Source organism: Anolis carolinensis, chromosome 2, assembly GCF_035594765.1.
Source record: "Anolis carolinensis isolate JA03-04 chromosome 2, rAnoCar3.1.pri, whole genome shotgun sequence".
In the NCBI taxonomy this organism is placed as follows: domain Eukaryota; kingdom Metazoa; phylum Chordata; class Lepidosauria; order Squamata; family Dactyloidae; genus Anolis; species Anolis carolinensis.
The window spans coordinates 65,556,921-65,678,816 of NC_085842.1; the positions used below are offsets into that span (position 1 = coordinate 65,556,921).

The 121,896-nt window shown below is 41.6% G+C and overlaps 5 protein-coding genes across 7 annotated transcripts; 2 read left to right on the plus strand and 3 right to left on the minus strand.

The window, feature by feature from the left end:
• Window positions 1-8,386: 8,386 nt before the first annotated feature.
• On the plus strand, window positions 8,387-38,297 carry rab7a (RAB7A, member RAS oncogene family). The gene is made up of 6 exons (XM_008105291.3): window positions 8,387-8,560; window positions 31,178-31,267; window positions 32,696-32,822; window positions 35,069-35,287; window positions 35,639-35,767; window positions 37,019-38,297. Exons 2-6 carry the CDS (start codon window positions 31,215-31,217, stop codon window positions 37,112-37,114), a joined length of 624 nt encoding a protein of 207 aa, XP_008103498.1. The 5' UTR covers window positions 8,387-8,560; window positions 31,178-31,214; the 3' UTR covers window positions 37,115-38,297.
• Window positions 38,298-51,088: 12,791 nt separating this feature from the next.
• LOC134296040 (histone H1.10) lies at window positions 51,089-53,129 on the plus strand. Its single transcript, XM_062969827.1, has one exon. It carries the CDS (start codon window positions 51,575-51,577, stop codon window positions 52,286-52,288), a length of 714 nt encoding a protein of 237 aa, XP_062825897.1. The 5' UTR covers window positions 51,089-51,574; the 3' UTR covers window positions 52,289-53,129.
• A 6,835-nt stretch (window positions 53,130-59,964) lies between these two features.
• On the minus strand, window positions 59,965-64,365 carry LOC100566861 (histone H2A type 2-B). The gene is made up of 2 exons (XM_008105290.2): window positions 64,227-64,365; window positions 59,965-64,136 (listed from the first exon to the last, which is right to left on the minus strand). Exon 2 carries the CDS (start codon window positions 64,103-64,105, stop codon window positions 63,725-63,727), a length of 381 nt encoding a protein of 126 aa, XP_008103497.1. The 5' UTR covers window positions 64,106-64,136; window positions 64,227-64,365; the 3' UTR covers window positions 59,965-63,724.
• A 2,056-nt stretch (window positions 64,366-66,421) lies between these two features.
• On the minus strand, window positions 66,422-82,679 carry hmces (5-hydroxymethylcytosine binding, ES cell specific). 2 transcript variants are annotated; one of them, XM_062969825.1, is made up of 7 exons: window positions 82,525-82,679; window positions 79,407-79,650; window positions 75,824-75,967; window positions 74,596-74,715; window positions 72,434-72,600; window positions 71,766-71,958; window positions 66,422-70,989 (listed from the first exon to the last, which is right to left on the minus strand). In XM_062969825.1, exons 2-7 carry the CDS (start codon window positions 79,587-79,589, stop codon window positions 70,777-70,779), a joined length of 1,020 nt encoding a protein of 339 aa, XP_062825895.1. In that variant the 5' UTR covers window positions 79,590-79,650; window positions 82,525-82,679; the 3' UTR covers window positions 66,422-70,776. The 2 variants fall into 2 exon arrangements, with proteins under 2 accessions (XP_062825895.1, XP_062825896.1); XM_062969826.1 differs by lacking the exon at window positions 82,525-82,679 and adding an exon at window positions 82,179-82,328.
• Window positions 82,680-87,690: 5,011 nt separating this feature from the next.
• Window positions 87,691-118,554, minus strand: copg1 (COPI coat complex subunit gamma 1). Of its 2 annotated transcripts, none has more exons than XM_062969829.1 (24): window positions 118,311-118,554; window positions 115,555-115,607; window positions 115,383-115,463; window positions 114,579-114,650; window positions 113,762-113,841; window positions 113,164-113,239; window positions 110,806-110,898; window positions 110,032-110,118; window positions 109,748-109,905; window positions 109,278-109,411; window positions 107,338-107,405; window positions 102,695-102,883; window positions 102,499-102,594; window positions 100,340-100,583; window positions 99,749-99,824; window positions 98,184-98,287; window positions 96,232-96,357; window positions 95,746-95,814; window positions 92,598-92,740; window positions 91,593-91,764; window positions 91,012-91,109; window positions 90,021-90,159; window positions 89,341-89,439; window positions 87,691-88,250 (listed from the first exon to the last, which is right to left on the minus strand). In XM_062969829.1, the coding sequence occupies exons 1-24, from the start codon at window positions 118,345-118,347 to the stop codon at window positions 88,120-88,122; spliced, it is 2,625 nt and encodes an 874-aa protein (XP_062825899.1). In that variant the 5' UTR covers window positions 118,348-118,554; the 3' UTR covers window positions 87,691-88,119. The 2 variants fall into 2 exon arrangements, with proteins under 2 accessions (XP_062825899.1, XP_062825898.1); XM_062969828.1 differs by having other exon boundaries at window positions 95,746-95,817; window positions 118,311-118,553.
• Window positions 118,555-121,896: the final 3,342 nt, after the last annotated feature.

Sequence of the window (121,896 nt, forward strand, 5' to 3'; positions counted from 1 at the left end):
AATACATATATTAAGCAATGACCAATCATTTCAAACACAGTTTCCATGCATGAATGCCTCAGCTGTAAATAATTGAGATCAACTGTGTAACCGAAATACTAGTACTAGTACTCATGACTGGAAGAAGTTAACCATATAGTCACAATGGAGGACTTAAGGATTCCTAGAGAAAACATTTTAAATCAAATTTATGAACAATCAAACCCACAAAATCCCAAATTGCAAATGTGAAGGGACTACATTATAGTATTTTTATTTGTAACCCAGGATTTTCAATCTATTTTTTATTCCCCCCTTTCCTCAACTTGTCTCTTATTTTGCCGACTGTTAATTTAAATGTATACTTTTCTTAGAGGTAGGAACCTATTTGCTGCTCTGCCTATGCAGCTATAGCACTATTATGCAACAAATACTATTGTAAAATTATGTGTGTATGAATAAAACAAACAAATCAATAACTCTGTGGTGTCTGACATACCAAATTATGGTCTCCTTGTTAATGTATTGAATCACGTCTGAGACAGAATTTTGCCTCATCTTTCTAATAATAAGTTTTCCAATTACTCATTTACAGTAGTGATTTTAAATTTTGTTTGCACTCCAGGAGCTAAACTAATTTTGATTGCAAAGCTGTATTCATTTGTGTGCAAATGAATTGCATTTACTTGTGAGTAGATAGGATTGCACTATTAATTATTCATGCACTTGGTTTATGTACTAGATTAGAGAGTGGTTTATGTAATAGATTAGAGAAGGGTTAATAGAAGCAAAGTCAGCAAAATAATTATATTGCCTATGATCTCCATTCTATGGTGTTTGGTTAAGCCAACAGATATGGAACAGAGTTTGAAAACCTCTAGCTCTAACTATTTGTTTGTTAGTAATTCACCTTTATTGTAACTTAATAAAGTATAAGTTCACTCCTTTAGCAGGACAACTCTACATTTTTAGTAATGTTTATATGTACTCATTATTTTAATGGCTGAGAAGGGATTCAAAGTCTAGATTAAACCAATTGAATCAAAAGAATTTTCCTATGTGTTCTCTCTTTCTGCATTTGATCGAATGGATTCACTCTAGTTGGAACCAAATGGTTGTCAGCTTTTAAGTGTTTATAATACAATTAAATTTTAAATTATGTATGTATACACAGAGAAAGCAATTCCAATGTGTTCATTAGGGGTTGCCCTTGGGTCAGTGTGCATAACCATAATACTGTAGCCCAGAGTTTCTCAAACTGTGCTCCTCTAGATGTTTGGACTTCAGCTCCCACAATTCCTAACAGCTGGTAAGTTAGCTGGGATTTCTGGAAGCTGAAGTCCAAAACACCTGGAGAATCAGAGTTTGAGAAACACTGCTAAATGGAGATTGTGAAAGGAAGAACAAACTGTTTAAAGCAAGAGTTTGGAACTTTTGGCCCTCCTTCTTTCATCTATCCTTTCCAGCTTGGCTCGTGGTATTGAGTCAGCTATCGCTTACAATGAAGGTTCAGAAGCCCAGATAAGTCTTGCTTTCCAGAAGGCCAAATTAGAAGCAGAGGTTTATTCTCACTGGCCAAAGAGGATGTCAGCAGAGAAGGCACTCTACAGTACTGACATAACATGATTGAAAATACAGAGTATTTTTTATTTCATTTGACATCTATTCAAGAAACCCATGACTGCCCCTGACTGTCCAAGAAACTGTCTGGCTAGGATCCACATCTTGGTTGGCTCTGGACCTTTTCAGTCATCTTTGCTGACTGGCTCTTTATATGGCAGGAAATTCAATAAACTGTCATTGGGTCATCTGAAGTGTCAGTCTGTTTAATGGTCCACCCTCGAAAGGGATGCAATCCCAAAGGAATGCAGTGTGGCAATATGTAGTGAGTCCATGATGGGTTTAATGGGTTAACTCTGGATAACACAATAGGGTTAGTCCAATGTACACAATGGATACTCGGAGATGATTCCCATCTCAATAGGTGAAACTGGCTCGAGGCATGGGTGCAGGATCTTATCAATGGGAAAATGAAACGGACCCGGGAGTTCTGACGTACATTCATTGAGTAATTTCTCCATTTCTCAATCCATTGTGAGGGGATTATGGAAATTAGAGGAAGAGGTCTGAGATGCAACCGGGCAACATTCCAAAGGCAACTCAAAAAAGGTTTTAGGTGAGGCACATGCATGCGTTCACTGGCTTCTGTTTCATATTTTTATACATGTTATAATCTGGGGGTCTGATTTCTCAGTGGTTAGTGGTAAGGACATGTAGGATTTGTAATTTTTAAAAGACCAAAGGTCCCACCCAGCTGTTCTAGGAGTATTGACATAGGCAGTTTGCTAAGACTTGCAACTTAACCTGAATAGAACTACAATTCCCAGGGTTCTGCAGGGTGGAGTTTGACATTTAAAGCATATAAAAGTGCTATAATTGTGTAGCTGCAGAGTTGCCAAGTTTTAAAAATAGCAAAAAGGTCAGTAGAACTTAATCAGAAGTAGTTTGGGCAATCAGAAAGTAGCTCTCAACCAGTTTGTTTTCTGCTTAAATACCAAATTAAAGCATTGGTTTAAGTCAACCTGCATGTGTAATTTAATTATAAAACAAACATTGACCACATTCATAAATGACAGGATGCCTACATTCCTGTTTTTATGACGGGCTGGACCTCAAAATGCAGGATTGCTTGGCATCTTGGTCAGTCTCATTAAAAAAGGAAAAGCTTTTCAACCCTCAAATAGATGACATCTTGCCTACTTTAAAGGAGTAAACTTTCTGGCCTTCAAGGAATATATCTTAAAATAAGAAACACCTGGAAACATGACTAGTGTGAAATAGATTGTTGTGGAAAATTTGAACTAGAAAAGCTTCCAAAGTTTGGCATCTGGGTGAAAATCAATTATAACTACCGCTGTCCATATTGATTGGAGATTATTAAAGTTGCAATCCAAATTCCCTACTTCAGCCAAGTTCTGAGAGCTATCCACTTGACTGTGGATCTCAAGAAATTAATATTACATATTTTCAAAAGTTATACTTAATAGAACCACCATATCATAGACAAGCTGCTTTGAGTCTCCTTTGGGGAGATAAAGCGGGGTATAAATAAATATAATAATCATCCAACTAAAGCATACAAACACATTTTTATTAAAATCTTAGCACCACATTCTTGGTGGTATAACCCTTGTTTAAATGGTATAGTGATACTGTGTGTATCTGTTCTTACAGTGCAATACTATGTGTATTTACTCAATAGTTAAGTACCACTGACTTAATTGCTTACGTTAGTAGAATAGTTCCACATGTGTCCTATTTGATTCATGTTCTCACATGAGAAAAGTTTAACCTAATTAAAGTTTTCATCATCAGCATAATGTCCAATTGGATTTTTCCTCCAGGAGCATGGGCAACTCCAAATTAATGACAACCTGTGCTTGGTTTGCAGGATTGAGACTTACATTACTTGCAGAAGAGAATTAAGGGCACATCTACACTGTAGAATAAATCTAGGTGGACCCCACTTTAACTGCAGTGGTTCAATGCTATGGAGTAATGGGAGTTGTAGTTTTACGATGTCTCTAAGCATTCTTTGCAAACAAACTACCATTCCCAGGATATAGTATTGAGCCATGGCAGGAAATTTGCTGCCAAACTGCATTAATTCTATAGTCATAGAATCATAGAATAGTAGAGTTGGAAGAGACCTCATGGGCCATCTAGTCCAACCCCCTGCCAAGAAGCAGGAAATCACATTCGAAGCACCTCCGACAGATGGCCATCCAGTTCCACTGCCGAACAGCCCTCGCTGTGAGGAAGTTCTTCCTGATGTTCAGGTGGAATCTCCTTTCCTGTAGTTTGAAGCCATTGTTCTGCGTCTTAGTCTCCAGGGCAGCAGAAAACAAGCTTGCTCCCTCCTCCTTATGACTTCCCCTCACATATTTGTACATGGCTATCATGTCTCCTCTCAGCCTTCTCTTCTGCAGGCTAAACATGCCCAGTTCTTTAAGCCGCTCCTCATAGGGCTTGTTCTCCAGACCTTTGATCATTTTAGTTGCCCTCTTCTGGACACATTCCAGCTTGTCAACATCTCCCTTCAACTGTGGTGCCCAGAATTGGACACAGTATTCCAGGTGTGGTCTGACCAGGGCAGAATAGAGGGGGAGCATGACTTCCCTGGATCTAGACGCTATTCCCCTATTGATGCAGGCCAAAATCCCATTGGCTTTCTTAGCAGCCGCATCACATTGCTGGCTCATGTTTAACTTGTTGTCCACAAGGACTCCAAGATCTTTTTCACACGTACTGCTGTCTAGCCAGGCGTCCCCCATTCTGTATCTTTGCATTCCATTTTTTCTGCCGAAGTGAAGTATCTTGCATTTGTCCCTGTTGAACTTCATTTTGTTAGTTTCAGCCCATCTCTCTAGACTGTTAAGATGGTTTTGAATTCTGCTCCTTTCTTCTGAAGTGTTGGCTATCCCTCCCAGTTTGGTGTCATCTGCAAACTTGATGATCGTGCCTTCTAACCCTTCGTCTAAGTCATTAAAGTGTAAAGCAGTGGTTCCCAACCTTTGGGCCTCCAGGTGTTTTGGACTTCAGCTCCCAGTTTCTAACAGCTCGTAAGCAGGTTGGGATTTCTGGGAGTTGAAGTCCAAAACACCTGGAAGCACAAAGGTTGGGAACCACTGGTGTAGAGGCACTCTAGGAGACAATGGCTAACTTTGTAGGCATGTTGACTCAACCAACAGTGACCCCGGACTTTTAAGTAAGATTGTGCCACATACCTTCAATGTCTCAATTGTAATGTAACAGATCAAGGAGCATTAGGGTTTTGCAAGCTGAGCAAGGTAGCAGTCTGACTGCCAAAGAAACTCCAGGGAAAGAAAGGAGTTTATTTCACAGAGCAACAGTCACTAGGTACAGTATTAGGTTCTGCACCTCTTAAAGGGGATTATGGTCTACTAAATGAAATGCATCTTGGTTTTGCTACAAGCAAGTAACTACCAGTGGGAAACTTGTGACAGTGAGGATCCAATAAAGCCCCCTGCAGGATTCATGAGAAAATCAATCTCACCTGGTTTATGATTCCCTTAACATAAATAGAGTGATAAAGAGAAGGCAGAAAAAATGATGGGGGAATCTAGCAGCACCTTTTAAGACTGACTGGTTTATATTTTAGCATGACATTTTATGGATATTAATCCATTTGTTCAGCTGCAGTGACATAGGATGCAGTTTGATATCACCTTTAACTTCCATGACTCAATGCTAGGGAATAATAGCAATTGTAGTTTTAGACTTCTCTTTCAAACAATGCTGGTTCTTCACCAACCTACAAATCCTAAGATTCCAGCACTGGGCCATGGCAGTAAAAGTGTTGACAATCTGCATTAATTCAACCGTGCAAGTGCATTCCTGGTGATATTAAAGCCTCAGGTTATTAAGCATATTTATAGATTTGTGGAAGTGAGATATAATGTAAGAGATTTCTACTTTCCTGTCAAATGGTATATGTTGAGTACCCTTTCTTTGGAATGCTTAGGTCTAGAAGCATTTTGGTTTTGGGATTATTTATTCAGATTTTGGAATATCTGTTGAATATAATATACACAATATCTTGAAAATAGGACTCAAGTCTAAACAAGAAATCAATTTACATTTATATATACATAGCCTCATTTTATACATAGTCTTATAATTTCGTGTATGAAACAAAGTTTGTATACACTGAACCATCACAATGCTTAACTGTCACTATCTCAACCATGATTTTGGAGGTTCCTGAAATTCTGGCTAAGGGATGCTCAACCTGTATAGGATTTCCAAGGAGCAGTTATTGAAGGAAAAAAATCACAAAGGGCGACTGGTGAGAGAAATTGAATGTCATTCACATACTGCAATCTATTCGCAGAGGTAAGAACAAAGATAACAGTTTCATAGCACAATACATGAATCCCCACAACTGGAGATATAACAAAAAGAATCTCCCAATTTCACAGGTCAATGCTAATTGACAGCTGTAAAGATCTGAAAGACCCAAAATCTCCCCATGCAGCCCTTTGAAGATTTAGGATAGAGGGCCACGATTTGCATCTTTCCGAAGGATGCAGGCGTGGACAGGTTGTGTGTGTGTGTGAGAGAGAGATGTATATAATTTTGGACTGATGAAAAGCCGGCTGCTAGGAATGGTGTGACTGAGATTTTGGGTGAGTACAGAATGTTAAAGTATTTTAATATTTAATAGTTTGATAGACAAAGAATTATTTTAATTATTTTAATGTTGATGGCACCGTTTTTTTAAAAATACATTGATATTTTAATGCATCTACATTGTTAGTCGCCTTCAGTAGCTAAATTGAGAGAAAGGCAGGGCAAATATAAAGTACAAAGTATAATGTATTAAACTGTTTGATATTTATACTGATGGGTCTAAAGGCAATGAATTGTTTTCACTATGTTTAACTATGTTTTTGGTTTTATCCTCCATGTACTGTATTTCGTATTTGATTTACAGTCTTTTGTTTGATATTATGTATGTGGTTTTTGTGTTGTGAATCACCCTGAGTCCCTTTGGGGAGAGGGGGTGGGATATAAATAAAGTTTATTATTACTATACTATTATAATAAATATATAAAAAAGTGTAAAAGTAGGTAACGTAAAGGTTTTCCCCTGACATTAAGTCCAGTCATGTCTGACTCTGGGGGTTGGTGCTCATCTCCATTTCTAAGCCGAAGAGCCGGCGTTGTCCGTAGACACCTCCAAGGTCATGTGGCCGGCATGACTGCATGGAGCGCCGTTACCTTCCTGCTGGAGTGGTACCTATTGATCTACTCACATTGGCATGTTTTCGAACTGCTAGGTTGGCAGAAGCTGGAGCTAACAGCGGGCGCTCACTCCGATCCCGACATTTGGAACTGGGACCTTTCGGTCTGCAAGTTCAGCAGCTCAGTGCTTTAACACACTTCGCCACCGGTATATGTATAATAAACGACAAATAAAACTGCTATCCTGAACTGGGCTGCCATAGGGTGCATCTACACTGTAGAGCAGGCATGGGTAAACTTCAGCTCTCCAGGTGTTTTGAACTCCAACTCCTACAATTCTGAACAGCCTCAGGCCCCTTCCTTTTTCCCCTCAGCCGCTTAAGGGCCTGAGGCTGTTAGGAATTGTGGGAGTTAAAGTCCAAAACCCCTGGAGGGCCAGTCTTTAGTCTTCTTTGCCAAAGAGTACTAGTGCCTGACCAAACTACAACTTCCAGGATTCCACAGCACGGAGTCATGGCAGTTCAAGTCATAGGTTGCTGTGAGTTTTCCAGGCTGTATGGCCATGTTCCAGAAGCATTCTGTCCTGATGTTTCACCCACATCACAACCTCAGAAGTTGTGAGGTCTGTTGGAAACTAGACAATTAGGGTTTATATGTCTGTGGAATGCACAGGGAGAAAGAACTCTTGTCTGTTTGAGGCAAATGGAAGTATTGCAATCGATCACTTTGATTAGCATTGAATAGTCTTGCAGCTTCAAGGTCTGGCTGCTTACTGCCTGGGGGAATCCTTTGCTGGGAGGTGTTAGTTGGCCCTGACTGATTCATATCCGGAATTCCTCTGTTTTCTGAGTGGTGTTCTTTATTTACTCTCCTGATTTTAGAGGTTTTTTTTAATACGGATAGCCAGATTTTGTTCATTTTCATGGTTTCCTTCTTTCTGTTGAAATTGTCCATATGCTTGTGGATTTCAGTGGCACCTCTGTGTAGTCTGACATGGTGGTTATTAGAGTGGTCCAGCATTTCTGTGTTCTCAAACCTGTGTCCAGATTGGTTTATTAAGTGCTCTGCTATGGCTGACTTCTCTGGTTGGGTTAGTCTGCAGTGCCTTTCATGTTCCTTGATTCGTGTTTGGGCAATGTTGTGTTTGTGTCCCTATGTAGACTTCTTGTCCACAGCTGCATGGTATACCATAGACTCCTGCAGAGGTGAGAAGATCTCTTTTGTCCTTTGCTGAACGGAGCAGTTGTTGGATTTTCTTAGTGGGTCTGTAGTTGTGTTTTTTCATCATCTTCCCTATGCCGTCAGTGACTCCCTTGATGCATGGTAAGAACACTTTTCCTCTGGGTGGATTTTTATTCTTTGCCAAAAAGTACTGGTGCCTCAACAAACTACAGCTCCCAGGATTCCACAGCATACACTCATGGCAGTTCAATTCATCCTTCAGGACGGACTAGCACAAGGCAAGGCGGCTTCTTTTGTCTTCCCTGCCAGAGGAGTCACGTGAGCCAGGGGGCACCATAGACAAAAGCGGGGGTAGGGCAGAGCGGCCACCCTCTTGCGACGGCGTAGCCAAAAGCCATCCCGCCCCTAGGCCCCGCCTACCAGAAACGTCAACACGCCGGGCGGGTCTCGTGACCGGAAGGGGGCGAGCGAGAGGCGGAAGTGAAAGCGGGGAGGGTGTTTGGCCCCATTAAAGCGGACCTGAACGGAGCAGGGAGGAGGTGGAGGTTGTCGCCGCTGCTGTTGTTGTTGAGTTACCACAGAAGTCGCCGCCGAGGGGAAGGAGAAGGAAGAGCCCCGGTCCTCTGAGACGGTGAGGGAGGGAACGAGGCCTGGCGGGTGGGGCCTGAGGGGTTTGACGGCTAAGCGAGGCTTGGCGTCCTGGTGGGCCCGGCCTTGGGTGCGCGGCCCAGGCAGCGGCAGTGGAGCTTGTTTGGGAGACAGCAGGCGAGGGGGAGGAGGAGGAGGGGCGGCTCCTTCGGCGCGGACGCCGCTCTCTTCAGGCCGCCCTTCTGCCTCCGCCGCCAAGGAGGGAGGAGAGAGAGCGGCCCCGGGCCCCGCCCTGGCTCCCTCTTCGAGGCAGGAGTCGCTCTGGAAGTCCCTTGCCTCCCCAGGGCAGCTCAGGAGGGAAAGTGAAAGGGAGGCGGCCTTCCCGGAAGGGATTTTGATGTGCGGAGCGAGTTTCTTCCTCTTTCTCCCCCGACACAAAGAGATGTGGGGTGGAGCCCTTCCACACAGCCATGGAACCCAGAATATCAAGGCAGAAAATCCCACACTATCTGCTTTGAACTGTGTTATCCTAATCCACATTGCCATACAATCCACTTCAGTGTGGATTTTATACTGCTGTGTGCTGTGCTGTGTCGGATTTAGGCCCCTTCCACACAGCTGAATAAAATCCCACATTTTCTGCTTTGAACTGGAATATATGGCAGTGTGGACTCTGATAACCCAGTTCAAAGCAGATATTGTGGGATTTTCTGCCTTGATATTCAGGGTTCTATGGCTGTGTGGAAGGGCCCTTAGTCCTTGGCCCTCAGAAACTGAAAGGCGAGAAAGCCCGGCCCAAGTAGGCTTCCCTCCCCCTCTTATCCCCGCCCGCCCCTACAGGCAAAACAATAACGCTTCTTGTCTCTCGGTTGAAGAGTTCAAAGGTAAGGTAACACGCCTTTGTTTCTCAGGCCCCATCTCTATTAATCACCTAAATCCATTTCAAACCAGTGTCGAATAAAGTGGTTTCGCTGCACAGGCGATTACAGAGAAAATCCAGGACCCACTTTGAGGCCTGGATAGTGATTATACAGATCGCTGAGTGTTAAGAGGTTTATAATAATAAAAATAATAAAACTTTATTTCTATACCGTCCTCAGGGCAGTGTACAGCAAAAAGATCAGCAAACATTCAATGCCTATAAAACATAACATGATAAAGCGTTTCTTTCTAATGCTTTTGGCAGAATTTGTTGTTTGCTCACCGCAGTTTGAAGCTAGTTTTCAACTTCATTAAATAGAGTAGAAGTTGTCTTAGTCCTCTGTGTTGCTCATGCCAAAGTGGTGTCATGTTACTTCCGGAAGTTTGAAATTGAAACCATCTCCTGTGGATTACTTTCTTGTCCGCTCCCTGTGTCAATAATCACTTTAGGTGAATGTACTCTTTACTGGATAGTATTTTTCTTGGTGGCTCAGTCTTATAAGGAAACTTGTCCTATTATATAGTAGGAATACTTATGAGTAAGCCTACATTGATTATGATTCATATCAGTGGTTAGGTGGTATGTTTCTGGACAATTCTGGAATGACTTCGGTATGCACAAGGACAGCTAAGGGTAGTAATCAGTCGCAAGAATCTACTCTGAATGCACAAATGGTAAACCATTGGGTCCTTCAACTTGATGCTATCATACTCGTTAAACATGAGGTCATTGATTAAATTAGGAAATGCAAACAAAGTGTGATCTCTTCCAAGAATGTAACTTGTAAGTGTGCTGTCTTCCTCAGGATTCACTAGAATTGGTCAAGACTGTGAAAGAGTCCAAGAGTACTTACTCCCAAGTCTTGACTCATCAATGTCCTTGGACAGAGCAGACTTTATCTCAGTAATAGTGTGTGTGTGCGCCCATGTGTAACTGAGTAGGAGAAAGTTCTTATCAGACTAGCATTTATCTGTTCCTGTTTGCGAGGATTGAAATATTTAAGCATGGCAAAATAATCCTGGAAGCGTGCTGAATTCTAAGAATGTTGTGGAAATTACTGAAACTAAAAATGAGTAGCCCTTCCAACGGATTTTGCAACAAATGGCTATCAAATTCTAGATAATCGTTAAATGTAAGCCGGCTCTATAAATTTGGTTTGCTTAAATTCACTTCAGTAATCCAAGTAGTCTTGTGTACAAGTTATATTTTAAATATTCCATGTGTGATTTTGTTGATTTTTGTAAACTTCATAGATTTTCAGAGTGCTTTTAATTTTGTTGCTCCGCTGATTTATGGTAGGAGGAGTTTAGATACTTTTCCTGTTCTTAGCCATGCCCTCTTAGTTGGGAAGAACAAGCAATACTGTCTTCCCTTGTGATTGAAGCAGCTGATAAAGCACATGATTTTGTTCATGGATGGCTAACTACAATTTGTCTAGGTAAAGGGATCACATAAATGCCAACAAGTATTTTTGGATAAAGCCAGCAATGCATCCTGTCACTTTCACTTCAAAAATCATGGCATACGACATGTGGGAGCTTTATAGCAGTCTCATTCCCCATCTGTAACAGTTCCACCAAAGGGTCTTAAAACACAAACAAGAAAGGTCTCTAATATATGTGTTGTCAAAGGCTTTTTATGGCTGGAATCACTGGGTTGCTGTGAGCTTTTCAGACTGTATGGCCCTAATATATGTTGGAGTATATGGTCTCTAATATATGTCTCTGATATATGTTTGATGGTACTCTACTTCCGCTAGGAATTCTAAGCATCAGAACAAAGAAGTTATTTAAATAGCTTATGCATTTTTATATTGAGATCTAATTTTATAACTTGGTAGTTCTTAAAGCAAGATGGAGCATAATCTAGAAAAATATTGAACTCCACCTGGAACTGTTGCCATGGAATAGCACAGCTACAGAGCATGTGCTTTTGTGAGTGGAAAGTCCCAAGCTGAATTCTTGTAATCTTCAGTTAAAAAGTATGCTAGTAGCCAGTGATGGGAAAGACTTTTAACATATGGTGGAAAGTTGCTTGTCATCAAAAGTGGGAATACTGGGCTCATGGACCAGGAGTCTGACATAATTTAGGACACCTTTCTTTAAAAGGAATAGACAAAAATATCAGGTTATATTAATCTGAACTTTGTTTGATTTTGCTTAAGGTATGTTTTTACAAGTGAAATCTGCATGCATTTCCTTTCCTGTCAGGTTTCCTTCTATGGTATCTTTGGCAAGACAAGAAATTTCTTATTGCACTGGTTCTTTGCCCACTCAAGAAAGCCTGATTTAATCAAGTATCTGATTATTCTGAACATAACTGCCTTGCTGGTTGTGCCTAACATTCTCCCTTCCCCAGAACAGACTGTACCTATAGATAATTTATAGATTTCAAAATGCACTTCAGATTATTTTGGAGTGTGCCTGAATTTGCCCTCCAGGTCGTAATCTAAAACATGAAGTTCAGAATTCTAAACAGATTTGTATTGGTTTTGTGTGTCAGAGAGCAGAATGAGAGCTTTAGAAGATTGCATTAGAGATACAACTTTGAAAACTCTTGAAGCGGGTGAACATAATTCCAGGTTAGGACTATTTGTAACTACTGTATGGATACCGTGAATTGTTATAGTCATTTGAAATTCCTAACTTTGAATTTAGGAAAGTTTCTGTACACTTAATTATCCACTTCTGCCTTGTCTCCTGTAACTGAGTGGGTGACCCTTTATTCTGTTTGTTTATTAAAAATCAACTTCTCAGTCCTCTGCAAATCAATAAGTTCTGTGCTCTGCCTTTCCATGCCTTTCTTCTCTTTGCTCATATTTCCCAACACATGGCTGGGAGAAGTAGTTCATGTTCTTTGACTTAGCAGTCTTAAATGATGACTGAATATCTGTTTCTAGTGTTAGTAAAGGTTACTTGATAATAAATTTTCTGTTTCTCTCTAAGGTTCATAGTCAAGTCCTGTACTGTTTGTTTATCTTTGAGCAGTTGCCATGATCTCTTAATATCTCTCTTTTTGTCCACCTCAAAGCCACAACTATGAGCTGTCCTTGCATTTTGCTGTGGCTTGAGAACCACTAACTTCAAGTTGCAAGTGGTGTGGAAGATAACAAGCCTGCAAGATCTATAGGTTAATGGGTTAGGTGTGTATGGAAGTGTGTAGGAACTCATTTGTTATTAGGCTTCTGCAGTCATCAGTTACATTCTACAGGCAAACTACAGAGAAGCTACAAAGCTAATTTTGGACTTCAAGTGCATTTGAATACTCTTGGCTTTTTGGATTTCTGAGAGTTCACATGGAGGTCTTGCAGCATTTTGTCAGGAGGAGTGTTAGCTCAGCAATACAGAATTTGTTTTTAAAATCTAGTCCTGCTTTTTCTAGCATGGGTCCCTTCAGATGTGTTGTACTCAGCTCTCATCATCAGGCAGTATGATGAAACTCATACTTTAACATATTTGGAAGGCATCAGGTTGCTTGACTCTTACATTAGAGGCACAAACATTCTCATCTAATCTCCAGCATATCAAATAAAAGGATTAGTGTAGAAAAGCATTTATCTTGAACACATCCCATGTGCATTACTGTTTCACAATCTACGTTTGGAAACTGTTTGGCCACAGCAGCAGATCCAAAATGCATTAGAGTTCTGACTAGAACCAATTACAAGGAGCACATAACTCCTAAATTGCAAGAGCTTCACCAGCTATTGGTTTATTTCCAAAACTCAATTCAAAGTGCTAGTTACAACATTTAAGGAGCCTATATGGTATGTGTCTAGCCCATATGAAAGACAATATCTCCTTCTATGAGCCCGCCTGGCTCCTTCTGGGGAGGGGTTTCTCTCCTTCCACCACTATCACAGGACAAGGGAGAAAGTCTTCTCAATAGCTGTCCAAAGTTGCAGAATCCCCAGCCATAGTAAGTTTACTTTCCACTAGAAGTAAAGACATTTAGGGAGATTTAGTGTGACAGGGATCTGATATGCCTTTTTTCCTTTTCTATTAAGTGGTTTTGGTGTTTTTAATAAGATTGAATGGTTAAATGCTGATAGCAAGATGTAAGTAAGTCCAACTGATTCGATAGATTTACTCCAGTGAGGATTAACAATGGACTCTAAACCAAAGTATGCTATCCACTGGTTCTTTTATTCAGTGCCGTACTACAGAAAAAAATTGTGAGGCTTATTCTGTCAAATGTTTTTAATGTACATCAAGTTTAACATGATGTCTTCATACTGCAATATGTGTTCATACTGCAGATACTGCCAGAATGGGCACTTACCTCTGAATCCAACAAGCTCTTGATCAATGGTCATATTCATCCCTAAATGCAACCCACATTTTAAAGATTTATTTATTTATTTATTAATTATTTCTCACATTTATATCCCGCCCTTCTCACCCGAAGGGACTCAGTGTTCAATATAGACCATATTTCTTGAAATGTAGCCAGGTCGGTGAGTCAACATATTTTTATTTCCAGTCTATGTCTAATGCACCTTAAACACACCCAAAAAAATGAGACTGGATGCCACAGTTCTTTCTTGTTGTTCCTGATACAACCACAACTGGAATAGTAGACCTATCAAATTAGGGATGTCAAGAGGCTTCCTGATTTTTGGCTTTCCTAGGGTTAGTCTTGTTCTATGTCCTTAATGCATACTGTAATTCTCTATATGTTGCATGGATTATGTGGTAATTAATGTTTTCTGCAGGGGATAGTTTAAAGGTTTCCAGCACTGTTTCTTTGGCTTTGGATATTTCCAAAAGATGTTACTGTCTATGGATGACTGCACCAACTATTTCCATCTGTGCTTCTCCTTTCTGGATAGGATCAACTGTGTGTGCTTACAGCCTTCCCATCTTTCAGTAAAAAGAGTGTTTTTGTAGAAAAGCAAGAGCAAATGTCTGGATGCACTACTTGCAGAACCATCTTTCTAACTTGTCTATGTTTTAAGGTTGTAGCAGGTCCTTCATGTTATCTGGCAAGATGCAAGTTAAAATGACTAGGCAAACAGATTTAGACCAGTCTTGCTGGCAACACCTGCACTTTGGGAGCAGAATGATTATATGAATTTTTGAGGGGGGAGGGGTTGCATTTACTAGAAAAAAATAAAGTAACATATATTTATGGCTACCACGAGGGCTGTGGAATTAGAACTGCAGCACTCTGATTTCATCTTCAAATGGGAAACTTACATTGGTATTTAATGCTTAGTTCATTGCAGTCTTCTTTTCATGGGACTTCAGGAAACACATCTTATTCCTAAATGTTAGTCAGATATCTTTATATCAATCCTAAGTAGTCTGATGAAATTCTTATTATAATGAATTTGTTATTACTAATTAATACATCAAGGATATAGGAGGACGATGATAATGATAATTGTTTCTAGTCCGCCTCTCCTCACGGCTTGAGGCAGGTTACAACATTGCTAAAACACACATTATCTAAAAACATTCTTTAAAATACACATATTAAAACATATTTCAACAAAATGCATATTGAAATACACAAAACGAAGTTTATACATAAGATGCAAGTTTAAAATTGGTCATTAAAACTGTCTGGGTAGGCCTGCTGGAAAGGATAGGTCTTCACTTGTGTCTTGAATTGTGACAGCTGATCTAGCTGTTGGAGCCCTTCCGGCAGGTCATTCCACAGTCTTGGAGCGGCTGATAAAAAGATCCTCTGATTGACGGTGGCCAGTCGGGTTCTGGTTGGCTGGAGCAGATGACTTCAGAGGACCTCCGTGTTCAGGGCAGAGTCTACAGGAGAAGGCAATCCTGTAGGTAACCTGTAACCCAAACTATGTAGGGCTTTAAAAGTTAAAACCAACACGTTGTACTTTGCCTGAAATCTAATTGGTAACCATTGAAGTTACTTTAGGATAGATATAATATGTTCACTCCTGAATGTTGCCGTAACCAATCTGGTTGCCATATTTTGAACCAACTGGAGTTTCTGAATTTGGTACAAAGGTAGCCCAATGTCTAGTGCATTGCAGAAGTCTAACCTTGAGGTTACCAGTACATGCACTACAATCTTAAGGTCCTCCTAACCTAAGAAGAGGTGCAACTGGCGGATCGATCAAGCAGATAGTAAACACTCCTGACCATCTCATCTACCTGTGTTGACATTTGGAGAGATGGATCCAGGAGCACTCCAAAGCTGCAAATACAGTCTTTCAGAGGGAATGTAACCCCATCCAAAACTGGTTCAATCAGCATCCAAAACCTTTCAATCAGCAAGTTCGGCAGGCCAGTGGTTTCACAACCTGCGCCACCGGGGGCTCCAGAATTTGTATAACATGGTTTAATTCAACTGTATAGGTTATAATCCTGGGTTGCTGCATTCTGCATGAGTTGATGCTTCTACATAGTCTTCAAGGATAGCACCAGATAAAATTAACTGCAATAATCTAATTGAAATGTTAATGAAATACCTAAAACGGCACTACCATCATTATCCCTATCTAGTACCAGTAACTCAAATGAAGATGGTAGAAGATAGTTGTAGACACCAAGGCCATTTAGCCCTTTATCAACATGTCTAATCACAGAACCTGCAGGGTGGGGTGGGATAATTTATGATTTTGCAGTGTAAAATTCTAGGCTTGCAATTAGCTGACATGATTCTTCTTACTAAGTTGGCCTATTTATATTTTTGATGAGAATTATATGAGTCCCCCAGATGATGTTGGATTGCAACTCTCAGCAGCCCTGGGCAACATAGCCAAGGCTGATCATGATCTAAAAGTATGAGAGGTGTGTGGTTCCTACCCTATATTCTGCTATTATGGGATAACTGCTTTTATAAAACTTGATTTAAAGGATCCTTCTTATGGCATTCTGTTTACTTAGAAGCAGTTTTTAATATGGTATTTGATTGGCACGTAGAGAGGCGTAGTTTTCAATGATCCTGTGTTAAGTTAATCATCTCTGCCTTCCAATTTGACTTTAGGTGTGTTAAGACATTTCTGATACTAAACCAGAAGCATGCTAAACTGTGTAGCTGCACAGCCCAGGACAGTTTGTACTACTTCCATCAAAAAAATTTCTAAAAATATTCTGAAGTAGTCTGTCTCCTGGGAGTACATGATAGTCCTTTTTCCCCCCTGTAGCTGCCATAGCAACATCATATGAAATCCTGGGATTTGTAGTTTAGAGAGGGTTTTACAGGCTATATTTCAGAGTAGTGAGCTGGTAAAACCACCTGTGAGTATTCCTTGTGTAAGAAAACCCAATGAAATTCATGAGTTCTCCATAAGTCAATATACAGCTTGAAGGGACACACACATATAGGACCTAAATACTCTGAAGATGCTAGATCCCATTTGATGTTGGAAGATAAGAAGAGTTAGGCCTGGTTAGTAGTTGAATGCGGGATGGCAAAGAGATACCAGATGATGGAGGCTATAGCTCACAAGATAGCAATGACAATTCCTTACCTTTAAAAAAATCCTGTGAAATCCATGAGGTTGAAGGCACATATACTTGGAATTCGTAGCCAGGGAGCTCTGTTGATCCCCTATACCAAACTTCAGGGTTCCATATATTGCAGCAACAGCAGTTAAAGAAGAATCAGAGTGCTATAAGTATAGCTTGAAAAGATCCAGGTTCAGATTTTGGTCTATTGAGGGCTGGGTCAAGGATGGTACCTTTAGTCAGATTTAACTTGCATGTTCTGCAATCTCAAGGATGTTCATAAGGAGAGGACATAAGTTAGCTAGAATAATGGAATGATGTTCAGTAGAAAAGATTGCATATATTTTTCATGTATTTCACAGAATGAAAAATTAGCTATATTGTCATTCTCGTGCAGGCATTTCATGGATCTTGCTATTGGAGCTGTCTCAAGTGGTTACATATTTCTGCAGTGTATCTGCTGCTGTTGTTCTTCTTAGCAAGGATAATGCAGAGTTCATGCAGCAGCTGTGCTTGATTCTCTCTGCCCAGCACTGGTCTGCCCAGAATGATGTCATTGTCACTGGTTAAGGACTGTGTTCTGTAAAACTAGCTTACTAATATCAAACATAAATTCCTAAGGATGTGGCAAATCCCTGATTGTTAATACATACTGTCAGAAGTAACAGGTAGGTCCTGTCAGGCCCACCAATTTGATTTGCTAATAATTGCCAAAATACAGTTTGCCCCTGGAAAAATGAATCACTGCAAGATTATCCTGTTAACAAAATCCTCTAGAGAATTCTGCAAGATAAAATATATGAAGAACCTGTAAAATTTCTGTCTCTTGTGCAATCCGTGGGAGGGAAGCATACAGTGTGTGAGTTACTATGACACTGCAACAAAATGTCCTATTTGGAGTTACTTCAAACTCGAACATGGAAAATAGTGTATATCTAAATACATAGCTAGACAAGTTTGCAAATGTACATGGTCTTCCATTGTACATGAAGTTTTGTATGCTTGTATTCCTATACAAGACTTAGCATCACCGAATTTTCAAACTGCAGATTTTCATAGGATGTCTTGTTTTGGGGACAAGGTGAGAAGAAGGCAGCGGTGCCTTCTGTCTCTCAGTCATGCTTCACTGATTTTACTTTCAAATAGTTTAAGCTTTTAATGCAATTACCAGTGATCTTTGGGCAGTTTGATTCAGAGTGTTGGATTGAGGTGTCCTCTGAAGGTTGAAATGGAAGGCTGCATGTGTGGCAGAAATCTGTTATTAAGTGAGCCACTGTCAGTATTGTCATGGGAACTTGTGTTAAGCAAGTACTGTACCATAAATTGATCACTCAGGAAAAGATTTGTCTAATGATGTAAAATCTGGTCTGAAACTTGATCCATATTCAACACTATCACCTGAACCTCCTATTTGGTAAGATTCTTTTTCTTGCCCAAGGTCACCCAGTGGATTTTTATTGGGGATTTGGATTCTGGTCTCTAGAGTTGTAGTCCAGTGCTCAAATCACTCCATGCTGCCTGTTTCAGTTCTTATGCATTTTCCTGCTTTAGTTGTCATATTTCTAAATTGAAATATATAGAAGTCTTAATTATGTGCAAGGAAGGCTGTCAGTGTACCAAATACTAAACAGAGCTGCATGGAAAAACTAAGAATTTGTAGTGGGATCAGAAAGCTGTTATCTACGAATGTCTGTTTTGTTCACTCTGAGAACTGAATGCTCAAGTGTCAAAGTTCTAAAGGTTCAATGGAATACAAATATGTTGCTTTTAGCACCATTATTACACACATTTTTGGTCACAATGTTTATGGAAGAAATACAAATTTATCAGGTTCCGTATACTTAGCATAAGTGTATTCCTGATATTAGGTGTAGGAACTCAATTCTGTAAATAGTAGTATGGAAAACAGGATCATTGTATTTCTGCCCTGAGTATTTAGCAGTTGAGTTCTAGTAGTGGTCCTAACACACAGTGGTCCCAATCACAGTGATCCCAACCACAGCTGCTGAAGGAGCAGAATTAGATCAGTTCTATGAGGATCTGCAGCACCTACTGGATAACACACCAAAAAGAGACATTATTCTCATTACAGGAGATTGGAATGCTAAGGTAGGCAGTCAAATGACAACCAGGATCACAGGCAAGCATGGTCTGGGACAACCAAACGAAGCAGGACGTAGGCTAATAGAATTTTGCCAGGAAAACTCACTGTGTATAACAAACACTCTCTTCCAACAACCTAAAAGACGGCTTTACACATGGACTTCACCAGATAGTCAACACCGAAATCAAATTGACTACATCCTCTGCAGCCAAAGGTGGCGGACATCCATCCAGTCAGTGAAAACAAGACCTGGAGCTGACTGTAGGTCAGACCACGAACTTCTTATTGCAAAATTTAGAATCAGACTAAAGAGAATGGGGAAAATACACAGACCAGTTAGATATGATCTCACAAATATTCCTAGTGAATATGCAGTGTAAGTGAAGAATAGATTTCAGGGACTCGACTTGATAAATAGAGTCCCAGAAGAACTATGGAAAGAAGTCCACAACATTGTTCAGGAGGCAGCAACAAAGTACGTCCCAAAGAAAAAGGAAAACAAGAAGGCAAGATGGTTGTCTGCTGAGACACTGGAAGTAGCCTAAGAAAGAAGGAAGGCGAAAGGAAACAGCGATAGGGGGAGATATTCCCAATTAAATGCACAATTCCAGAGGTTAGCCAGGAGAGACAAGGAACTATTTTTAAACAAGCAATGCATGGAAATGGAAGAAGACAACAGACAAGAGATCTCTTCCAGAAAATCAGAAACATCGGAGGTAAATTTCAGGCAAAAATGGGCATGATCAAAAACAAAGATGGCAAGGACCTAATAGAAGCTGAAGAGATCAAGAAAAGGTGGCGAGAATATACAGAAGATCTGTATAGGAAGGATAATAAGATAGAGGATAGCTTTGACGGTGTGGTGAGTGAGTTAGAACCAGACATCCTGAGGAGTGAGGTTGAATGGGCCTTAAGAAGCATTGCTAATAACAAGGCAGCAGGAGACGATGGGATCCCAGCTGAGCTGTTTAAAATCTTAAAAGATGATGCTGACAAGGTGATGCATGCTATATGCCAGCAAATATGGAAAACACAAGAATGACCATCAGAGTGGAAAAAATCAGTTTATATCCCCATACCAAAAAAGGGAAACGCTAAAGAATGCTCAAACTTCCATACTTCCATAATTCACTATTATAATTGTATATTTATATTACATGCAATATTACTAATAATATTGTGATATAGTTGTATAATATAATATATTGTATGTATATATACTTGTAAACTGCCCTGAGTCCCCTTCGGGGTGAGAAGGGCGGTATATAAATGTCGCAAATAAATAAATACAGTGGCACTTATTTCCCATGCCAGTAAGATAATGCTCAAGATCCTGCAAGGCAGACTCCAGCAATACATGGAGCGAGAGCTGCCAGATGTCCAAGCTGGGTTTAGAAAAGGCAGAGGAACAAGAGACCAAATTGCCAATATCTGCTGGATCATGGAAGAAGCCAGGGAGTTTCAGAAAAACATCTACTTCTGCTTTATTGACTATTCTAAAGCCTTCGACTGTGTGGATCATAATAAACTATGGCATGTTCTTGGTGGTATGGGGATACCAAGTCACCTTGTCTGTCTCCTGAGAAATCTGTATAAAGACAAAGTAGCCACAGTAGGAACAGACCACGGAACAACAGATTGGTTCAAGATTGGGAAAGGAGTACGGCAGGGTTGTATACTATCACCCTATCTATTCAACTTGTACGCAGAACACATTATGCGACATGCGGGGCTTGATGAGTGCAAGGCTGGAGTTAAAATTTCTGGAAGAAACATTAACAACCTTGGGTATGCAGATGATATCACTCTGATGGCTGAAAGTGAGGAGGAGCTGAGGAGCCTTATCACCAAGGTGAAAAAAGAAAATGCAAAAGCCAGGCTGCAGTTAAACATCAAGAAAACTAAGATCATGGCAACCAGACCAATTGACAACTGGCAAATAGAGGGAGAAAACATGGAGGCAGTGACAGACTTTATATTTCTAGGCGTGAAGATCACTGCAGATGCAGACTGCAACCAGGAAATCAGAAGACGTCTACTTCTTGGGAGGAGAGCAATGGCCAACCTCGATAAAATACTGAAAAGCAGAGACATCTCACTGGTAACGAAGGTCTGCATAGTGAAAGCAATGGTATTCCCCATAGTAACCTATGGATGCGAGAGTTGGACCATGAGGAAGGCTGAGCGAAGGAAGATAGACGCTTTTGAACTTTGGTGCTGGAGGAAAATCCTGAGAGTGCCTTGGACCGCAAGAAGATCCAACCAGTCCATCCTCCAGGAAATAATGCCCGGCTGCTCACTGGAGGGAAGGATATTAGAGGCAAAGTTGAAGTATTTCGGCCACATCATGAGAAGTCAGGAAAGCTTGGAAAAGATCACAATGCTGGGAAAAATGGAAGGAAAAAGGAAGAGAGGCCGACCAAGGGCGAGATGGATGGACGGTATCCTTGAAGTGATTGGCTCGACTTTGAAGGAGCTGGGGGCGGCGACAGCCAACAGGGAGCTCTGGCATGGGCTGATCCATGAGGTCACGAAGAGTCGAAAACGACTGAATGAGTAAAGAAGAAAGTGGTCCCAACACTGAGAGCCATGAAAACACAGTGGCAATCACCCTGAAGCTTGTCTGGAACATCCTGCCATTGAAGAAGGAGACCCCTCTGAGCAGTTCATATCTCTTTTTTCCACAGGCCCACCAATTTGAAAGTGGGACTGAGGCACCAGAATATGACGACTCCTCTAAGTGTTCTTGGCTTAGACACACACTGTAAAGTGAGAGGAGTAGGACAGGAGGATAGGTAATGCCTGAAGTCTTATGAGAACGAAAGGATTCAGGTGTCTTTGACCACATAGAATCCTGGCTTCTCACGTGCAGACTTTGAGATGTGAGGCTTGAGCATGCTTTGAAATACCGCATATATTGAGAGGTATCTCAACTCTATGAATGAAAAGACCTCCAAGAGTCCTGGTCATCAACTGTTCTCTCATATGTTGCAAACTACCCTTTCTGCAGCACCCCACAACAGTATGTAAGGACTGAATCAATCCACCTGTAGTGTTGTCTTCAACTTTTCATATTCTCTTCCATTTTGCCAAACATCATCATATTTTCCAATGAATCATGTTGTCTCATGATATCTGTAGAGTACAATACCCTCCGTTTAGTCATCTTGGCTTCTGGTGAGAGTTCAGGCCTGATCTGCTCCCAAACCCATCCATTTATCTATTTAGCAGTCCATGTTAGAACTCTTCTACTGCATCATATTTCTAATAAGTTGTTTTTCCTCCTAGCAGCTTTATTCACAGAGATATATCGCCAGCTTTCACACCTATATATACACTGTAAAATCTTCATGTCAAGACCATAGTTGAAAATAGGAGACATACAATGGTATGGTCCCAGGGAGATAATGTGATTATTTCGGTTTTGGACAAAATTCTGTTTGCTCAGTCTTGCACTGGTTTCCAAAAGAACCAGCAAATTGTGAGTTTGCAGAGCTCTGAAACTAAGACTCTTAATTCTGGTAGGGGAAAGCAGACACTGGGCATTTTCTCAGTGAGGCAGGGCAAGTGATTAAGCACCCTGAGCCCACACATGATGCTGTAATCTGACTGTGCAACCTTGAGCCAAGTACTGTTCTTGTGGACAACAGAAGAAACAATCACAAGGAGGGGGAGAGACATGAAGATTTAGCAATAGGAGCTTGCCTCATAGATGCTGAAATTCAATGCAGCCACTCAGATCCTTTTTGCTTCTTTCAGTGCTACTTACAGATAACCACTACCTCACCTCCTTTCAGAGTCCCAGTTTACAGTAAAGTACAAACTGACTGGAATGTGTTCTAGATTTTGTAAGCCTCAGTAGAAAGGTGAACTTTAGACTCAGTGCTGAAAGAGTATATTACTTTATTCTTGTGGATACGCTATGGCTTTCATGACGGATTTCTCTCGCCCCAAATCCTTCCAGGCTTCCAAATCAAGTACCAGAACTGAGCTGTAAAATTTGAACAAGCCATGTAATAATTTAGTTCATTCTCAGCAAGCTTGAAAAGTGCACCTGAACATGAGAACTTGTAAATATTTCTTCAGCCTCCATAGTCATATGCAAAAAGATACTGTGCATGATCTGTCCTTCGAAAAAAGAAACAACTTTTGATGGGCTTGAAAATGCTTTAGTAACTTTTTATGGCTAGATGCTATAATATTTGACATTTGAACAGTAATGGTTGAAAATTAATTTTTACCTGGTTGCCGTAACATGTTATGTAGTATCTTGCACCTTATCAAAGAAACAGGGAAAGATATAATTTAAATTTCTAGAAAACTGGCATAAAAACTGCTTGTATCATGAGATTCAAAATTACTAATACAATGATTATCTAATGATTATAGCCTGTAGTCTCTGTGTATATGTGTATAGAAGGCCCGTAGTATCCCTTAGGTTTGGTTCCAGAACTCTCCCGTGGATACCAAAAATAAATAAATGGTTGTTCATGTTCCATTACGTTTGATGGCATAGTTACATGGTGTCCCTTATATAAAATGAAAACATTAAGATTTGCCTTTTTGATTTCTTAAATCATTTCCAAGCCAACAATGTGGATACAGAGGGCCAACTGTATATTTCAACCACTTTAGCACTTGTACTGAAATAATGTAGCTGACTTACTCGGGTTCAAGGCTGCAGTGTACTTACAGTGTTTGGTAAACATGTTTTTACAAGCCATCTTGGGACCTACTCTGAGAGAAAGGCAACATACAAATAGAACATATAATTATACTAGCTGTGCCTGGCCATGTGTTGCTGTGGCGTTGTCCTAAGTGGGTTTTTGTTTGTAGAGGCAAGTATGAATGTTGTAATTAGTCACCTTGATTAACATTGAATGAGCTTGCAGCTTCAAAGCGTGGTTGTTTCCTCCCTAGGGGAATCCTTTGTTGGGATTTGTTAGCTGGCTCTGGTTGTTTCCTGTCTGAAATATGTCTAGCTGTGCTCGGCCACGCATTGGTCTGTTGTTATGGAAAATAATGTAATGGGAAGCAGCCTGTGTTTGAAGCTGCAAGGCTGTTCAGTGCTATTCAAGCTGGACAACAGAGTTCCCCCTAGGTAGGAAGAAGCCATACAAGTGTGGTTTATGTATCAGTGGAATAATGTCCAGGATGGGAAAAAGAACTCTCGCCTGCCTGAGGCAAGTGTGACTGTTGCAATTGGCCAGCTTGATTAGCATGTAATAACCTTGTAGTTTCAAAGCCTTGCTATTTCCTCCCTGGGGGGTATCCTTTGTTGGGAGGTGTTAGCTGGCTCTGGTTTACTGTCTGGTATTCCCCTGTTTTCAGAGTATTGTTCTTTATTTACTGTCCTGGTTGTAGAGTTTTGTAATGCTGGGAGCCTGGTTTGTTCATTTTCATGGTTCACAGCAGCCCAGTAATAAGGGTTAGGGATAGGGGGGGTAATAATAATAATAGTACTAATAATGATGATTCTGAGGTGGGAGGTGTCCAGAGAAAGAGGACAACTAAAAGGATGAATAATCCCTCTGAGAAGCATCTTAAAGTGTTGGGTCTGTTTACCTGCCCAAGAAAAGATTGAAAAGAGACATGAGAGCCATGTATAAATACTGTCCACTGTTCTCCACGGTGAGGGGAGGTCTTTGAGCCCTCCCTCCGGGTAGAGTGGTTCTGGTTTAAGTGTGGCTTGTTTGTGGAATCTTTCAGCTCCATTCCCCCCCCCCCCCCACTCACCCGCCCGCTCCCTTCTCAAGTTTGGCAGGAAGCTGGTTGGGCTCCATTCTCCCCTTTGCCTCCCGTCTGGTGCCTCCCCAAGTGGGGAGAGGTTCTTTGAAGCATCAGGTTGTGTGTGGTGTGTCACAGAGCCATTTGGGGCTCCATTCCCCTCTTTCACCAGCCATCCGTTGCCTTCCCATGCTGGGGAGGCCTTCTAAGGCCTCTGGCTCTCTTCCTCTTGCTGCAGGCACTCTCTCCTGGGGGGTAAAGGGGCGGGAAAAGGGAAGGAAGCCTCACCATCGGTGCGCAGTGGCCTTTGAAGCCCCACCCACCTGGCTAACATCACCAAGTTTCTGTGCATGCGTGGTTAGTAATTTTTGGTTTTGGGATGTTTTCTGTAATTTGGACCTAATTTTATAGTTTTTTTTAATGTAAAGACATATATTGGATGACTGTCTTTTGTAGCCATATTTGGTGTGATTTGGGTCCAGTGGTTTTGTTGTTTACTCCATGGGAATTATGCACATTACATTTTTTAATATATAGATGTCATCATTTGAGATAAAATTCGTATACCAGTTAATGATAATCATTCATTGCAACTTATTTTGTGAAAGCTGCCTAATGAAAATGTTGGTAATAAAGTAAATTAGGTTTAATAAAGTAAACGTTAAGAACTTTCTGAGGATGTCAGTGGTACTCCAGCAGAAAGTGCTGTCTTAGCTGATAGGTAGCAAAGATTGGTTTTTTTTTATTAGATATAGATAGAGTCAGTGGTGGCTTGTCAAATGCATTGTGCAAGCAGATTTCAGAAATTTTTAAGGGATTGACCTAAATTATCTCTGAGGCCTTCTTTGCTCGCTAATTCCTCAAAATTTGTTTTTTAAAAAGGAAAAAAGTACTTATGAAAATTATAGAAAATGCTTTATAACTACATAATTTGGAACATTGTGACAGCTGAGCAGAATGGTACCCAATGCCTGCTTTCAGTTTGAACATGTACAGATCTAGGTAGCATCAGGCAGAGATCCAGTATAGCCTGTGAATTCCTTTCCCAGCTTTTAAGAGTAACTTCTATTATGTCTTTATAAAGCAGTGGTGGTATTTGGCAAATATATGTACAAAAACTGAAAGGAGGGAAATGCTGATCTTGCAGACAAAGTAGCTAGAATAGCTAAAGATGCTCTACTCTTTTTTTCTCAGAAGGAAGATATTTTGGGCAGAAAACCTGTAACTTCCCAAAGGTTGCTGGAGTCAAGCAGACCAATGGTTAGGGATTATGGAAGCTGTAGTCCAGTATCTCAGACAAAGCTTCTTAAACTGTGGGTCAGAGGCCGGGACCCCAAATAGGATTGTGAGCATGAATGGTGGGGATCATGAAATGGTAGAAGGGCTGCTGCTGCTGAAGGAAGAGCCGAGCCCAAGCTGCTGAGGGACGGGAAATGAGTCCAGCTGAGACAGCCGGTCACATGGATGGATGAGCCCAACAATGGAGGAGAAGGAGAGTAGGTATGGGTGAAGCAAAAGGGAAGGAACCACCTGCCAATCCTCCAAGCATTTGCTGACCTTCTTTCTCCTCAACTATACCTCTTTATTTGAAGGAAATTTGATTATGGGTGAGGGGGGGGCGTTAAGGGTGGCACCTTAATCTTTCTGCAAGACTCAGTTTGGAATATGGTAAAGCCCTCTGTATCCATAGCTTCAGTAATTCACGGCTTGAAAATATATATCTACTAACTAACTGTGTTAGGTGTCCCCCAAACATAGAATTCTGAAATTGCTATCTTACTATGTTCAGTTTTGTATAGAAGGCATCTTAAGTGTCTCAAAGGCACCAAGCACTTACTTTTTCCATAAAATCCTCATAACTTGTGCCAGTTCCAAACATTTCTGATGGCTGGGAAACTAAAATCCATACTGTCCTAAAATTGAACCATGAATGATATTTAAAGCCTTACTTCACTCAAAATGTTCTTATAGTAAAATGTTGCAGTTGTAGCAATAAAAATCTTCGTCCAACCTACCCTAATGAGCTTGGCTGCTATTATGAAGTAGCCCTTTCAATATGGATGTTTGTCTCTAAATCATGGGATTCCTGTGAGCCTCCAGATACGCTTAGTCATTATGCTTAGTCAAGTAATAGGAGCACTTGAATGACAACAATGATCAGGACTATATATAGCATAGCCCTGCCAGTTCTTGTGAACCAACTATTCTGATTGTTTTCCCCAAGTCTATTAATCATTGGCATATCTGACTCTTAATATTAAAACTATTTCTCAGTGGTATCATTAATCCTTGCTGTGATGGGTCACACTATCTGTTAACATTTGGTAATGAGCAGGTAGTTAATATGCATTAACCTTCTGTCTGTAGGTCATATTAACACAGGCATTGCTTGTAGAAAAGTGGGCAATACCTGAAGCTACCATTAAATTAGTCATAGGTGTGTAATCAGACAGCTGTTAAATAAACCCGAATTTATAGAATCCTTGTTTACAATTGGAGAATTTTGATGTGAGACGTGTTGATTCTTTCAATTATGGATGCAGATGAACAGACAAGGTACTAATGTGGAATGCTGTAGAAAGGGTGGTTGAAAATGGGTTAAACGTTTTTCATTCCTGAAATACAAACCCAGCTTTCTTCCAACAGAGTTCATGTGCCTCTATTTCTCTTAGGATTGAAGTAATAAAGTGGGAAGATACAAGATTTAACAAGCTGCTGTAGCCAAATTGACCCTTAATCACTGATTAACACTCCTGGAGATCACATAATACAGGAACTAACTGGATATTTGTTTGTTTTTTTAGGTTTTTGTGTTCTTTTCACGAGAAATTTGTATTTCAGGAATGAAAAATGTTTAACACATTTTCAACCACCCTTTCTACAGCATCCCACATTAGTACCTTGTCTGTTCATCTGCATCCATAATTGCAAAGTGCTTGCCCCAGGGAGTACAACATGGCTTTCTATATGACTCTACCTCCTTAAGCATTGTTAGGTGACTGTGACCATCTGACATGTTGTATTACTTCTACTCTTATGTTTGTCTGTTTTCTGGCAGTAGTGTTTGATCATGTGAGAGCGTTTTTTTCTGGGAATGTGCATTGCTGGTATGGCTTGGTTACATGGCCTATAAATTCAGCAGTAAACAAGTCAAAGAAGCCTGAACAGTAACTGTGACATAAGCATTCCAGAGCTGTTTTTTAGACAACTGCCCATTGGTGGCAATCGTTCTTAGTCTTTTTGAAAATAAGCTAAGCACAAACCATGTGAATCTTACAAACTGTAGGTGCTTTTATAAAATATGATCCTGTTAACTGAACCCCATTTTAGATCTTGAGATAAGTATAATATTTATTTATTTATTTATTTATTTACAGCATTTATATTCCGCACTTCTCACCCCGAAGGGGACTCAGGGCGGATCACATTACACATATAGGCAAACATGCAATGCCTTTTAACATAGAACAAAGACAAGACAAACATAGGCTCCGAGCGGGCCTCGAACTCATGACCTCCTGGTCAGAGTGATTCATTGCAACTGGTTGCAGCTGGCTTGCTCTCCAGCCTGCACCACAACCCGAGCCCAATAATAGGTCTCAGAGCAAAGACTTTAGTGCTGTATTTGCAAGTGAAACATGCTTTTTGAAGCACTGCAGAATGGACTTAACTGCATCTAGATACTTCCCCTTTCACCTGCTGCATTACTTGACTTTAGGTGTTTCCCTGGTGCTAAGCAAAATATCTTTCCCTTGCATAAAGTGATTACAGTGAGTTTAGTGGGAATTCTCCTGTGCTATCCCTGCCTTAAGAGGCTTAATCTTGGGAGTTACTGCACAATGCTTAGTTTTCTTGACCCCTGGAAACAGCAAGTTGTGGCTGGGTTCTCAAATGGCTGAATAAGCCCAGTGATTAACAATCTCTTCATGCAGCATTGTAATCAAGACAGCAGTGCTGCTTATGAGAGGTGAGACAGTCATGGTTTCAGTTTGGAAAGTGGATGGATTATTAATTGCATCTTGAGACTTACAGAACAAATGGCATTGTGTCATATTTTCCTCATCTGCATAAGAAGGAAATGACATATAAGCACTAATTCTTCTCAGTTGCCATTCTGAGTCAGCGGTTGAATTTTCTAGCTGATTTGATGGAAAGGATCTATAAAACTGCGGAACATTTCCTTTATTCTTTGCCTTCTTGAGTCAGGGTTATGGTGTTTTATTTTTCTTTTGATTTTTGACTTCCAGCCACCATTTCTCTGAACATGTTTACTGTATCAAAACCTCTCCTTGTCCTGTACACATGACTTTAATTCTTGTTTTCAAAAATGTCTGTGCTACTTGTTTTATTGTCCAAGTCTAGAAGTGTTGAATACTTAAGGCATTTCATTAATTCTCATGGTAGGATCAACAAAATACAATACCATATAATTTCTTGAGAAGAGATCCTTGTTCACCTTATTATACCTATAACCAACGGTCCTACTCAAATTTTGCCGATTTTTAGCTATGGTTTTGTTGACTGAGCCTATATATCTGGAATGTAGTGTCCTTTTCCTACTGCTTTCTACCATGCTTTAAGCATTATCCAATTATGCAATCGTACATTATCCAATTAACCAATTACGTTATTGTTGTTAACTTTTATCAAGTCAGCTCTAACTCAATGCTACCCTGTGAATGAGACCTCTAAGTCACCGTATCCTCAACAGCCTTCCTCAGATCTTAAAATTTAAGGGTTATGGCATCCTTGAGACTACTAACATATAATGCAGTCTTCCTCTCTCCTACTACCTTCCAAACATTGATGTTTTTTTCTAATGGGTCATGTCTATTCATGACATGCCCAGAGCACTACAACCTTGTTTAGTCTTGGCTTCTTGGCAAAGTTCAAGCTTGATTTGCTCCAAAACCCATTGATTTCTTCACAGTCCTTTTACGACCATACATAAAAATTTAAAATACAAAAGCATGGATAAGCCTTGCTTGGGTATTCAGTGATACATAGAGAATTTTGCACACTGTATGAAAAGTAGATGTGGAGAAGCCTATTCCTTCTAAATTCTGGGGTTGTCTGCTGAGGTTCAAAACAAATAAAAGAAAGTAGGATTTGCTACAGCCAGAAAATTGTGGTTAGTCTTAAATCTGCATAACTTGGAAAGTGATTTAATAAAGTGATGCAGATTAGGGCAATCAGTGGCTTCTAGTCAGGATGGTTACATATTATTTGCAATATCAGAGGCATTATCTTGGTGTATTGGTTGCCAGAGAATGCCAGATGGAGCAAATTGCTTTATGCATTTCTTGCTGGCGAGCTTTCCATAGGCATGGAGTCCCTGATATGAACAGAATAGGTTAGACAAGACTCTGGTCAAATCCAACATATTGCTCCTTATGTGCAATCTGCTAGGCTGTGTTCTCCTTTCCTTCCTGCATTGGCACAGTGAAATTGCTTAAAAACGTCCACAATCTCAATATAAAATTAATCTAAAAATGTATATAGAGGAACCTATAAGACTGTAGACAAGGAAGAAACGGATATTAGTTTGGAGCCCTATGATACCTTTATATCTACTATTGAAATAGAAGATTGTGACCTCTTAAAGAAAATACATTATCTGAGAAATGATTATGGAACATGAATAGCTGGGAAATATTGCACTGTATGCAACCAACACTTACAAATGTATGTCTATTTGAATAAATAAAAATAAATAAATAGAAAAAACCCACAACTGCTTTTTAAAACACTTTTCTTGAACCTTTGAACTTATAAGCACTTGCTTCCAAGTCTAAATACTAGTCATCAATGCATACTTCATGCATAGGAAAAACAATTTGTTTTATTTACAGTCTAACCAGAATTGAAACTTTGATAAATGCCACAGCCTGGAGTACTGATTGCAGCTGTCCTTGCACGAAGTACTCATTGAGAACCTGGAGTAAAATAGCTTTTAGGTGCATGACTTTGTTGCAACCTAGTGTGCCTTTACAGGTAGATACAGGTATGACCATTTTGTGCCTCATACTTACTATTCTTGCCCTACATTACATATGTTCATTGGAGTTTGTCTGTCTTTGCCATAATGCCCTCCTCCCTTTCTATGGTATTTATAGTGAAGAATTAAAGGCTCCCTGAACTTGGAGCCATATCAGCTAAGTAGGGACTTGAGAAGGAAGTGTTTGCTAACTAGCTTGTGATCAACTGACCTGTATTTTGAAATGTATGTGTAGTAAAAAAAAATAGGATATTTTTTTTTTAAATGTAGGATATTTTAGCAGAATCCTTGTGATGGTTGTAATTTGGTTACATGTTTTAATTTGTTTTAATTGTAGTTCACATGTTACTGAGTTTTGTGTTTATTGTATAGCACTGGCATTGAATTTTTGTCAAAACTTGTAAGCTGCTCTGAGTCCCCCGCGGGGTAGAAATAAAGTAAATAAATAATAAATGTTTACATTGTAATTTCTCTTTGTACAGTAAGTGCAATTGAAGCCTTAATTTGAACTCCAGAACAATGACTTCTAGAAAGAAAGTATTACTCAAAGTCATCATCCTTGGAGATTCAGGGTAAGTGATAACATTAACATAGTTACACCCGTGCTGTTGCCCATTGAAACCATGAATGTGCTTGTTTGCAATGTATATACAGCATTCAGCATTGTTGTAACCTCCTTTGGCACAGCAAGCTGTTTCTATTGTGCCTGTGGTACACCTAAAAGGTGCCACTGACTGGGCTGACTTTACAGCAGGCCAGACACAAGATCTAGGGATAAGAATTATGGAAACATATAAAGTATTGCTGCAACCTTACCAGTTCTGTGCTGGCTAAAGTACTTTTGTTTCACGTACTATATGGCATGACTCAATAAATTGCAGCTTCGAAGAGCTTAACATAAGATGCAGAGGAAAGGCAAGGAGAGAAAAAAGTCTACTTGATGTCCTAGCTCTTAAGAGCAGCATGTCAGTATGATACAAACAAGACAGCCATGGAATGTGAACATTGCTGTGTCATGCAATCTGATCAGTTCTTAGAAAGACTTCACTCAGAACTCTGTTCTGGAAGAAACACAGAACTTTGCTGCCTGGAATGTAATCTGAACCCAGATATTGCTGATAAATTAATCTGATATCATGTAGTCCAAGCTTTTAAAGGATATTCTGGCTATCTTGAAGTTCTTCTCTGCGATATTGCATTAGTACAGCTTCAGCAATATTTGCTAATTCACATCATGCTCATTCCTCATCAATGGAGGCAGCAAGTTTTCTTGAAACCACTGGATATATGTGCATTTCCCCTGTAAAGCAGCATCCACAATAAAACAGAATATGATGTTCGATTAAAAAAACAATTTCACACACAAGTTACGAGATCTAATAAATGGAGAAAGGTCATTGAACAAAGACCAGAGTTATTCTACCTTGGATTCCTTTCCTACATTGCAGGATATTAAAGTTGAAGAAAAGGTCTAACATAGTCTGCCAAATGGTTCTGTTGTACCTGGAATTTGAGTTACAAAAAGCTCATGTCAGTATTTAAGGAGACTAGAGTATAACCTTTAGTCTAGTAGAAACACCTGTGGAAGTTGTTACATAAGCTTTGCCTAATTGTCAAGTCCATATTTTTGAAAGTGATTAATTTGGTGTGTTATTGCCTATCTTTATAAGCTATACATATCGATTCTTCTCCTAATTGAATGAAGCACCGCGTATTAAGCTAATCCATATCCTTGAAAATGCTGATTGTGTTGTCTCTTCTGTATTGTTGTGGGATACCTTGTTCCTGACCTGAGGTCACTTAGAAGTTCAAGGCAGTGGCGGGAATTGTATGGTCATCTAGATGTTGTTTAAGCTTTCTCTTTAACAAAAGGCTTAAAGAATCAAAAGCAGATATTTGACATATGTAAATCTGTTATGTGCCCATAGCTTTTTTTTAAACTAGAACTGTGTTCTGTCCCGTTGTCTCCATTGTCTCAGTTTTCTTTCCTTTTCCCTCAGGGTGGGAAAGACATCTCTTATGAACCAGTATGTGAACAAGAAATTCAGTAACCAGTACAAAGCTACAATAGGAGCAGACTTCCTGACGAAAGAGGTGATGGTGGATGATAGGCTAGTCACAATGCAGGTAAGAAAATCATTTCTGCAATGTAGAAAGATCCACAAATTGTAGCTTATATAATTAATGACTGCCTTTCTGCTTTCTCTAAAGCACTTTAGAATATTGGTAAGTGCCACCATGTTCCTTCTCGGGAAGAATTCCCCCTGAATATCTTCTGAAGTATTTTGTAGGTGCTCTCGGTTTTGATATAATAGGGATAGAAAACCAGACCCTTGTTTGGTGTAAAAAGACTTCTCCGGGCTTTTCCTAGTTGAAATAAGAAGCTGATATATGAGTGGGATCTTCCATTTCTCATGACAGCAGTTAAAACGAATTAAAGCTGATTTTCTTTGTTGAATTTAGCTTGATAATTCCACTCTCTTACTTAAATAGTCCAAAGGTTTTACATGCTAGTCAGTTGACCAACATCATACATTTCTGTCTTTAGGCTTGAAGCAAAAATGTCTTAGCAGGCAATGTACAGTTAAACAGATCTTTATTGAACAGAACTGGAGATTCTTATTGATGTGTGTGTCAGTTTTCTGACTGGCACTGTGTACCTTTAAGAAATAAACACTACAAAATATTAAATGTTTTAGTCCACCTTTATTTTTCTTGTGGTGCATTGTTGGTAACAACACAAATGAACGCACTATTCTTATAGCTGTAATTGCAAGGGATAGTTCAAGTAGCAGCACAGGCAATCATCAGTTGTGAATGTTGTTGTCTAGGGATTCAAATCCATATTTGGCCATGAAGCATATTGGTTTTCGCCCCTTCTTAGCCTGGCTTACTTCCCAGGGTGAGATGCAATGAGAGGAGCCATGTATGTCTCCCTGAGACATACGTCTCCTTATTTTACAGTTAGCTACTGCTAAATCAATGTGAGTATCAATCCGTCTCTGCCCTCATAAAAATCATATATGATATACTGAACTGGTTGACTCCCTACTCCAAATGTGTTAGTGCCAGCATATGAATGTACACTGCATCTGATATATCTAGCCAGCTTTCATTTTGTCTCTAACTTTGATTTATCAGTGTCAAGAAAATAGATGACATAGAGAGGAGTCTATTGATTAATACTTCTGAAAAATGAGTCATGGGATCAACAAGTTTGTTTTCGTTTGGCAGCTGTAATAACCACTAAGTTATGTGTGGGTGTTAGAGGGTCTAAAGTAGAGATTAGGAGCCATTATATCCTACAGGACTTTGGAGAGACTAATTTTTCTTGCTACATTTTGATTTTGCTTTACATTAAAAAGTCACTGAAAAAGTGCCCCTAAAATCTCTAGAAACCACAAGGTAACTTTTGTCATATTTATGAATTTCCCTAGGCTTTGTAGGCCCAGGAGAAGCCCTTTTTTTTTCAAACAGGGAATAAATTGAAAGGCAGACTCTTAGAGTCAGAAGGGGCCACAAGGACCATGGAATTCATCCCCTTGGCATGCAGAAATGCACAACTAAAAGACTCTTGAAAGATGCCCACCTAACCAAATATGGAAACTCCACTGCACTCCAAGGCATTTTATTCCACCATCAAATAGCTCTTACAATAAAAAAGTTTTTCCCAATGTTTCGGTGGAATGTCTTGTAATTTGAACTCATTGGTTCATTTTTTAGCCTGAAGTAATTCCATTTTCTACATGCCATCAAAGTTCTTTCTAATGGTTTCTGTGAATCACACTAAGGGATTATCCTGCGCAGAGCTCCCCTCAGATCCTTCTAGAACTGTATTGAAACTTTTGGGCACCTCTTAGACCCCTCTTCTTCAAGATTTCCTTCCTGGTTGAAAAAGGTCTACTCTGCAATTAAAATATTGAAAAACATGGCAAAAGTGCCCCTCATTTTTGGTGCCAGGGGATGAAGAAAATTCCCTGTGAGCTGCTTTCCCTCCTCCCAGATTTAAGTGTTACTGAAGGCTGCCTGGCTGTACTATTCAGCTTGACATGAGGCTTCCCTGGATGATAGGCTGTTCGCTGACCGTGGGAAGGGAAGAGGTTCATAATGCTGTGTGTCCTCTTTCAGTTGAAGACCAATCATTGGCCTCCGGCTCTTCGCAGCCATTCAAAAAGTCACTCACCATACTATCAGTGATTGTCTTAAGGACTGAACCTAGAACAGAGTATTGGCATTTCCCCTCAAAAGGCATTAAAACGGACTTGAGTTCTTACTACATCCAATATCTACAGCATTGCTGCAGAGCTACCTTCATGACTTGAGTTTGATCTGAACTGTTCCTGAGCTCTCCTCTTCCTCTGTGATCTTTGCAGATATGGGATACAGCAGGGCAGGAACGATTTCAGTCCCTTGGAGTTGCTTTCTACCGAGGCGCAGACTGCTGTGTGCTGGTGTTCGACGTCACAGCTCCCAACACATTTAAAACTCTTGATAGCTGGCGAGATGAGTTCCTCATTCAAGCAAGTCCACGGGATCCTGAGAACTTTCCTTTCGTTGTGCTGGGAAACAAGATTGACCTAGAAAACAGACAAGTAAGTGACTGTGATGGTTTTGAACCTGAATCCTTATCAAGCTTAATGTGAATCTTTCCACAGATGGGATTGTTACAGTTACTGCAGCAGTATTTTTAGCCTTTGCCTCTCAAGGAAGCAACTATGAAGTGCTTACATAAGTATATGCTGTTTGAAAGAATGTAGACCAGAGAATGTAGCCTTGGAAACAAGTGCTTTGTCTACAAGGATCCCTGGAAATAAACAAGAATTCTTAGACTGTGTAATGTGAGAAGTAATGGATAGTCTCTGACAGTGAGCTAAAGGTGGGTGATAGTTACACGTTGGCTATTAATAATGGTAGAATTTTAAAAGGTTATTCCTTTATTTCAGGTCACTACAAAACGAGCACAGGCCTGGTGCTACAGCAAAAACAATATCCCTTACTTTGAAACCAGTGCCAAGGAGGCCATTAACGTGGAGCAGGCTTTCCAGACAATTGCACGAAATGCACTTAAACAGGTATCAGTTCAGCCAAGTGCCCTCTTGTGGCCGTCCAGTTAGTTTTGTAGGTCAAATCAGGCCAGTTAATGACCGACGGGGAAACAGATTGTAGGGGTACTAGAGCCTCTTTTGGAAGGGGGCGCACTAACATTTTCCTCAAGTAATAGAATTGTCAAATGTTTTGTGTTTTAAAACAAATGTTAGTTAAGGCAGAAGAAGGACATGTGTGGATCTCACAGGTAGTTGTACTCCTTTATCATCATTACTTTGAAGACGCTGAATATTTCCCAGTCCATATTTATGCTTGAGTGGGTGGTGCCTGACAAGTACAGCAACCTTCCACATTTGCTCATGTTACAGTTGCAGGAAACTTGCAAAAGTGGGAAAAATGCAAATAGAAATATGCTATTTTTCAAATGAGCAAATACTTCTCTAGGTCATCCAGTGTGCTTCTATGATTAACTGGAGTACCTCCAAATGCCTGAAGAAATGTTCTCTCTAGAAATCTCTAGGTCTTCTAGTGCAACTCTGTGGCAGAAGTTGACAATAGATTCACACTGGAGGGCCTAGATCAGAGATGTCAAACTCATTTTCATTGAGGGCCACATCAGTCTTTTGGTTGCCTTCAAAGGCATGTTGAATCCATGGATTCCGAGCGCCAACTTAATTTTTTTTACATAGTGGTTAGTGCTCTTTTGTGTATACCCAGTTTGGGTCCCCAGATGGTATTGAACAACAACTCTCATAACTTTTGATTATCTACCATGCAGACTGGGGCTAATGGGAATCACAACCCAACAGCACTTATGGCTCTGAGGCTGGGGAAAAGCTAAAAGACATTTCAAAGTCAGACGTCATATCCACAAGTCTTTTATCTAAATTCAAACCCCACTATCCTGACTAAACAGGACAAACTGCAGCCTTTCAGGTGTTACTGTATCATAACACCCATCTCTATCATGAGGTCTAATAATGAGCAAGTCAGGAGTTGTAGTCCACCATCTGGATGGCCACATAAAACTGTCATGATGGGCTGGATTCGGGTTGGAGATTGCTAGAGAGAATATGTGAGTCAACCGTAGTGTTAACTTGGTCCCACCAAAGCTGGGAAGGTTTTTCCTGGTGTTGCGACACACACTTTCTCGTTCCTATTACCTGGAAGGAAGGAAGCTCTTCTTAGTTCTAGATTCACATTAGACTGTTCCCATCTTTCTAAAGAGAAGCTTGTGTAAATGACTCAACTGGAATTTGTGGTTTCTTTCTTCATAGGAAACTGAAGTGGAGCTTTACAATGAATTTCCTGAACCCATCAAACTAGACAAGAACGACCGAGCAAAGGCCTCTGCGGAGAGCTGCAGCTGCTGAGGTGGGGCTGGAGGGGTTAGCACAGTCCTTCACAAACAGATATCACACCTAGGCCTTCAAACACACATGGCCCCTCTCTCCTATGTAAAAAGAAACAAGATCTCATCCTCAGTGGCCAAAACCACCCTTTTACCATGAACAACGTGTAAGCCCACTCATTCCTCTCCACGACTCCATCAAAGTCCCTTCATCCCATTGCATTATTTCATGGTAGCAGCCCTTTCTCCTATAGTTTAAAAAAGGAAACTCTTATATGTTTGGAACTTAAGCTACTTCCAGGTGTTAAATGGAAAGAAACTGTGTACAGATGATCTGTAACAATTTCCCTTTACTTGTCTTGTGTTTCCCCTGTGAAGGCGGCGACTGGAAAGGCTGATAACTCATAGTTCATTGCAAGCTCAGCACTCAGTCCAACTAGGTTGAGTTTTGTATGTATCTGTTAATGCTTGTTACTTTTAAACTAATCAGATCTTTTTACAGTATCCACGTATTATGTAATGGCTTCTTTAGGAAAAATCTTATAGTACATGTTAATATATGCAACCAATTAAAATGTATAAATTAGTGTAAAATTCTTGAATTACATGTTTAAGTACTGAAACACAGGTTGTTTAGGAAGTGAACAGGACACTTGTGGGATGCAGTGTGCTAGCAACACAGGTCCAGATAGAGGCAGTATTCTGTACAGTAGAAGCAAGAATTATGTAAACGTTTTTATTGATTTAAGAGCCAAAAAGCTTCATCTCCTGGAAAAAAATATTATCTGGCTTCTTTGTAGCTAAAAATTTTCAACAGATGATTTGCATAACCTTGCACACTGGATTATTGGACTTCTAAAATGAAATACAGCTTTCAGAATGATCACTTTGTTTGCCTTTTATCCCCCTTCATGATTAACTCTGCAAAGCGGAATCTAACATGATGTCTGACTCTTGTAGAACGAGCTCCACCTGCGTTGTAATGGTCATCCTTGATGGCTAAATGTCCCTTTATCCTTTTCTCTCTGTCACTTGTCTGGATTTCCTGGAATGGAAACTTGGCAACTTCCCTATTCTCTTTGTTCTTGCATTTGTAGCTTTCTTAAATGGAGCACTTCTACTGTTTTTCCCAGAAGTCTACAATCTAGTACATAGGCAGAACTCTTCTGTAAAGAAACATGCCAATAAACTTAACAAGAACAAGACCTTGTTCTCCTTGTTTCACTTTTTAAACTTCTTACTGAACCTAATGATGGGGTTCCTAAGCTAACTTGAATTTTCCCCAAATGTCAGATGTTGTTAAAGCAGTGGCAAGCATTGTGTACCTGCCATAATGTTATTGGACTGAAATTCTCAGCATTCCTCACCTTTGTCTATACTACTTAGGACTTCTGGGATTTGCAGTCCTGCATAGCTCCTACCCCATCCCTGAAGAGAGTATGTGAAGGCTATATGTTTTATGTCATACTACTGCATCTCAATGCATTCTATCTGTGGTTTGAAAGAAAATTAAATTGAGGTGCTGAGCAAAGGCCTATGTTCAGCAAAGATTCTCTTATGTGTTAAGGCAGACCTGTGTTTTCCTCCATCTGGCCAGTGTCTCTCTGCCTGGAAGTGTGATGGTGTTGCCTTTGAATAGGACTCTTTATTCACACCCATTCAGACTAAGGCCTAAATCAGCTGGGTAAACTGGGGTCCTATATACGCCACACTGCCCTAAACCAGGTGAGTAGAGGTTGAAGCCATACAGTAATACTATTCACCACTGGTTATACTGGGTAGCATTGATAAAGACTTTCAATCCAACATTATCTGAATGTGTGCACATGTTATTTAGTTGTATTTATATCCCACCTTTCTCCCAGCAAGGAAACCAACATGTAGTACAACTTTTTAAAAGGCACAATTCAGTTTCAAAATTCTTAATATAAATGTCAGACCACGATTAAAGTAAATTTCTGTTTACAATACACCAGTTGAAATCTTGCTAAAAACAGGATCAAAAGTTGCTTCAAATGTAATAAAATAAAAACAGTATACCCCTAATTAAAAGCCTTATCTGTCACAAAAGGTCAAAAGCTTCTTTAAATATAAATGTCTTTACCTGTTAGTACAAAGACAGTAGGGATGGGGCTAGACCTCCTGGGTAAAAGACACTCATAACTTGGGAGCAGCCGCTGAGAAAGCCCTCCCTCTTATGTGCTCACCAGATCTGCCTGAGATGAGGCTGGGACTGAGAGAAAGCCTGTAGGGCAGTAGTTCCCAACCTTTAGGCCTCCAGTTGTTTTGGACTTCAGCTCCCACAGTTCCTAACAGATGGTAAGCTGGCTGGGATTTCTGTGAATTGAAGTCCTAAACACATGGAGGCCCAAAGGTTGGGAACCACTTCTATAGGGAGACATCAGTTTCAAATAGTCTGGATCCAAGCGAAGTAGGGTTTTAAATGTCACAGCCAGCACTTTGAATTTGGCCCAGGCATTGAGTTGTTTCAGCTGGGGTAGAGATGCTGTATGATCCCTATAACCTGCCTGTCATACTGATGACACTCAACTTCAAAACTGGAGATAATATCTCCCGGTAATTTCATGTTGACATTAAAGGCCCACTGTGACCTTTGTAATACCCCTTGCCTTTTTCAGTGGAGATTTAAACGAAGTATCAAAGACCAGCGCATGAACTCTGTAGCCGTCCAGATGCGTTGAACTGCAACCTTGCAGCAGCCTAGCCAATTACGAGGAATGATCTGTTACAGAGGAATGCCTTGCCAGCTGAGAACAGTTACAAGTGACATAGCCAAGAACGCAAATTGTACCTGGACCTTCATAAAGTTTCATTTTCTCAAACTGGGTTTTTGCCAAGGATTGTGATGCATTATTGAGAGGCAGCAGACTTCCTTCTTCAGAGAGCAACCTTCATGCAAAAATTCATTGGAATGTGTAGCTGTTTCATGTAATAAATGTGGCTAGGGCATGTACATTTTTACAGAGTGGTATTCAGAGATAAAGGAAAGAGCATAGAGAAGATCCTTCGTATATGGAAATGGCTGCGGGGTATAATACATAGGAGGCAGTAAATATAAAAACGTTTGATCCTGTGAGAAAAGTTGCATTTCTCATTGCAAGTGGGATGATAGGTTGCACCTCTTTGATGCTATTTGATTCAGATAAAAATTAGTTTCCCAGTGGTTTGCTCATTATGTACCACACAAGATTGTTTTTAAAGAATTCGCTATTTAGATTTTTATCCCCATCATCCCAATTTATAGGATTTGAAGATTAGTTCAAAAAACCTTTGGCCATTTTCTCTCAACCTACCATTGCATCTTGACTCTAGTAGTCCATGCCTTAATACATTCCTTGCTGATCAATATAGGTAAATGTAAGCTCCCCCCATTCCTCTTTGCAAAACAAATGCAATTATGCAGATTTACATAATTTCTGTAGGCTGCATAGTTGTGGTATTCATGGTTCGCCATTCATAGTGTGTAGAACCTGAAACATTGTTTTGTGTTACCTGAATATGCAGAACCTTAACGTGGATTCTGTCCGCATGTACAGAAGCAGACAGTATTCCCCATGCTTTTATTAAATGATATTCCTCCACTCCTGAAGATGGAGGGAGTGAAGTATTGGTGGTGGTGCAGAATGTTTCATGTTTACCATGAAATCAAATCCAAAAAAGGCTTCATTAAAATATGCAAGAAAGTATTGTGCTATTTTAAAATACATAGCAGCTGTTCAGGAATTGTTTCATTTGTATTGTTTATCATTTGTGTATAATTTTTTTTTGTTGTGCACCATCTTGCATGGTGTGGAAATTGTGGAGCTTATAGCCCTGATTCTAAAGAATATATTTTGATGTAGGAGAGGGACGTGTACAAAAGGCTATGGATAGTTTTGGCTGCATCTACACTACTAGAATGAATGCACTTTTAATTGGAGCCGTGGTGGCACAATGGGTTCAAACCTTTGTGTTAGCTGGACAGCTAACCTAAAGACCTGAAAGTTGGTTCAAATCCCGAGATGGGGAGAGCTCCCTTCTGTCAGCCCCAGCTTCCCATACTGGGACATGAGAGAAGCCGCCTACAGGCATCCCCTGGGCAACATCCTTGCAGATGGCCAGTTCACTCACTTGCAGTACATTCTCAATTTGCTTCTCAATTCCCTTGGTGGCACAATGGGTTAAACCCTTGTGTCAGCAGGATTGAATCCAGGGAAAATGGGCGAGCTCCCTATTTCAGCTCCAGCTCCCCATGCGGAGACAAGAAAGAAGCTTCCAACAAGGATGGTAAAACCAGACATCTGGGCATCCCCTGGGCAACGTACTTGCAGACGGCCAATTCTCTCACACTAGAAGTGACTTGCAGTTTCTCAATTTTATTTATTTATTTATTTATTTATTATTTACTACATTTATATCCCGCTCTTCTCACCCTGAAGGGGACTCTTGAGCGGCTTAAAAATCAAATGTACATACAATATATTATTAGCATAGCATGATATAAGCATTAAATTACTATATTGTACTATATCATTATATGGTAGTATTATTAGTAATATTACATTTAATATATCTATATATATAATTGAGTGATGGCATCACAGCGACCGGCATAACAAAACTACAGGCCCCCCAACCTCGAAATTTGACAACACAACCCATCGCCCACGCCTCTAGGCTTAATTTGTAAAATCATAACCTAATTTAATGTTTAATAAGCTTTTCTTTAATCTCCTTATTTGCTTATCCAATGTTTATCCAACATATTTGCTTATCCAATGTTCTGCTGGCCCGTTTACATTGGATAAGCGAGACTACTCTGTGTGTGTGTGTGTGTGTGTGTGTGTGTGTGTGTGTGTGTGTGTGTATATATATATATATATATATATATATATATATATATATATATATATATATATATATAAAATAAAAAAATTAGCATAGCATGCTGCTATGGCACAGGAGACAAGATGGAACTATCTTCCTGGCTCTCAGGTGGGTATGCTGTCTTCCTCCCCCCCCCCCCCCCCCGCCTTCACTCTGGCCCCAGAGTGGCAGTTATTCCTTGGTGGGAGGGGTTCCCAACACAATTAAAAAACACACACACTTAACTGCCATGGTTCATGGCTATAGAATCAGGGGAGTTATCGTTTTACAAGATCTCTAGCCGCCTTTGCCAGAGTAATGGCACCTCACCAAACTACAACTCCCAGTATTCCACAGCACTGAGCCATGGCAGTTTGTGTGGTGTCAAACAGCATTCATTCTACAGTGTTGATGCACCCTTTGAGGTCTCCTATGCATAACTTGGCCAAAAGTCGAGGTCACCTTCAGGGCAAGTTAACCACAAGGTTAGTGGCCTCCTTAGGAACACATCAGGCTTGGCTTGCACGATTTGTTGGTCTGGAGTTTGTAATGCCCCTCAAAACAATACTGGACTCCCCGGAGGCCCTCCTCACCAGCCAGGATGAAGTGGTCCAGTCAGAGCAAGCCCTCCTTGTTCCCCTGAGAAGGTAAGAAGCAGCGTGTGAGTCAGAGGACGGTCCAGGGATTCCCCCGCTCTACCCTTCTGGCCTTTTCCCTCCTGGAAACTTTCCGTGTCTTCCTTTTACAGGAGGTGGTTCTTTCCCCGAGCACCAACGGTACCCCCCCTCCCAAAAGCCATGGCTTCCTTTGCCCCTTTTTCTTACTGGAAGCACTCCTCTCCCCCTCCCCCCCCCCAATCTGCTCCTATAATCCCTCCCACCCATCATTTAAAGGGGCAGAAGCACTGCATTGTCACTGAGCCCCACAGAAAGATGCCTCCTAAGGGATGTGGATGAGATGCCAGTCCGGAGAAATGTGGGCGTCCCTGCAATGGAAACACAGCCACCCTTACCCACTCGCCCATCGCTTTTCGGGGACCCATAGAAGACCAGGTTCGTGGGTGAGGGAGGGTCGGGACACACTCCCCACAAGGCCATTAATGCTAATCAAGGTGATTAATTACAACATTTACACTGGCCTCCAACAGACAAGAGTTCTTTCTCCCACCCTAGACATTCCAGATATATAAACCTCCCTTGCTTAGTTTTCCAATATACCCTCACAACCTCTGAGGATGCCTGCCATAGATGTGAGCAAAACGTCAGGAGCGAACATGGCTATTCAGCCCGGAAAATGCACAACCCAGTGATTCTGTCCATGAAAGTCTTCCACAACACACTCCCCACAAAGCCTGCCTTATTGAAATCACATCCTAAAGGCACCAGGTCTGGTCCAGTCTTGGAAGTTAAGCGAGGCCAGCCCTGGTTGGTATGTAGAATCATAGAGTTGGAAGAGACCTCATGGGTCATCCAGTCCAACCCCCTGTCAAGAAGCAGGAAATCGCATTGAAAGCACCCCCAACAGATGGCCATCCAGCTTCTGTTTAAAAGCCTCCAAAGAAGGAGCCTCCACCACAGTCCGGGGAGAGAGTTCCACTGCCGAACAGCCCTAACTGTGAGGAAGTTCTTCCTGATGTTCAGGTGGAATCTCCTTTCCTGTAGTTTAAAGGCATTGTTCCGCATCCTAGTCTCCAGGGTAGCAGAAAACAAGCTTGCTCCCTCCTCCCTATGACTTCCCCTGACATATTTATACATTGCTATCATGTCTCATTCTCTTCTGCAGGCTAAACATGCCCAGCTCTTTAAGCTGCTCCTCATAGGGCCTGTTCTCCAGACCCTCCCATGTGGATGGGAGGAGACATCTAATGAATACCAGGTGCTGCAAGTTATGCATCAGAGAAAGGAGCCGGCAAAAACACCTCTTGAGTAGAAGAAGAGTTGAGAAGAAACCTCTGTGAAATTGACAAAGTTGCCATAAACCCTCCAACAGACAAGAAAGAACTTTTGTCTGTCGGAGGCCATTTGAAAGACCACACACAGAAAGACAGAAAAACCACCATTGTGGAAGTTGAAGTCCAAAACACCTGGAGGGTCCCCAGTCCTTCTTGCAATACTATTTAAACTGGAACTTTAGGTTGAAAGGGGCCACAAGGTCCATTTATTCCAACATCAGTGCTTCTCAGCCTGGGGTCCCCAAACTTTTTTTGGCCTTCAATTCCCAGAAATCATAACAGCTGGTAAACTAGCTGGGCTTTCTGGGAGTTGTAGGCCCAAAACATCTGGGGACCACAGGTTGAGAACCACTGTGCTAGGCACAACTAAAATAGGTCTGAAAGATGACTGCCCAACCTCTCTCTTTAGAGTAGGCATGGGCAAACTTCAGTCCTCTGGGTGTTTTGGACTTCAACTCTTTCAATGCCCTTATGTCTAGGGTGGGAGAAAGAACTCTTGTCTGTTTGAGGAAAGTGTGGATGTTGCAATTAATCACCTTGATAAGTACTGAAAATCCTTGAAGCTTCAAATCCTGGCTGATTCCTGCCTGGGGAATCCTTTGTTGGGAAGTGTTAGGTGGCTCTGATTGTTTTCTGTCTGGAATTCCTCTGATTTCTACGTGTTGTTATTTATTTACTGCTCTGGTTTTAGTTTTTAAATTACCAATTTTAAAATACTGGCCAGATGTTGTTCATTTTCATGGTTTTCTCTTTTCTGTTGAAATTGTCCACATGCGTGTGGATTTCAGTGGCTTCTCTGTGTGGTCTGACATGGTGGTTGTTAGAGTGGCATTTCTGTGTTCTCAAATAATATGTTGTGTCCAGACAAGAGTTATTTCTCCCACCCTGGACATTCTCAGATATATAAACCGCCAAAAGTGATAAAAACAACAAAAACACACAGGCCAATGTTATTTTTTCCTTTGGAGGCTTTTCTTTGTAGTAAAATAATACGTTTGCACTATTTACAAAAACAAGGTTTCCATAAAACAAATAAAGTTCTTTATACTTCCTTCTTTGCTTCCATGCTGGGCTTCTTTCTCATGTAGATAAACAGCTTTGCTCTAACAGAGTGTTCTCTCACACCGAACTGACACAGGAGCTTCACAGTAGCTTTACACATAGCAGTCTTTACACTGGAGCTTCTCGCACAAGGCTTCTCACACCAGGCCTTCACACATGAGGCCTACTAACACAGTGGCCTATCTCAAACACAGAGAGGCCTTTCTCCCACTGAGACCTTCTCACTCAGAGGCGTTCTCACAGACCTCAGGACAACACTAGCTTTGGCCCATTTTAACTCAAACAGGGTTCGGTCTACTCACTCTCCTCAGGGCAATGCTAGCTTATTTAACTCTTCCAGTACTTAAGTCACATTTTTGTAATTAAAATGCCTAGTTAGTTTTTAATATTTTCGACAGAATCAACTATAAGAAACACACACAGAACAAAGAAAACATGCAACAAATGGCAGTTGAAAGGAGAAAGGCAGGCAATAACAGGCCATCACCTTCTTTTGAGATGAAAAGTCTGTGTGACCCAGGGAACTCATACAACCAGGCAATAAAACTATGGAGACAGCAGTTTTAGATGTAGGAATTATAAATTGCATTTTTGTCTAGTTTGATTTTGATCGACTGGGCCATATATATTTAGTCTATAAAGCCCTAAACGGTTCTGGCCCAGTTTACCTGTCCGAACGGATCTCCTCCTATCAACCATCTCAGAGTTTAAAATCGTCTGGAGAGGCCCTGCTCTCAGTCCTGCCTGCTTCGCAGGTGCAATTGGCAGGGATGAGAGACAGGGCCTTCTCGGTGGTGGCCCCATGGCTATAGAATTCCCTCCCCCGGGAGATCAGATCAGCTCCCTCCCTTTTGATCTTCTGCAAGAAAGTGAAGACATCTTTAACCAAGCTTTTGAAAACCTGGTGCAGCAATAGACATGAAAGACTCGGAATTTGACCAATGGAACGGCCCAGATCTTGCTCTTGGATTACGTAATGCTGATGGTTTTAATTGTATTTTATTGTAAATTAATGTGTATTTTAAATGACTTTTCTGTAACTCTTTGTAATTGCTTTAAACAGCATTGAATTATTGCCATGCTTTAAGCCGCCCTGAGTCCCCTCTGGGGTGAGAAGGGTGGGGTAAAAGTATCGTAAATAAATAAATAAATAAATAAATAAATATTGAGGCTTCAAAAAGGCCCAGATGGTATATTGATATATTGAATGGCTGTAACCGGGAAATTATGCTTTCCTGAACTGTTTTGATAAGTATCGAATCCAGTGGTTCTCAACCTTTGGGTCCCCAGATGTTTTGGCCTTCAACCTTAGAACCTTGGCCTAACCATCTTCTTCTCCATATGATTGGGAGCACAAAAAAGTTTTTAACTGCTTTTTGAAGGAGGGTAGCAACTGGGCCATTTTGATTTCTTTCGGAAGGGAGTTCCAGAGGTGGGGGGCAACTGCAGAGAAGGCCCTCTCTCTCATCCCCACCAACCGGGTTTGAGATGGAAGCAGGGGCCTCTCCTAATGATCACAGGTTGGCCAAATAGTCTGGACATGAACCATTTAAGACTACAGTATACTGATGCTTTTATATTAAGCCACTTTGAGTCCCCTTCGGAGGAGATAAAGCGGGGTATTAATAATAATAATAATAATAATAAAAAATAACAACTCCCAGAAATCTTAACAGCTGGTAAACTGGCTGGGATTTCTGGGAGTTGTATGCCAAAACACCTGGGGACCCACAGGTTGAGAACCACTGATCTAATTAAAGGTGCACTGGAAGGATGAAAGGGGAATGGAAAGAGAGCTGGGGAAAAGGATTTTGGGGAAGTGTTGTCGAAGGCTTTCATGGCTGGAATCACTGAGTTGCTTTGAGTCTTTTGGCCTGTATGGTCATGTTCCAGAAGCATTCTCTGCTGAAGTTTTGCCCACATCTATGGCAGGCATCCTCAGAGGTTGTAAGGTATATTGGAAAACTAAGCAAGGGAGGGTTATATATCTGTGGAAGATTCTTTCTCCCACCCTGGGAATTCCACAGATATATAAAAATTCCCTTGTTTAGTTTCGAACAAACCTCACAACTAATAGGAATATATTTTCATAACCTGTTAAGATTATGATTCCAATATGGTTAAACATTCATGCAGAGCAGTAAAAACGCAGAAGACTAGGGGTTTATGTGAGCAGAGGTAAAAAGAAATTAAACAGTAAGACAAAATATCCAGCCTCCCTTTCCCTTTAAAAAGTCATGCGCATAAAATAAGCATCAGAGACATCAAATAAAATAGCAAAAATATGTTTACTCACAATCTTGTATGATGATGGTCATACAGGCAAAAAACATCTTAGTTCCAAAGAAAAACAGTTCAGGAAACTACATATCTCTTAACATACAGGAACATCAGCATGGCATGGTCAGGAGCGAAGAGGAAGAGACAGGAAGAGGCATCTGTACATCACTTCCTGTGTGTCCCCAGAAAGGATACACCCATTTCCCATTTCATATGCAAAACCCTTAAATGGTGTCATCAACTCTGGAATGCAGCTTGGCTCAGGTTACTAAGCAACAGACATAACTAACTACATAAACCATCCCACATTGAAAATGCATGCATGATTGCTTAGATAACCCAACAACAACTTCTGAGGATGCCTGCCATAGATGTGGGCGAAACGTCAGGAGAGAATGCTTCTGGAACATGGCCATACAGCCCGGAAAACGCACAATTCGATTTTGGGAAGGTGTGAAATGTCCTTGGAAATCCTATAAATCTTTTCATGCTGCCCACAGGTCTCTATTATGCAAAATAAAGTCTGTGAGGGGAAGTCATAGGGAGGAGGGAGCAAGCTTGTTTTCTGCTGCCCTGCAGACTAGGACGCGGAACAATGGCTTCAAACTACAGGAAAGGAGATTCCACCTGAACATCAGGAAGAACTTCCTCACTGTGAGGGCTGTTCGGCAGTGGAACTCTCTCCCCCGGACTGTGGTGGAGGCTCCTTCTTTGGAGGCTTTTAAACAGAGGCTGGATGGCCATCTGTCGGGGGTGCTTTGAATGCGATTTCCTGCTTCTTGACAGGGGGTTGGACTGGATGGCCCATGAGGTCAAAAACAGTTACGTTGCAGAAGAAATGCAAGACTGTAATCCGGGAAACCAGCTTGAAAGCATCTGGATAAGAATCAAGGGAACCGGGACTCAAAAAGATCTTGTCGTGGGTGTCTACTACAGACCTCCGAGTCAGGATGAAGGACTTGATGAAGCCTTCTGTCAACAGCTGACCAAACAGGCACAAAGAAGAGATATAGTAGTCATGGGCGATTTCAATTATCCCGATATCTGCTGGAAAACAAACTCAGCCAAGAGTACAAAGTCCAACAAATTCCTCACTTGCCTTGCAGATAATTTTATGGTCCAGAAGGTAGAAGAGGCAACAAGGGGATCAGCAACTCTTGATCTAATCTTAACAAATGTGGAAGACCTGATCAATACAGTTGAAGTGGTTGGATCCTTAGGGGCAAGTGACCATGTGCTCCTGCAGTTTGCAATACAAAGGAATGCTGAAACTAAGACAAGTCAAACACGCATTCTGGACTTTAAGAGAGCTGACTTCCAAAAAATGAAGGAATTACTGAGCGGCATTCCATGGACGCCGATATTAAAAAACAAGGGAGTTAAGGATGGATGGGAGTTTTTCAAAAGTGAAATACTCAAGGCGCAAATGCAAACAGTGCCAACAAAGAAGAAAAATAAGACAAGTGCAAAGAAGCCAGAATGGATGTCCAAAGAACTTCTAACTGAGCTAAAGCTCAAAAGTGACATGCACAAGAAGTGGAAAAGGGGAGAAATCACCAAAGAAGAATTCAAACGTATAGCCAACTCCTGTAGGGAAAAGGTTCGCAAGGCTAAAGCGCAAAATGAGCTCAGGCTTGCCAGGGACATAAAAAACAACAAAAAAGGCTTTTTTGCTTATGTTGGTAGAAAAAGGAAGAAAAAGGAGGCGATAGGGCCACTGCAAGGAGTAGATGGGGTGATGGTGACAGGGGATAGGGAAAAGGCAGAACTGCTTAATGCCTTCTTTGCCTCGGTCTTCTCACAAAAAGAAAGCCATCTTCAACCTCAGCAACATGGAATGGACGAAGGATTGGGGGAAATCCAACCCCAAATAGGGAAACAAGTTGTCCAGGAACACCTGGCCACTCTAAACGAATTCAAGTCCCCAGGGCCAGATCAGCTACATCCAAGAGTATTGAAGGAACTAGCGGAAGTTATTTCAGAACCACTGGCAATCATCTTCGAGAGTTCTTGGAGAACAGGAGAAGTCCCAGCAGATTGGAGGAGGGCGAATGTGGTCCCTATCTTCAAGAAGGGAAAAAAGAACGACCCAAACAATTACCGTCCGGTCAGCCTCACATCAATACCAGGCAAGATTCTGGAAAAGATCATTAAGGAAGTGGTCTGCAAACACTTAGAAACAAATGCGGTCATTGCTAATAGTCAACACGGATTTACCAAAAACAAGTCATGCCAGACTAATCTGATCTCTTTTTTCGATAGAGTTACGAGTTGGGTCGATACAGGGAATGCCGTGGATGTAGCATATCTAGATTTCAGTAAGGCCTTCGACAAAGTCCCCCACGACCTTCTGGCAAACAAACTAGTAAAATGTGGGCTAGACAAAACTACGGTTAGGTGGATCTGTAATTGGCTAAGCGAACGAACCCAAAGGGTGCTCACCAATGCGTCGTCTTCATCATGGAAAGAAGTGACAAGTGGAGTGCCGCAGGGCTCCGTCCTGGGCCCGGTTCTGTTCAACATCTTTATTAATGACTTAGACGAAGGGTTAGAAGGCACGATCATCAAGTTTGCAGATGACACCAAACTCGGAGGGATAGCTAACACTCCAGAAGACAGGAGCAGAATTCAAAACGATCTTGACAGACTAGAGAGATGGGCCGAAACTAACAAAATGAAGTTCAACAGGGACAAATGCAAGATACTTCACTTCGGCAGAAAAAATGGAAATCAAAGATACAGAATGGGGGACGCCTGGCTTGACAGCAGTGTGTGCGAAAAAGATCTTGGAGTCCTCGTGGACAACAAGTTAAACATGAGCCTACAATGTGATGCGGCAGCTAAAAAAGCCAATGGGATTTTGGCCTGCATCAATAGGGGAATAACGTCTAGATCCAGGGAAGTCATGCTCCCCCTCTATTCTGCCTTGGTCAGACCACACCTAGAATACTGTGTCCAGTTCTGGGCACCGCAGATGAAGGGAGATGCTGACAAGCTGGAAAGCGTCCAGAGGAGGGCAACTAAAATGATTAAGGGTCTGGAGAACAAGCCCTATGAGGAGAGGCTTAAAGAGCTGGGCATGTTTAGCCTGCAGAAGAGAAGGCTGAGAGGAGACATGATAGCCATGTACAAATATGTGAGGGGAAGTCATAGGGAGGAGGGAGCAAGCTTATTTTCTGCTGCCCTGCAGACTAGGACACGGAACAATGGCTTCAAACTACAGGAAAGGAGATTCCACCTGAACATCAGGAAGAACTTCCTCACTGTGAGGGCTGTTCGGCAGTGGAACTCTCTCCCCCGGGCCGTGGTGGAGGCTCCTTCTTTGGAGGCTTTTAAGCAGAGGCTGGATGGCCATCTGTCGGGGGTGCTTTGAATGCGATTTCCTGCTTCTTAGCGGGGGGTTGGGCTAGATGGCCCTTGAGGTCTCTTCCAACTCTACTATTCTATGATTCTATGATTCTATGAGGTCTCTTCCAACTCTACTATTCTATGATTCTATGTTGTATCTTCCATCTCCTTCCCTCTGAGCCTCATTTCGGAAAACGGCTTCGGAGGTTTAATAGGGGCCAAGCCTCTCCGGTGGCTCCGCGTCCCTTGGCAAAAAAAAAAAAAAAAAAAAAAAACTGCCTTCAAGGAGGGTCGAGATTGGAGACCGGATGGAGGGCGCTTCCTTCTCGGCTTCGGGGCGGGGGCGCCTGGAAACAGGCTCGCCCTCCGCTCCCTGACGCTGTTTGCCATGCCGCTGCCGCCGACCGGCCGCGCGAGGGCGTCCCGTGTGTTAGTTCCCACAAATTAACCGGCCTCTCCTTCGCCCCCGAGGCTCCCCCGGCGCCCCCGAGCAGTGCGGTTCCTCAGAGGGCGCTCTTCTCCGCCCTCCCCGGCCATTCTCGGGCCCGAGGGGGCTTTGGGAGGCGCCCTGGAGGCCCGCAAACAGGGCGCCCCCCTCCTCCGCCTCCCCCTTGCATAGGGCGCGCCATTGAAATCTCCCGCGAGGGGCCCTTCCCGGTTCCACAGCGCCGCCACAGCCCCGCAGCCGCCTGGAGCTCCGTCAGGGGAAGCGGGACCCGCTGCTGTGGCGCCTCTGTGTCCCTTGTGGCGAGCAAGGGAGCTCCGCGAAGGGCCTTCGAAAAGCACAACTCGGAGCGGGCCCCTTTGGCTCTTGTTGTTGTTCCCAACACGGTCCGCTGGAGGAGTATATAAAGAGCTGCGGCAGCGCGCGCTCCCTCAGAACGCTGTTTGCGAGCGAAGAGGAAGGTTGTGGAAGGCTGAGACAGAGAGAGGCTGCATCTGAGACTTTGTCGCATTCCTCTCCTATTTTCGGCCATGTCTGTGGAACTGGAAGAAGCCGACTTGCCCTTAACGGAGGCCGAGGAGGCGCCCTTGGCTCCCGAGAAGAAAGGCGCCGCCAAGAAGGCGAAAGCGGGCCTTGGGGGCGCCTCGGCCTTGTCTCCCTCGAAGAAGAAGAAGAACAGCAAGAAGAAGAACCAGCCCGGGAAGTACAGCCAGCTGGTGGTGGAGTCCATCCGGGCGCTGGGCGAGCGCAACGGCTCCTCGCTGGCCAAGATCTACAACGAGGCCAAGAAGGTGCCTTGGTTCGACCAGCAGAACGGCCGCACTTACCTCAAGTACTCCATCAAGGCCCTGGTGCAGAACGACACCCTCCTCCAGGTCAAAGGCACCGGCGCCAACGGCTCCTTCAAGCTCAACCGAAAGAAGCTCGAAGGAGGAGCGGGGGAAGGAGGAGGAGGAGGCGCCGCCATAGCCTCCCACGCTAAGCCCCACAAAAAGGCGGTGGCAGTAGCGGCGACCCCAAAGAAAGTGGAGAAGAAGCCCAAGGCGCTGGAGAAGAAGTCGTCGCACAAGAAGGGCGCCTCGCCGTCCCCAGCCGCCAAGAAGGAGAAAAGCAAGGCCAAGGAGAAAAGCAAGGCCAAGAAGAGCGGCGCCCCTTCGCCTTCCTCAGCGGCCGCTTCTTCCTCGCCTGGCGCCAAGAAGGCCAAAAAGGCCGCCAAGCCCAAGCCCCTCAAGAGTAGGAAGTGAGCCGCGGAGGGAGGAGCAGGACTCAAGGGAAGGAGAGACGGAGAAAGAGAGGCCTTGCTCATCCTCCTCCTTTCCTAGGACTCAGATCCCAGACTGCGCTCGAAGCACAGAGCCACCTTTTCCTCGCTTCGGTTGCGGCGGGCGCAAGGAACACTTTCCCTCCATCTTTTTTTTTGTATATTTCTTTTTTTGTCGTCAGAGTTGTTTTTTCACCCCCTCTTGCTCGTGTTATACGGTTCTGGAAGACTCGTTTTTTTGTGTGTGGGGGCGGGGGTGCTATTTCGCTTGCGGTTTTTTTGTGGATTTATTCAGTCGCGTATCTGAGCCTCGGTCCATGTATTGCAGGCATGGGCAAACTCGGGCCCAGCCTCCGGGCGTTTTGGCCTTCAACTCGCACCATTCCTAACAGCCTCAGGCCCCTTCCTTTTTCCCCTCAGCCGCTTAGCTGAGGGGGAAAAGGAAGGGTCCTGAGGCTGTTAGGAATGGTGCGAGTTGAAGCCCAAAGGGCCCAAATTTCCTCATACCTGATGTATTGGCTTCTATTTGCTCTGAGGGGAGTGGGGGGGGGGGCTGTCTTTGAGTGAGCTTCCTGCAGCTGAGGGGGCGCCTCGTAGTCGCCATGGCAACGGCCCCAAAGCAGCTTGGCCTCCCCCGCCCCTTTTTTTGTTTCTAAAGGGACCTAGTCGGAGAGGGAGACGCCCCCCTTTGCCTCCATCTTGTACTGTACTGCCTTTTTCCAGTTCTTGTCTTCAGTTGCCTTTTTTTTGTATTGTGTTTTCTTTTGTGAGAGGGTTGTTTTTTTTTTTGGTCAATAAATCGTATTAAATTCTTTTTTCATTCACTGCTGGCGCGGTGTTCATGTTGAGAGCCTTGGGGAAGGGAGAGGCCCAGGGGTGGATCCAGCTGCAGGATTGGGGAGGAATATAGATGGGTTGCTGTGATTTTTCTGAGCTGTTCTAGGAGCATTCTCTCCTGACGTTTTGCCTGCATCTGTGGCAGGCATCCTCAGAGGTTGTGAGGTCTGTTGAAAAGGCAAGGAAGGTTTATATATCTGGAAAGTCCAGGGTGGGAGAAAGAACTTATCTGAGGCAGGTGTGAATGTTTTAATTAATCACCTTGATTAATATTAATATTAATGCTTACTGCCTGGGGGAATGCTTTGTTAGGAGGTACTGTAGAGTCTCACTTATCCAAGCTAAACGGGCCAGCAGAAGCTTGGATAAGTGAATATCTTGGATAATAAGGAGGGATTAAGGAAAAGCCTATTAAGCATCAAATTAGGTTATGATTTTACAAATTAAGCACCAAAACATCATGTTCTACAACAAATTTGACAGAAAAAGTAGTTCAGTATGCAGTAATGCTATGCAGTACTGTATTTATGAATTTAGCACCAAAATATCACGATGTATTGAAAACATTGACTACAAAAATGTGTTGGATAACCCAGAACGTTGGATAAGCGAATGTTGGATAAGTGAGACTCTACTGTATATCTGAGGCAGGTGTGAATGTTGCAATTAATCACTGTGATTAGCAGTAATGGCCTTGTCAGATTCATGGCCTGGCTGCTTACTGCATTTGGGAAATCCTTTGTTAGGAGGTATTGGCTGGGCCTGATAGTTTCTTGTCTGGAATTCCCCTGCCTTCTGAATGTTGTTCTTTATTTACTGACCTAATTTTAGAGTTTTTTAAAATACTAGTAGCCAGATTTCATTCATTTTCATGGTTTCCTCCTTTCTGTTGAAATTGTCCACATGCTTGTGGATTTCAATGGCTTTTTTGTGTAGTCTGACATGGTGGTTGTTTGAGTGGTCCAGCATCTCTGTGTTCTCAAATAATATGCTGTGTCCAGGTTGGTTCACAAGCATGTGGACAATTTCAACAGAAAGGAGGAAACCACGAAAATGAACAAAATCTAGCTATCAGTATTTAAAAACTCTAAAATCAAGACAATAAAGAACAACACTCAGAAAACAGGAATTCCAGACATAATCGGGTCCAGCTAACACCTCCTAACAGAGGATTCCCCCAGGCAGTAAGCAGCCAGACGATGAAGCTGGCAAGGCCATTAATGCTAATCAAGGTGATTAATTACAACATTCACACCTGCCTCAAACAGACAAAGAGTTCTTTCTCTCACCCTGAACTTTCCACAGATATAGAAACTTGACTAGTTTTCAACAGACCTCACAACCTCTGAGGATGCCTGCTATAGATGCAGGTGAAACGTCAGGAAAGAATGCTTCTGGAAAATGGCCATATAGCCCGTAAAACTCACAGCAACTCAGTGTTCCGGCCATGAAAGCCTTCAACAACACAGTAATTATGTAGAGGTGGGGGCCTCCTTTTCTTAAAGTGGTTTCTCCCTCGACTCTAGCGCCAGTAAAGGGCGATGGGAAAAGCCATTTTAACAAGAGGGCACCGTTCCTCCAATGGGTTACTCAACACCCCCCATGACATTTTATATACTCTGTCGTTCATGGAAAGTGTGATGGCTTACCCACCCACCCACAAACCCGAATTCCATTGCTCCTCTTACACAAAATGCTTAATAGTGCAGAAAGGGATGGAGAAGCTGCTGCGCTAGAGTTCTTCGTTCCCTATGCCCGTTATTTTAGTAGCTCCTGAGTAATAGGATGGGTCCAAATTCAGAAAGGGGGCGGGGCTCCGGCTCCACGGCAATGCTTGGGTGGCGCAGGCGCCTTGATGCCAAAGATGAGGCTCCGCCCCTCCCTGACGACGCTTTTCTTTGCCGGGATTACGTCATGGGTGCGAATTGGCGTTCGCAGTCTCGCTCTGATTGGCTGGGCTGGGCTGGGAGGCGAGGTCACGCAACTCCTTTCGCTTGGTCCTCGGGCCGATTTAGCCGCCTCCTCCCAGGTTTAAAGGGGAAGAAGGCAAGGCTCAAGGACTGCATTCTTTCGCCTTCCTTCCTGTGTGCAAACTCGTTGCCGGAAACCATCTTTCGAATTACAGTAGAGTTTCACTTATCCAACATAGACGGGCCGGCAGAACGTTGGATAATAAGGAGAGATAAGGAAAAGCCTATTAAACATTAAATTAGGTTATGATTTTACAAATTAAGCACCAAAACATGTTATACAACAAATTCAATACACAGTAATGCTATGTAGTAATTACTGTTTTTACGAATTTAGCACCAAAATATCACAATGTATTAAAACATTGAGTACAAAAATGCGTTGGATAATCCAGAACGTTGGATAACCGAGTGTTGGATAAGTGAGACTCTACTGTACATATTTACCCAAATCCTAGGAGCCTCCGGTGGCCATGGGCATAAAAGCCTTGTGACTTGAAGATTGGGTTGCTGACCTGAAGGCTGCCAGGTTCGAATCCCACCCAGGGAGAGCACGGATGAGCTCCCTCTATCAGCTCCAGCTCCATGCGGGGACATGAGAGAAGCCTCCCACAAGGATGGTAAAACATCAAAAAAACATCCGGGCGTCCCCTGGGCAACTTCCTTGCAGACGGCCAATTCTCTCACTCCAGAAGCAACTCAGGTTGCTCCTGACAAGAAAAAAAAACAAAACAAACCCCTCAAATCCTAATGATTACTCCTCACCAAGTACAGCCCACTGACTGAATAGTTCTGTTCTAATTGTAACCAGAAGTAAAAATTAAAGAGTCTTAACATTAGGACTGAAGATCTATAGCAGGCATGAGCAAACTCCGGCCCTCCAGGTGTTCTGGGATTTCAACTCCCACAATTTCTGGCCTCAGACCCTTTCCTTTTCCCCCTCAGCCGCTTAAACTAGAGGGCCGGAGTTTGCCCATGTCTGCACTATAGCCTATAGATTTAAAATCTCTTGCAGCGTGCATATTCAACATCAGTATCAGTAACATCATTATTGTGGCAGACTTTGGCTGCAGCTACATTGTAGAATGAATGCTGTTTGACACCCCATTACTGACATGGCTTAATGTTATAGATTAATCATAGGAATTGTTTGGTGAAACAAAGAAGGCCAAGGAGCTTGTAAAACCACAACTTCCAGGATTCCATAGCATTGATGCATGGCAATAGTGTAGGTGTAGTTTAAGTCTATGACAGCTTAACTTTGTTCTCGGTCTCTAAGGTGCTCAAGACCTCTTTGCATACTTTTATTGTTTTTTTGTGACTGAACACTTTCCCAAAAAGTGCCTTTCTGTGGCTGAAGAGGGCTGGACTCTTCTGACACCCCCCCCCCCCCCTAATGCAGTGTGTCCTCTGATCCGTTTTCATTTTACGGCGTTTTTTAGGCAAGATTTGTTCAGAGGAAGTAAGAAACAACTTGAAGGCACACAACAACGATTAAGATTATAAAATGATATGAGTGAGCAAAACAGTTCTCACAGTCCAAATGATAACATACCCACCCACACTGCGTTTCCACAGCCAAGTGGGGATTTGATCCATGGCCTCCAGATTTGCAATCCAATGCTTCAAACCACTACACGCTGACTCAAGGTAGCTATTATTTTACTCTATTTAGCAGTAATGATCATTGTGGATCTAGCTATTTCCACACTCGGGGGAGAAAGTGTGGTGAGGCTGAAAGATGCATTATGATTAATGCCCACTAACAAGTCTCTAGGGCCCTTCTCATGCAAGCACAAATCAACTACCACTAACACAAGAATGCAGCCTTAAGAGACATCCAAACTCCACAAGAGAGTAGCAAATTTTCATGTAGTACACTAAAGCTGGTTGTAATTAAAGATCTTCAGAAACACTGGTAACTTTGGTCTGAAATGTTCCAATAGCCATCAACCCTGTTGGTGAAGACTGGAACACAGTGTTTGACTTAATAGTGGGAACTTATAGAAGCAATTCTGCATTTACAGAATTTGTTGAAGGCAAGTAAGAGAATCTATTACCCTCATACCCTATGGAGATTCAATTACAGTATCATGATCTATACCGACAAGCTCTTGGGACAGAGCCTTTCCTAGGCAAGTATGGAAGTCACAATATTACAGCAGAGGCATCAATCCTTCTCATTAGTGTTGACGTCATGAGCTTTAACCATGTCTGTTCGAGGATGCTCTACACACATCAGACCGAGTTATACAGAAGCAAGTAGACTACTGCACTTTGTGCAAACAAACTGCACTTTGGTTCATCTGGTATAACTGGCAACAGTTACTAAGGTAGCACTGTCCCTTTCTCTACCAGAATATGCAAGTTCACATTTTTAAGAGCAGGCTTCATCCCAGCCGCAAAGGTACAATTTTTGCTGCCAACTTTGGCAAATATGTGAAGAAACTTGAGCTGCTTTGGGTCCTATACTGGCAGAGGGGCGGGTAAATAAAGTAAGGTGCTAAGATGGGTGATTAAACTGCATTGTTAAAAAAACAAAGAAATGCAGGAGAAATCTTGCCACCAATCCTCCAAACTCAATGGTAGTTCAAACGCTAACAGGTTTATTACAGCATAGGCAAAAGATTTAATAGATGATAAGCAGGTTACTTGAGGCCACATGGCCAAACAAGAGAAAAGCCATGTGCAGCAGTGGCTATTTGGAGTATAGTGGCATTAATCTCAAGCTGATGAACACAGGAGAACCTCCACTGCTTTCTCTTTCTCTTCTAAAAGCACAGTCTACTTACCAAACTATCATCATCCAAAAATTAAATCCTTATTTGCAGCAAAAGCAGCACAGTACGTAATTGTGTTAGATTCCCTATATAGCAACCATAAAAATTCAGACCTATTTACCGGGGTTCATATCGGACATCAGTTTTCTGCAAAACAAGCAAGTCTTTATCTTCCCAATTCTTATAAAGATATTTTAGCCGCTTGTACATTTCTACATTTATTCAGATGCTTTAGACAGGAATATTAACATTCTTTTTTAAGATTCTATATACCATTTCACCCTAGGAAAACAGAATGAGTTCATGTTTGCTCTTAATCCAGATATGTTATAAAATGGATTATGAACATTTATGAAGAGTATTACCTTCGGGAGAGCCAATGTAGTAGAATAGCTAGAGCATTGCCTTATAGCTCTGGAGACCAGGGTTCAATTTTCTGCATAGCCAGGGAAGCCCACAGGATGACCTTGAGTAAGTGACATCCTCTTAAGCCCCTGAAAACCCCATGATTGGTTGTCATAGGGTTCCCATAAGCTTGAATGTGACTTGAAGGCACACAACAACTATTACCTTCCGGTCAGTTCCATCCCTCCCTCCTCTAATGCCCTACACCACCACAAATATATCCCACTGGCTATTCACTTCTATTAGAATTAAAAAGAACTCAGCTCACACTGACAATACTTAGCAGCTTAACAGAGCAGGAAAGCTCGGCTTAATATTGTGAAGTAATTAGGAGAGCAGCTGGCATGATCTTCTTGCTGGCAAATGTACTTTCTGGAAAATAGAGAGCTGCAATGTATAATTTCAGAGCATGAGACAAATTCTAGTTCTGTTTAGATCTGAACTGGACAGCATTAACTGTACTGATTCTAGTAGCGTAAATAAAAATTCAATCTCTCAGCTAAGGAGCATTTTAAGCAGGCCCACACAAAATAACCACCGAACATCAAAAAGGTCACTTCTTAAAATCCTAGATAAGGTCTAATGCAAAATACTATTAAATACAATAGTATTCTATACATGTCCACTGCATGCCCATTTTGTGTTGAAATGGGACTTCCTATAATCTAAACAGCCATAAAATAAAGCCCGAACCCCATCTTTCTTTTAAAAGAATACTAGTTTGCTTGAATGATATATAGTGTTGCGTTTGAAATAAAAAAATGCAGATTCTAAAAGGACACCCATTACACTATACACCAATTCTTTTTTTCCCATTTGCTTTCCCTTATTTTGGCTGATTTAGAATACACAATATATAAAACTAGCACCACAATCTTTCTTCCAATAGAGTTAGAAGCTACTTGCTTTAAAAAAAGTCATAAAATATGTTTTATAGTGAGATTGTTACCTTATAGACCTTGGTTTCTGCCTTCTGTTTTTTGGGAGATAGTATCTAAAGAAACTCCAATCATTGCAAAATCAGCAAAATATTTCAATGCCTAGATGTAGGACCCATGAGCTCTTTGCATAGAAGATTAGAGCTCCTTATTAGAATTAGTGCCATTTCTAAAATTTTAACTGTTTCTGTAATCAAAATATCCTTCCACTTCAGACATTAGAAGATATGGTAGTTAACGCAAATTGGACCAACTGGCTATATTACAAGAATACATGGCACCCTATTTTCGACCATTTTAGTGATCACAAAATCTTCCCTTGTGCAGAACTTAAAATAATGTAATAGAAACCTCAGATCAGAGTATTCTCATTGAGAGGAGCAAAGGTGGTGGGAATGAGAAGAGATAAGCAGGCAGAGGTAAAGCAGGAGTCCTTTGGATACACAGGTCAGATAACCCTTTTTAAGCTGACTGAAGGAGTCTTCCAATTTTTGAATATAGTTGAACCCCAATGTATTTGCCTACACGATTTTTCTCTCTTGGATAGAAGGAAAAGTCAGGGGAGCTGAAGAGAAATGCCTTGTGTGGCTGGCAGTCAAGAAGAAGCTGCTGACCTTCCACAGTGGCCCAACGTCCCTCCCAGCAATATCTCTGGGCATGAATCCTTTTCCCCATAGGAACATCTAGATAGGTAAACGAGTGATGTGCGGACAAGCAACAGCTCTCATGTGCATCAAAACCGAATCAGTTTAATAAGAATATGAGTTTTGCACTTCTCCAGTATTACAAGTTCCGCATTGTCTAATAAATACAAAGCAATCTTTGACAGAACACAAAATAGTGATTTTGAAAATAATTTGAAAGACAGAAAAACACAAATACAGAACTTTAGCTACTACTCTTTAGCAGTTGTTTGTAAAGAAATGCCTCTCCACCACAATGCAATCAAGTCTTCCTTCTGAGAGAAAGGAAGACCTACACTGGTCCAGTGCCAGAGGAATGAGATTGCTATTTAGAAACATGAGGGGTTTTTTTCCTTCCTGAGCCTGCACTGGAGTTGGGAGGTCAGGGGGAAGCAGGCAAGACAATCAAACAGGGGCAGATAAGAGATCTACTTTTTGAGCATTAACAGTGAAACAGTATGCCTACCAGCAATGGAATGAACAAACTGCCTTCATTATCCAGTTATTAAAGCATCCAATTTCTACTAGTCTAGGTTTTATTAGTCGAACCAGAGCAAGACATATTTCATCTACAGATTTACAACTCACTTGATGGGTTGAACACATGCTACTTAACAGCACATACAGCTGACCATAATAATAATTATTATGAGTTCTACGTATTCAACAGCCTAGGCACTGCTGCATGCACATGGTTCTATCAACTCTTCACCTAAGCAAGACAGATTCGGCTCCAATACCATTTCAGAAGACCACAGCTACATATTGCACCACAGAATTGGCTAGGCCAACTTTCATGCTTGCACATTTAACCAAACACTTATTTCATAAGTCACCACATAACTAGGTGTTTTATTTTTGTATAAATTACCTTTTGCTCCTAAAAAAAACCCTTCAGTCTCTCAAACATCAATCCACCAAGGATTACAAATAACCCAATGCCACACTTGCATTCTATTTTAATTATCTGAAGTGAAATTTGGAACAATAAACACCACATAATTTAAAGTGCAAACTAGGGTTCAAATGCTAAAGTTCAGCCACCATCAATGGCTCTACAAAAGAATGAAAACTCAAGGAGCGGAGGGGAGGGAAAGGGGGGGAAGGAACCAGTACAATGCTTTAGTGTTCCAAAAAGCTAGCGTACCTCTGATCTAATATTATTTAGGCTGAAAAGGACAAAAGCTTATACTAAAATACTGTGATTTAACTTATTTTAGCTCCACTGACATCAAAAGGACCAAAATACACCCAAATTCATGAGCTCTTGCTTCCACTTGGCTATCAGCTAAGCTGTTAAATACACTTAGAAGATCCAAATTTATCACATCAAGGCAAGGTTTCTTCTCTGCCACCTCCCATCTCCCAGTGGTTGAAACATTACTGCTTCATGACATGCATCCCAATCTCACTTGTCTCTCTAGCAGATCTTACAAGTTTTGTGTTTTTAAAAACAACCCTGAAAGACCCATTCAACCAGAGGTGACCGTGAGACAACAACACAGGCATGTGTACAGCCTTGCAACTTATAAACCACTGTTTACTACTATTATTTGTTGTTTTTATAACCATTTTTTAAAAAGCAGCTTTGCAACAACAACAAAAATTAAGAATATATAAGCAATGGGGGTCCAAAACAGACAAAACACAAACTACAGTCAGGAGGAATAGCATATGAAGCTGAATCTTTCTGAGCAAGACAAATTCCTCTTTTTACACTGAAAATTTCCTAGCAGCTTCCCACTCCGCCCCACTTCCTTTATACTTCATTTTGTGATCACATTGAACGGGGATGTGCAGCAATATCAGGTAGATAAATCCATCAGCATCTCGATCTCTGGGACAGTCACTTTACGAAACCAGACCAGATCTTTGTGCAAAACAACAAAACAATCAAAAGGTAACACTTTTTCCTTCAAGAGTACCCGCAGACAGGGTACAGGCGAGCTCCACTGTCCCAAACGGTGGCACAAACACTCAAACCAGAACCCCTTGACCTTCCCAGTGTAGACTTTGAAGCTTCTGCTGTGCTTCATGATCCTTGAAGAGTCTCATTGATTTCAGTTTATTGGAAAAAAATAAAAATGCAGGAATCATTCTTCCAGTAAAAAAAAAACCTTCACTCACAAACCAACAACAATAAAGACAACATTAAAAAAAACACCCCAGGCTGTTCCTCCTTTGCCACTCCTCTCTTCTGGAGAAAATAAAATGGATTTAGGGAAGGAGGGAAAAAAACTTCCTCATTGCACAGATGCTGCAGATTAAGCCGCTTCCAAAGTAAGGGATTTCAGGCTTGGAGGGCAGTTGGAGGGGGGATCAATTTGCAAGACACTAGGTGGCAGCCAGGCCCAAAAGCAGGTAACCTTTCAGTGACATGGAAAAGAAGCAAGATGACTCTTCCCACAATAATCTCTGCCACAATTGAGGTTTCCTAGAGTGCTGAAGTGATCAGGCAAAAGGGAGGGAGACCTTTTTTTTTTTGGAGGAGGAGGTTTCTGAGTTGTATGGCCATGTTCCAGAAGCATTCTCTCCTGACATTTTGCCCACATCTATGGCTGGCATCCTCGGAGGTTGTGAAGTATATTGGAAAACTAAGCAAGGGAGGTTTATATAACTGGAAGGTTCAGGATGGGAGAAAGAACTCTTGTCTGTTGGAGTCAAGTGTGAATGTTGTAATTAATCACCTTGATTAACATTAAAAAGTCTTGCAGCTTCAACGCCAGGCTGATTCCTGCCTAGGGGGATTCTTTGTTGTCAGAATATTGTTCATTATAAGGAGGAAACAATGAAAATGAATAAAATCTGGCTACCAGTGTATAAAAAAATCCTCTAAAATCATGACAGTAAATAAATTACAACACTCTGAAAACAGGGGAATTCCAGACAGGAAACAATCAGGGCCAGCTAACACCTCCCAACGTATGATTATCCCAGGCAGGAAGCAGCCAGGCTTTGAAGCAACCAGGCTTTTCAATGCTACTCAAGGTAGTTAATTGTAACATTCACACTTGCCTCCAAAATACAAGAGTTCTTTCCCCCACTCTGGACCTTCCACAGATACATAAACCTCCCTAGCCTAGTTTCCAACAGACCTCACAACCTGTAGGCAAAACGTCAGGAGAGAATGCTTCTGGAACTTGGCCATGCCGCCCAGAAAACTCACAGAAACCCAGTGACATGGAAAAGGAGGAAGGTGAGGCTTTCCCATAATTTCTGGTACAATGCAAGGAGACGGGAACACAGGAGTGTTAAGAGTCTTAGCCAGGCATGGGCGAACTTGGGCCCTCTCTCCAGGGGGTTTGGACTTCAATTCCCACTACTCCTAACAGCCTCAGGCCCTTTCCTCTCCCCCCCCCCCAGCCGCTTAAGCGAAAGCTAAGGGAAAGGAAGGGGCCTGAGGCTGTTAGGAATGGTGGGAGTTGAAGTCCAAAACAACTGGAGGGAGCGCCCAAGTTTGCTCATGCCTGGTCTAAGCTAAAGGTGGGAGGGGGGAGAGACCAGATGGAAGGAAACAGTCATGGAGAGTGACTAAGAGGGCCGTGAACCCTTTGGTGACATGGGAAAAAGAGGAAGATGACCCTTTTCCCACAAAGAGAGGGAATACAAGAGTGCTGAATGGAGCAGATTGACCCAAGAGTGCTGAAGGGACCAGGCTGAAGGGGTGAGAGGCGGGCAGAGCACCAGGGAGAAGAGAAGGGGAGAGGAGGAGGGGGCCAAGGGGATGCGGCTCAGTGTCCGGGTTGGGTGGGCTTCTCCGGGGCCACCCGCTTTCCGCACTCCCGAACCCGTCCTGGGCGCCGCCCTCACTTCTTGGAGCTCTGGGTCTTCTTGGGCAGGAGCACGGCCTGGATGTTGGGCAGGACGCCTCCCTGGGCGATGGTGACGCCGCCCAGCAGCTTGTTGAGCTCCTCGTCGTTGCGGATGGCGAGCTGGAGGTGGCGCGGGATGATGCGGGTCTTCTTGTTGTCCCGCGCCGCGTTGCCGGCCAGCTCCAGGATCTCGGCCGAGAGGTACTCCAGCACGGCCGCCAGGTACACGGGGGCCCCGGCGCCCACCCGCTCCGCGTAGTTGCCCTTCCGCAGCAGGCGGTGCACGCGCCCCACCGGGAACTGCAGCCCGGCCCGCGAGGAGCGCGACTTGGCCTTGGCGCGGGCCTTGCCGCCGGATTTGCCCCGGCCGGACATGGCGGAGGGAAGGGCGCAGAGAAGGAAGAGCCTGGGAAAAGGCGGGAGGGAATGCGTTAGTACAGATCGCGACACAGCCCGCCCTCTCCCCCTCTCCCCCTCTCTCTCGCTCTTCGCTCACCCTCAGCCGCTGCTGCTTCTCTGCAACCTCCCCCTTCGAGCGTCGCCGCTGCAATGACAACAAGCGCGAGCTGCTGAAGGGATATAAATCCAAGCCTGACTCGTCGCCTGCTTGTCATTGGTGGAGGCAGGAGCGGCTCCGCGTTCTCATTGGCGGGTATTCCGATCCCTGATTTGCATAGGAGGCTCGCGGCGTCCATGTTCGGACTCGGGCGAGGAGAGGGAGAGAGGGAGGGGTTGCTGCTACTGTTGGGGAATATTAATGCCAAGGAGAGGCAGGGGTTTCATTCGAGCTCCTTTGGCGCGGGCGGAGGGACAAAAGAATCCCAGAACCAATAGTAAAAGAAACCTCTAAAATCAGGTCAGTAAATAAAGTATAAAGGTAAAGGATTCCCCTGACGTTACGTCCAGTCATGTCTGACTCTGGGGGTTGGTGCTCATCTCCATTTCTCATGTGGCCGGCATGATTGCATAGAGCGCCGTTACCTTCCCGCCGGAGCGGTACCTATTGATCTACTTACATTGGCATGTTTTCGAACTGCTAGGTTGGCAGAAGCTGGAGCTAATAGCGGGCGCTCACTCCGCTCCCGGGTTTTCAACCTGGGACCTTTCGGTCTGCAAGTTCAGCAGCTCAGTGCTTTAACACACTTCACCACCGAGGCTAAGTATAGCACTCCGAAAACGGGGATTCCAGACATGAAACAATCAGGGCCAGCTAAGACCTATAATCATAGAGTTGGAAGAGACCTCACCGGCCATCCAGTTCAACCCCCCTGCCAAGAAGCAGGAAAATCATTCAAAGTACCCCCAAGAGATGGCCATCCAGCCTCTGCTTAAAAGCCTCCAAAGAAGGAGCCTCCACCACACTCTGGAGCAGAGGGTTCCACTGCTGAACAGCTCTCACAGTCAGGAAGTTCTTCCTGATGTTCAGGTGGAATCTCCTTTGGTGTAGATTGAAGCCCTTGTTCCGTGTCCTAGTTTCCAGGGCAGCAGCAAACAAGCTTGCCCCCTCCTCCCTATGACTTCCCCTCACATATTTATGCAGGGCTATCTCAGCCTTCTCTTCTGCAGGCTAAACATGCCTGGCTCTTTAAGCTGCTCCTCATAGGGCTTGTTCTCCAGACCCTTAATCATTTGAGTCGCCCTCCTCTTGACACATTCCAGTTGTCAACATCTCCCTTAAATCGCAATGCCCAGAATTAGACACCATATTCCAGGTGTGGCCTGACCAAGGCAGAATAGAGGGGTAGCATTACTTCCCTGGATCTAGATGCTATACCCCTATTTATGCAGGCCAAAATCCCATTGGCTTTTTTAGCTGCTGCATCACATTGTAGGCTCATGTTTAACTTGTTGCCCACAAGGACTCCAAGATCTTTTTCACACATACTGCTGTCAAGCCAGGTGTCCCCCATTCTGTATCTTTGCATTCCATTTTTTCTGCCTAAGTGGACTATCTCACATTTGTCTCTGTTCAATTTCATTTTGTAAGTTTCGGCCCATCTCTCTAATCTGTTAAGATTATTTTGAATTCTGCTCCTGTCTTCTGGAGTGTTGGCTATCCCTCCCAATTTGGTGTTGTCTGCAAACTTGATGATCATGCCTTCTAACCCTTCATCTGAGCCATTAATAAAGATGTTGAACAGAACCTCTCAACAAAGGATTTCCCCAGGCAGGATCAACCAGGCCTTGAATTTGCAAGGCCATTAAATGCTAATCATTGGAACATTAACTGCCCAGAGGGAAACTATTCCTGTTGCTGGAGGAACATTAGGAGGAATGGTGGTTCTCATGAAACTTTTCCTTGATTTGAGTCTACTGGGAGGAGGCTGATAGCCATGCAGTGGATGGCTTTCAAAGTGTTTAACCTTATTTCTCTCACAGTTAGCGGCAAGTTCCCATCGCACATCAGGTGAGCAATGCCAGCTAGCTTATAGAGTTGAAGGCCTCATAATGAGAAGACAGGAAAGCTTGGAGAAGACAATGATGTTAGGGAAAATGGAAGGAAAAAGGAAGAGAGGCCGACCAAGGGCAAGATGATGGATGGTATCCTTGAAGTAACTGGCTTGACCTTGAAGGAGTTGGGGGTGGCAACACAGTCCTAGACACTTGGGAAATGTCCGACGTGTGATCCAATTCAACAGCAAGCATAGTGATCTTGTTTGCTGTGTACTAATCTTGTTGTGTACCAAATAATAATAATATAATAATAAAACTTTATTTGTATTCCGCCTTATGTCCCCAGGGGGACTCAGGCCAGATTTCAACATATAAAGGCAAACATTCAATGCCTCTATAAAAACAAATACTGACATAAAACCCAGAAAAACCCATATATGAAAAACCCCACATATAAAAATAACATTAAAATCTCACATCAAATTAAACCTAACATCAATACATTGAACCAAACGTAGTCAAACTAAAATTATATGACTTATTAGAGTCTGCACAAGCATTTACATTAATCAACAGAACCAACTAGAGTTCACAAAGTTGTGTGTTTTAGTTGTGTGGCAAATGATGTAACTATAATAATAATAACTTTCTTCTTATAACCCGCCATCATTTCCCTGAAGGGACTCGGGGCAGCTTACAAATGGGACACAAGACATAAAAGCCAACACAATCAATAAAACATATTAAAAAGGAGTACCATAAAATACAACAACCAAAATAAAACAGACTAAACATTACAGAGTATTGCAGATTTCGTTGAAATTCCATCAGACCAGGTTCTACAAAAAACAAAGACTAAAATTCTAAAATGGGCATGACAGAGCTGTAAAAAGGCTGGGCAAGGAATAGTGCAAATGACAAAGGGTGCATCTACACAAGACATGGGCAAACTTTGGCTCTCCAGGTGTTCTTCAACTCCCACGATTCTGTTAGGCTGGAGGGCTAAGGTTTGTCCATTCCTGATCTACACTGTAGAATGAATGCAATATGACAACGCTTTAACTACCATGGCTGAAGGCTGTGACCACATAAGTTATATTTTCACAAGCCTTCCTCGAGCCTTCTCTGCCCAAGTGCTGCAGCCTCAGCCAACTACAACTCCCAGGATTTCATTGTCTTGAGCCATGGCAGTTTAAGTGGGGTCAAACTGCATTCATTCTACAGTTCAGATGCACCCTAAATCTACTATAATAGTGATGCTGTTGACACTGATATTTCACTTGTGCAAGCTGCATGGTTAAATCTATAGGCCTCCATCCAGTGACAAAAAGAAACCCTGATAGGAAGGCCCCTTGACTTACGTAGTACCGGTAAGTCTTTATTCCAAAGGGCACTTCTTACTTATTTATAGGTCCCCACTGCTGAGAGCTTCCGTCTTTCCCTTCTCTCTCCAGAAGCCAAATGAGCTCCGGTGTCTTATGGCTCAGATACCAAAGAACAGGGCAGGTGACCAGCAGCCTACCAGCTTGGCTGGAAAGGTCAGCCCAGTTCAAGTGACACAACTGAGAAGAGGCAGACCCAGTTAACAAAGGGCCCTTCCAGACAGGCCTTATATCCCAGGATCTGCACCTGTTTCCCTCTATTAGCTCTCAGAATAGATGACATATTCCAGTTGCCATCTGCTTGCCCATAGAAAACCATGAAAACCATATGTAAGAAACTAGAGCTGATGCGGTTTGTCCAATGCAATTTTCTGAATCGGTTCCCCAAACAACCCCAGGAACAGGCCTAAATACCAAAACACCAAAATATTTATGTTGTTGGACTGTGTAATTTTAAAAGACTGGTGTCATTTTTATGAGTGTATTTTTAAATTGCTTTTTGATTCAATAGATCTTGAATATTATCATTTCTTTGACTGAGTTAAAACGTTATAACATTATAATGAGGCAGACCAAGTTAATAGGATTATTATCAAGCAGTCGGTAGACAGGGCTTTTCAGGAAATAATGTTTCAAATGGTAAAGGCAAAAATCCACGACAGGGAGTACAGCTGGCCCTCTGTATCCATGGATTCGACCTTTGGAGGCTTAGAACTATTAAAAAGAATATCCAAAAAGCAAATCTTGTTTTTGCCATTGTATAAAGGGACACCATTTTACTTTGTCATTATACATAATAGGATTTGAGCATCCATGAATCTTGGTATCCACAGGGCTTGGTGGTGGTCCTGGAAACAAACCGCAGCAGATATGAGGACTCACAGTAATGGCATGTATCCAACTACACTTATAGGTACAGATGTGGGACCTCATTAAACGGTAAAGGAGGAATGTCGCAGGGTACAGTATTTCTTCTCTGTCAAGTTTGGAGGGGATATGTGAGGGATGAGCAAACAAGGGTAGGACTCAGCTTTGTATTTTCTAAATTGTTGGCAAATAAATTAGGAAACTGTCATCTTGAAATTTGTGACCCTAGATCTTAAAACTAGAACATTTAAAAAACCCTGTTCAAACAAATAAACTTTTGGCATAATAATCCAATCTACAGATGACAACGTGAGACAGCAGCTTGGCTTGGAGGCACTGAAATGAGTCCATGAAATCTGAACCAATCTGGACTCACATCTCACACCTTATTGCTACACTTAGTTTTAATGGGAAATGTATTACTTTTGAACAAACTGCTCTTGCTTTTGTGCCTAGTGAGGAAGCCTTCGACATTTTGTATGTAATGTAACCAGTTTCTGCAATGTACTGAATCAGGGAGTTAAGATTTTTGGCTGCTGGGCCAAGCAAGCTATTGACATTTTCCAGGTGAGTAGCTCTGCTGAATGGGGTGTTGTTGCCTTAAGACTAACAGGATTTATTACAGCATAAATGTTGTAGAAGCACATCTAGGTCATGACAGGAATTTGACAGATATCTGTATTGAAGTGAATAAAAGCTGAACAAAATGATGTAATAAATCTTTACCATTTTTACTTTTTAGGGTGCCCAGACATTGTTTTTATTGCCAGAAAAATAGAGTATAAGTAAGAAAATTGCTTTTGACATGAGCATACTTTGAAAATATTTACCACCTGAACGATTTGTGTGTTTAGAACTGTGTTATACATTTTAAGTATCCCACTGAAGTTTTGAAAATAGGCGATGAAGTTGTTCCCAACAATGTTAAGTTGGAGACACTTGAGGTGGATATCTTAGCACACCGAGATAAGAAAAAAGGGCTAGGATTACCCTCAGCATAGAATATTTTCACCCCAATTCACCATTCCAGCACAGGTTTGGGGAACATGTAACACTGTCTTGACTGCAGCTTTCTTCATCCCCAATCACTGGTTCACTGGCTATGCCGACCAGGGCTGTTTAGGAGTGGCAGTCCAATAACCTCTAAAGAACAACATGTTCCACAGCCCTGCTTTAACAGAAAATGCCACGAGATGATACAGATTTCCGACTGTCGAGTGCAGAAAAAAACCAGATTATCACTAAAAATAATTTGCTTTCATTTGTTATGGTTCAAGGTTTCTCCCGATTCTTATAGAAAACAGTGATATTCACAACAGTGTAAAATAACTACAAGTTTAGGAGCAGAACCACTCCTAGTTCAGGCTACTCCAAAGAACAGATTGTTATTGCAAACATTTCCACAATATCACCAGCCAGTGTTTATCGCTATTCCTGTCAAAACAAGGACATTTTATTAAGTGCTTTGGTGATTACCTAAAATTGAGTGAGAGGTGAAAACAGCTAAATGCTTTTATTTTGTACAACCATCATTTTAATTAATGCTCCCCAGGTGGTTTCTAAAATCTGAAGTCAAGTTGTCAGCAGCTTTAATAATGCCTCTTATTGCTTATTTAAAAAGTACAACTAAAGGTAACACCTCTGCTTATTTTTTTCTGGTAAATTAGTTTTTAAGACAAATGTTTTTCAGCAAAGCAAGATCTCAGAGAAACTCACCCACAGAAAAATGTTGTTTTTAAAATTAAGAATTCTAAAACATTTGTTTTCTCACCCTCTCTCATTTGACAGAGATACTCTTTCATTTGACAGAGAGGCTACAAAATAGATGAGCTAAAGTTATCTGACTTTCTTCTTCTATATATATATGCAAACACTCAAATTAACAACCGGAAAGGTAGACATTCTCCCTCTTATTGCCAAAACATCTAACATCTATTTCAGTGATGATAATCCCAATAAGAATAGGTCTGATAACTAAAAAGCAAGCTTACTCACTTAGTTTTCCTATGGTACAAGCACAGTATAGTTTTAACACTTCGTTTCTTTCTCATTGTTGCTTTAGGCAGTTAAAACACTTTAGGGGAGACTCAGAGGTTCTGTCTGTAAGAGGAGAGGCAAATTTGACTTGTATTTTTCTCTGTCTTATATATTTGGTGTAAAGCTTTTACAAGGTTTGGGGAAAATGTCAGTGCCGCACATAAAATCCACACTCTTTTGTGCCAGAAAGACAACACTAAATGTCAAGGTTAACTTTTTTTGGCATCAGCAAAAAGTCAGAAATCCTACACTAAACACTCAAATCAGTAGAAACTGACAAATGTAAATATTCTGTCCAATAAGAACATGTCTAATATGCTGGGGGACTTTTAATCTGTTCCTGAATAAAAGGAACATATAAATAAGTCACAGAAATTTGGACTGCTTTGGTGAAGGTCCTTCGTCTTCCTTTTTGAGCCACTGGTCCATGAAGCTTGAACTTGTTCTTTTAGCTGGTGCTGTTTGGATGAATTGACTGGACCATCTTGGTAAGTCACCTTCTTTCTCCTCTTCTTTCTTGGGAGATTTGTTTTTTAACCAGTTCAACATCATTTTGCTGCTTGCACTAACTTTGGTTTCCTGGAACACAAAAATGGGGGGGGGGGGGGGGGCTCTCACTATTAGAAATAATAACTACGATTTATCAGGAGCTGCAGACCAATTCAGTGAATCTTCCCAGTACACAGTAATGGGGTTTCCAGGAGGCTTACAAACTTAGGTGAAGTGAAATAAATTTTACTAAGAAAAAAGCAAAGTATTTTTTTCTAAAACAAATTAGGTGCATTGGAAATGATAAGAACTAGCTTAGTGTTTTCTTCAAAAATAAACTTAAAAATGGTTCTTCTCCCATTGCAGAACAGAACCTGCATCCCTGAAATCTTTTCAAATAATCCAGAAAAGTCTAACAAATATTGGTAAAAAGAACAATCTCTCTTGGTACCAGGTGATCAACACACATGCAGCTTAGGAAACATGTTGACTCAGCATGTGAACTGGGGAGTGAAAGTGATGAGCCTGGGAAAAATCAGAGGCCCCAATCACATGATGAGTCTCTGTAATGGACACTCTCCTATTCAGACCTGTCAGTTTCCATGTAAAAAGAACAACAGCAGAGGAGACAGGGGATATAGTGAGGCCAGCATGCACCCATCTGCATTTTATTGTATCATTATACTTCCTAACCCCTTGAACAGATATTTTGTGGTTTGTGTTTGTTTCCTAATTAATCTGCAACATGAACACAATTACAGTTTCATAAAGAAACTGAAACTATAACATGCAATTGTCAGATGTAATATTAAAACACTATAGGTATCTTATGACAAAAATGTGTCAGGAAAGTTACCAGACTGTACCTTCTTTACATCCAGATCAATGGGTACAATGCATTCTGGGGAACTGTTTCGTGAATTGTTCACTACGGTTGACACTGGATGAAAGGCGAGATTTTCTGTGGGGTGGATAACCTTCAACGCTTCTTGTATGGGTATTTCTGCAAAGTCCAACCATTTACTAATAGCATCATCCCCATCCAGGATAGCTGGCATCCTAAACAAATAAAAATAAAAATATGTAAATTGTTCAAGGAAATACCCAAAGTAATCTACAGCATGTAACAAATAAAATAAAATCGATAAAGATCAGATTCTCAGTTTCCCAACAGGATGGAAATCAAGAACGGATAATTTATCAAGTAAAATTTGCAGGAGTCTGGACTAACAAGGCCATACAAAAGTTTTGGAATAAGAATGACCTCTATCAAGGACAGCATTAACACAGTAATGTAATAGTGAAAACAGGTCATTCAAATGAAGTCACGAATGGTGAGATGTTCATCTCTAAGAAGAAACAGAAAATATGTTTGACTTGCAGATCTGACCTTGATTTCATCTTATTTATCTAAACATATACAGCGACAATAACAAGTATATAGAGAAAAAAAATGAAGGCATAGAAAATGATCTTTAGCTAGATCCTTAACACAATATGCTGTTCAAAAAACTATTTATTTACTCTCCCTTGCCTGTTATGGATGGAGCTTACAGTTTTAGAAGCATCTACTGTGATGACAGTGTAGCTGTACAGTGTTTCTCCTCCATTAGGAGGCTCCCAGCAATCAAAAATGCCAGCCATGGTGAGTAGCCTCCTATCCTCTTTTATATCTTCTTCCTCCACATCAGATTTGATGATCTGCCAAATGAAGACATCATGTAATTAAAATCTACATTTAACAGGTGCAACACCCCTTAAGCACTATCTCTTTGGACCCACAGTAGTTTATCTGTTTTACTGGGTCTGAGCTCCAGCTTGTTAGTCCTTATCTACTGCATTACCACCACCTCTAAGCCACAATATCTGAAATCCATAATATGATCCAAGACATGATAGTGCACATTCATATATAGAATATGAGTCCACACCAAGGCTAACACAAGCCACGTTCTCTTTAAGCGGCTGAAAGGCACTCCCACCAGGCCAACTGCTAATGCTCTGGCCTTGGAGGGAGAGAAGGAAAGGCAGGCTCAACTTCATCATGCCTGGGCCTAGATACAGATGAAAGGCCCTTCCTTCACCCCAACTGCCACTGCCTTGGCCTCAGAGGGGGGTGGGGGGAGAGGCAGCATGTGAGGCACCCTCCCTCATTGCCAGCCCCTTTGTCTTTAGATTGTAAAGCAGGCATGGGCAAACTAAGTCCTTCAAAGTTTAAGTGGAAGTTTAAGTCCAAAACACCTGGAAGGCTGAAGTTTGCACATGCCTGTTGTAAAGGCTGAGCAAAAGGAACTATTTTTCTTATATTTTTTTGGTAAAGCACCACATTTTTAAAAAGGATCTTTACCCTTTATGTTTGGTGCTGGTTTCAGCTGCTTGGAAGCAAAACCGCAGGCTTGGAAGCACTGTGTCCCCTTTGCTCACATTACAGCCTTTCAGCTAAGTTGTTCATGTTGCTTTGCTGCATAGAGGACTATGCCCCAAGGCTAGCATTACTCCTAGCCAGAGGCGGCCCAACCATAAGGCAAACTAGGCACTTGCCCATGGCGCCATCGTCCTGGGGGCACCTTTGTCCCAGGAGGATGGCACCACCCCCAACCTCCTCCTCCTTCGGGCCATCTGGCGGCCGCGCTGGGCCTCCCGCCTTCATGCCGTGCGGGCCCACCTTTGGGGCCTTCAGAGATTGTGAGGTCTGTGGGAACTTGGAAGCTAGGTAAGTGGGGTTTATATATCTGTAGAAGGTCCAGGGTGGAGAAAGAACTCTTCTTTGAAGCAAGTGTGAATTTTGTAATTAATCACCTTGATTAGCATTTAATGGCCCCGTGGCTTCAAGGCCTGGCTACTCCTTGCCTGGGAGAATCTTTTTTGGGAGGTGTTAGCTGTCCCTGATTGTTTACTGTCTAGATTTTTCCTGTTTTCAGAGTGTTGTTCTTTATTTATTGCCCTGATTTTAGTTTTTCCTGGGGGCTATCTGGGTTATCTAAGTCCACACTGCCCTATATCCCTGTTCAATGTTTGGTGCTAAATTCGCAAATATAGTAATTCCTACATAACATTACCATGTATTAAACTTCTTTTTCTGTTGATTTGTTGTAAAACATGATGTTTTGGTGCTTAATTTGTAAAATCTTAATGTAATTTGATGTTTAATAGGCTTTTCCTTATTCCCTCCTTATTATTCAAAATTTTCGCTTATCCAACGCTTTTATTTTTCAGTGATTGGTTTCGGGGGGGGGGGGGATTCTGTTCGCCTACACTTGAAAATTACCTAGGGCCGGCTCTGCTCCTAGCTCATACTGCAACAGTAGAGAGCAAGCAATACTAAAAGGACAAATAATGAAAGCATAGTGCTTCTCCATCTCCTGTGACAAGCTTGGCAATCACATTGCTAACTTAATCTCCTTTTCTAAACTAGCAACTGTTGCCACACAAGATTTCAGGGGAGAGCCAAGATATTAGTATTTGTACCTGACTTAGTAGGCCTTTTTAGATAAGTTACACACTTCTCACAAAATCTGTATGTATGCTGTACAGGCAGACCTTGCCAATCTGTATGTGATCTAATGCAGTCAAATATCTGCTTAATTACATGGAGCAAAAAAATAAAGGCCAAACTTTCTGAAGCATGCTGGGCATTAGTGTAGAGAGGTAAAAGTACACCTTAGCACTAGTAGTATTAATTCTCTAATGTTGTACCGTTTCCTGCTCATTCAAGGGAAAGTAAATAAAATACGGTTGCTTCTGTCCATTACGTTGTTGCCACTCATAATAACCCTCAGCCAGCACCACACAGCGTTTGCCTTTTACAAGAGGTCCCTTTAGTGATGGAGAGAGAGAAGAACAAAAGAAATATCAATTTATGCAAATAACAGCTTCAAATACTTTTAAAACATGTTGTCATGGCAAGAATTTATAGTAGCCTATACTGGATCCTATGACACGATCTTCAAAAGAATTACTTTTTCACATGAAAGTTTACAAATGGTGCTTGCTGACATTAGATTTTCACTACGGTCATAAGAAGGAAAGAGATTTTAAATTTAAATCACAAAAATTTAAATCACAGAAAATGTGATCGGATGAAAGGATATAAAAGAAGGCAGGCTAGATACAAACATAAACAAAGGTCTAGAAAGTGGTGAAAGAACTGAGGCCATCCAGCTGTTATTGGCCAAAAACTCCTATCTGTTCAAGACAGCATAACCAGGGATTATGGAAACTTTCCTTCAAAAATACCTGGTGAGTAATTATTGTCCATACCAGCAATAGAAACGGCGAAAGAAATTCAGAAAAGAGAAAGTAAAAGAAACATGGTAGAAGTAACTTCACATTCAAAGAGGTTGAAATCCAAGGCAAGACGAAGAAGAGTTCACTTAAGTGGGCCAACTGCTACGTCATTATATACTTGAGGGGGCTCTTCCATTCTGTTAGAAGAAACTATTTGCTGTTGGTAGAAATAAGGTAAAGATTAACTTTCCAGTCCAACCTTTTCTTTCCTTAGCACAATGCTATGTAGGGCAGAAAAGAGAGGACAGTTATTTTTCTATGAAGAAAGGAATAAGAATGCCTTTTAGAGATGTTTTATGGGCCTCCACTTGGACTATTGTGCTTCTAAATGCCTTCCACACAGCCAGTACTATTTGTGTTTAACCGGCCAGACCAGGCAGCAGGTTATCTTAAAGCCACGCTGTCAAGTGCACCATGTGAAATACTATCACCTGCTGGGCTCTTTCCTTTCAGGAAAATCAAGAGGCTGGGTTCACAGCTTGCTGTTCAAATTATTTACATTTGGTGCAGCAGGACAACAGTTACTGATGCCTCTGTGAAAAAGCATACATTTTTGCATCTCTCAGAAGATCTGAATGACATGGCAGAGAACAAGCAAGAACCATCAACATATTTATTGCAAAAAAGAAGAACTAACCTTATAGGAGAGTTTCTGCATCATGGTATCACTACGACAATTGGAAGTGTTGTACTGCATTTTAGATGGGTCAGATTCCTTGAACCAGGTTGGAACTAGCCCCCAACGCATGGCCATAAGGATACGTTCAGAAGAGCCAGCATCCTATTATAAAGTAGAAAGAGAAAGAAAATTTGAGGGAGCGTATCCACTGACACATCTAAAGACTGCAAAATGCATGTATTTACAGAGCTGTGGGGAGAGTCCAAAGACTTTTAAAGCACAAAAATCCTACTGCTGAAGGAACAAAATCTAGATCATTTCTAAATCAGCAGGGTTTTTATCTTTCAAAAACTGCACACACAAGCCACAGCTGTTCTGCTGAAGTGCTTCTTGCACCTATTTGCACATGGAGCTTCCTATCCAACTAGGAATATAAGCTTCTGCATGTATCTCTCAGGTGGTGAAAAGCTGTATCATATTTGCACCTTGTGTTTTGCAGTGGAAATGGCAGACTCCAGTCTGATCAATTACTGAATGCTCATCACAAAAGGAAACATATACATCTTTTTTATGGAACTGTTGATATTGATTTTTAAAAATAATTCACATATAAAGTATGCTTGTAGATAAACTCAGCATTATAGCTCAGCAAGTCACATTACACAACAGAACATGGAAACGGAATACAAACAAAACAATGACGGTCGTATTAAACTGATAAAAGTAATAATAACAATAACAATAATAATAATAATTGTATTTGGCTCTAGACTACCGGGATTATTTAGTTTTCAGGTTTTAACTAGGGGAGTACCCAGGCATGTTTTCAGTTGTTCTCTGTGCTCTCAAGACCTACCTGTCCTTGATTATTATTCTAAATGGACAAAGCACATATGAATGTTTGCTAAGACACACATTGTTTAATGGGGACTGGCTAGTAGAATTATGGCTGTAAATTAAGCCTGTATTTGGTATGTCAGGGAAGAAGAATTTCAGAATTAATGAAGTTGTTGGACTGCTACTTCCACCATCTCTCTTCACTAACTATGCTTGTTAGGGATTATGGGAATCGTAGTCCAACATATGGAGGGCCCCATGTTTCCTACTCCTGCAATAAAAAACTAGCAGGAAGTAAGCCCCACATTTGGAATTCCATGTAATTAGACATGCCCATAATTGCAGAGGTAAATAATCTTAAGTAATGTCCTTGTACATATTTTCCTGGAAGTAAGACGCAACAACGTAATGGGACTTGAACTACTTAGTTGTATTGCACAATAAGACCTGCCCGCTTCTAAGTATAGCTTCTACTGTTTATATGAGTCATTTCTTCCCCCTTTCACAGTTGAGACAATTGAAACAGACCAAGGGGTTTCACTTCTTCTTTTTGCCAAGGTTCAGACAAATCTACTTTCACTGCTACTTCTTGAGTGACTTTATAAATAAGTTTTCAAAGAGTTAAAAACAAGTGCTAAAATAGAGTTATTGCCCTGAAACATTACAACACACATGCAGCTCTAAACACTGGAAATACTAAGTTCTTTATTCAATAGCAAAATGATATATGTCTTACTCAAAGGTAGTGGTAAGAAACATTGAAACTAGTTTATACACAACTAGCAGTGTATATGGGCTGATTTGCAGTCTCAGCTGGAGCACTTCATATCTTACTCTTATCCTTTGACGATATGCCCATAATGTAGCACAAATAATGTTTAACATTCATGCTGAAACACTAGTACTGTGGGCAGGTATTTATTTATTTATTTATTTATTTATTTATTAGACTTGTATACTGCTACTCCCAGTTTGGCTCGGAGCGGTTTACAGAAATAGATTAAAACAATACACTTAGCTTTAAAATAACAATAAAAACAATAAAAACAACAATAAAAACAGACATAGCCCTGAGTTTTTCACCCATTGAAAGCTTGTCAGAAGAGAAAGGTTTTGCAGGCTTTCCGAAAGGCAAGTAGGTCTCGGATAGTTTGTTTCAACTCGCAAGGCATTCCATAAATGAGGGGCTACAATCGAGAAGGCTCTCTGCCTAGTAGAAGACAAATGATAAGTCCGTATGTTAGGGACTTCAAGCAAATCTTGGTCTTTAGACCGAAGTAATCTCTGGGGTTGGTAGGGGGATAAGCGGGCCCTCAGGTATGCCGGCCCCAAACCATATAAGGCCTTAAAGTTTAGTACCAGTATCTTGAAAGTAATCCGGTACTCAATCAGTAGCCAGTGCAGCTGTTGTAGAATTGGGGTGATACGCCACCTTGCCGGCACCCCGGCGAGAAGACGAGCCGCCACATTTTGCACCAGCTTCAGTTTCCGGATCACTGACAGAGGAAGGCCAACGTAGAGGGCATTACAGTAGTCAAGCCTCGAGATGACCATCGCCTGGATCACCGTAGCCAGGTCCTTCCTAGATAGGTAGGGAGCCAGTCGCCTAGCCTGACGTAGATGAAAAAACGTAGATCTGCTCACAGCAACGACCTGGGCCTCCATTGTGAGAAGAGGGCAGAGTATGGAGGGGCAACTCACTTAATCACTTTCTCCTTTGAGAGACATTTTCGGAACACTTATGTTTCCTTTTATACTGTTGCATATTATTATTTGTTTCCTTTGCCTAGAGAAAGTATTTTCTGTAGTCCTGGCTAATGAACCACTGAACAATCAGCTGCAACTTTGGGATGAGGAGTGAAAGGAGAAGGGGGCAGACATAAACACTTATCATTTAGTATGCCAATATAAGGGCAAAAATTAGAACGTGTGATTTCAACAACCTTGAAACAATTGTGTGAATTCATGTTTTTTAAGTCACATTAGTAAGATGTAAGAAATAGGCCAGTGAAAAATCTTCCACACATAGGATGAAACTGGCAATCACACTAAAAGATATACATTAGCATTATGTAGTTTTCTTCTTTTACATTCTTTCTCAGATGGAAACTCTACACAGCACTAAAAACCTGCTCTGCAGTCTCATAGCCCACTGTAGCTGACTTTTGGGCATATTGGGTGTGGGGCTACAGGTAAAAAGAAAAATGCCCCCCTTCCCAATTCCACTGGTTGAAGCCATGGAAAAACAGCTCTGGATTTGGCACACAGGTGAACTTCTGCCTGAGGAGAGAGCATCATCCCATACTTTCAGCACAATATTTTCCTCACATACTATCAAATAAATTACTATTACTGCTTGTATTTATATCTAGCTTCTTCTTGCCAAAGCAGCTAACATAAAAACTGTAACAATGTGTGTATTAAAACCTAAATCTAAACAAATAGGTAATTCAATCAATATAGAGAGAACAGGAAACTATTTGTGTGGTGCAGTTCCCAATTCTAGTGCCAGCACTCACAAATCTGGGTGTTATTTGCTCAACATGATGTGATATCATTTCACATATTTAAACATGGCTTTCATGTCTCCTCTCAGCCTTCTTTTTTCCAAGCCAAACATTCCCAACATTTGCAGACTGTCGATCTGTGGCCCTAGCCAGCACACAAAATATGAAGGCAACACCAGAAAATAGAAAAGAATCCCAGTGAAGAATCGTTTTAAGTGCTACACAACATCAAATTAGCACATAATTTGAAGGTTCACCTTCTCAAAGTGCTTTAGGGAGAGGAGCACTGGGTTGTTAGACTGTGGGCTCTTATTGTAAGATGGTTTATACTGGTCAGCATTTTTCCATTCAGGATGCCTTCTCCTCCCCTGGGTATCGCGGTATGCACAGGCACGGCGGATTCGATCTGCTCCCAGGGAAACGGCTGTGCGGCCACACATCTTTCACCAGTGGCCTATGCATTCAAATCAGTAGCCTACAGGTCTGGTTCAGATCCCAATTCTAGAAACAAATAGATAAAGGGAAGCCTTTAACTTGTGGCTTGAAAGTCAGAACACTCCTGAGTTAGCTATATCCTATGAAACTTCATTCAAGGTACACATTCTCTTCACAGCCCTCCCAGGGTGATGGGCAAGTAGGTAATAAAATGAAAGGAAAATTTCTCCCATTAAAAGCAAATGCAGTTCAGAGGTATGTACAGTCCATCCTTGAGTTACAAACATCCAACGTATAAATTAGTCATAGTTAAGAACGGGGTGAGACAACAGGAAATGAGAGAAATCTACCCCTAAGAAGGGAAATTTTCTCCTGGAAGAGTTATCATGGGGAAAAGGTGTCTTCACTGAAACTTTTTCACCAATCCTTGTTGCATACTGCAAGTTGTTTCTGGTGTGGGAGAATTGGCTGTCTACAAAGACGTTACCCAGCGGACGCCCAGATGTGTTACCATCCTGTGGGGAGGCTTCTCTCATGTCCCCCTCTCATGCTCAACATTTACACAAATGACCAGCCATAGCCAGAAGGGACAGAGTTTCCTCTATGTTGATGATTGTGCCATCACTGCTCAAGCAGGGAGCTTTGAAATAGTGGAACAGAAGCTCTCCAGAACTCTAGGTGCTCTTACTGCCTATTACAAGGAAAACCAACTGATTCCCAATCCATCTAAAAAGCAGACGTGTGCTTTTCACCTTAAGAACAGACAAGCATCTCGAGCTCTGAAGATTACCTGGGAAGAAATCCCACTGGATCATTACAGCACACCAAAATACTTGGAAGTTACCCTGGAATGTGCTCTGACTTACAAAAAGCACTGCTTGACTATCAAGCAAAAAGTGGGTGCTAGAAATAATATCATACGAAAGCTGACTGGCACAACCTGGGGATCACAACCAGATACAGTGAAGACATCTGCCCTTGCGCTTTGCTACTCTGCTGCTGAATATAAATGCCCCGTGTAAAATACATCTCACCATGTTAAAACAGTGGACATGGCTCTTAATGAGACATGCTTCATTATCACAGGATGCCTACGCCCAACACCGCTGGAGAAATCATACTGTTTAGCCGGTATTGCACCACCTGATATCTGTCGGGTAGTAGCAGCCAGTAATGAAAGGACCAAGGCATTGACATCTCCGGCCCATCTCCTGTTCAGATATCAGCCAGCATGCTAATGCCTTAAATCAAGAAACAGCTTTCTAAAATCTACAGAGATACTTGCAGGAACACCTCAGCAAACCAGAGTCCAAAAGTGGCAGGCTAAAACTCGGAACCTCAAGCGATGATTGATACCGAATGAGAGACTCCCTTCTGGGCACACAGAAGACTGGGTGACTTGGAAGGTGCTGAACAGACTGTGGTCTGGTACCACAAGATGCAAAACTAGCCTTAAGAAATGGGGCTACAAAGTGGAGTCCATGACATGTGAGTGTGAAGAAGACCAAACCACAGACCACTAACTACAATGCTGTCTGAGCCCTTACACATGCACAGTGGAGGTCCTTCTCACAGCGACACCAGGGGCACTCCAAGTGGCCAGCTTCTGGTCAAAGGAAATTTAGTATAATGCCAAGTTTTTAACTTTGTTTGTGGTTTTTTAAAAATACATTATAACTGTATTTGCTTCTGACACAATAAATAAATATCAATCCTTGTTCCACAACTAGCCAAATTCCTCAAAACCCAATTATGACAGGGACAGAAAGTGAGGTGAAATTCTTCTGAACAGGGGCACAGACAGCAAAACAAGCACCACAGGGGTGTTAACCATTCCCTATGCTATCCCGTGGCGAAGTGTGTTAAAGCACTGAGCTGCTGAACTTGCAGACCGAAAGGTCCCAGGTTCAAATCCCGGGAGCGGAGTGAGCGCCCGCTGTTAGCTCCAGCTTCTGCCAACCCACCAGTTCGAAAACATACCAATGTGAAAAGATCAATAGGTACCGCTCCAGCGGGAAGGTAACGGCGCTCCATGCAGTCATACCACACGATCTTGGAGGTGTCTACGGAAAACACTGGCTCTTCGGCTTAGAAATGGAGATGAGCACCAACCCCCAGAGTCAGACATGACTGGACTTAACGTCAGGGGAAAACCTTTACCTTTACCTTTACCTTTACCTATGCTATCCAAAGCTCTATCCATCTATCTCTGGAGTTACACACACACACATAAACACGGCTGGAGTTACACTTATAAAATGTACTTGTACCGATTTACATGCAAATTAAGCTTAAGAACAAACCTATAGATCCTATCTTGTTTGTAACTTCGAGACTACATATACTCAGAAGCAGGTTTGTGAAGATGATTACTGCTTAGATAAATTACATGAAGGACAGAGCTGGACAACGGAGGCCTGCCAGATATTGTTGGACTGCCACTCCCATTGCCTCTAGCCAGCAGTGATAACGGACCCCTATGTAAGCAGCTGTCCAAAAAGCACCCAGAATTGTACATTTCGCTTTTAAACAAGGGTTTGGATAAAAAATCAGTTGCCTTAAGACCACAAGATATTAAAAAAGCCGAAACTCACAGAGAATTTCTAAGGAATGGTCACCATCTCACTCGCAAGGTATTTTCCCCTCATTTACAATCAGATGACACATCCGGCCCAGTGCTTTGGATCCAGTAGCTTTACCTTAGACAGGCCTGGGCAAACTTGGGCCCTCCAGGTGTTTTGGCCTTCTACTCCCACCATTCCTAACGGCCTCAGGCCCTTTCCTTTTCCCCCTCAGCCGCTTAGCGGCTGAGGGGGAAAAGGAAAGGGCCTGAGGCCGTTAGGAATGGTGGGAGTAGAAGGCCAAAACACCTGGAGGGCCCAAGTTTGCCCAGGCCTGGCCTTAGAGGTCCTATAGGCCAGAAATGGCAGAGAGGCCTACCTCGCTCTCGCTTTCTCTCGGAGCCTCCTCGGTCCCTCCTCCTCCTCCGCCTCTCGGCTTTCAAAAGCGCCGCCTCGGAAGTGAAGGAAGGGGCCCGCCTCCTCCACAGCCCTCTTCCCTCAAAGCACTTCCATTGCCCATGGATTCCCGCCATCTCGGTGCCCCCCCCCCCCCAATAAATAGAGGATCGTATGGTTGGAAGGGAGCCCCGGTGGCAAAGTGCGTTAAAGCGCTGAGCTGCTGAACTTGCAAACAGGTCCCAGGTTCAAACCCGGGGAGCAGAGTGAGCGCATGCTGTTAGCTCCAGCTTCTGCCAACCTAGCAGTTCGAAAACATGCAAATGTGAGTAGATCAATAGGTACTGCTCCGGCGGGAAGGTAACGGCGCTCCATGCAGTCATGCCGGCCACATGACCTTGGAGGTGTCTATGGACAGCGCCGGCTCTTCGGCTTAGAAATGGAGATGAGCACCACACCCCAGAGTCAGACATGACTGGACTTAACGTCAGGGGAAAACCTTTACCTTTACCTATGGTTGGAAGAGGACCTTCCCAGCCCCCCTTCCCAGGGCCATCCAGTCCAACCCCATTCTGGCATAATCAAAGCACTCTCAACAGACGACCAGATGCTGCTATGATCGCACTTATGAGATGTAAGCACTGATAAGACCAGGCTTATAAAATGGGAATAGAATCATACAGCTGGAAGATATCACTCGGGTCATCCAGTCCAACCCCGTCATGCAGGAAAAGCACAATCAAAGCAGCCCTGACAATGGCCATCCAGCCTCTGTTTAAAAACTTCAGAGGAAGGATCTCACAACACACTTCAAGGCAGAGAGTTCCACTGCTGAACAGCTCTTACTGTTAGGAAGTTAGATATATAATAATGTATGGTGAAATAGAGGAGGACAGATATGTATTAGTAAAAGTATACATTACACGTCAAATGTTAAACACAGCAAGAATTTTATGAAAAAGTACTAGGTCAGATAATAATATAAGGTAAAGGTAAAGGTTTCCCCTGACGTTAAGTCCAGTCGTGTCCGACTCTGGGGGTTGGTGCTCATCTCCATTTCTAAGCCGAAGAGCCGGCGTTGTACATAGAGACCTCCAAGGTCATGTGGCCAGCATGACTGCATGGAACGCCGTTACCTTCCCGCCGGAGCGGTACCTATTGATCTACTCACATTTGCATGTTTTCGAACTGCTAGGTTGGCAGAAGCTGGAGCTAACAGCATGCGCTCACTCCGCTCCCGGGTTTGAACCTGGGACCTGTTTGCAAGTTCAGCAGCTCAGCGCTTTAACACACTGAGCCACCGGAGGCTCCTAGATAATAATATAATAATACTTTATTTTTCTATCCTGCCTCCATCTCCTCGAGGGGACTCAGGGCGGCTGTATTTGGAGGGGATTGTAGCTGATATATGGATAAAAAAAGATAAAACTACACAAATGACAAAAACCAGAAATAATGAAATAACAGACTTAAGTGAAGTAATGAATAAATGGTAATTAAAGGATGTATGGAGAGCGGTAAAGGGAGAGGAAAAATATACATACTACTCTGCTGTACATAAAGTATATACAAGAATTGATTATATTTTTGTTTCTAAAAATATGCTAAGTAAATGGTTAAATGTGGATATTGGCATTATTAAGGTTTCAGATCATACCCTGGTGTCAACCAAGATTGCTTTGAAATGTGATTATGATAAAATGAGGAGGTGGAGATTGAATACTTGAGAGAAAAGGTGTTTACTACAGAAGGAAGCCTTTTGGATATCTAAGTTACACACAGTACATCCATATGGTTTGAATGATAGATCAGATCCTGTCTGTTTTCTGTGATCAGTTGGCCACCCTTAAAAGGAAGTAGCCTCCAGGAGTTAACTGCTCGCAACTGTAAGTCAGCATCTCTGCAGCTCACAATTGAGAAGTCTGCAGCAGAGCCATTAACTTCCAGACAGGGTATTTTTTCTTTCTTTGTTACAATAAGATCATAGTTAATTGTTTGTTGTTACTGGGTGTTGTTGTAACATATCTATTATGTTGTCTCTTTAAATATAGTTTATAAATCCTTGGAAGACACTTTCTCAAACACATGAAGCAAGCAACCTAAAGAAGGGAAATTTTCCTGAAACAAGCACTCGGGAACCCTTGTCGTTCCTGATCACATTCCTGATCACCACTTGCAGCAAAAAGATTTTCTACCACAGTTTGGAATTTATATGGGACTGGACTGTACTTATTCAAAATTATTACTACGGAGACTATAGAAGAACCTATGAGTTTTTAAAAAAGTATTCAAACATGAACGTGTTTGTTATATCTACGTAAATCATGCCTAAATGTATTTGTTCATCTCCCATGTTTTTGACTTACTAATAATACTCAGATTATGTATAGTATTTTATCTTGAATTTCATATCATTATAATTAAGAATATAGTCACAGGACAACTTTGAATTAATACTAGTTGTATAGATATCAGTTGAGTGTACCATGTGTCTGTTATTGCCAACCCTTCTCTGTCATTATTGCTCTTGATAGGATCAAAGGTTCTCTCCCTGCTTAAGCGATTAAAGATAGTTGGCAGTGAGGTCTCACATTTGGCTCATAACACGGTTATATTCTAAAGCAGTTTATTTTCCATTTGTGTTTTGCTCCCCTGCACCGCACCCATACCCCATGTGCATACTACATGTGCATCTGTGTAGTTGTTCTGCACACGTTAAATAGAGCGTTAAATAATAACTCCATGAGGAGCACAGGCAGGCAAGCTTTCCATTAACTGAGTACAGAAAAACAATCAAGCGGGCAAATCCAGGTGATATCTTCTTGCCAGAGGCCAGCCGACTACTGTGTAAACAGAGACATGAAAAACAGTTTAAAAAGCAGATGGCGCAACCCTAGAAAACTAAATGACCAAAATAAACTGGGGAGACAGAAGAGAAGAAAGGGCAGAAAATATTAATTTGCTACAAGCAAAAATTTTCAGAACACAAGTTTTGTTGCTAAATGAACAGGAATAATGGAAATCTTTGACCATACATGGTACAATATTTGATATTTCTTAGGGCTTGATACACTATCCTTTGTTTTGGATCACCCAAGGTATCTTGGGCACAATGTCTAGAATAATGTGTCAGTAAAAAAAATGATTGTACTTTTTTTGCATATCTATTTGAAGCTAGTACCCTCTCAAAGTTTTGAACTGCAACTTCCATCAATTCCTTTTGGTATTTTAAAAAGTAGTGTTAGGGATCTGTGAAGGAGGCACTAGGCTCATTTGGTTTCATCGATGATAGGAGAGGAGTTTATAGCAGAGATTATCAAAGATTATTATACTTTATCTATTGTTTTGTTGCTCTCTTAAACCTACCTCTGGTTGGCTGTTAAGCATGAAGTGGAGCTGGGCCACAGATACCAAAACTAAAGAACCCACACATCAACAGATACACAAGTTCACAATTAAATGGGATACCTTGTGGTCCAGCAGTCCAATCCAGAAAGGGAATATTTTGGGGGAACAGGGGCAGGGTGAATGACAAGATTTCCATGGTTTGGGATTTGAGGATCAGCCTGCGTAAAAGGATCTGTAATAACTAAATCATACATATGCAATAATGCTATACTATATTTAATGACACAGCAATTGTATCAAAAACTATAGAGAGTAGAATACAACACAATATTAGCCTTCAAGCAGAACAGTAGAGGACACCCAATCATTGCACAAAAACTCTGGCTCTTATTAAAACAAGTTGCATTTAGGAAAATAAAACAATGTGACCACCAACAATGTTTACACCATTCCATTTTCCAGATCCTGTGCAATTACAAAAAAAGCCACATATTACACAGAAACCAGGTAATTTAAGTCTAGGATGCATGTTATGGTTGTCCAATGGCATGACAAATTTTTTTGGCAAAGGGCAGTTTGGAACAAAGTCAGAGGAAAGAATGGAAGAGTGTTTAAATGTTTTCCCATTTGCAATCTCTATCAAATTATCCATCAAATAGATTCCTCCACAGACGGCATGCTTGCAAGGTGCCTCCCTTTCTTGATCTCATACCGCTTCTGCCAATCAATCATTTCAGACATTATTTTTTAAATGAAAATCTGGCAGTGAGACAACCAATATATATTGTTATATAACATTACTTTGTACCAAGAACTGGATTTGACGTTTGTGGATGCCTATGGGCAAGAGATATCAGGTGTATGCAACTGGAAGCAAATCCAACTGTATTCCTACGTAGAGCAGACCAAATTGAATGAATGCAACTTTTAAATCCCAACTAATTTAAATCCCACTGATTTCAACAATTCCATTTTACGAGGGTTAAATGAAAAGTAATGCCTCCGCCTTCGTTACTTGGGTTTGGATGGGACTATTTTAATAAACCAAGTGCAGAAATAATCCTTAGAATGTGCTCTTTAACTACCACTATTCAGTTTTCCACATGATCACCAGACAATTTGATACATTTCTGCCAACGATGAACAAGTTTTCTGAAGCCATCACGGAAGAAGTTGACACTCTGTTTCCGCAACCAGCGTCACAGTACCCATTGTGCACAGATCTTCCGATAGCCAAGCAAAGCAATAATGTGACCCACACGTTCTTGTGAAATGCCGATTATGGTTGAAATTTCTCCGAGTGATACGACGATCGTCCTGAATCAATCTGTCAACCTTTTGCTTGTGAAACTCGGTGGTTGCTGTCACAGGACATCCAACTCTTTGTTTGTCTTGCAAGTCAGATGTTCCCACCTCAACATCTTTAAACTTACTCGCCCAACGATGCACAGTACTCACATCAACACAATCACCATACACAGCTTGCATTCTCTGACGAATCTCCTTTGGGATGACACCTTCTGCTGTCAAGAATTCAATGACTGCACGTTGCTTAATTCACATTGACTGACCGTCTGCACAGGGTTCAATACTTCACATTTTAACAACACAACTGTAAGGCTTCCCACCAAATGGAACTGAACAAGCCAGTACCTACTGCATATCAGTACTGCAATCTGTTGAGGAGTTACAAAGGTGGAGGCATTACTTTTCATTCAACCCTCGTAGGTAGACCTAACAGTGGATTTAGCCCATATTTCAGATTCTTAAGAAAGCAAGACAACCTTTTACATTACTGAAATAAAGGTAACATGTTTATTTTTGTAATCCATTTTGAAGGGTTAAAAAATCAAACACAAACAGAAATTTCCCCAATTGTAAAGGTTCTCACTGACCACAAAGGGATACGACATACTATTACCACAAAAGGAGCTGATGAAAACAATTTTATGATCCTGAAGCAGTGAAGCCCTGCAATTTTGTTATGACACTCTTTCAAAGGAGCCTAAAGATCCTGAAAAAAATGACCTATTCAGTATTTCATAAAAACTCTTATTACATCTTACAAACATTCTTGGGGTTTTAAAGCCATCAAACTTTTTTTCTTCAAATTAGAAAAAGAGCAGATGCCCACATCCCAATGCTTCTCTCAGAGTCCAGAATGGTGGAAAGAGATTTTCAATAGCCTCCTTCAGCTTTGGAGTCTTAAATACAAAATCCTAGGATTTGTTTAGCCAACAGAGGCCATGACAGCATCTACGGGGATTTCTTCTCCACTTCGTGCCGTGACTTGCATCGTTACAGCATCTGTTAGGACAAGGCGTGAGCGAACCAAGAGGTCATGGCCACCCCGAAACACACCTGCAGGAGATATTACAAAATGGACAACACACTTGTGAGCTTGTGGGTCTAGAAACATTTCTCCTACCCACAGAAGGAATTCAACTCATATTTCCAAGACTCTTTTTAATGGGCTAATCTAATGTTGGCCTCAATTAGAATAAACCCATTAAAACCCATGGATGTGCTAATGGTGACTAAGAAATCTAATTAATTTTAGTAGGTCTATCGAGTTGGGATTAACACTGGACTTAACCGAATGCTTTTTATAATGACCATTAAGCATACTTATTGCATTATTTTGGCAATGGCTATGTAGCATTATAGTTGGAAGTTCTTCTTTTACCTTAACTCCTTGTGTTCAACAACAAGAGGCAGATGCAATCATAATATGCAACTAGCATGGCTTTAGATAAATTCTTATGCCAGAGGTGGGGAACATTTTCTCCTGTAGAGGATTTGGACTGAACTGCCCCTTTTCTTTATCACTGACCATGCTGAGCGGGACTCCTGGGAGTTACAGTCCATAACACCCCCCAAAACAAAATAGTGAGTGAACATCTCCACACATCTCCTCTTGAGTTTTTAATCAAACAGTATATGGGCATTTCCAAACTCTTTTTGACTTTTCCCCAGGAAAACACATTACTGTTCTGCCTTGATACCTTGTCATTACATTTCCATTATCATGAAATGGAAGCGGGTTAGGAAATGGAGGATGGATACTGTCTTTCTTTTTTATATGTAGGATGGATTTCTGGGAATGGCAATACACAGAGTCCCCAAGGGAAGGACAAATAATCCAAATATTATCCAACTTGAATCTATGGTATTGCCCTACCTACTTAACATATTTAGGTGAGAGAAGAATTAAACATTTTGCAGGAATTGTAGTAGACTGTTCAGGTCTAATAAAAACATGATTTAAGGAGAACAGAAGCATCTGTTAAATTAGTATCATATAGACAGATTCATCTTGGCTGCAAAATGCATCCAGAAAAGGAGGAGTGCAAGAGAAGTCATGATAGGGCTGATTTTTTTTTTTAATTCTTTAGAGTCTATTGTAATCACCATAACTTTAGAGTCCATAAAAATCACCAGAATGACTAACCTGCCAGATACAAAGTATGTGAGTTTTTGTTTTCAGGCACTTTATCCGATCTCTCGCAGGGCTGCATCCCCAGAAACTTCACAATATTGCTGACTGCCTCTGTGAAAATAAATATCAGATATATCAAAGTAAAATATGCAGTTTTCTTCAGTGAAATAACACATTTGCTATGACACAAACATACACTTTATTATCTCACAATGCACTAGTTCTCATAAACATGAATAATTTGTTTTGCTTTCCTGTATTAAAAAGCAAATTAAACCCTTGTAATTCATGTACACTTCTCATTTCCATCAAGGACAGGGGAAGGGGACCAATGGTTTTCCAATATGGCCAAGACGAATGCTGATGGACGTTGGGCCTCTGTTTCAGAACAAGTATCTCCAACCCTCTGTCCAAACACTCTTTCTTGTGGACCTCAGAAATTAGATTGCATCTTTGTCCACAGAGAGGGTATTAAGAGTAATTCATTTAACTTTGGTGCTGTGGGATATAGATCATATGAACATTTTCAATAGAGGCATCCTATGGCTACACTAAAAAATGTTATCCCAGACTGTGACTTATACAATTTATGGAGCAAAATCAAGAATATAAGGGAAATCATGTAACAATCCAAGAAAAAGTAGTTTTTAAAAAGCACAGAGGAGCTGTGCTAATGTGAAGTATTTACTTACCCTCTAGTGTTTTCACAGTGGATAATGTGAAAGTCTCTTCTTTTTCAAACTCGTCACCAACCTCCTCCCAGGCAGCTGCAAAATTGGGCTTCAGAACCCTTTGGATGTGATCCGCTATGGTCACCTCAATGTCTTCCAGCTAACATAGGAAAGAAATACTGACACATGATATTGTTTTTAATCAGGTATGAACACTATGTTGGATACTTTTCTGGTCTTTAAATACTTTATTAATCTTCAGGCTATGCAGAGGAAGTGAGTGCTGACAATCTTAGCAACTCTGGAGTATAAACATTAAATAAACAGCACTGGCTTCATTCCAACCAGGAAGGCATTTTATCTTTACAGTTCTGTAATCCAAAATATACAGTTTGTACAATACAAACACCGTTCATTGGTGTCCTTCAGTCAGCATGGCATAGCTTACTACTACAGATTCTTTTTTCAAGGAAGAAACTTTAGAATAGTTGGTACTGTACATATTAGTTTTGTTGCTTAAAAAAACACCCAGAAGCAAAACAAACGCAAGCAGTCATAAGCCAGCAAAACAGTATTTGCCAACACATTCTATCCATGAAACATATGTATTATGTAAACGGCTTACATCAAACATCCTTGAGGGAGATATCATAGCCTTCCAAGTATACAACTGCCAAAATTAAGCTGGTTACAAGCCAGATTTCTGCATGAGCCCCTCTCGCAGGGAACTACAGGCTTGACACTTCACCATCTGGACATGCTGAGACCAAACTGCTTGTTAGCACAGAATCTTGATCAAATCCATTCCTTGGCCTTCATGAAACAAGACTGCTAATGCATTTGTTATTTCAAGTCATAGTTCCCCATAAAAAAGGGAGGAAACCATTTTGTAGGTCCATAGCCTTGTCTTGCAGCATCTACTATCACACTGAACTGAGGAAGATCTGGCTCAGTGGACTTGAATAAGGCTAGAGGAGAAACCACAGGACGAATAGAGTAAACTATTTCTTACCACATATTCGTCCTCGTAGCCCTCTTCCTCGGCTTCTCCAGTGTTTGGATCACAGTCCTTAACTGTGAATTTCATCATACAGCTGAAAGTACAGGCCACTGCAAAGAGAGCAAAGGCACAACCACAAATAACATTAATGCTACTAGGAGATTTGCAGGTTTCCTGTTTAACCCTTTCTCTGGCCCAATGCATTTATTAATTAGCAAGCCATTGCCAATTGTGAGGATGAAGAGTGACTGGCTGCAAAGTTATCTGTGACTTTCTAGCAGGACTTCACATTATGTGAAGACTTTTACATTCTTCACAGATGTAAAAGTCCAATTAAAGCAATTGGCTATTCTCTCTAGGTATAGAAGGAAATTTATACAAAACTGGTGTAGAAATCTTCACTTTTACAATTATTATTCTAAATGATAGAACTGAATGCAAAAATCAAATAGATACCAAAGGCAGTATTTACTTACAATCTACCGATATAGTTATGGATATGGTTCACAACTATGACAGTGCATAGTTGAGAAGAGATGGAAATGTATTGAGAAGGGATGGAAAGATTAAAGAAACAGAGACAAAAATCCTACCTGCCGTGGGGTCCTCTTCAGGCAATGCAAATAATGTATAGCAAGTCCCAGGCTGGTTGTATAGCAAGTTTTTTGCAGGAATAGATCCAATTACTTCATATCCTTCCGTTGGCTCCATTTGAACAGTGACATTTTCTAAGATCTGATCATTCAGGGTATTTGTGCAGTCAAACTGTGATAGAAAAATTAAGATGCATCAGGATATGATCAGATCATTGACACTGAACTCACAGATACTAGGGCGTTTCATTTTTCTGGCAGAATATTTCCTTCTCACTGTTTATAGTCTCACTAATATTTTATGTTGGTAAGATCTAAAGCAGGCAAAGGCTGTATGTGGCTGACTGTGTTGCTTTTGTGATAAGATTTTTCCAGATAACAGATGGATTTTTTTCAGTTGATTGGATCATTGAATGTCTCCACTATTCCTAGGTAGGCTGACCCTCCTCCACACTGAACTGTAGGCTGGTGCAGTTGTTATATCAGAACAGCCACAACACTTGCTCCAGTGAAGTGGCTAGGTAAGGATGATGACTTCCCCATGTTACACTGTACCTATTACCTTTCTTAAACTATACATAAGGTATGCAGACAAACTATGAATCTACCAGCATTACTAATATGCCCCACATCATACTTAATATTTGAACTGAGAAAAAAAAACCAGAACCAGCATCAAAAGTGGTACTTAACATAGTGAGAAGTTACACTTACAAAAACCAACTGTACAAATGTTTATCTTTTCTTCTCATCGCTATGTTTCAGTAGGAGAATGGAGTACACAAGCCTGAGGTTTGACCAGGCTCATTCTTGAGGAACTATTTACTACAGAACACATGGACTGCCAAAACTCCTACAGCTATGCCAGTGTGGCAAATGAAATCAGAGCCATTTGTTTATTTTGCACTATGAGTGTGGCTCTCTCTTCTTTCCTTTACTCCTGGCATTAAACCTCACAGGAGATTCTTTATACTAATGGGTTTTTTTTAAAAACAGATCACACACCTGGAAGACTATGTGGTTGGTGAACGTATGCTTTGTACAGTGGATCACGTACTCCGTCTCCAATTCTGTAAGGGCCACTGGCTCAGGAGAGGACTTGAACAGAGGGCCAAGACCCCGGAATTCAGGAATAGCAGCCAGTTGCTCTGCAATGCAATAGAAAGAGAGAATAGAAAGGGGCGGGTATTCATTGTCAGGGCATTATTTGGTCAAATAAATGTGAGGAGAGAAAGCTAAAAATATTTCTGCCATATTCCATTCATTTGGGTTGTTCCATACAAATGCAATACTGGGTCCAGTTCTGGGCACAATCCAAGAAGGATATTGACAAGATGCAATGTGTCCAGAGGAGGGCGACCAAAATGGTCCAAGGTCTGGAAGCCAAGAATCCCTATGAGGAATGGCTGAAGGATCTGGATATGTCTGGCTTGGAGAAGAGAATGTTGAGAGGATCTTGATAGCCATGTTTAAATATTTGAAAGGATGTCACATTGAGGAGAGGGTGTGCTGGTTTTTTGCTGCTCCAGAGTCTAACACAGAGAGCAAAGGATTCAAATTGCAAGAAAAAAGATTCCACCTAACATTAGGGAAAACCTCTCTATGGCAATGCTGGTCAACAGTGAAGTGTGCTGCCTTGGAGTGTGAAGGCTTTTAAACATAGACAGGATGACCTTCTATCGGGAGTGCTGTGATTCTGTGTTCCTGTATGGCTGTGGGTTAGACTGGATGGCCCTTGGATTCCCCACATGCAGACTCTCTATGAGTCTATATGTGAGGAATCTTTCCTTATATAGAAAACATGGCTGGAAGATTTGCAGTGTTAAAACAATGAGAATATGCCTTATGGGCATTGCAGGGCACTTCCTTGGCACAGAGCCAAAACTCTCTCCGTAAGTACTACAAATAAGATGAAATGCCCAGGAAGAAAGTCAGTGTGGCTTGATGCCTAGAGAACTAGGCATGGGCCAAGTTAAAGTCCTCCTCAGTACGGTTTTGGAGCAGCTTTTGTCTACCTGGCACCCTTCAGATGGGTCAGCTAAAACTCCCATCATCTGAGGCAACACAATTGGATGTGTGCGCTGCTTATTTCAACATAATTGTACAGCTCTAAATTGGAGAAGACTGCCTTAAAGCATGACTGTGGGCTTGGAAGACTGTCTTGACTTTAATTCTCTCATCTGTGAAAAATGAATACAATAAAACTCCTTCACCAAATCTGTGTAAAGAAAAAGGAATCAATTTCAAAATTTACAGCAACTAATAAAGTATATTAGTTGCTTCCTTTACTAGTAAGAACTGAGATAGAGATTTCAACAGGGGTGGAATTAACACAAAAATTCCAGGCGATGTAACTCCTTGTGGGATCCCAGTCTTTAAAAAAAAGGATGCACCAGGCACAATCAGAAAAGAAAAAAAAGTCACTTATGTTCCAAGATTACTGTTTTCTGCAATCTGTGCCTTGGGTCTACTATCAACATCTCATCCAGCACAGAAATTTTACTTTCACCTTGGTGATAGTTATTTTCCAAAATGCATGGGAGAACAGTCTCCTAAAATCAGATCTACTAGTAATTTGTCTGTACCAAACATTTTACAGTCTTCAGTGGCAGCTTCAAGGACACGTGCTAAGACATGCTTCATCAGGCAAGTAAGAATAATTTTAGTATAGCTGATTTCCCCTCTAAAGTAAACATAGGCAGCTGTTGTATACCAGGTCTACATGGGTTTATTTCTACACTGCATAGCTGTGGCTCTTCTCATTGAGATAGCTTTCTTAATTGTGCTATCAAAGATCTTCTCCATCATTTGCAAAAAGGTTCTGGAAACTGAACAAGGGATCTTTTGCATACTTTGTGATTAAATCTTAGCTCTTCAAGAGAGATTAGTCTAGAGTAGGATTTTGGGGGATTTTGGCCCATTCATCATATCTCAGCTCATACTATTTTACAGAGGTGTTATGAAGACAAACTGGGCACATATGGAGAATTCTGTGTGCCAGAGGTACAGAACCCCAGGTCCTGATGGCAAACCAGGACATCTGGGATTCTTCTATTCTCCTTGAAACAGTGATATAGTGGTTTCCCAGTTTGTCTAGAGCACTGCTTCTTAAACTGTGGGTCCTGACCCCAAATGGGGTCCCTTAGTTCAATGCTGGGGTCCTGAAAAATCTGGCAACAGTGGAAGTTTTCTGAATATCACCTAATGGCAGTTTTAAACATTTACATGAATCTGTTGGGCAGTGTGTTGTCAAAGGCTTTCATGGCCAGAATCACAGGATTGTTGTGTGTTTTCCAGGCTGTATGTTCATGTTCCAGAAGTATTCTCTCCTGACGTTTCACCCACATCTATGGCAGGCATCCTCAGAGGTATACCTCACAACCTCTGAGGATGCCTGCCATAGACGTGGGCGAAACGTCAGGAGAGAATACTTTTGGAGCATGGATGTACAGCCTGGAAAACACACAATAACCCTGTTGGGCAGTGATTACAGTGGACTCTTTAGAAGATGCTTCAGGAAAACCACTCCATTTAAGCAAACCTTGCAAAACTGATTTATTATCAGTAAATGTTTTTAAACACATGATAACTGTACCCTCAATTTGCTTCTGACAAGAAAAATCAAAACAGTAAATGTTTTGATTTTATACTTATTTTATAAACCTGTATACCCAAGGTCATGTAAACATTTCTCAGGACAAAAGTGCTTGGGAGTGAAAAAGTTTTAAAAGCTCCAATCTAGAGATTGTGTTTCCTTCCATTCTAAACAGCTGAAATAGGTCTCATAAGACTTAGTTACTGGCCAAAGGAACTTCAAATCAAAATCTGCTGATTTTTTTTGATTGTCTGTCACTCATTGGCTTCACTTGAAAAATTTTCAAAGAGCTCTGAGACTGAAATCTGATGTATGTCACTTTGAGATTTATGAAAGAGCGGGCTTTAAAAATCTCAGTCCTGCGGTCTCCCACTGTCTTGTGTTGGGAATGGGTACTAGAAGGGCAAGACAGAACCCTCTGTACAGACAGACTTAATTGCAGCTCTGACTATTTAATCAAGAAAATTTCTGATGCAGAGTGCAGTGACAGATTAATTCTTCATCCCATACCCCACAGAGCTAGTTTATTTTGTTCCAAAACACAAGACAAAAGCATACCTTGGAAGATTTCTTGTCTTGTTGCTGCCACTTTCTCTGGCTGCTTGACCGCAGATATAGGAACATTTTCTGCTGAATTTGAAGAAAAGACACAACATAGACAGACTAATGCACAAGTTTGCAAAACTGAAGGTATATTGTGGTAATTTTAAAAGGGAGCTGTCCTCTCACAGTGAAGGAACATCCTATTTTTGTTCTTTGTTTAGAAAAGTGCAACACTGACAGATGGGAGAGGAGACAGATTTGAACAAACAGCAGGTTGTGCCACAGTGATATGAGGCTGGGATGCCAAAATGCGAATAAGGTGGCTGCATAAGGGGGAAAGAAACTTGCTCCAAACATCTCAGAGAATGAAATGTAAGGCATTCAGAACGTTATAGGTGTTACTGCTGACAGGACCCTATGAAACTGAAGCTGGGCTATCTTGGAAGAACAGAAAGAACTAGAAGGCCTCCAGAGGAGGCCTTTAATTGTTTCTACCTTTACCTGTTCTTTGTTCAATGATGGGGGCAGTCGCCAAGGGAACAGACTTCATGTCAAAGGGTTTCTCAGAGGGATCCAGAGTATATTGATGCAGCGCCCTCTCCAGACCAGGGATGGACACTGTCAAGCCTGGAGAAGAGGAATGGCGACAATACATAAATTATATCCACAGGAAACTAGACAACATAAATCAGGTTGTAATTAGCTCTTTGCACCTGCTGTTCCATATGGCATTCCCCTTGTCTCAGAGCCACCCAAATTAAAAAACCACATCTATTTAAATATCAGATTTTATCCAGTTTAATCCCCCACTGCCTAAATAGGTTGAAGATAAAGCCACAAGCAAGCCACACACCAGGAATCTCTTTATCCTGATGTGGAGACATCTATCACTTTGTCAGATAATCATGTTTTTAATGGCTCTCTGCATATTAGGGAGGAAACCAGAACTTTAGAATATCCTCTGGAAATGACTACTCCCTGGAGTAGTGTAGAAACATCTGGTACACATCTGTTCCCATTTAGGGCTCAAAAGTGGGGGGAGATTATCATTCATCACTACATTGCTAAACCAAATAGCTAACATGATGGCATCAAAGAAGTTCACACCTAGAAATCAGAAGCAAATCCTAATTTGCCCTTCCTGTTACAATAAGTCATATTTGCTGACCTACAGACATTTAAAAAATATGGCAATGACAATAAGCTTTTCACCCTTCTATCTGGCCAGTTGGCTTTCGATCAATGCTGCACCACACTAGAGGGTGCCAGCTGCTGGGCAAGGAGGCAAATGAGGATTTTTTTTCTAGTTGCAACCAATTTCAGCTTTTTGGAAGAGCATTAAATGCATCTTTTCAAATTGGCTGTTTAAATTATTTGAGGTTTTTCTGTCCATTGTGTGAGCTTCTGGCTGATAGTGATAATGGTTGTGATTAGTGTCATGATATTACTGTCCAATTTGCTTTTAAAATTTGTTATTAATTAACAGACAAGGCCAACAAGCATTTTACATGGGTGTTTAGTGGGGGAGTTTTGCGGGGGAGGCCCCATTCTGCTTCAGAGCCTTCTTAAGACTACTGAGTATGGATGGAAATGTTGCAGTCTATTTTCTTGTATTGATATGAGGAACTACATCTGCAGAAAGTGCAAGTTGGTGGCTCTCTTAGAAGACATGTTCCAGCAACTTGAAGTCTGTTACTCAACTCTTCAACATATTAGGGGGAATGAGTGTTTCTTGGAGTTTGCTTTACAGCAGAAAGGCAAAGACAAGCATAGTCAGGCAGGCATTCTAGACTTTAAGAAAGATGATTTCAATAAAATTAGAGAAATATTGGGCATGAACCCAAGAATACTAAAATTAAAAGGAGTTCATGATGGAAAGGCATTTCTTAAAAGTGACATAACTGAAGGAACAATTCCAAATACTTCTAACGAGGAAAAATGGGAGGCAGCTAAAGAAACCAGAAGTGATGACAGAATAGATGACTGTTGACTGAGCTGTTATTTCTAAGGGACATGTATAAAAAATGGAAAAAGGGGGAAGTCACCAAAGAGGAATTCAAACAAACGGGAGAAGGTCAGAAAAGTTAAGTATAGAAGGAGTTCAGGATTGCTAGAAAGATTAAAAACAATAAAAAGGGTCACTAGCTGACTTACATCATTGAAGGCAACTCTTACACAGATATAAAATAGCTTGAGTTGCACTAAACGATTTCTTGTTGTAGCCCAAGAAACTCAGAAGCTATCTCTAGAGAGGATCCAATACAAATGCAAACCCTAAATCTGCTAATAAACCTGAAGGCAGCACCTATGGTTTGTTTAACCATTAAATCCTCTGAGTAATTAAGGCTTCTTGAGACTTGTCTATTTTGCATCATTATGTGCTTTGGAAGTGAGAGGGATTTCAGACTTTAAAAACCTCTAGATTAATCTTCCCCTCCATCTCTAGCAATTACCGTTCAGAATGTAACCAGCGTTGAGGGCCTTTTGCTTCTGCTCCAAGACACTCAGGTAGAAGGTGGCCCTGTCTCTCACTTCATTGTCATCATCCATCACACACCTGGAATCAAAGCCAGAGCGTTCTGTTTAGAGGGAGGCACTGAGATTCTAACAGACTCATCCAGAAAATTAAATCCAATCCAGCTAGTTTGGAAATGTGGCAAACATGGACTGCCAGGATGACTTGGCAGCATATATAATAAGCACCAAAGCAGATAGTTTCTGGAAGACAAACAAGTATTACGAGCCCCCAAAGATTGTTTTTTTGGCATTGAAAAGAGACCATTAAGAGAACAAGTATAATTTTCAGTAGGTGGAAATTTTTAGTGCAGCCAATGATAAAGAAATCCATTATCTGAACCATTATATTTGGGCTGACTGCTAATCTCTGAATCTGCCAATTAGACTAAGCAGATCAGTGTCTGTATAAGTGCGTTTGAACCTGTGCCTCCCAACAATTTTCCATCTGGATGCAATTCAAAATTGGGATGGCAGTTATTATATCAGGCACTTCTCTATTTTCATTGGAATGTCACTGATGAAAGAACTAGCATAAATTTGCTACAGTGCCTATGGAATCTGAGCATTCATTCCATGAATTAGATATTCACCACAAGCTTCAGATAGAAACTTGGTTTTCATTAACTTTTGAAAATACGTTACTGTAAATGTTATATTTTTCATTTGCTATTATGTCATTTTCCTCACTATGAATTCCAGAGTATTGAGAATCTGCAAAGTGAGATACTCTTGTTTGTGACAGAGGAGAGAGGCATTGAACAGGGTTGTTGTGCGTTTTCCGGGCTGTATGTCCATGTTCCAGAAGTATTCTCTCCTGACGTTTTGCCCACATCTATGGCAGGCACCATCAGAGGTTGTGAGGTATAACAAGCTCTGAGGATGCCTGCCATAGATGTGGGCAAAACGTCAGGAGATAATACTTCTGGAACATGGACATACAGCCCGGAAAACGCACAACAACCCTGTGATCCCGGCCACAAAAGCCTTCGACAAGGCATTGAACACTTGTTCATGCCTTTTGTAAACTGATCTTATCTTCAAATCCATCCCACCAATGGGTAATATACTTCTTGCTCTGCCACTTTTTATGGGACAAGATGCCAACATTCCTAGTTACAATAATAGCCCAGACTACTCAGATCAGCTCTTCTATACCAGAAGAACACCAAGGGTTGTCTCATGTATAGAGAATTATAGCAGGGTTGTGGATTGCTTGCTTGGGAAATTCAGTATTATTCCACATCATGTCAGACTTCTGTTGTCTATATTATTCAGAGGCCCTTCTTGGTTCATGGAGCATCAGGAATCATGATCAAAATCAGTTTAGATTGTGCATTTGGCTTGGTTTCATTCAGGGCTCTCCCTGTTGCAAAACAGGCCTTCTTTTCCCGGGGAGAGCTCTTCTTTGTACTTCTGGCTCTGTGCTACAAGACTAAAGAAATCTTGTTCCTCAAATGTTTGTGCTGGCTTTCCCAAATTGTGCTATGCCATCATAGCTCACCTCCGCAGCAACACAAGGATGCTGGGTAGCATCTCTTCATTCTGAGCTCCAAATTTGGCAAGGGCACTCACAGCACCTGCAAGCAAATGGGGGGAAAGGAGGGTGATCAATGACAGAGGCCGTCGGGAAGATCTTTAGGGCAGGTAAAGTGTGAATCTGGGACCCTGTGTGTTTTCCCCAACTGTTGTTTTTATGACTTCAAATTCCCCAGACCACCCTTATGCCAAACAAAAAAGAAAACTGTTTTTATAATCTCTTTGGCTCAAGCAAAACTCCACTTTTGAAATTTGAATCCAAATCACCTGTGGCTAATTATCATGTGCCCAATCTAGTTTAGTGTCCAAAAAGTTTGATTTTGGTAAAGAGCGGGAGGGAAAGAGACCGTAGTTCACTGGTAAAGCACCTGCATTTCATGACAAACATTCCAGGTTTGGTATCTGGCATCTCCAGATAAGGCTAGAGAAACTCTTGGACAAAATGCTAGAAAGATTTCAAGTCATGGTGACACCTGAGCCACACTGGCCAATACCCTGACTCTGTTTAAGAGAAATTCCTTTGTTCCTGTGACAGAGACTTTTCTACCAGATGTACCTGCCCGAACTTCTTCATGTTCCAATACAACCCTGTTGTAAATGAAACGGATGTATTTTGAAGGGTTGTTTGTCTTGGGTCCTTCTTGGCCCAGCAAGTGGAGAATACGGGTGGCCAGGACAGTGAACTCGCAGTCCTCAATGAACTCGCACAGGTGGGAGAGGCCGGTTTCTTTGCTCTCAGAGTTCTCCTCAATGATGCTGATGATACATTCGACAATGGCTCTCTTGTACTCAAAGCCTCCCTAGGAAGCAAAATGCAAACAGTAAAAACACTAAATGGAGAACAATGGCTCTGGTTTTACTGTGATCTCTCTGTGTGTGGATTTTAAGCAGAATTTCTCCCTTGCTTTACAAGGGAAACAACTTCTCCAAGTTCTGCAACTAAATAGGCATTTTCTAAATATTGACCCATATTTGATGTTATAGGCCTTTTCAATTTCTGTCCCGGAACCATTAGATTGGAAGACTGTGTGGGAGGAATTTTGAAACTGGAATATACCTGAATTAGATTGTCCAGATAAAAATTAAATTGAAAAGATTGCGTGGGAGGCAAGATAATTCTGCCTATATAGGTTTAATATAATAAGATCCAAAGTCCTTTCTTGTTAAACAGATGTTTATAGTTAAAAATCAATGGAGGCTAGGTATTCTGTACTGAAAGACAGATGGTGCATCAGATCATTTAAAAAGAGATAAAATTTCTGGATAGTTATGGAAAAATAGCCAATGCCAGTTTTTGACCTTCCTATGGGAATGATCAAGAGCAGCAGTTCTCAAACTGTGCTCTGTGGAGGCCCCTGGAAGCACACAACCTGTGGAGCCCCACTGCCACCAGCACAGCCTACGTGGTCTCTCTGCCACTGGCAAGCTTACAGGGCCTTCCCTTCCCTCCACTGCCACAGCCTGCAAGGTGTCCCCACCACCACTTTGTGCATTTCCTGCAAGGGAGAAGGAGGTTGGACTGTACGGCCCCTGGGTTGCTCCTCCTCCTATTGTTGTTGTTGTTATTACAAAGACTGGATGGCTATCTGTTGGGGGTGCTTTGATTTGTGTTTTTACTGTATGGCAGAAACAGGTTGGACTGGATGGCCTCTGGGGTTGCTATTATTATTATTATTATTATTATTATTATTATTATTATTATCATCATCATCATCATCATCATGGCTCCTAGGGTCTTCCACTGAAATACTGTTAAGTTTATGTTGGTTAAAATTGTTCTTTATTTTAAATATTGTATTATTCTTTCTTTCTTTCCTTTTGCATTACAAACAAGATAATGTGCAGTGTGCATAGGAATTTGCTTGTGTTTTTTTCAATTAGTTCAGGCAAACATTCTCCATCCATCAGCCACTGGCCCGGCCCATCTGTCAAATTTTAAAATGCAATGTGGCCCCTGTGTCCAAAAGTGTATTGAGGGTCCATAGAAACTTTTCTTTCAAAAAGGGCTCTGCGGCTTTAAAAGTTTGAGAGCCTCTGATCAAGAAGAATCAATAATTGATTGTGTATATAACTTCACCCTCGCAAAAATGGAAAATACAATAATAGTAGTAGTAATAATAATAATAATAATAATAATAATAATATAAAAACTTGATTTGTAGATGGCCTATCTCCCTAGGAGACTCAGGACGGCAAACATTCAATGCCAAAGGGAAAAACATTAAAACAAATTACATCGGCCAATCATATTAAACAATATAAAAACAACCTAACTCTGAACTTAATAACAGACAAAGTAGCTGACAATAAAAACTTAAATGACTATAGAAGAAATAACCTTGGAAAAGAGTCATGAATATATATTGTGCATCAACATCCTCCACTTTGGTACTCCCCAGATAAATGTGACAACTCCCATCTTTCCTAATCAGCATGGTTGATGGAGACTGCATGAGAACTCACTTCAATAGGTATAAAAAGTGTGCATACTCACAGCATAACCATCAACACCATTTTCCTGCAAGAATTGGAAGCCAGGTTTGGTTGAATACTACCATGTATTCAAAGTAGCTTAATGGCCAGATTTGGAAATGATGCTGTAATTTACATTAAGTCTACAACTGTTTGTGCCCTGTTTAAATTCACAGCGTAAAGACCCTAAAACAAAGTGTGGCTCAAATGAAGAACAATGACACCCCAAAGAGCTATGCTTACCTCCTCCCGGAGCATGGTGAAGAGGAAATTCATGAGGACGGCATGCTTGCGAGGATACTTCTGGCAGAGGGCACTAATAGCCTGGACCACCACCACCTGGCAGACAGAATTAGGGAGGAGAACAAGAGTCTTGAACAACTGGACTTCGAACTCACATTAACACTCCCAGCCCTTTCTATATAAATTCTTTCTATACCTTGAATTCATCTGAGATTTCAGACATGAAGGTGGAAATCTGCTTCATGAGCCGGTCAATGCTGCTCTCACTGCCAGTTTTCAAGAGAGTTGTGATGGCTAGGGTGGCGATGCTGCGATTGGAATCTGTCACTAGGTTCTCCAAGTCGAGGTTACAGGCAGTCACAGCAGATGGGTGCTTCATAGCAACCTAACAAATGGGAAAGAGAAGCAAAATAATTCACTTGATGCAAGCTGGGTGATCTTACAATTCTGGAGACATATTATTATTATTATTATTATTATTATTATTATTATTATTATTATTATTATTATCAACACAACGACGTTGTATGGCACAGCAAACAAGATAGATATGCTGGATTTCGTTTCGCAAAACCACAAGTCGAACACTTCCCAAGTGTCTAGGACTGTGTGATGTATTTTCTGATGATGTGTGCAGATCCCAGTAGGGTGGCCTTTTGCAGTTGGCAGATGGTGATTTTGTCAATGTCTATTGTTTCCAAATGCCGGCTGAGATCTTTTGGCACAGCACCCAGTGTGCCCATCACCACCGGGACCACCTGTACTGGTTTCTGCCAGAGTCTTTGAAGTTCAATCTTGAGGTCCTGATAGCGGCTGAGTTTTTCCTGTTGTTTTTCATCTATGCGACTGTCACCTGGGATGGCAACATCAATGATCCAAACCTTGTTCTTTTCCACAACTGTGATGTCTGGTGTGTTGTGTTCCAGAACTTTGTCAGTCTGGATTCGGAAGTCCCACAGTATCTTTGCATGTTCATTTTCCAATACTTTTGCAGGTTTGTGATCCCACCAGTTCTTTGCTGCTGGCAGGTGGTACTTGAGGCATAAGTTCCAATGAATCATTTGGGCCACATAGTTGTGCCTCTGTTTGTAGTCTGTCTGTGCGATTTTCTTACAGCAGCTGAGGATATGATCAATGGTTTCGTCGGTTTCCTTGCACAGTCTGCATTTTGGGTCATCAGCTGATTTTTCAATCTTGGCCTTAATTGCATTTGTTCTGATGGCTTGCTCCTGGGCTGCAAGGATCAGGCCTTCTGTCTCCTTCTTCAGAGTCCCATTCGTGAGCCAGAGCCAGGTCTTCTCCTTATCAGCTTTTCCTTCAATTTTGTCAAGGAACTTTCCATGCAGTGTTTTGTTGTGCCAGCTGTCAGCTCTAGTTTGTAGTGCAGTTTTCTTGTACTGGTTTTTTGTCTGCTGTGTTTTGAGGAGTTTCTGATTTTTGACTTCAATCAAAGCAGGTTCTTCACTTTGCTTGACATATTCTGCCAGGGCATGTTCTTCTTCTTTGACTGCTTGCTTTACTTGTAAGAGTCCTCTGCCCCCTGATCTTCTAGGCAGATATAGCCGGTCAACATCACTGCGAGGGTGCAGTGAATGATGAATGGTCATGAGTTTTCTTGTTTTTCTGTCCAAATTGTCCAGTTCCACCTGTGTCCAATTTATAATGCCAGCAGTATATCTTATGACAGGTATGGCCCAGGTGTTTATGGCCTTGATGGTGTTGCCTCCATTGAGCTTGCTTTTGAGAATTTTTCTGACCCTTTGTGTGTATTCTTTGCTGACCACAGTTTTCACATGTTCATGCTTGATGTTGTCCAGCTGTAGTATGCCCAGATATTTATAGGCCTCTGGCTGGTGACACTTTATTGTTTGGCCATTGGGCATATTTATGCCCTCACTTTCAATGATTTTTCCCTTCTTCAATGCCACTGTCGAACATTTGTCCAAACCAAACTCCATGTTGATATCAGTGCTAAAAATTCGGACAGTGTTGGTCAGAGACTGGATTTCAGTTTCCGTTTTCCCATATAGCTTCAGGTCATCCATGTACATCAAATGTGAAATTTTGTGAGAATTCTTAGATATTTGATAGCCGAGATTTGTTTTTTGTAAGATTGTTGACAGAGGGATCATGGCAATAATGAAAAGCAGAGGGGACAATGAATCTCCCTGGAAAATTCCTCTCCTGATGTTGACAAGTCCATAGCTTTCATTTCCAACAAACAGTTCAGTTTTCCAGTGCTCCATCATGTTTTCAATGAAGGTGCCAACTGTTTTACAAATCCCGATGGCGTCCAGGCACTTGATGATCCAGCTGTGTGGGAGTGAGTCAAAGGCCTTTTTGTAGTCAATCCACGTCATGTGAAGATTAGCTTTTCGGCTCTTACAGTTCTCCAGAATCATTTTGTCAATCAATAACTGGTCTTTTGTGCCCCTGCTTTTCCGTTTGTTGCCTTTCTGTTCATCTGGCAAGATGTTTTTTTCTTCAAGATAGTCTTGAATTCTGTCAGCTATGATGCCAGTCAGTAGTTTAAACATAGTGGGCAGACACGTTATTGGCCTGTAGTTTCCTGGTGCTGCTCCTTTTGCTGGATCCTTTTGTATCAGGTATGTTCTTCCAGTTGTTAGCCATTCACTGATACTTCCTTTCTGCAGCATCTCATTGAATTGTTGGGCCATTTTTCCATGTAAACTAATCAGATGTTTGAGCCAAAATCCATGAAGTTGATCACTACCAGGCGATGTCCAGTTCTTGACTTTTTGCACTCGTTTGCTGATCATTTCAGTTGTTATTTCCATCAGTTCCATTTTGTTCTGTGAGAATTTTCCTTCAAACTCCTTTATCCACCCAGCGTTTTTGTTGTAGTTTTTATTATTTTCCCAAAGTTCTTTCCAGAACTTTGTTGTTGCAGTTTTCTCTGGCTTTATGGTTACTGTGTCTGTTGTTTGGTTCAGACTCTGGTAGAACCGTCTTTGGTCTGATTGAAACAGTTGATTTTGTCTGTACTGGATGATTCTGGCTTCATACCTTTCAATTTTTCTGGCTGTTGCTGTAATTTGTTCTTTCACGATTTCCAAAGCTTCTTCAATTTTTCTGGTGTTCAGCCAGTACTTTCGGATCAGGTATTGCTTGATTTTGTCATTCTTCAGTTTCCTCTCTTTCATATTTTTCAGGTTACTTGCATCCGATCTAAGTTTCTTGATTTTCAACTCTAGCCTGACCTTCCACTTTGGTTTTCCAGTCGATTTTCTTTGGGGCTGCCTTGGTTGTAGGAGCCCAAGTTCTTCTGTTACTATCACTGCTGCACTGTAGGCAAACTGGTTTGTTTGTTCAATTGATGTTATTTGGACAGTGGAGAGTGCTGCATTCACATCTTTCATGAGAGGCGCCAGGTGTCTCTTGGGCACTGTTTTTAGAGTTGGGAGCCGCTGTCTTATTGCATTTGCTGCAGCATGAGCCATGATCTTATCCTTGAGCTCTTGTTGTCTTGCTGTCAAGGTTCCTGGTGGTTCAGCAGATGTTTCAAGTGCTGGTTCCTCAAATTCTTGCAAAAGCTCCACACTTTCTTCTGGTTCAATCTGTTCCACCATTCCAAGTGTTGCTGGAGTCTCTGCTGCTGTCTGTGCTGTGGTCTGATGGTAATCTACTTTGCAAATTTTCTGGATTTCTTCGAGTTCAACTTCACTGAACACTTTGTTTCTGATTATGAATCTTCGTTGGTCAGCCAGTCGGGGTTCTGTTATCTGTGAGTCAGGGTACTCTTGTTTCCATAGCTGATGCATCCTTTTTTGGTAGCCACGCCTTTGAGGTTCAGATTTGTAGTAGCATTTCATAATTGTGCGGTTTTCTGGCATTGTATATTTTTGCCGCTTCTGTGACTGTTCATTTGGGTTTTGATGATTCCGTAGCCCACTTGTCGATGGATGTCCAGAATCAGCAGCATCCACCGCGGTCCTTTTTATCCTGGGCGACGACCGAGCCAGTATAGACTTCGTTTGGGTTTGATTCTCCATAATGCTAATGGGTTAGGTGCTCTTGGTTGTGCTCCTCAGCTGAGGCCTCTCTGGCTTGGTTGGACCTGCCGGTAGTTACACTACCGCCAGCACAGCCCTCAGTCATCATTGGAGCAGCTAAGCCCCCCCACCACGTCAAGGTGGCACCTGCGGGGGGGATTATTATTATTATTATTATTATTATTATTATTATTATTGAGATTTCTGTGCTGCCTTTCTCCAGGACGGATCCTTGGCGGCTCACATCATATTTAAAAATATGCATGCAAATAGTTAAAAACCATAACTAAACAAGTATTAGAGGTTCAATAATCCTTTAAAACTTTCCGTATTACTGAACATTAAAAGTTAAAATCAATTCAAAATTCCCCATTATTCTGCATTCATAAGTGCCTGGTTTCAGTTAAAAGCTGTTTCTTATTCTTATTCTCCTTCTTTTCCTCTTCCTCCAAACCATCACCATTTACATGCCTGGGGCCAAGTCTGAGAAAGTTATTATTTTTAGGTTTAAGTTTCTAGAACTCTAAGTCATGGTAAGTTTTCCAAGCTCACAATTTTTGCACAGTGGAACACACTGAGTATTTCTAGTTACAAAATTATAGACTATATGTCCCTTGCTCTCCTATGCATCTCAGATGGCAGTTTCGATTCTTCAGCATGGTCTCCTGAAAACAAAGCGTTGTGTCATGTTGAATGTGTCTGATGAGAGTTGTGGCAGACAAAAACTAAGCCCAATAACACCTTTGAATTCCAAATCTGTGCCATTGTCACACATTATAACCCAGCCAAGTAAATCAACTAAATCAGTCAAACAGGTCCTTCTTACCTTGTTGAGAGTTCGAACGGCTGCATAACGAAGGGCGGCTTTGGGTGAACTGCAGAACAACTGCAACACTGTAGAGAACATCAGTTTTATTAGCGACAGAATCAAATGATTAATGTAGCAGCTGCAACAGTCTGAATAAAAGGGAAGGTACTGAAGTGCAGGGAATCTGCAGGAGGGACAAGTGAATTCTCATTTATTCAATGGAGTAGAGGAACTCCCTGGTTTATTTAAACAGCAAGATCCCTGAGATCATCTGGAGAGGCCCTGCTCTCGGTCCCACCTGCCTCGGAGGCGCGGCTGGTGGGAACGAGGGACAGGGCCTTCTCAGTGGTGGCTCCCCGGCTGTGGAACACCCTCTCAAGAGAGATGTGTCAAATTCCAACCCTGTTGGGCTTCAGAAAAGCCCTAAAAACATGGCTGTGTGCCCAGGCTTTTAATCAATAAATGGTGAAGATGACACGGACTGAACTATGGACAAAGCATGAGGAAGAACTGATCTGATTTTATGTTTGAAATGTATATTTTTAATTCATAATGTATTTTAATTAGTTTTAACTGTTTTATGTGCTGTTTTATATTGGTTTGTATGGGCATCTAATTGTTGCCACTGTTGTAAGCCACCCCGAGTCCCTTTGGGTGAGAAGGGCGGGATATAAATGTGAGAAATAAATAATAAATATTGTCTGTAACAGACTGCATATCCAGGCAGTATATAACATATGTACTGCTTTTCCTGTTATTCTCTAGGCCATAGGCTGGGAAAACTTTAAATGTTGTTGAAATTCATCTTTATCGCCCCTAGCTTGAACAGCTAATGGTGAATTATGATGGGATTTGCAATCCAGCAAAACTGGAAGGCCCCTATCCCTGCTCTAAACTTTCAGTTGGTGATAGCAAGATATTTGCACCAGCTTTGTCTCCTACTTAGAGATGAGAAAGTCAAAGGCAAGATGGAAAGGAAATGGACAGACAGATGAAGGAGAAACAGAAACACAACTTTTTAGAAACAGAAAATTTACCCAAACCTTCACATCTCTACTCCTTGCTGATATGCTCTTTGTACTACTTAAACTAGTGTGTCCCTTTTTGTGATCAGTATGCAAGTCTATTTTTATTGCATTTTTATTCCTTGAATGTACCATCTCAAACAAAATGCCCACATATCACTGTATTGATACTGCTCTGTTATACAGCCTGCTCCAAAATATGCACCAAGCTTGGCAATCTTGCAATGAATATTTATTTATTTATTTACAACATTTATATCCCACCCTTCTCACCCGAAGGGACTCAGGGTGGTGTACACAATTGGCAGCAATTCGATGCCTACACATAGTTAAAACATAGCAATGAATAAAATCCAATCACAACACTTAAAACAATATAAAAATATAAAGCATATGGTTAAAGTCCGTTCACCCAATATCCTCGTACTGTGGCTGTAAGTCAGTCCGGGTCATCTTTATCATTTAATCATAGAAAGCCTGGGCACATAGCCATGTTTTCAGGGCTTTTCTAAAACTCAGAAGGGTTGGGGCTTGCCATATATCTCTGGGGAGGGTGTTCCACTGCCAAGGGGCCACGACCGAGAAGGCCATGTCCTTCATTCCCGCCAGCCGTGCTTGCGAAGCAAGCGGGACTGAGAGCAGGGCCTCACCAGAATACAGCATAAGAGAGTCTTCTCTTGAAAGGAAGACTTTTCCTATTGCTATCACTAAACTCAACTAGCAGAGATCAAGTTAATCGATGAGTCTCAGCAATTGCAATAGGTGTTGGAATCATGCAACCTTCCAGTGCTATTTAATTGCAACTCCCAGCATTCCTCATCACTTGGGTGTACTGGTTAGGACTTCTGTGAGTTGCAACTTTCCAGCATCCAGAGGGCTGCATGATTTCTATGCCTGAACCTGAATTTAAGAATGAAAAAGCAAAGAAATTACCAGACACAGCAGGAGCAAGTTCTTTGGCTGTGCAACCAGGCAAGTTAACAATGGCAGATGCAGCTTCATAGACCACCATCTCATGCTTGTTCCTTAAGCAGCTCTCAATGAAGTCAAACAAGGGACTATCACGGCTAGGAGAGTAAAAGAAAGGAAGAGTCAGGTTCATGAATGCCAACTTCATGATTTAGACATTGGTGAGCTGCCACTGAAAGAGGAAAGTGACTTCTCTGAGAAGTGTGTTGCACCAGGGGTGAGCCTGACATTCCACAAATGACCTTTCAAAGGCAGTGGAACATCTGCACATTTGGCTGCACACCACCACCCAATTTCAGTGTCTTTATTAACCCCCCCCCCCCCCCCGGAATACTCATTGCCATGCATATTTTTCAACATCCCTTGTCCCGGTGTCCTTTCCCCATGGTGTCTATCCTTCAGAATTATTTTCTTAGATGTGGAAACATCCTCACCCTCCTGCCTCTTCTTCTAGGAGTTTGCTGGCCACCCGGATCATCATACAGTAGGCAAAGGGTGACTTCAAGCCATGGCGCATGAACTTGTTCAGCATTTTGTTGACAGCCAAGCGGTCATTTTTGCGTATGTGATACAGCAAACCGAGAGCATGATACTGGAAGGAGCAAGCAAAGGAGGAAATTGGGTTAATATCAGATTATCAGATTGATATCCTTGCCATATAGAGACGCACCTAAAACTCTGTGCCATAATAAATACAATGTGGCCTTAAAGTTCTTACTTGGACCATGATATTGTCACTTGAAGCTGCTTCCTGGGCTTCATTCACCCAACGTTTCACCACATCAAAACTGGTCTTCAGAAGGTGCTGTGAAAGAAGAAAATCAGGAGGACACATCAGGAATAGGTAAAGCAAGAAGGAGCCATTCATAGTAAGGCAAAGATTATGTCCAGAAAGGTTTAGAACAAGCCTTATTATATGCACTGTATCAGAACCAGAAACTGACAGAATTGTCGAAGTCATTTTTCAAATGAATGTATTCACAGTCCCCTGGACTAAAATATATGTTTGTCTTGTTTAAAATACATTTGTTTTCTCTTTCATGGAATGCATTACAAGCCTACAGTTGTACAAATATGAATTGCATTCAGCTCTAGTGCCCAGTCCAGGTGGCCCAGAATCTTTGCTAAATCTACTTTTAAAAAACTAGAATGTGTAAATGTTACTTTTTTGGGTAAATCTTAGCTGCTGGCTGGAAGATTCTCAGACATGTAGTTCAAAAAAATAGCTCTTATCAATTCTGAAAAGAACTGATAATATTGATGGCACAAATATTTCGTATATGTCTAACTGAAATATTTTAGAGTCACTGTATCATCCTCATCTATGTGTATATCAGAGATTGTTCAAGATCAAGATTTCTTTCTTCTAGTATCTGTAAATATGAACTTCAGACATAACCTTTAGCCTTTTCAATTCAAAAACGTCTCTACTGTTATTACAGATGAGTGGTCAATATGAGATAACTCAGGGATTTTCTATGGGCTTACATACCAAAGATGACACGAGGGCTGAACTGGATACGCTGGGCACCTTGTCAACAATTGCCTGCTTCATGTAGCGCTCAATGGCCTGCAACATTGTAGTCTGTGGAGAAGACAAAGCAAGAGACATAATTTTAGAAGGAAGAAATCTGGCAGAACTTCTGGGAACAGCAAAGAAAAAAGAGACCAGGCAAAGCAGGAGAAATGGAAGGGGGAAGAGAAGGAAAGCCAAATAAGAACAAGGAAAGGGGGTGTAAAGAACAAAGAAAGGAAGCATACAGATACTGTTATGGTTGAGCCTTATGGCTCCGATACTGGGAGACATGGTCGTAAGACTCCTCGAGAGTCAGACTCTCTTGAGGAGCGAGAAAGGAAACGGCTGCGGGACTTATTTGCAGAACCAACAGACGAAGACTCCTTTGAGGGTTTTACCGAGGGAATGGAGGAAGAGGTGGTTAGCTCAGAGGAGGATGACATGGAATGGACTCGTGTGAGGGAGGATTTGGGTCTCACCGGCAATGAGAGTGTGGGAGGCGACTGGCGGGTTGCAGGATCGGACCCGTGGACAAGTTGGAGGGATGGTACGGGATCCACAGCTGGGGATGCTGTGGGGCGTAGTCAAAGGTGTTTTAGCTCTGATGAGGATGATGATGATGAAGCACCTGGAATTAGGGTAACAGCTGACAGCGATGAGGAGTTGTAAACTGGCATAAAATGGGGTTTTGAATCCAGGGCTAATTGCGTTGGGCAAGGTAATCTGGACGAACGCTTGGGCTCTTGTTGGGAATTTCCTGAAGATGGGTGTGTTTCGCTTGCTGAATACGTAAGTTACCAAGGACACTGGGCATAGACGGCGGGAGGAACTGTGTGGGCTTTTGTTGTGCAACCTGTGTTTAATCTTATTAGCTTGGACCTCCGTCGTCTTCTTGACGGACATTAATTGCCTACTCTGGATTGATGCTGGACGGACTGACTGACTTCGACCTCGGACTACCCCTTTTGTGGCTTTCGGTGGAATTGGTGAATTAAAGACCTCTGTACCTGGCTTTCGACCTCGGACCGGACTGGGACCCTGCTGACCGTTGCTACCCTGATTAATGTGCTTGGATCCGGATCCCGTTTGTTGCACGGAGGAGTAACAACCTTAGTTACTCATTTGCAGCTTTCGAGTAGCAGAGAGGAATCTGCTGCCAGCTTTTTATGTTTCTTTGAGCCTTTGTTTATCAACTTTTGTTTGTTTAAATTGCCGGGCTGAAGTAAGCATTTTCTGTTTAACCCGGATTAAACTCCCGTTTAATCTGGTTTATCTTTTGAACCGCTTTAGGTATTAGCGGAGTCTTTTTTGTGTATCTTTTACACTGAAGGCAAGTGTTTGCCTAGTCCTTGTTTCATACGGGCACTTTTTAGTTCTGTAACTTTAATAAACTGTGTTGAACTTTATCTGGTGGCGTTCTGTCTTTGACAGATACAACATGAAGTATCTTTATTCTGATATGGATTGATTTATTTCTAAATTTCTGAATCAAGTGTTACATATAATATCCTGAATTCCTAATTCTTATTCCAAATAGAAAATCATTGGTATTGGTATTTTTTTCCTAGGTTGGTAATGAACACCTACTGCATAAATCCCTATTTAGGTTGTTTTTTGGCAGCAACCACTTCAGAAATAACTCATATAAATCCACTTTAAGTCTCCCTTGTGGAGAGAAAAAGCAGGGTATAAATAAACATAATAATATAATAGCATCTATAAAAATGTGATCCTTTATTATGATTTGTTTTGTTTCTATTGTTTATTATGACATCAAATGTTTGCCATCTTTTGTTGGAAACTGCCCTGAGTCCCTCCGGGAAGATAGGGTGGGTTATAAAGTTGTATTATTATTTTTTATTATTACTACTACGTATGTGGATGCAAGTTTACAGTAGATCAACATTTGTTTCAGAGAAATCTGGTTTAGAGTTTTATTCTTGTTTTATAATGAATAGGGCTGTTGTATGTATTCCGGGCTGTATGGCCATGTTCTAGAAGTATTCTCTCCTGACGTTTCACCCTCATCTATGGCAGGCATCCTCAGAGGTTGTGAGGATGCCTGCCATAGATGTGGGCGAAACTTCAGGAGAGAATACTTCTAGAACATGGCCATACAGTCCGGAATACATATAACAACCCTGTGATCCCGACCATGAAAGCCTTCGACAACACATTTATAATGAATGTTTTATTTGATTGTAAAGTCATTTTCTGTTACTGAGGTCCAATAAAATAGTAATTAAAGGTAAGCTGTGAAATGTGCACAAATAACTACCAGGACTGTAGTGAGAAAGAAATCCAGACAAATGGAAGCAGCAGATAAATACTTACGTCTGTTATCTGGCAAAGTGCTCGCACAGCAGGACCTCTGTAATTGTCATCCTTTCCAGTCATATCTTTGGTTAAACTGGATTAAAAGAAAAGGAATAAGATTTTAGCATTGTTCATTTATACCATACCTTTCATTCACACAAACGCACAATAAGCAGTAGCAAGACTTCTAAACTCTGAACAGGAAGCCCTCTGCTCTGCTTTTCAGAGTGCCATCCTCAAGGCAGCAGAAATGACAACAGAAGGGCTACTAGCACTGTCCTGAGCATCTCTTTATCTTTAACAGACTCGTAGTGGGCAGGTACATATGTATCCTTTTCATATTGGAAGCATTTGCTCTAGTTGGATTTGGCGAATGCAGACTATGGGGAGTTTAATTATTTCTCTTTTCCTTTCTAAACATGAACTTTCCAAAATTTGCAAGTGTTTTTATAATTTCCACAGAATGTGAGATTGTAGAATTCTGAATGTGAGAAAAAGTGGAAGTGGCACATCCACCCCATGCTTGTTTGCAAGGTTAAAAGGATCTCACTGGAAGATACATGTGCATCTGAAAAAAAGAAGCAATCACTCAGAGAAAACCCCAGGAAGGAATCACCTGCTAGTCACAATGATGACATCCTCAGAGAGGTTGGACATCTCTTTGATGGTGAGGTAACACATTCTGCGGAGGGTTGGCTGTCATGAAGAACAAGCACAAATAGTGTTAGTACACAAGGACACTATGACCGCCCGAAAACCAGTGGTCACCATCACATGTCCTACTATTGGAATGTCTTACTAACATTATGGGGACAGCAACTGAATACTAAAAATAATAATAAATACATAAACAATGTAGATCAATAGTAGTAATATGTAACAGCACATGGTAATGCAATGAAATGAAAACGATATCTACAATCAATACTGGAAGGACAAAGCACCATGCCCTGCTCTCTAAAATCCCTGAACTGGCATGCTTCTTTAGTGGGCTGAAAATATGCCTTGTTTTCCATATTATCAAAAAAAAAAAAAAGGGGAATTGTCTCAATCAAAGACAACATAGATGGGAGCTCACCCTGCTCCCTGGATTCGAACCGCTGACCTTTCGGTCAGCACTCCTGCCAGCACAAGGATTTAACCCATTGCACCACCAGCTCAGACTAGATAAATACAGTTTGTCCTTCAAAATTGCCAGAATGGTCTCCAGCCAAAACATTTTTTGACCCAGAATTTTGAAAGGTGATTTGTTTGGATTATAACTCCCCTAAAACCTCCCTGTCTGCCTTCTACTCTGGAAGCTGCAGTCCGTCAACCACAAAAAGGCAAGTTTTCCAAGCTCTGTTGTCGACTAAGACTGTACAATAAGAACAGTGCTCTCACACTCTTCCAGTTCCCTAGGGAAATACAAAGCACACAAGCAGAGTGCTTACATCATTGGACTGGAACAGCTTCGTCATTGCAAAGAAGGATTCAGTGGCTTCCATCACTCCAAGATGCTCCCCCTGAATTGGGAACAAAAATGACAATTTGCAAGTCACTGAGACTGAAAGCTGAAAAATACCACATTTAGCAGTGCTCCAGAAAGCATAGTAGCTAGTGCCACCTTCTCCAGAGCTCCCCTTTAAGTAAGAAAGTGGAGTTCATGCTGATTGCACCTTAGCTGAGAGCAAAGACCAGGTAAGATCCACTAGTGCTCCACAAGGAATACATTTCTGAAACTCTTCACATCATGTGGAGCCTTTTGATGCCAGCACACATCTTCTGCCTACTTCACAACCCAGCTATTCTAAAGGAGTAAAGGCAGCAGGAATATATTAACTGCAACCAAGTCACAATCTGCTGCTGACAAAGGTTGAGCATCCCTTATCTGGAATACTGAAATCCAAAATACTCCAAAATTATCAATTATCCACTGAGATAGTGATGTATAAAATTAGCTTCAGATTATGTATATAGGGTGTATATGAAATATAAATGAATTTCACATTAATCTTGGGTCCCCTCTCCAAAATATCTTTTACAAACGTATATGCCAGTACAGATATTCCATTGAAAAAATCTGAAATCCAAAACACTTCTGGTCCCAAGCATTTCATATCCAAGACATTCAGCCTGTACACACTTAGAACAATGCTTTATCCCTATCAATTCCATGTGGATTAAACAAGCAGAGCAATTTGGGTTTGTCTTTAGGGTAACGCATGGTAAATATAAAAAAGCACCCCTCCAGTTACCTGGTTTATGAGATATAAAATCTTGGTGAGGATATGAGCACATTTTCGAGGGTTTATAGGTGTCTCGTTGAACATCCGAGCCTAGGAGTAGATAATGCGGAGTCAGGAATACGTCAAAGTGGCATTTTAAGGGGTGAGGTCTGGAAAGGACTGGGATGGTGATGGCACTTACTTCCTGAAGTACTGCACTTTTTTCCAAGTGTTGGAATGGGTTGGAACCCCCACCTGTAACACAGAATCATAGACACAAGATCCATCATTTCAATTATGACCAGGATTTTCAGTACTGCAAAGGGTAACAGGTGAAATAGGTATGGAAGTCTGCTTTACTTTAAATTGTTCTGTTTAATAGGCTTCTAAAGCAAAGACATCAGATATAGGTAAGATTGGAGAAATCAAAACAGGAAAAGATAGAAAATACTTCCCAACTATTTCAGCTTCATCTCTCGTGAGTATTGAACCAAATGGTGAGGATAAGGCATTTCCTTATCAGTGAATGACAGCAGACCCACACAATATTAGTTCTACATTGATCCCTGAACAAGCATTAACCATAAAAGTCTTTAAAAAATAAAAACCATAAAAGTCTGCAAAGATGCGATGAGCATAGGTTGGGCCCATTTACCGGATGATAGGGATATTTCTCCCTTAGTGTGTATGTGCATCTATTGACTCTATTGACTCTTGGAGGGTATATTCCTTTGGGATGCCCGATACTGAGGGTTGAAAATACACCTTCTGTAATTACACAATGTTTCCCTGTTTTGCATAAAGATATTTGTCAATATAAGTTAAGCATCCCTTAGCTATATTTCCAAAATTTGACATTATCTATATGAGTAATTGAGAAAGTGAGAGTTACTTCCCAATAGGCAGATATATACAAACGTTTGTTTCATCTTAGAGAACACTGCATTAAACAAACTCCAGATTATGGATTAATTGTTGATTCTCCATGATCGTCCCCCACCCCACATCTGGAACTCCCTCCCTAAAGAAATAAAGATGGTCCCCTCCCTTCCCTCCTTCAAAAAACAACTGAAAACTTGTCAAAGGCTCTCATGGTCGGAATCACTGGGTTGTTGTGAGTTTTCTAGGCTGTATGGACATTTTCCAGAAGCATTCTCTCCTGATGTTTTGCCCACATCTATGGCAGGCATCTTCAGAAGTTGTGAGGTATATACCACACAACAATCCAACTGAAAACTTATTTTAGCTCATCAGCACATGGAGAGGAGGAGGATTAGATGAGGATATACAGCCACTATACCTCTGATTATTGTACTCGGGCATTGTAGACCCTGTCAGCCCATTTAACATCACTGGCCACATAACCAACTTATATATTTTAGTGAACCTTCATCGGCTTTTGTAAATTGATGTGGATGTTGGATGTTTTTCATTTGGGTTAGATATAATTTATTTGATATGATATATTTTATTTAACTTTAGGAGGCATGTTATGATGTGTTTGTATATGTTGGGTTATTTTGTGCTAATAAAACTAAACTACAGCAAAGGAGATTCCACCTGAACATCAGGAAGAACTTCCTCACTGTGAGACCTGTTCGGCAGTGGAACTCTCTGCCCCGGACTGTGGTGGAGGCTCCTTCTTTGGAGGCTTTTAAGCAGAGGATGGATGGCCATCTGTCGGGGGTGCTTTGAACGCGATTTCCTGCTTCTTGGCAGGGGGCTGGACTAGATGGCCCATGAGTTCTCTTCCAACTCTATGATTCTAATATGTTTGGATTTGTTGTTGTGTTTGAGATATTGAATGCTTGCCTTTTTGTTTGCTGGAATCTGCCCTGAGTTTTATTATATTATTATTAGTATTATTAATTGATGCTTCATGCACAAAATTACTTAAAATATTGGGTATCAAAATTACCTTCAGGCTATGAGTATAAGGTGTATATGAAATATAAATAAAATTGGTGTGTAGGGGTGGGTCCTGTCTCCAAGATATATCATTATGTACATGCAAATACAGTAGAGTCTCACTTATCCAAGCCTCTCTTATCCAAGCTTCTGGATTATCCAAGTCATTTTTGCAGTCAATGTTTTCAATATATCATGATATTTTGGTGCTAAATTCATAAATACAGTAATTACAACATAACATTACTGCGTATTGAACTACTTTTTCTGTCAAATTTGTTGTATAACATGATGTTTTGGTGCTTAATTTGTAAAATCATCACCTAATTTGATGTTGACTAGGCTTTTCCTTAATCCCTCCTTATGATCCAAGATATTCGCTTATCCAAGCTTCTGCCGGCCCGTTTAGCTTGGATAAGTGAGACTCTACTGTATCCCCAAAACATAATAATAATAATAATAATAATAATAATATCTGAAACCCAAAACACTTCTGGGCTGCATCTACGCCAGGCCTGGGCAAACTTCGGCCCTCCAGGTGTTTTGGAGTTGCAGTCATGCCTGATCTATGCTATGATGCTAATGCAGTTTGACGGCACTTTAACTTCCCTGTGGCGAAGTGTGTTAAAGCACTGAGCTGCTGAACTTGCAGACCGAAACCTGCCAACCTAGCAGTTCAAAAACATGCCAATGTGAGTAGATCAATAGGTACCGGCGGGAAGGTAACGGCGCTCCATGCAGTCATGCCGGCCACATGACCTTGAAGGTGTCTACGGACAACGCCGGCTCTTTGGCTTAGAAATGGAGATGAGCACCAATCCCCAGAGTCAGACATGACTGGACTTAACGTCAGGGGAAACTTTTACCTTTACCTAACTTCCCTGGCTCAATGTTGTGGAATCATGGGAGTTGTAGTTGCCAAAGACTGCTGGTGGCTCACCAAACTGCAGCTCCCAGGATTCCACAGCATTGAGCCATGGCAGCTAAAGTGCTGGCAAACTGCATTAGTTCTCCAGTGTGGATGCCCCCATGTTCCCAAGCATTACTCACCGGATTCCTCATCCTTTTTGTCGAATTTCTTCAGCATCTTGTCCCTTAGCAGAGGAGGGATGGTGGAAGAGGAGGCAGACAACTCACCAGGAGGGAGGAAAGGGGAAAGGGCCCAGGCAGAAAAGAGGAGAAGGATGAGGTTGCCCCTGGCTCTGCCTGCAGCCCTGAAGAATTCTACTTCCTGTCCAGGCGCCACTTCCTGCCAACATGACAACCCTGACGGGGTTCGGCTTTGACAGAAAGGCGCGTGCGCACGCTGCGCTCGTGAGGCCCAAAGCTGGATTACGTGGCTGACAGTGCGGGGGCGGAGCTTAGGGGAAAGGCGATCGACGTCATCGATCCATCAGCCAATAGCTGCGGGGGACGCTTCGTTGGGCGGAGCCATTGGAAGACTAAGCGTAGAAGGTTAAGAATAGAGGGGAGGGATGCCACTGTAATGCTATAGAGTCATAAGCGTTCTCTATGGCATCCCTTGTCTTTCCCTAGTGCCAAGTGGAGTCAAACTGCATTAATTCTACAGTGTAGACGCACCAGAGGTCAGGCTGCGATTAAAAAAAATAACACAAAGGGAGCAGGATATAAATATAGCCTGAAAAGTGCAAGCGAAGTGGGGAAGCATGTGGACAATTTCAACAGAAAGGAGGAAACCATGAAAATGAAAAAAAGGAGGAAACCATGAAAATGAAAAAAAAATCTGACCACCAGTATTTAAAAAACTCTAGAATCAGGACAGTAAATAAAGAACAACATTCAGAAAACAGAGGCATTCGAGACAGAAAATAATCAGGGCCAGCTAACAACTCACAACAAAAGATTTCCCCAGGCAGGAAGCATCCAGACCTTGAAGCTGAAAGGCTGTTCAATGCTGTTCAAGATGGCCAAATGAAACATTTACACCTGCCCCAAACAGATCAGAGTTCTTTCTCCCACTCTGAACATTTCACAGATATATGAACCCCACTTGACTAGTTTCCAACAGACCTCATTACCTCTGAGGATGCCTTCCATCGATGCAGGCAAAACGTCAGGAAAACTCACAGCAAACCCAAAGTGGGGTAGCTCTGTGTGTATCTGCTTTTTGAATGCAAGGGTTTTGATCGGTCTTTAATCTCATTTAGAATTAAGTGGCATATTATTGATACAGGTGCCCTTTCAGGATTTTGCTGGATATGAGAAAACTTTAATTTAAAAACATTTCCCTGCAAAAAAAGTTCCTTTTAATACAAAACCAAAACCTCTTTAAAAGAAATGTGTGACCCCAAGTTCTACCCATTAGAAGTTTTTTTCTCCTACATTAAAGTTGTGTGTGTGCCTTCAAGTTGGCTCTCTCTTGGTGAGCCCAAAACATTTCACAGATTTTTCTCATGCAGGGAATACTCTGGTTGTTTTGCCCTTTCCTTCCCTTGAAACATAATCTCCTTCTTAGCTTCCTAGATCCACCGGGATCTAGTGCTTTTAGCAATGGTTCTCAGCCTGTGGGTCCCCAGATGTATTGTCCATCAACTCTCAGAAATCCTAACAGCTGGTAAACTGTCTGGGATTTCTGGGAGTTGTAGACCAAAACACCTGGGGACCCACAGGTTGAGAACCAGTGTTTTAGGGTATTTACTTAGGCACGACTTGGGAAGCCCTATGGTGTCAAGTAAAATACTGGTGTGGGATTTGAAAGTTGCTTCTGGTGTGAGAGAATTGGCCATCTACAAAGACGTTGCCCAGGGGACGCTCAAGAGGCTTCTCCCATGTCCCCGCATGGGAAGGTAGGGCTGACAGATGGGAGCTCACCCCGTCTCGTGGATTCGAACCGCCTACCCTTAGGTCAGCAGTTCAGCCGGCACAAGGGTTTAACTCATTGCGCCACCGCAGCCCCTTGCTAGATCCCTGCTTTCGCATGAGTATGGGGAAGTAATCTACCTTTTGTTCTTTTTACTGAAATGAAACAAAATTATCCCAGCAGTTCAGAAGAGTGGTGTCTTTTGTCAACCGGGCACAAGAGAAAGCTTAGTGTGTCCCATTAACTGCATTCCTAGAGTCTTAACTAAATACATTTATTAAATTCTCACTACAACTACTGAGAACATATGTTCAGGAGCATGTTAGAAAATGCTAACCAGCAAGAGGGTGAGAATAGTAACTGTATGGCAGAACACTCAGAAGTGTGTTTCATCACTGACTTCCTTTTTAATTGTTCATCAATTTGTAGTGCATCACAGGTTGCGCATCCCTTATCCAGAATTCCAAAATGCTCCAAAATACAAAATTGTCCACACAGATGGTTGAGATAGTGACACCTTTGCTTTCTGATGCTTCAGTGTACACAAACCTGTTTCATGCACAAAATTATCAAAATATTGGATACAAGTAACTTCAGGTTATGTGCATGAGGTGTATAAGAAGCATAAATTAACTTCATGTTTAGGCTTGGCTCCCATCTCCAAAATATCTATGTATATTTATGCAAAAACAGGTATTTTAAAATATGGAGGGGGAGGAATCCAAAATCCGAAACACTTCTGGTACCGTTTTGGAGAAGGGGTGCTCAGCCTGTATCATTGCTGCTGCTGTTGTATTTTTGAAATATACAATTGGTGTGCCTATGAAAACTTCCTGTTGTGTCCTGGGGTGGGTTTACTTGCTGCTTAACATGAAGAAACAAGCAAGAATCCTGTTCCAAAGACCCCACCAGGCCTCCCTCCTCCACACTGGGACCAAACACAACGAAAGGTGTACCTACTGTAGCCGTAGTTGTCTTCGAAGAACATGTTAATGCCTGTGGTGAGCTCCAGAGAGTGTGAGGAAGGCCTTCTTTTAGTGACTTGTCCTTTACCTTCGCGGCACAAGTGGCCTGTGTACTTTGCCCCAAGCTGCCAACCAGTGTTATCTTAATGCACTCACTCAAGACGCTGCTGGAGTCAGGGTCCAGCAATGAAAGTTGACACTTCAGATTTGCTCTCTGCTAGTTCTGCAGCCAATCAAAAGGCACTCTTTCTAGAAAATACTGCCTTAAATCAAGAATCAAATTGTCAAAAGTAGAAAACCAGACTGATGCTTCTAATCACTTCATCACATGTACTAAATTCCACTGACGGCTACACTTAAAATCCGGGAAGCCACTGCTCCCACCACATTAGTTTGGCTTCAAGTGTAGAAACAAGCATTCCTTGTGTATTTTTAAGCGTGGTGGCCAGCAGTCTTTTTCAACGTTTCAGAAGGTGGTGTGGAACTGGATTTTTTGAAATCATCTGGAAGTTTGGCTTTTCTGTAATGTAGTGTCCTTCGTTGTTCCCAGGTTGAAAATGTGGGAGGGGAGGTTGTGGGAGGAGTGAAACCACCCACCCCGGTAAGGAAGAGTTCCACAACCATTACCTTTTCCTCATGGAGCAAGTTGCCAAAACAATTTCTTTCTTTTTAAAAAGCCTTTCCGGGTCCCTCCCTCCCTTCCAGAGAAGTGGGGAGGAAGGTTGTGGATCCATGGATCCATCGCTGTCACACGGAGGGAGGGAGAGAGAGAGAGAGAGAGAGAGAGAAAGAGAAAGAGAGGGAGCAGGGGAGAATAGCCCTGTTCCAGATAGCCTGGCCCTTTTCCAGA

Bases quoted from the DNA above. Each gene is read 5' to 3' on its own strand.
- copg1 (XM_062969828.1), bottom strand. From the start codon at position 118,347: ATGCTGAAGAAATTCGACAAAAAGGATGAGGAATCCG. The intron at 113,842-114,578 runs GTAAGCACTCTG...TCTTCATGACAG, and splicing joins AGCTGTTCCAGTCCAATGAT to CCAACCCTCCGCAGAATGTG. The intron at 91,765-92,597 runs GTGTGTGATCTG...TTTCTATCACAG, and splicing joins CCAACCACATAGTCTTCCAG to TTTGACTGCACAAATACCCT.
- rab7a (XM_008105291.3), top strand. From the start codon at position 31,215: ATGACTTCTAGAAAGAAAGTATTACTCAAAGTCATCATCCTTGGAGAT. The intron at 31,268-32,695 runs GTAAGTGATAAC...CTTTTCCCTCAG, and splicing joins ATCATCCTTGGAGATTCAGG to GGTGGGAAAGACATCTCTTA. The intron at 35,288-35,638 runs GTAAGTGACTGT...CCTTTATTTCAG, and splicing joins TTGACCTAGAAAACAGACAA to GTCACTACAAAACGAGCACA.
- LOC100566861 (XM_008105290.2), bottom strand. From the start codon at position 64,105: ATGTCCGGCCGGGGCAAATCCGGCGGCAAGGCCCGCGCCAAGGCCAAG.
- hmces (XM_062969825.1), bottom strand. From the start codon at position 79,589: ATGTGTGGCCGCACAGCCGTTTCCCTGGGAGCAGATCGAATCCGCCGT. The intron at 75,968-79,406 runs GTGAACCTTCAA...ACTTTATAATAG, and splicing joins CCCTAAAGCACTTTGAGAAG to GATGCTGGCTCTTCTGAACG. The intron at 70,990-71,765 runs GTACAGTCTGGT...TTTGTGTTCCAG, and splicing joins TTGATCTGGATGTAAAGAAG to GAAACCAAAGTTAGTGCAAG.
- LOC134296040 (XM_062969827.1), top strand. From the start codon at position 51,575: ATGTCTGTGGAACTGGAAGAAGCCGACTTGCCCTTAACGGAGGCCGAG.